Here is a 126088-nt window from a genome sequence, read left to right on the forward strand (position 1 = left end):
CACCTCATCCTCCAGCAGGAAGAGCTACAAGCACTAAGTCCTGCCATTGGCTCTTGGTCCCACGTTGTCCCCATCCACAGCTGCATTGCCCTCTCTCAGGCTACTTCTCTTCTCCTGTCTCCATCTTCCCTCGGCCCCTGAGTTACAGCTGAAGTGGCTTCATTCTCATTTCCACCGTCTACACCTGCTGTACCTGAGCTCCTATCATTCACCATCAGAAGGTTAAAAATCACTGACACTCAGAAGAGCACATGTCCATTTGACGTGCCTATCTTATGATCAGCTCTGTCTGTCTTCCACGATTCTGGGGTGAAAATGACCTATGCCCCTCTTGAAAACTGAAATTCAGTGTGGATCATGCTACAGAATAGGGATACTGCCTTTTGATTTCTAACTGTCCTGCCCATTGTAGCTACACTCAGGAGTTCCCTATCTGATAAACAAGTTGTTATCTCCCCGAGAACTGTCCCTCAATGCTATTGACACAACCCTCTCAGGTACACAGTTATATTCCTGCAATGCTTTCTTTCTGCTTTCTGCTTTCTTTCGTTGTGTTAAATAAAGCAGATTTCTAATATAAAGATTCTGTGTCAGATTATGCAGCTGATCATGTATTAGATCTGAAACTATCTCATCCCCACCTGACCCTTATCTTCGGAGAACCATCTCTCAGCCCTGCTGACAACTTACCCTGCTTCATACCCAACTCTGTCAGTCAACATTATGTGATACTTAGTTATCCTGTGGGTAGTATGACTACCAACAACTATTCGGCCCTCCACAACTCAGGGCTCTTCCTCAAAATGGAGTCTTCTAAAAAGCTTTAGGAAAGAAAGGGAAGTGAGGATCCTGGAAACTGGATTAGCATAATCTGATAACTGAGTGTTTTGTTTTTCCAACTCGGTCACTCAGTGGCCTGGTCCTCAGCCTGGTCTCCTCCACCCAAGCCCCAGCCACCGCCAGGAAAACACTGCACTGATCCAGCAGAACAAAGACCAATTGGTAGGAAGGCAAAATGCTTGATTTGGCTCTATGATAACAAAGGTTTGCTGCAAAGTTGTTTTTAAGCAACTTCTGAGATGCATCAGTTGAACCAATTGCTACAGAAAAGGAATATCCCCAGATCTGGGGTGGATGCATTGAAAGCCTGGGAGCAGAGGAGTAAATGAGTTGAAATAGGTTTCCTTTGCACCCGAAGACATTAGGGTCCCACTCAAGAACTTGACACATGCTGGTTATAATCCACAGAACCGTACACCTAACACAGGGAATTTGTCTTTAAATTAGGTCATGATTTCCTTGAAACAAAGTGAGGCAGTCAAAAAAGTTAATAGGATGAGCTAATAAAACCTCCAAGCAGTGTTGGTTGGAGACTTTGTTTTGAAGTGCTGTTGGCAAAAGATGGGACTGAAAGACGGTCCATGTTGACAGATGGCTCTCAGATTACCGCGGGGGCGGTTCTGGCTGGGGACACTCTCCTTTTGTGATAGGACACCCAAAAGCCATTTTCCATGTAAACTTCGCGCAAGTTTTGGCAAGAAAAAAACAGACGGCAGAGGCTCATTCAAATCTTCCCAGATATCGGTGTCAGGGTTATCATTTTGACTTTCACACAGAAATGGGCTTTCTATCTTTTAGGCTACGTTTACACAAGTTTATTCTAGAATATGGCTAACCAGACATTCCATACCATGAATTATCTGTATGCAAAGGAATAAGGCAGAAGGAAAAATTTCACAAGAACAAAACAACCAATTCTGTTGTAATAATATTTTGCTAATTTGAAGCCACAGAAGAGAGCCGCCCCTCTGGGTCATGAATCAAGCTGCAGTCTAGCCTTATTGCAAGGTTTTCCACAGGTGGGCAATGGGCTGGCTGCTGAACAGGTTAGGTTGCTAGGCAGAAGCTTTGGAACTGGGGGAGACTTTTGAATATTAGTGACCTCCTTACCCTTCTATTATGCAGCTTTAGAGTTTGAGGTCAAGGGCATGGTGGAAGAGGAGCTTAGGAAATGCCATGCTGCACAAAATCCCAAGAGCTGACAGCAAACTTCCCAAAGAGCCAGGCTCAGACTCTGGTTCTCCTTCCCCATGCAAGAAGCTCCATGACAGCAGGTTACCCTACAGGCCTCCCTCACATTCTTGAGTAAAGTCCAGATCAGTCCCCAGTTCTATGGAGGCCAACTACTTACCAGCAGGCCTGATACTCAGAGCAGGCATTACTATCCCAGTCACCTATGAATTGGGCCACCCAGCCAAAATAGAGGACATACAGTTAAATTTGAATTTCACATAACATAAAAAATTTAGTATGTCCCAAATATTACACAGAACATACTTACACTAAAAAATCATGTGTCATTTATCTGAAACTCAAAATGAACTGTACATCTTGTATTTTTATTTGCTAAGTCGGGCAACCCTACCTACGAAGTAGGTAAATCTGCCCTCATATTGACCTGTACACAAGGGCACTGGGGGTCGGGCTGATGCTCTGGGTTTCTGTTGTAAAGGGGCAGACAGTAGGCAAGGGCCAAACTTTAGACCCTTCCCTCCAAACTGCCCCCTCCCTGCTAGCTCAGGCTTTAGCCCCAGGCTGCACTAGCCCCTGTCCCTATAATCAGCTCAAACAGCCTCAGAGCCCCCTGGGCTTCCTCACAGGTTTTGTGGTTGTCATTGGTAGTTCTTAGTATCCAGGCCTTTCACGTGTTTCTAAAATTTCTCAGGATTGATCCCGAGGGAAGGAGACAAACCAGGTCCAGCCGGTTGGCCATCCTAGCAGGACCTTGAGCCATGAATTGCTTTTAAAGGACATTGTGTTTATTCACTCTATATGTGATTTATTAAAAGACACCAACATGGAAAGAAGGATGAAAGTAAATAAGTCAAAATAATCATAGTGATTGAGTCTAAAGAATGGGAATTTGGATAATTGCTATTTTCCTTTTTTGTACCTTTCTGCTATGTAAAGATAAACATCTTCATCGCCCCCACACACATGCTTTTTAAGTAAAGTAAAAAAATAAGTTATACTTTATTTAAAAGTAAAAAATACCCCTTTCATTCCATGCTGAATTCATACATGTTCTCTTCTGCTCCCTTGATCTTACTGTGCGTTCACACCAGTGTAATCACTAGCGCTTCCTATTCCGTGTTGGTTTCTGATACAGCAATTCCTGCTCTTTGTTTGTTTTCAGTCTTTTCTGGTCATTCTTGTGCATTCTGTTGCTGTCAAGTGTCCCTAGGCATCTCAGAGTTTTGTGATGAATGAGAACCCCTTCTCTTGTCATATTTTCTAATTACTAGAAGGCAGTGCCTGAGAATTATTGATTTCTGGACTCACTCATGTCACCACACTTTATCCCAGTTATAATGGTGAGGTTAAATGAGTAAGAGGCAGAACCAGTATCCAAGGACTGACCTCCCTCCTTTCATAAGCTGCCTCTCCCCCAGTGTCTCCCCCAGTGGTCTCGCCCAGGACTCTGGCTCCATCAGCTCCCCCTCTAGCCATGGGGCGAGGTGCAGGAGAGGAGGGACTGACCTGGCCTTCTCCTACCACTCCAGCCCTTCCTGGCTTTGCCTGCCCTCTGGTGGAGGCGCTGCTACCCTGAGGTGCTGCCTGCAGACACCGGAGTGGGCCCCTCACCTAGTTGGGGCATCTGCCCGCATCTGCCAGGTGATGACATCAGCTGGTGATGTCCTCACACACTGAGGGCAAACACCAAGCAGCGCTGCCCTTGAGCTTGAGAATCCCAGCCTACACAGGAAGGAAGAGGAATGACTGCTTTTTCCCAAGCTGGCAAGCTTACTACTCTCTCCTCCCCCAGCTCTGGACTCGGTCCAAGCTTTATTTTCTCTTGCCTTTCCCTGAGAGCCCTTGCTAGTCTATGAAGCCTTATGTCCCCTACTCTGACTTCTTGTTCATTCTTCAGTGATGAAGGAGTGACGAGTGGAATGTGACTGTCTCTAGCTTGTGTTACCTTCGCCTCACAAAATGTCTTCCAAACCCTATATATGTCCTACGTGACTCAGCAACCCAGCAAGGCTACCCAACAATACAGTTTAAGATTACCTGTGGCGTAGCCAGCTTGTAGAGACAGCAAATAATTTAAAGAAACATAGGTACACTATTAAGTTCATGTTGGATTCAACTGAATCATGTGCCTACCCTTGAAAAAAAATCCCTCTTAGGGGCGCCTGGGTGGCTCAGTTGGTTAAGCGACTGCCTTCGGCTCAGGTCATGATCCTGGAGTCCCGGGATCGAGTCCCGCATCGGGCTCCCTGCTCAGCGGGGAGTCTGCTTCTCCCTCTGACCCTCCTCCCTCTCATGCTCTCTATCTCTCATTCTCTCTCTCTCAAATAAATAAATAAAATCTTTAAAAAAAAAATCCCTCTTAGCTGGCAGAGCCAGAACACACACAAACACACACACACACACACACACACACACACACACCAGAAGGAGAGGACAATGTGTGAAAAGTATGAAGGTATGTGAGCCATGGCAGATCCACTTTGAAGAGACTAAGTGGATGTCAGTTCCTTCAAGGGGAAATTTTTAAAGATGTAGGAAAACCATAGTATAAAACTAAATCCTTAAATACTATGATGCCTAAACAACCTTATCAGGGTGCAGAATATAGGTGCTTATCTCACAGAAACATTAAATGCTCCAGAAAAGCAAACAAACAAACAAAACAAAACAAACATGAAAGAACTCTTTATTGCAGAATCACACCCTCTATATCATTCCAGAAAGAATCTGTAGAAGTCTCACCACTTCTCTGGAGAGAAGATTTCCCTGTGGACCATTAAAGTCCAGAGGCGCTTGGATTCTGACTCGAATTCTTCTCGCTGAAATTTAAGTGTATCCGCTGGCGGCTCCAACAATAACCAAGAAACTAGCTGGTCTACCATAATGCCCTTCCCCACTCCCCAAACCTCCTATTCCCCAATTCCCTCATCATATTCATTAGTCTCTGGGCTCACTCCAAGTTGGCCAACTCTTGCTTAATAAACCAGCCCTCAGGGGAAGGGGGGAAGGAAAAACATTTTGACTCATTTCTTTAAAAGGAGTTAGCGTCTCTCATTGGCCCGATGGGAGCACATCCAGAATACCCACCAGAGGAAATCATGCAGAGGCCTCTGAGACACCTGCATGTGGGGTCACACCCCTTTCAGCCCTTTTCCAGGAAGGGAGGTGACAGTAGCCGCCCAGCTGCTCAAATGTAACCTGCATCCCCCACACGGTGCTGGCCCTTTCAGAACTGCTTCATCCCAACTGATTCCAGAAAGATGCTTGGTTTTGCACCCTCGAAGCCCCTGCAAGGCTGCATATCCATCCATTGCCCTTTGAGTGCACACAAGGAAAGCCAGCTAATTCAAAGAGTCCTCTGCTGAGTGGCTTCCTCTAAGAGATGAATATTTTTTTTTTGTAATAGTGAGTCATTATTTTTTTTGTCATTTTTTTACTCTCTGTCTCTGGGCTTTTGACTGTTTATGCCTCTTAATACAGCGCATAGGTACCCCCTCTCCAGGTTACCTTGACTCAATCACTCCCAGCTTAATGGCTCTCAGTTTCCCGACATGATCATCATTGTGACTGTCCTCAGCATCAGTGCGTGCTTATGTGGTGCCCCCCTGGCAGCTGGGTGTCAGGTGGCCCAGCGTGACACCCATCATGAGGCAGGGACTCCTAGGCCACAGCTGGATGCCCCATGGGCCCGACCCTCCAGGGGATGGTGGAAACACAGACCCACATCCAAAAGCCCCTCTGCATGGAAACTCCCCCGTAAATGATGCATCAGAGCTGTCTCAGTAATACACAGCTTTACAGACGAGGTGGGTGTGTGTTCAGCAGATAAATGCAATCCCATCTTGAGTATCCAGGGATGGATTCACTCTGTGATTTATCCGTGAGAAATGTTAAACCAAAAGCCAGAGACCCTGGCTTCGCACCACCCCCTCCCTCCCAGAGGGGCCCCAACCGTGCTTTCTTCCTGGGGGCTGTGAAATGCAAATGTGGGCAACAGCACAAGGAACCAGGATTCCAGCTCGGCCCCCAGCCTCTCCTTGTATGCTCAGGCTGCGTCCTCATGTGTGAGCCAGAAACGTGGCCTCTGGAGCCCACAGGGAGAGTAAGGCTCCTCTGAAGCCCTCACGGTCCATCCTGTGATCGATCATGCCACGCACTGTCTGAACTGCAGATTTTCAGTTCTGTCCTAGGGCCTCTTATATGACTCTCACTGTGCCACATGTATCCATCTTCTCTTCCTCACAGCCCAGCAGGCCCGCGGCAGGGAGTCATGCCAACGCATACCCAGTGCCCTGGGGAACGTTGTGGCATGGGCACGAGCACAGACCCTGTGCAAGGGGACAGGAGACCCCAGCCCTGGTTCCAGCTTTACTCTCAACTTCTTGTGGGACTCCAGGCCTTGCTCTCCTCATCCAGAAATAGGGAACCTCTTGAAGGCGTATTTTCTGGAGCTGAAGTGAACGGCAAGGGCCAGGGGCCTAGACCCCAGATCATGGCCTGGCCTCGGAGGAGGAGGTGTCCCTGCCAGGCGTCCCAATGTTCCCTGTGCACATGCTATGCCTGTTCATATTCATACGGTGACACCCTATCGTAGTGGTTCCTTTCCTTGAGGCAGTGGGGATGACAGCACCCCCTCCTCTGTCATGGCCCAGCACCTAGCACATGGTAGGTCCCGACAAATATTCGATGAAAGAATAAACGAATAAATGAACAGATGCATGTTGGATGAAGGCTCTGGTCAGCAGTGCCTCTCAGACATAACCGGGAGTGAGAGATGACCCTGGAAGGCAAGAAGGAGGGAAGGGCTTCCGTGATGTCCAAGCTTAGGAGACACTGAGGCGGTGCCGAGCCCTGCATGGCTTCCAGCTGTTACTTCCCAGCTGGTGACACACACCCCAGACCTCGACAGCACCCCCGAGCCCTGGAAGGAGCCAGTGGATGGTGTCAACAGCCTCCCTTGGTGCTCCAACCCCCCCAGCCTGTGCCCACCTGGCCAGAGTTCCTAGGTATTGCATCCTCTGTTCACAGAGGCCCAGGAAGAGTCACAGGGGCATTCTGGTCGTCCCTCACTTTCCTCTCCCAGTGGTGACCCTGTTTGGTAGCTCCTCCTCAGTACTAGCCAGAGAGACTTGGTGAAGCACCCTGATCTGGGGAGCAAATGAAGACACTGAAATGGTCAGAGGCGGCGGGCCAAGGCTTTCTTGTCTAAATCCCTGCACCTGCTTTCTGTGGGGGCCCGCAGGGGGGCCCTTGAGACCTTGGCTTTGACCCACCCCCTCCCTCCCGGAGGGGTCCCAACTGTGCTTTCTCACTGGGGGCTGTGAAATGCAAATGTGGGCAACAGCACAAGGAACCAGGATTCCAACTCGGCTACCAGACAGGTTCATCACCTTCAGACAGTTCTTGTCCTGGGTCCCCTCATCGCTAAGGCTCCTTTGGGCTCCGAAGGCCCGACTCTACTCCTTCATGTCACTTCTCTCCCCGGTGGGGGAGAGTGGCCACCATGTTGCCTCGAGACTGTTGTTTGGTGAATGTTCTTAAGACACGCGTGTCCATGTGTTCATGCTTTGCACGCGCACATCCACTGGGTGTGTCTGAAGAACTTGATTGTGGAGGGAAGGGGCTGTTCCACCTTCACTTAAACACAAGCTTGAATGAAAAGAGCACCCCATTTTGTTGCTAAAAGTGGCTGAAGGGGACTTGAGGGCTGCCTGCCCACGTGCGCAAGGCACGCACCTGCCCGTCAGGTCTGGGCCCCAGGGAAAGGCCTGGCTATGTCAGCTGTAGAAGGAAGCACATCAGGCGAGGTCTGGCCGTGAGCAAGGAGATGTCCCGAGTCGTGAATCTTGGTGGTGTCTTGAGAGTGACTGGCATATCTAGTGCCCTCCAGACAGCAGTTATTGCCACAGAATGCAGGGGGAAGGGGGCCGTGGGCTGGAGGGTCTGACCCCCTTGGAGGCAGGCCAGGTGGCGCCTTTTAGAGGTCCCAAACATGAAGGAAGCCGGCTGCCCTGGCACGAACCAATAGCCCAGGCGGGGAAGGGGTTCTGGTTGTGATGTCTCTGGCAGCACCACAACAGAATTCCTTCTCTCCGCTCAGCCCCTGGGAGTTGTAAACTGGCAGGGCCATGTGTGATTGTCCCCCCAGACAGCCTCAGCTCCCCTCCTCTTTCAGCACATACTCCAGGGGGAAGGCATTGTGTCTGCTTAGTTCACTGCTGTAACTCCCGTGCCTAGAAGAGTGAACATCTGGCACCCAGTAGGTGCTAATAAATAGTTACTAACTAAAGGAGAGGTCCATCCCAGTGTATTGTGGGATTGGGGGCAGGTGGTTTGGGGCCTGCGTCCTCTGAGATTGTACTCAGGGACTTGGCTCTGTGCCTCAAAACAGTCTGCTCTAAGGAGTTACCTAATCCCCTCTGTCCGCATCCAGCCTGCCCTTCCTTCTCTGGCCTTGGCCTGGTTGGAAGCCAAAGCTTCTTGGTGGGCCCCCACCCCACCTTATCCCACCCCAACTCCCTCGGCCTTCGGAGGCATGCCTCTGTGCCTTCCTCTCTTCCTCCACTGATTTCCACAGACCTGACTGCCACCCCAGCCTGGTCTCCTTGAAATCTACCACCACCAAGGACCTCAGTGTCCTTCTGGGGATGGGAGAGCCTGCCCTGAGCAGGACAGGGAACAGCCTGAGGCAGCAGAGTGCATACTATGGCTCTTGATCCACCACGCCCCAAAACCTCAAGAAAATTCCTCTGTACAGACCCAGGAACACCGAGTTGTAGGAACTCAGGAGAAGTGGAGAACAGAGAAGAGTATGTAGCTCTTCTCTAAACTAGACAACCTAACTTGGGTGAACTTCTGCCACAGTTCCATATAGGGTGCTAGGAGGCAAGTCGGGGTGGGGGGAGAAAAACACCCTTAACCCTCTTGGGTAAGCTAGCTCCCAGACCACCAGGAAACCAGCAGGCTTGCAGGTCACTGTGTTTTTCCACAAAAACACAGTGACCTGCAAGCCTGCACAGGTGGTCTCAGGAAACAAGCAGAAAGCGGTCAGGACTGGCGTGCGGTTAATCTGAGAAGCCTCCTTGGGGGTGAGTTTTAGGCAGAATTATAAAGGAGGTGAACATCAAAACGGAAAGGAAAGAAGAAGGTATTAATAGTCTCAAGTTTTGAGGTTTTAAAGGGGACGGTGACACAGGCTGTCAGGGACGCTAAGGTGTCCCCAGCATTCATGTGGACATCGTTCACTGGGGAAAAGGTCACGATAAAGGTCAAAGGCCACAGAAGAGGGAGTGAAAGAAGAGAAGTGAAAGACTTCCCCATTTCCATCTATGTCACCGAAGTCAGTGAGTGAGACAGTCTAGATCCGGAAACAACAGTCCAGGTGGAAAAATGAGAGAGAGGAGGGAGGGAAAGAAGCGGGCAGCCCCAGACACGAGGCAGATGGAAATGCAATGAGAGGTAATGCCTGGGAATAGGGCTCCCTGGAGAGGGCATGGGAAAGAAAGGAAGGACCCAGGCAGGAAGGCAGACTGGGGTCAGCTCCCGCCAGGAAGGGTGAGGGGAGAAAGTGGAGGTGGCCCCCATTCCCATGGGCTACGGCACTCCCTAAGCCTCTCCACCGGTCTCTGTTCCATGGAAAGCTCTGAAGGGTTTACTCAGCACGGGTCAGGAAACAAATGTCTCTTCTCTGGGAGAAAGATTATCATGCGATGCATACAGAAAACAAAGACAATTATTCTTTCCGCCCCAGACGGATGCACCACCCGGCTCAGACCCGGGCGCCCCGGCAGCCTGGTGAGAGAACGCTGCTCCTCTCACCCTGTATCAACACAAGCTATGATTCATAGGTTCCCTGTGAAAACTGAGACTCTCGAACAATCTCTCAACGGAGGAGAGCTCCCCCCGCCCCTGCCCGCCTCAGCCGCAAGGAGGAAATAGCTCCGCAAACAAGTGCCAAGCTGTCATTCCAGGCCGGTGAGCGTTGGCTAGCCCATCATTCCACGTGTGTCTCTGAAAGGACACCTGTGTGGGAAGACCATGGAATCTGGCTCTGCTTCTCCATAGCTGGGCACCACTGGTCTGCTAAATTTACCATTCAAGGACTCAGTTTCCGGAAACTGAATACATTTCCGTTCCTCTCTCGCTCTGCTAGCTTTCGAAACCACTGCAAGGAGCAAGCGGTCAGCAAGAGAAAAGAAAATCTAACAATTTCTCTGGCTGTCCCCAGGATAGAGGCAGGGGGATGAGATGCAGAAAAGGGGGAGACCAGGAGCTTGCAGGCTTCCTATCAGTGTCCACTGACGGGGATGTAGGGCTCAGTCCACAAGACTAACAGTGAAAACAAGACAAATGTCTTGGGCGCCCTCCACTCAGTGCAACCACTGAAGCTCTCCCGATGAAGACTGAAAGCCAGGGACCCCCGGCCTTCAGCCGGAGTGGCCAGTCTGGGAAGCTTTTGGAATAAGGCAGTCTCAGACAGCGCTGGGAGGCAGTTTATGGTACACCACCTTTGTATAAATTTACGAACTCCAATTCTGTCTTCCTACTAGGACCACAAGCCTTTTATTAAAGGAAAAGAACGTGTATGTTTTCTTTCAAAATCCCCACCAGCCTTGCCACGGGAAGGACACGCGGCGGGTTCTCCGCTCATGTGTTTGATGGCACCAGAGGGACAGGAGACTCGACAAATGTTTCCTCAGCAATCACGTGTCCTAGGCATTGCAACAGTTATTTTCCCACATGAATCCTCATCACAAACCCCACTTTACAGACACCCAAACTGAGGCTGGGGGAAGGTTCGCGACTGGTGCGGGGTCTCACGACTAGTAAGTCGTGGGGCTGGGACTCAAACACATCCTCCCACACTCACAACTTCCCTCCACAGCAGACACAGGGGCTGGTCCCGAGAGTCCCACAGCGGAGCAGACAGGATGTATGTGTGCGCATGCACGTGTGTGTGCGCACACACTCCTGCTCCGGGAAATCAGGCGTGACCTACATGATAGAGAAGGAAGCTTATGAGGAAAACAAAGGGGCGGTCAAAACTGGGTGGTGTCCTGAGAAAGATGAATGTGGAGCAGGAGTTTTAGGACCTGGAAGGACAGCGTGGGGCAGGGGACACAGCGGGCACTTGCTGAGAAAAGGCTCAGGAGCAGGAAGCACAGCTGGGGAAGAGGTAGGCCTGGGAAACAGGGAATCGCGGGCGCTTGTTTTGACACACGATGTTTGCACAGGAGGGAGTGGGTCCCAGGCCTAAGAAAGTGGCTTAGAAACAAGGCAGTGTTTTTAGAGCCCATTAGGAGATGCATGATTAGGACATGACTGAAAGCAATTAGCGTGCTTCTCATTCGTCTGCTGATCAAGTTGCGACTGGAAAGGAGTTTCCACGTGGGGGAGGGATGCCAGGGAACCAACCAGTGGCCTTGACACTGTCTCAGAGGGGCGCTGAGCGTGAGCTCAGGGCTGGCGAATGCCTGGGGGATGCCATCAGAGGCCTCCCTCGGCTGCACCCCGCCCCTCCCGCAGGCCCATAAAAGCCAAGGCGGCCCCGGGCTCCCCAGGTGCCCCGTCTTCTCCATCCCCCAGCGCACACGCCCGTGTCAGGAGCTCTCCTTGCCAGCCTCGCTCAGCCACCATGTCCAGGCAGTCCAGCATCAGTTTCCAGACCGGCAGCCGCAGGAGCTTCAGCACGGCCTCAGCCACCACCCCAGCGGCCGGCCGCTCCCGCTTCAGCTCCGTCTCGGTGGCCCGCTCCGCAGGAGGCGGTGCGGGGCTGGGCAGGATGAGCAGCGCTGGGGCGGGCTTCGGGAGTCGCAGCCTCTACAACCTGGGGGGCACCAGACGGGTCTCCATCGGGGGGTGCGGCAGCAGCTTCCGAAGTGGCTTTGGTGGCAGGGCCAGCAGCGGGTTCGGGGTCAGCAGTGGATTTGGCTATGGGGGCACAGGCGGAGGAGGCTACGGGGCCTCAGGCTTCCCCGTGTGCCCCCCTGGAGGCATCCAAGAGGTCACCATCAACCAGAGCCTCCTGACTCCCCTCAACCTGCAAATCGACCCCACCATCCAGCGGGTGCGGAAAGAGGAGCGGGAGCAGATCAAGACCCTCAACAACAAGTTTGCCTCGTTCATCGACAAGGTGAGCCGGGGGGCTGCATGTGCGCCGTTGGGGTCGGGTGGCAGGAACTCTTGGAGAGACCCCCCCCCCCCCCCCCCGCGCATGGACAGGGAGCAGTAACGCAACGGCCTCCCTGTGGAAAAACGCATCCACTCAACAAGTACCTCGCAAGTGGCGCCAGATGGCCCACAGGACCTTGTGGAAATTTCCCTCATCCTCCCTGCGAGACACATGGTTGGTTCAGCCAACACAGAGGGAAGAATGAAGTTGTTCTCCACAGGAGGAGTTTCCACTGAGCAAACTAGCCTCACCCAGTGCAAGTGTTGTCAAGACACTCAATCCAAGAGTAGAGTCTCCCCCTAGAGACCTCCAAGCCCACCACACCAGTTCTAGGGAAGCCTCAGAGAATGGTGAGGTAGCTTCGAGGGCTTTCTCATTCTGATTTGGAGTTGTCAATTATATAGCTGACAGATGGTTATCAGGTGAAAGGTGGATTTTTCTTCTCTCCCTTATTAGTTGGAGTGTCTGGCTCTGCCCCCCAATATCTCAAGATTTCGTTCTCCCTCCCACCAGGTGAGGTTCCTGGAGCAGCAGAACAAGGTCTTAGAGACCAAGTGGGAGCTCCTTCAGGAGCAGGGCTCCAAGACGGTGAGGCAGAACCTGGAGCCCTTCTTCGACACCTATATCAATGACCTCCGCCGGCAGCTGGACAGCGTCACCACAGAGAGGGGCAGGCTGGACGCTGAGCTGAGGAACATGCAGGACGTCGTGGAAGATTTCAAAGTTAGGTAAGGGGAAGACGGGCTTCTGGTCACACACAGTCATCCCAGGACTCCTTTATATAAGGACCAGCGAAGTGCAAAGCAGCAAATACCAGTGGCAGCAGGGAGGTTTGGAACTTGAAGTCATCATCCCATGATCGGGAAGACAGCATGGTGTAGGGTAACAAAGGGACTCTCATCTCACGCATCACTATTAACAAGAAGCCTAGTCTAACCTGTCCACATGACCGCAAAGGGATGTCTGCATCATCTAAAATAACATGGCTACTCTGGAAAGCATAATACCATTTTACAGCCAGAATATTCTTTTACTTCGCTGGCACAGGCCCTATTATTGAGCTGGTACATTCCCAGTGTAAGCGAGGCAATCCTCCTGGGGGAGGCAAAATCTGGCCATCATCCAGGCTGCAGTAGGTGAGGTATCCAACAAAAAGGGATAGTCCCCCCCCCAAACCCATAGCTGCTTTACCCTTGGTTTCTGAGTTAGAGCCACTCTTATTTACTAAAAGTACGCAGATCATACACACAGCTGCTCTGAGGTTCAGTGAAAATACATCAAAATCTACCAGGAACCGTTTCCTTCCTGAACAAGCAAAATTGGCCCCACAGTTCCAGCAGCCACTTGAGGCAGCAACATTTGTGAAAGACTGCAATTGTGCATCTCTAATAAGATGGAGTCATAAGTGCATATTGCTATTCCCATAAGTTCCATGCTCACCTTCTAGTCTTACAAGAGGAAGAGGAAGAGGAAGAAGAAGAAGAAGAAAAAAAAAAACTTCTGGCAGAAGAAATGATTCCCCTTTTATAGAGGGAGAAATAGAGGTTAAGTGAATCACCCCAAGTTGCGCACAGGCCAGTGGAAGAGCTAGAAAGGATTTGGGGTGTCTTAACTCTTGCTACACCAGAAACGCTCCTCAGCCAGGGAAGAGTTCAGCTGCACACTTGCTCAACAGCACGTCCCCTCTCCTCTGTGCTTACAGGTATGAGGACGAAATTAACAAGCGCACCACTGCCGAGAATGAGTTTGTGGCCCTGAAGAAGGTGGGTGTAAATGTCTCTCAAAGGAGAAGATTCGAAACTGAATCTTGGAGTGTGCAGTGACTCGGCCCGTGGGACTCCCAAGAAATGGCACATAACCCTTGAGAGTATCTGGAGAGCTCAAATCTGCCAAAATCCTCCCTCTGTATTTATGGCCCCCTGACCCTGCTAGGGTTTCTGTTAGCTCAGGGGACTCAAGCCCCCAGTTCTCTGAAATCACCCACCCCAACCCCAAGCCCCAGACTCAGAGTTGGCTAAAATCTAACCTGGAAGGACCAGGGAGGAGTCAGTCTGCCCAGCTTCTTCTGGACTCACTGCTTGGGGCTGGGGTCTCAGAGGAGCACCCTGTGCTGTTGTTCTAGGATGTGGATTCGGCCTACATGAACAAGGTGGAACTGGAGGCCAAGGTCAACTCTCTGACTGATGAGATCAACTTCTTCCGGATGCTCTTTGAGGCCGTAAGAGCCTACAAATGTTTTTGTCCCTCCTAGGTCTGGAGCCTGGAAAGAAAAGAATGCTGCAGAGAATGTCATCTACATGGCGCCTCTAGCCAGCATCTTGCCCCAGAGGCTCAAAGTTGGGGCTTGGGTGGTCATGGGCACCTGGGAGAACTGCTTGAAATCTTGTCACACTAAACCCTACTCCTGCTCTGAGGCTGCCCTCCACCCCCCCAGCATAGCAAGCAGGGAGTGCCAATTCTCGAATCCCAGGGCCTTGGGTAGCATTCCCAAGGAAACGAGACACACCTCTCCCTCTCCCCTTCCAGAAAAGCTCAGAAAAGGCAAGTTGCCCCTCATCTCCTTGGTCAGGGTGCTCCTTGCCCTCTGAAGATGCCTCATTCTGGGCACTGCCACTGTGAAGGCAGAGACCTGGGTCTTTGAAGGGGAGAGAGAAGTAGAGAGTGACGAAGTCACACTGTACAGGGAGAAGCAGGGTCCCCAAACTCACTGTATCCTGAAGGACCCTTTTATGCTGGCATATGAATCAACATATGTCATAGTCAACTCAATATAATCTGGACCAGAGAACATTGACCCACTCTTCATACTCAGGGAAAACACACAGGTGGGGGTCTTGAGAAGCTATGCTGGGAGACACACCCCCATCGCACTGATCTGTGACCCAGGAACTTCTCAGGGCTCAGCATGGGAGTCCCTAAATGGCTTCGAGTGCCCAGAGAAGGGTTGGAAGAGTCCCTGCTAGGGATGACCTAGACGGGTAGTCAGTTGTGTGATTTCAAGAACCTTTCTTTTTATGCCTTGGTGATGCTGAGTTTTCTGGTTCCACAGGAGCTGTCCCAGATGCAGAGCCATGTCAGTGACACGTCCGTGGTGTTGTCCATGGACAACAACCGGAGCCTGGACCTGGACAGCATCATCGCTGAGGTCAAGGCCCAGTACGAGGATATTGCCAACCGCAGCCGGGCCGAGGCCGAGTCCTGGTACCAGACCAAGGTGAGCTTGGAACCTCTATGATAGGTTCCAAGACCAGTGTTATCTGAAGCCCTGAATAATCATTTAACTCTTAGCCACAAGCATCAGGAATACATGAGCATTTCTGTCTCTTTCAACATGGCCAAAGTGTCTGGTGCTATGAAAAATCAACTTGAAATTAGTGTAGAAACCCAACCATACACACGAACCTGTAGTCAAGCAATGTTGGGTGCTCAGGACAGCCCTCGTCCCCATATCACTTATGATCTGGTTGGGCCTGGGTGAGACTCCATAACAACCAAGGACTAGTCATACAGCTATTTCTAGATGGCTTATTTATTCAACACCTATGTGTCAAGCAGGGTTACAGAGTTGTAAATAAATAAACTGTTTATTTTTGGTCTGAGAGATCAGGAAATAAATGGAGGGGTCGTGGAAGGGAAAAGACCATGTTAATTAAAAGCTTCCAAGAAGAGGTGGGTCCTCCTTCCCTTGGGAAGCATCCAGGGACAATAGATTGCCAAGGATGGGGGAGGTATTTAAGGCTGAACAAGCAGTCCTGTGGGGACTGGAAGGCAGAAATGAGCACTTTGCCAAGCGAAAGACTCTATATCAAGAAGAGGGGGGTCGGGATGACCATGGAGAGCTACTGTCCAAAGTCACAGATGGCCAGAAGAAGGTTTGGCGTTGGAGGGTGTAGTAGACTGGATAGTCCAATCCATGAGATCAGCTCCCTGCCCAGTGCAGACCCCTCTCAGGGCCAGCTGCTCACCTACATGTGGCTTCCATCCTTCGCCCTGCTGTGTGCACTGCCTTGGTCCCTACCGCTGCAACACGGTAGGAAGGAAGAGGGTGTCAGGGGCCAGGGATGCACAATGCAGAGGCACGCCCCCTGCAGAGGCAGAGGCAGATGGTAAGTGGAGGTGAGATGTGCCTAAGTTGAAATTTACAGTGGTTGAAATTTATAGGGAACCATTCCTTTTGTAGGCAGGGCCTCTTGTTCCCTTAAACCATGTGTATCTAGAAACGGAGGAGCTGGGCCACTCAGCACTTTCAAAGCCAGCCAGATCTTTACTTGGTCAGGGGCTCTTCTTCCCTGGGAAAGGTGTGGGCAGGAGACAGGGGTGTTTGTTTCTCGTACAAGTACATCCTGGATATGCACCACTAGGCAGAGAGCTCCCTCAGATGGGGGATTTTGTTACAAAGTCTTCAGAACTGTGGCCCCTCCAGCCTGGCTCCATCTAACACCGGTTCCCTGCACCTCTCCCCTGCTCCCCCAGCACTGACGTCTGGAGGGAAACCAAAATTCATGGTCACATGGGTCTGGATGTATGCCCCATGACCGGGATCCCCAAAGGACACTGACCAAGTCACCTTGTCACTCCTAGAGCTCACCATGCTCCTTCCTGCCCCAGGGTCTTCACACAGGCTGTCTCCCCTGCCTGGAATGTTCCCTCCCCAGCCTATCACTTTGGCCATTCCTTCCCATCCTTCAGCACGCAGCTCGAGCACCTCTATCTCTGGAAGGGCTCTCCCGACCCCCACCCCACAACTCCATATCTGGGTCAGATTCCTTTGTTACACTACCTGTTCATTTCCTAAGGGGCACTCATCCCAGTTTGGAACTATAAATTCAGTAATATTTCATTAACATCTATCTCCCCCAATAAACTGTAAGCAGGGGTCTGATGATGCTCTCCGTGATACTCCCAGAGCCTAGCACGTGCCTGGCAAGTAGATGTGCCTGAGAAACACCACCCAAATGAATGAGTGAGGGAGTGTGTGAATGATCAGTGAATGGGTGGGCCAGGCTGTGCACACGCAGAGTACACAGCCCAGGTGTTTGATGAGGGGACTGACTCTGCTCTAATTCCATCAGTACGAGGAGCTGCAGGTCACAGCCGGCCGGCATGGGGATGATCTCCGAAACACCAAGCAAGAGATCTCTGAGATGAACCGGGTGATCCAGAGGCTGAGAGCCGAGATCGACAGCGTCAAGAAGCAGGTAGAGTTTTGGCAGGGCCGAGAGTTCCTTGCACACTCATTTCTCCCAGGTCATTCCATCATGCTTCCAGGACTCCTGCCCAAGACACGCCACACCTCCAGGGGCTGTCAGTAAGGCTTGTGACTTCCTCCTTTTCTTATAGTGTTCCAGCCTGCAAACGGCCATCGCTGACGCAGAACAGCGTGGAGAGCTGGCCCTCAAGGATGCACGGGCCAAGCTAGTGGAACTGGAGGAGGCCCTGCAGAAGGCCAAGCAGGACATGGCCCGGCTGCTTCGCGAGTACCAGGAGCTCATGAACGTCAAGCTGGCCCTGGACGTGGAGATCGCCACCTACCGCAAGCTGCTGGAGGGCGAGGAGTGCAGGTGGGGACAGATGGGGCGGGGGGGACAGATGCAATTATCCATTGCAGCTAAGCAAGCATTCCTAAGGGCTCAGGTTGCTGCAGCCCCCTCCTCTCCTGGAAAAGGGAGCAAAATGCAGATAGAATTGGGCTATGAGAGAAAAAAAAACAAAAACAGGTACAATTTCTTTCTGGGCCAGTAAATCATTATCAAATGCCCTTATTTGAAGTACAACTGCTTTTCGTACTCCATAGAAATCTAGGATCTGATCAGGTCCTAAGTAATCAAATTCTATCAGCAATTGGGTTATGTGGCAGGTCTGGATATATGGTACGAAAGGCTCTGGGCTGAGAATAAATTGTCCCAGGATTTGGGCAGACAGGCCTACCACTAACTAACTACGTAACCTCCGGAAAGCCAGTACCCTTTCTCTGGTCCTCACATTCTTCAGTGATGGAATAAAGAGGCCAAATCATCTGATCTCCAAAGCTCAGTGGGAGCTTTGTGTTCTGCTGATTACCAGCTGTGTGACCGAGGGCAAATTACTTTACCTTTCTGTTCCTCACCCGTGAAATGAGGATACATACCATGCTTTCTATCCCATATGTTATTAAGAGGGTTAAAATAAGGGAATACGCATGAAGTTCTTAGAACAATGCACGACACACAAGTGTTTGAAAAATGCCAGAGATCATTCAGTTTAGTGGCCAAAGATACGGGCTTTGGAGCCAAAGGAGTCTGGCTTCAAATCTTGCTTTGTGATCATGGGCAAGTTAATTAACCTCTCTGAGCTTCAGTTTCCCCATCCATCAAACCCACTTAACGGGGTCATGGAGAGAATTAAGTGGCATAATGTAGGTAACAGGTATGTACCTACAGGTATGTAGTCCTTTTTAATGTTCTAAGTCTGTGTTTATGAATGAAGGCCAGTTCTGTCCTTAGCATGCAAAAGCAAAATTACTCCTCTTGCTACAATAACAGGCTGATTATTGTTATTGTTATGTTTATGACTCAGACTCCTCTCCACACCTCTAATCACCCCAGCACTGCCCCATGCATGACAACAGTCCATTGTTGAGAGAGAAATCTTGTTCCTTAAGGAGCCCTCCCTTCCCAACCGACCTTAGTGTACGATTAGCTTTAATTTTCTCCAGGAGTCTACCCAGTTTGAACCAAAAAAAAAAGTATTTCTGAGATTACAGGTTTTCCTCCTAGGAACCTCAAACTCCGCATTATGTCATTCTTTAGATTATTATTTTTAATACTACTAGTATTTAAATAATTTCAACCTCCACTTACTGCTGCAATAAAAATAATAAAGGGTTTTTCAGTGCACTTAATTGCAAAAATGTGATTTCAAATGCCCATGAGCTGCTGGACATAATAGTAACGTTCCTTCTGCCCCCTCCCCCTGATCAGGCTGAACGGAGAGGGCGTTTCTCCAGTTAACATCTGTGAGTATGACATCCTCTGTGTCAGTTGGTGTGCATGTGGTTGGGGCAGGGGAGTGGCATTGTGCGGGAGGCCGGAGGGCATGCATGACCTCACGGATAGGGTCCATTTTGAGGTTTGAGGTCTTGAATTCGTTAAAAGGAGAGCCATAGTAGGAGTTTTTTTGTTTTTTTTTTTTGTTTTTTTTTTTAGGAGAGAGTCTTTAATGTCCCAATTCTTACCTCTTTGCAAGGGACAGAGCACCACAGAGGGGCTGAGAGGAGTTTGCTGTGACCCTTCTGCATGGGTCTAGAAAACCCACAGTTTCCACCCACCCCCCGGGGATCCCACACCTTTCCCTCTGGGATGCGAGTCTAGTTCAGACATGAGCATTCACTGCGGACAGGATTTATAAAACCCTGGTGTGCCCTCAGTCTTTGGAGGGAGCCTCCACGCTGGGCCCAAGGGCATGGCCAGGAAGGCCACCACTTCCTGAATGGTGTGGGGAGAAGCCCTGCCGCTCTATTTTACTCTGCAGAGTATAACAGCAGAAGGTTACCCGGGTTTTTCAAGGCGGAGAGAGCACATAAGGGCAGGTGGGTGTAGCTGCTCGGGAACAGGAGAGGCATTAGCAAGCTGGCGCAGCCCCATGCCACTAAGGGCAGAAGTCACTCTCAGAGCTCACTGCTGGCATTTTGAGGCCGACAGGGATGACTTTTACAGCTTGCGTCCTACAAGTGAGTTTGGTTTTCTTGATGCGGGATTCACAAAACCAATGATTGTACTAACCGATGATTCTAGAAAGCAGAGCCCTCTGAACTACCCAGCTGTCCTCCTTCACTGATATCCTTGTCTAGCGGCCCCCAAGACCCTCAAAGCTAGTTTTGGGGACAGCTGCCATAACCTCTGAAGTTCCCTTTCTCTTGAAAGCGCCTGAAAGTCCGTGTTTGTTATCTAGGGCTGCCACATCGCAGTACCACAAACTGGGGGGCTCCAAACCAGAGAAATGAACTGTCTCACACTTCTGGAGAGCTCTTAGTACTCCCTGCCCTGCATCCTGCCAATCTCTGGCTCTGTGATCACATGGCCCTTTCCCTATGTGTCTGTCTTCATGTGGATACCTTTCCTCTTCTTATAAGGACAGGAGTCCTATTGGGTAGGGCCCTCCCTAATGATTTTATCTTAACTGGATTCCATCTAAAAGATCCCATTGCCAAATAAGGTTGCATTCACAGGTATTAGAGGTGAAGACTTCAACACATTTTTTGGAGGACACAATTCATTCTGTAACAGTCCATTTTTATTTCAGTTTCCCTTCTGAAGAGCCCAGTGTAGGGTACTGGGTGTTGAAGGTGATGGGTGGTTATAAAAGTTAGGAAAAGAGCAGATGTGGAGGAGGAGAATGGGAGCAGAGTTGGCTGGCCAATATGTCATCTGTCACTTGGTCTAGCAAGATTACTCCAGCCCCACTCTGGGATTCAGGGTGCAGAGGCTGGGGACACCGAGGGAAGTGCGTACGTGCCCCCACCACCCCCCTCCCGAGAAGAAAGAGAGACACCAGAGCCAGGCCCACAGAGGGAGATGGGGACAGAGTGGCAGGGAGTGTGATGGGATCAAAGGGAAGGGCACGTGGACCAGAATCGCTTCCTGGAGGCCAGAAGTCTCCATTAGGTTCTGGAAGGAAAAGCGAGGTGCCCAGTGGCAGAGAGGAGGCAGGAAGCCATTCCAGACAGGCAGCGTGCCCAGCATTATGGCCCAGGGAAAACCAGGCTCTGAGCATAGGCTAGAGCTCTCACTGAGTAGGTGGGGAAGCTGGAAGGACGCAAACAGCTGCCTGACCAGACAACACATCCCCACCCCACGGACTTTGGGGCACAGGCCCTGACACTCCAGGTGCCCTGGGTTCTGACTCTGTGTCCTGTCTTCCGGCAGCTGTGGTCACCTCCACCGTTTCCAGTGGCTACGGCGGTGGCGGCAGCATTGGAGGCGGAAGCCTGGGTCTCGGCGGGGGCAGCGGCTACTCCTTCACCACCAGCACTGGGCACAGCCTGGGTGCGGGCCTGGGCGGCTCCAGCTTCAGCGCCAGTAGCAGCCGGGGCCTTGGGGGCAGTGGCTCCGGGGTCAAGTTTGTCTCCACCACATCCTCCAGCCGGAAGAGCTACAAGCATTAAGTGCAGCCAGCCCTCTCCCCCACCCCAGCCCCGAAGCCTGCCCGCTTGCTGACCTGGCCTGTCTACGCTTGCAGACAGGATACCTGGTCCTTCTTCTTCTCCCCTGGCCCACTTGTGCTGCCGGGAAGGAAGCCTGGCGTCCTGGCTAAACCCCATTCCCCAGCTTAAGCCCTCCTGACAGTCCCCAGAGTGCTCCCCCACCCTCTCTGTGCTGACGCCCGCCCTCTTTCAAGAGTCACATTGGGCTTATCTTGTGGAGACCCTCTCTTCAGCTCCTCCTTCTTCCTCCCCACCTTCCAGATGCAGAGATGGGAAGTGGGTGTTTTCCAGGCCGTCTCAATGCCAGGTTGGCAGGCCCCCTGTCTCACGGGGCTCATAAGCTGCCTGCGAGGAGTGCGGGCTCTCTCTCTTCCCTCCCTGGGAGGCGTCTATTAAATGCACGTGTAATGTGTTTGGTGTCCAGCCCTCTCTGTTTGGCATGGTGTTGCAGCACAGAACGATCCTCCTCTCCGAGCCACGAAGAGTGCCCAGAGTACATCAGATCTTCCCTGCTTCCAGAATGAAGAATGCTGGGCTGGGGAGATGGGAGGGATGAAGAGGGGCAGACTGCCAGCCAGACTCCATCCTGGTGTTTCTGCCCACTTCCTCCTGTCTCTTGTTGGGATGCGTTCTTTGAGAAGCCCAAGCCCCTGGGCAGCTCTGTCCGTCCTCCCGACTCTGTATGTCATTCAGGGCGATACCATCCCCTCCCAAACCCTAACTGTTTTCTGAGGACACTGATGTAGGGTGGGCAGCCCAGCCCTCCTCCAGCAAAGGGGCTGATTGTTCCCTGACAGCTTCAAACTTGCAGACCTGAGCAGAGAAATAACAGGCCAGGAGAGGAGTTAAAAGTCAGCCCTGGGGGCAATGCTTTTACCAAGCAGAGCCACTGAGACCCATAATTGCAGGCGGCAGTGAGGCATCCAGGAAGCTCCCACATTCCTGAATTTACAGTCTCCCGAACCCCTCCCATAAGGTCTGAGCCTGGCATCACCCGGAGTGGGGACCGCCCATGTGGACTTTGAGGAAGTGAGCTCAGGGCTCAGGACCATGCTTGGAACTGGTGGGAGCCAGGAACCAGGAATCTGAACCACAACAAACCAGGATGCTGTGCAGGAAGCTAGGTGGCAGGAGGGGAGAGGCCATGAACCGAGAGAAGATGAGTGTAAAACCAGGGGCTAAAGTCAGGAAGGGTTGGGAGGGATGGCAGGAAGGAGAGAAATGACACCGAGGGTAATCTTTAAATGTTCCTGGTCCCCAGGGACGAGAGGAGTAGGGAGGATAGGAATTTGGAAAGAAATCCTGAGTCTGCCGCCCTCAGACAAGCCACCCCTCCTCCAACCAGCGTCAGGTGCAAAGATCCTGTGGTCAGACCACTGCGCCCTAACATCAGCCCAGTACCCACTAGCCATGTGACCATGGCCAAGTCTCACAATGACTCTATGCCTCAATAGCTTCATGAGCAGAACAAGAAGAGTAATAGCTACCCCGTGGTGCTGCGTGAAGATTAAACGAGAAGACTGGCGTAAAGCAGCTATACCTATAGTAGCTGCTCAATAAACGTTGGCAACTATTACTCTCATCCTCACCCTCACAAAGTTATTACGAGAATCGAATGACATAATCTTGCAGCTGACCTGCCACATGCTCTGGCACAGACTGAGTCCTCAGCAAATGGGGTTTCTCTTCTTTTCCCAGTGACAGGAAGGGCATGATCCAGTGCTTGGGTTCAGAGTCCAAGACCTGGGAATCCAAAGAGAGGAACAGTTGAGAAACAGTGGGAGTGCCTGCCCTGTGAGCCTGAGAACCTGGGTGGGCAGGGGGCTCAGGACCCAGGCCTGCCCCAGGCCTGAATCCCCAGGCCTGGTCCTGCCCTGGGTAGGGTGTTCCCCGTGATGATTAGGGGGCAGGAAGACGGGCACTGGCCAGACATGCCATTGAGATGAACTCAACAGAGTGGTCTTTGATCTTCTCCGGCCAAGCCCAGTTCTTGGAAGGGATAAAAGTCAAGGAGAGTCTGGGACAGCTAGACTTGGAAGGCTCCTCATCCCTTTGACACTTGTGCTCCTCTCACTGGCACCGGCTCCCACCATGACCCAACGATCTTCTGTCACCATCAAGTCAGGAGGCGCTCGGAACTTTAGTGCTTCTTCGGCCAGCCTCCTCCCAGGCTGCCGGCCTAGCTTCAGCTCTGTCTCTGTGTCCCAGGGCGGGAAGAGCTTCGGGGGCAGCTTTGGGGGTGGCTTCGGGACCAGGAGCCTCCGCAGCTTTGGGGGTAGCAAGAGAATCTCCATCAGTGGAGGCTATCGCTGCAGCCGGGCCGGCAGTGGGGGTGCCAGCTATGGGCTGGGTCTCGGAGGCATGGGCTACAGAGCCGGGGGAGCCTTCGGGGGGTACGGATTTGGAGGCGGGATGATGTCTGGCTCCGGGGGCATCCAGGGGGTCACTGTCAACCAAAGCCTCCTGACCCCCCTCCACCTGGAGATTGATCCCTCCCTCCAGCGGGTGCGAAAGGAGGAAAAGGAGCAGATCAAGACCCTCAACAACAAGTTCGCCTCCTTCATTGACAAGGTGAGAGGCAAGAGGGGTCCCCACCGGGAAAGCAGCAGGTACCCGGGGTATCTCTGCTTTCTGTGCTTTTCTGAGGTCAAGTGGGACTTGCCCAAGACCTGCGATCCTGGGGGCTGGGAAGACTGCTGACCCAGTGAAGAAGGGAGCAGTTTCCCACCTTGTTGAGGTGGGAGCAAAAAAATGTTCATCTCCACACTCCAGAGCTATCTGACCTACTGAAAGGTCATTGCTCTTTTGGTGGATAGGGAATGTGTACTGGGCTTAAGGTTAGACAGCAAAAAGGGATCATTTTGTAGGCAAAGGAATGAAGGAATGAAAGGTTATGAGAAACAGGCTGGGGTCACCTTTCCCTGCAGTTAAAAGGGACAAATCCTCCTGCGGTGACCTCCCTGGTGACTTGGGTATGGTGGGGAAGCTGAGTGGTTGGCGAGGGGCCGGCTTTCCCACTTTTCTTCTGGCGAGAGCTGAGCTGTGACATCAGCCCTGAGTGCACCCTGAGGGAAGGCCTGTACTCCTAGGGATGTCCCCAGGTCCGGGGAAAGAAGCTATTCTATTTTATTCTACCACTGCTTCACACCTGAGCTGGTTGCTTTGTCCGGAAAGAACCAGTTCAAGGACCTGGCTTGTTCAGGCTCCATATATGGGACCTGGAAGGAAGAGTGCTGGACTCTTCCAACCCAGACTCTAGTGCTAGGAGAACATCCCCTAACTTCTTGGGCCTCGGTTGGATTGGACAGACTCTAAGGTGGCTCTGCAGGTCTAACAGGCTATGGAATGCCTCATCCAAGGGTCGCAGATCTTCCAATGCACCAGTCTAACCCCAGGGACTGTTGAGCCAGGGGTTCTTCCATTTGATCACCCGTGTCACCCCACTTGGCCTTGTATTTGCACCAACAGATGTGAGGTTCCCAGGAGACTGGCTCTGAGGGGAATAGGCAGGCCCTCCTTTGCTGGGTTCATCTGGAGGGGGCTGGAGGGGAAAGGGGGTGTGATAAGGAGGGACTTGAGGTCAGGCTTGCCCTCCTTCTGACAGCAGAGAAGAAAGGCGGGAAGGGCAAGAGGGGCATTTTTTTTTAATTTTATTTATTTATTTGACAGAGAGATAGAGAGCGAGCACAAGTAGGCAGAGCGGCAGGCAGAGAGAGAGGGAGAAGCAGGCTCCCTGCTGAGCAGAGAGCCCGATGCGGGGCTCGATCCCAGGACCCTGGGATCGTGACCTGAGCCGAAGGCAGACGCTTAACGACTGAGCCACCCAGGCGCCCCAAGAGGGGCATTTGTTAAAGGCCCTCTGGAGGCCCACTGCCATCGCCAAGGTGTTGGAGGCTCCTTTGTTCCTTCACTCTGAGGCCGTGTATCACTCCATGGACTCCCAAAGGAAGGACTTTGTGTAAGGAGAAAGGTTTCACATATTCCCAAGGCTGCCTCCCAGACGGAGGAGCAGATAGATGAGTGCAATTCAAGCGAACCAGACGAGTAGCACAAGACCACAGGGGACCTGAGAGAGCAGAAGGGGCTTGCCCAGGCCACACAGCTGGCCAGGGACATGGCTGGCATTGTGCCCAGGTCCCCCAACGTGACTTTAGAGTGACCCATTTCAGCGTTCCTGGACTGCATGGGCAACTGAGTTCAGATTCTAGATCTAGAGAAATCACGTAGGAAAGAAAATGGACAGACTACATTTTCTGCCAAGAACCTCCTGCCCATTTAATGGAAATCGAAATCCCGACCAGTAAGGTGATGGTAGAGAGTTATTTCCTTCAGCTACTGCACATCAGTACGGTTTGGTGGATGCAGATGGTCTCCAGCCCCTCTGGTCCTGGTCCTCCTTACTTCTCCCACCTCCGCACCAAGCCGCCGCCTGTCTCCCAGGCCCATTGCACCCACATTTGGGTGGCTATCTACGTTGCAGGATCCTTCCAGGGTAAGGACCAGGAGGAGCCTGCCACCTGGACTCCAAGCTCCTGGAGGGCCTCCCTGCACTGTTGGGGCGCCCTATGTTACAGAGCTCTCCGGGAGGCTGCTACAGGGCAGCCCTCACAGTCTCTCCCCTCTGGCCGGGGCAGGTGCGGTTCCTGGAGCAGCAGAACAAGGTCCTGGAGACCAAATGGAGCCTCCTGCGGGAGCATAAAACCACCAGGGCCAACATCGAGCCCATGTTTGAAGCCTACATCAGCAGCCTGAGGCGGCAGCTGGACTGCCTGGGTGGCGAGCGGACGCGGCTGGAGACGGAGTTGAAGAACATGCAGGACGTGGTGGAAGACTTCAAGAACAAGTGAGTAAACACTCAGCCGGATGCCCCAAGGGTCCTGGGGAGGCCCCGCTCTCTGCAAGCGTCCAGTCCAGGGAGGCAGTAGGACGCACCCTCAGGGCAGCGAGGCGGAATCAGAAAAAGACCTGGGGCCCTGTGGCCAAGAATGTTGAGGCTTTGGGGAGGGGTGGGGCTGGAGATGATGATGATGACTGGCACGGGCGCAAAGAGCAGGGTTTGCACGACCACCGTATAAACTCTGCAGATGGGGACAGTAAGGATCAGAGACAGGCTCTGACTTAGCCAGTGTTGTGCAGGTGGCAACTCATGAGTTAAGAATGAAACCCATAGACTCCCGCTGTCACATTTGTTCAACTCAGCCCCATTGCTAACTTACACGACGTGCGCACACTCACCCCAACCCTGGCCAAGGCCGGGAACAAAGCAAAAGGAGACAGATTTGAGGCCTTCTCCATGGAACCACACACACACACACACACACACACACACACACACACACACACACACACGCACAGAGCCCACTAAACATGATAGCATGCTCGTGCCTATGGATTCAAGCAGCTTCTTATTTTTATTGTTTTAATTTATTTCTAATGCTCTTGGTCCAAACAAAATAAGTGACTTGATGGGGAGTTTTGGTTATAGTTGTATAATGTAATGAGAATTCAGGTCTGAGTTGAGTTTAAATGGTAGCCACCACCCACCTGTGGCTGTTTAAATTTAAATTAATTAAAGTTAAATAAAACTTAAATTTTAGCTCCTCAGTCACACTAGCCACACTTCAAGTGCTCAGTTGCCATATGTGGATAATGGGTCCCAGAGTGGATGCAGATACAGTGCATTTCCATCATCACAGAAAGTTCTCTTGCACAACACTATAGAATCTAGAGTCAGTGGATTTAGAATCTTGGCTCACCTACTTACTAACTGAACGACCTCTGACTCTCTGAACCCTAGTTCCTTTGTCTGCTAAAGGGGATATTAATAGTGCCCACCTCGTAGGGGTTGGGAATATCATATCAAAGCTTGCATGTGAAATACTTGGTAGGGTGTCCAGTGCCTGGCATATAGTAAGTTGTTAATAAGCGTTAGCTATCTTTATTATAGGGATGATTAGGTGTGTAGTGATGCAGACACAGGCAAGAGAAACAAGTGCAGATGGATAATTTAGAACATGTATGCAACATGAAGTAACAGTGTTTCAGTCCAAGAAGGCTTCCTGGAGGAGGAGACCAAAGCTCAAGGTGGAGAAAGAAAGAGGCACAGGGGAGGAGGATGGGGTCATTTGTTGAAGAGTGTGTCCTGGTTAATGGACAGTGATGTTCCTGTGACAGGGCCCTGACGAGGCCCAGGCAGGGGGAGGGCCTGTGAGCTGGAAAACACAGAAGGTGAGGACAGTTGCATGGAGTTAGGTGAAGAGAAGATGTTCAGATTTCATTAAAAGGCAGCATGGGGAAGCAATAGGGAAAACGACATCCACTCTGGAGAAGGTACAGTGCTGAACATTCAGCGGCGGGAATGAGCTTTTCTCAGATCCTACTGGACAGTGGAAGCAACGTAAAAGCGAGGCGATCCCACATACACTTAGTGCGGGGGAGTACTTGTGGTTTTAAAAAAATAATGACACGCCATTCAGAGATGAGAGAGAGCCTCTGAGAGGTTAAGTGACCTGCCCTAGGTTACTCAGCTGGGAGATGGAAGAGACAAAGCCCAAACCCCAACTGCCCAGAGCTGCTAAGAGGGTGGGGCTCACTGAGGCTTAGGAGGGCTGGGAAGGAAATGGGTTACCTAGAGCAGAGGGAAAGCTTCCTTCCCAGAGCTCAGTGAGCAAGGGGGCACCTCCACGTGCTGCCCCTGGAGGGGCAGGAGGGGAGAGGGGCTGCTGTCTAGGGGCAAATTGAAAAATGGGAAGCCTGGGCGGGTGGGGGAGGGAGGGCCCCTATTAGCTTGAGGACCGCTCCCTCTCCGTGGTTCAGTCCAGCTAAGCAAGGCAACATGAGGGTGCCACAGGGTGGTGGAGCCACCCTGGCCTCCTTGCACCCAGGTGCAAGGCCTGGGGCTGTCTGCCTTGGGCCAGACTACCCCTCTGTTCCTCCTTTCTGTTTGGCTTAGGGCAATAGCAGGGGGTAAAAAGGGAAGCCTGCTGACCCCTTTATGGAAACGTCAGCACTCTACAGAGCAAAGCCTCAAGAAAGACAACCTCAGAAGGAATGAGGGGTGGTTCTGCTTTACTGTTGTTTTGGGCTTGAGTTGTATTTGGACAGAAGTGGTTGTGTGATTGACTTGGGATGGGGACACATGTGTAGTGGGAGAGCTATGCTCCAGTAGCTCACTCTGCATGGCTGTTCTGGAGACCCACACCGCCTACCCACCTACAGCCCCCCTGTTAGACCTCATTCCCAGAACCCTGCTCCTAACACCCATCCACTTCTCTGTATTGATTTATGATCAGCATACAATATGATACTCGTTTCAAGCTTACAACATACTGATTCCATATTTTTATATATTACAAAGTGACCACCTTGACAACCCCCTTCGTGATCCTTCCCGCAGGTATGAAGAAGAAATCAACAGGCGCACAGTGGCAGAGAATGAATTTGTGGTGCTCAAGAAGGTGAGGGGACAGAGCTGCTCCCTCCTGGCTCCCAGGCCCAAGGCGCCCCTTCTGGCAGTGACACCCCTGAAACCAGCGGCCTCGCAACTTTTAATTCACGTAGCTAATCTTTGAAGCAGGTTTTACTTTACAAGTGAGAAAACTCAGGCTCAGGCAGGTTAAGTAAGTGACCCAACGTTACCCAGAAAATCAGAAATGAGTCAGGACCCGGGACTCCAGAGTCCCCGCTATAAATCACGACACCAGCCCCTCTCCGTGTGGAGTCCCTGCAGGGAGAAACAAGCAAAATGGGCCCTGTGCAGAGCTAAGGCTCCAGGACATCAAGTCAGGCTCAAGAGGACCAGGGCAGGACAGGGATTGGCTCCACGGAGTGGTGGGCCTTCCTGCTCAGCAGGGGCAGGCAGAGGGAGGGGAAACTAGCTGGTGGAGGGAAATAGGAATCAGAATAGCAGTGTGTGCAGCGCAGAAGGGGGCCGAGAGTGTGAGGAGGAGGGCCTGGGGAGAGTCTGGGAGAGCCCAGAGGCAGCCGAGGCCCACAGGCCCAGGATGGGGTTGACCTCACCACATGCAGGTGACCCAAGATCTGTCGATGTGGCACCAGCTGGGGAGCGGGTGAGCATTCCCTGAGAGCCCTGGTCCCCACATAGTCTTCGCCATCCTGCAAGTTCCACTCCAGAGCCTGGAACAAAGAAATGCCCTCATCCCTGGGCGCTGACGTTCTCCAGCCTAACGCTCAGCCAGAGGGGCTGGCTGCCCCGCCAAGGATGGGCCTCAGAGTGACAGCATGTTCTGTGCCCAGGACGTGGACGCTGCCTACATGAACAAGGTGGAGCTGGAGGCCAAGGTGGATGCCTTAATTGATGAAATCAACTTCCTGAGAGCTTTCTACAATGCGGTAAGCAGTGTCAGGGGCTGGGGGCCTGGGCTGGGTACACAGGCTGCAGGCTCCTTCCCTCGTCTCCTCTCTGCTCCCTAGCCCGTCTCCAGGTTGGAATTCATGGAGCAGATGCTGTTTTCCCTACCGAGGAACAAAACAAGGCTCCCTGGAGCAGCTGGGCGGTCAGGCAAGAAATTCAAACTTGACCACTTGGACCACGCATGTGCTGGTGGTCAGACAAAAAACCTGCCTGTCAATGAATTGCACATGCTCTCCCGAGACGTAGCTGAGCATCCTGGCTCATCCAGCCCAGCTCAAATTTACCAGCTACTCTTCCTAGAGAGGCTGCAGAATGATGCAATTTCACAAACCAAGCGGCAATTAGTGAGCCCTCGGGTGCTTCTAGAAGCACCCAGCACAAATACCTGGTTCTCCTGAGGACATGTATCATCGTGCACTTCCGTATGCCAGACACCGTCCTCGGGGCTGCAAGGGCAGTGCTGAGCAGACACAACAAAGCCCCTAAGCTCTTGGAGCTTCTATTACAGTGGAGAACACAGGTGGCACAGGGAGGATTGAATAACTACACCATTTCAGGCATAGTAGGGCTGATGGAGAGAAACAAGGAACGGTGGCAGGCAGGAGGTGGGTGATATCTGATGAGAAACGGGAAGAACTGAGGATCCAGGAATGCCAGGAGGAGGTCAAGGTGGCTGGAGGCAAGCGAGTGAGGTAGAGTGGTCGAGATGGGGTGCGGGGTGCACTGTGTGCCTCCAGGTAGGCCTGGTAAGGACAGGTGATATGCCCGTGCACTGCATATGTTTGGTGCCCAACAGAAGTGGGTCATGTTCCAGGAGCAGGAACATGGGATCCATGGCTTTGGACAGGTGCAGTGACCACCCTGCTGCCCACATAGGGCAAAAAGACATCATTTTTCTCTGCTTGTTCACTGCAATGCTGACAACTGCAAGCATGTGGCCTGAGACCAAACCCCCCCCACCGCCCAGGTTAGGTCAGCTACCAGGAAAACTATGTGGGAAAAACATATTGCAAAACAACAACAAAATAATAACTGCTTGAAGCAGCAAATGCATGAACCAATTATTAATAAACAAAGGAGAGGAATATTTTTTACTAGATTTGTGCTGTGGACCAGGGATTCTCAAATTTTAAAGTGCATCAGAATCTTCTAGACTGCTTGTCAAAACACCAGTTCTGATTCAGTGAATCTAGGGTAGAAGCCAAAAAGTTGCGTTTCAAGCAAGTTCCCAGGTGATGCTGCTGCTGCTGGTCTCAGGATCCCATCTTGGGAACCGCCATCTTAGATGATTCTGGAAAGTGATCATTAACAAATTAATTGTGGTTTACTGTTTCAAAAACCGTGTTATGTAGACATGAATTGATTTAATCCTTGCAGAAAGCCTGTGAAACAGTGCTAGGACCAGCCCCTCTGAGACTCAGAGAAGTGATCTAACCCTCTTGGCAGATTCCAGACTCGAATGCTTTGTTCCGGTGCCCTTTCTGCGGTCTTGAGCTGATTTCCTTTTCCCATCCCTGAGGAGCAGGGAGGAGCCACGTTGGGCAACAGGACTGAGACCAAGCAGAGCTTTCTGGCTCCTTCTGACTCAGTTTTCGGTCACAAGAGGATTTCTTTATTTGGTGTGAAAGGCTGTGTTTTCTCAGAACATGAGCCAGCCCGCCACTGACAGGTCCCCGCAAGGTGCACTCCCTTGACAGTGGGAGTGACTTCTGGAGGAGGCCAGCTGGAGTTCCCCGTGTGGCTTCTCCCTGCGCGCAGATGAGGTGACAGTCAAGCCCGAGTGTAAACTCAGTGACCTCCCTAATGTCCTTCCCAGCCCTTCAGGCCTATACAAGATGCTGCATCCCAACAGTACAAGTGAGGTCCTCAATGTCATGGTCTGTTTCCCGGGCCTGGACACTGTCTCCCAACACACACACACACACCCTGCTTCAGCTCTTCCGTTTGGGCCCCCTCACAGGAGCTGGCTCAGCTTCAGGCCCAGATCTCAGAAACCTCTGTGGTGCTGTCCATGGACAACAACCGCAAGCTGGACCTGGACAGCATCATCTCTGAGGTCAAGGCCCAGTACGAGGACATCACCAACCGCAGCCGGGCTGAGGCCGAGTCCTGGTACCAGACCAAGGTGAGGCGTCAAGGTCAAGTCCAGGAAACAATCTTAGAGAACTGGGATTTCAAAGGCAAATTAGGTAAGAGCTTGTTCTGTCAGGTGTCCCAGTCTGATGGGGTCAAAGGGATGAGTTCAGCCTGGGGCTTACCCTCTATCGGGAGCACCCCTCAGGCAGCACCATCGGGACCTGGGGGAGCAACCAGATGAAGGCAGGAGGTGGTCAATCCTCTGCAAGGGGGAGGATGGACGCATCTCCAATGCTCTATAGAAGCCAACAAGGGACTGCTGGACAGCACCAGCTAGCAGGAACCAGAGAGGGAAGGTAGGAATAAGAGCAAGGCTCAGCCTCCTGGATCCAGAGAAGGGAGGTGCAGCTGGTGGTGGCCAAGGGGCTGGGACCAAAGGCTCGACATGGGCCACACAATGAGATTTTCCAGGTTAGAGAGCAAACACTCTGAGCAGGGGAGCCACAAATATGAAAGAGCTTAAAAATCCGAGACTGACAGGCACCCTGTGTGCTGCTGAGCTTGTGAGGATACCTGATGTGGGGGGGGGGAGGATGAGAGACCAGACACAGGACGGGTCCAGCTGTGGGGTGGGGCCTGCAGGCATGGAGAGCGAGGGGCAGAGCCAAGGGACAGTGCAGATGGAATCTGATGGAAAGCAGCAGTGGGGGCAAAGGGAGGCACTTCCAAGCAGCACCCTGGAAGCCTGTTGGGCCCTGGGAAGCCACGGCCACCTCTCCTCTGGCCTGACCATCCCCTTCCCCCAGTATGAGGAGCTGCAGCAGTCTGCTGGCCGGCATGGGGATGACCTCCGCACCACCAAGATGGAGATCTCCGAGCTGAACCGCGTGATGCAGAGACTGCGCTCCGAGATTGATAACCTGAAGAAGCAGGTAGGGCTGAGCTCCCAGCAGACATCCCATCCATGCCCCTGCCCACCGGCAGACCTGGGCCTGGTCCCAACTCGGCCCCTGCAGAGAGAAGCCTCCCCCGATGAGTGACCATCCAGGAATGTAACTGTGCGGTCTCCCGCCCCACCAGGGAAGTCGGAACCTTCATTCTGAGATCTACCCAGCAGCTGCTCCTCGAGGGAAGGGTCTGTCCTCCAGGGGCATACAAGGCAAAACTATGCAGAGAAGCGTGGCATCAGAAAGGACTCTCCCAAAATCATTTTCTCCGTTACGGCTAAGCCTCAAATTAACCAAGAAGGACAGCGGTTAATCTTATTTTTAAAGATGATGAAGCTCCAATCTCCTTTGCTTGAAATCCATTTCAGGAAATTCTCCCATATTTTTAACCTTAAATGCACATCTTACTGCATTCTCTGTGGGCGACCTCACAAACTCCTTTTTTCCCCAGAGAGTGCGCCACGCTCCAGAACGCCATCGCCAATGCCGAGCAGCGCGGGGAGCTGGCCCTCAGGGACGCCAAGCACAAGCTGGCCGAGCTGGAGGACGCCCTGCAGAAGGCCAAGCAGGACATGGCCCGGCAGCTGCGCGAGTACCAGGAGCTCATGAACGTCAAGCTGGCCCTGGACATCGAGATCGCCACCTACCGCAAGCTGCTGGAGGGCGAGGAGGGCAGGTGGGGGGCCTTCCCCGACCATGGCTGCTCAAGTACCATGGCTCCCACCGTGGCTCAAACAGATGCCACTAGAGCACCCACGCCACAGACACCAAGAGCCCCCGAGTGTCAGGCCCCAGATAGAAATTCCAAAGGCAGAAACAAGGTTAAGATGCAGCTGCTCCCCAGAGGCACCCTGCAGTCTCAGCCTCTCCCATCGTTGCTGCTGGACCTGGGGCAGAGGGTCAGGGTGACAGTGTCAGGCAGAGGTGGCACATGACTACCTGGAAGGCCATAAGCAGGGCCATTCCTGCCCAGCCCCCAGGCCACACCGGGGAAGGGCCTCAGGGGCTCCATGTTTGCCCAGAGATGCCTACAGTCTGAATGTCCCTCTCCACCTAGTGAATGCGCATCCCTCTCCACCTAGTGAACACGCATCCCTCTCCCCGTTTCTCTATGTATTTTGATTTGGTCTCTCTTCTAGATTTCCCCCCCACAGATTCATATTAGCTAGATGAACAAAAGGCTTGCTAAGCACAGGCCTGGCACACAGTAAGCACTCTGTGCTGATAGCTGCAATGCAAGAGCCCTGGGCTCTTCAACTTCTCAGCAAATGAAATGTCTCTCTCTCTCCACCCACCCCCTCCCCCCCCGCAACAGACTCACTGGGGAAGGCGTCGGACCCGTGAACATCTGTGAGTAAATGTCTTGGGAAAATAGAAAAGTGGGCATCAAAACAGAAGCAATAGCATCACTAACAAAGAATTGGTGATAGATATGGGCGGGGATGTCATTAAGACCCTCCTAAGAGCTCTGTGGAGACCCCCTCTTCTTTGGCCTTTCCCTTTTGTGGACTCAAAAGAAACTTGTGGTGAGACCTCACCACCCAGGACCAGTCCTGGTGGGGTCCCCTGTCCACAGGAAGGACTCCACTCTGGCCCCCAGAGGACCCCAGTCACAGGACAGGACAACATACAGAGTGATGGGTCCGCAGCCTGAACGCGATTCCTTAGCTAGTTCTGGCAGGATTCAAACTCACACAACTAACAAGAGGTTAGTAAACTGGTTAAAAGGAAACAATCGTATCTAGAATTGAAGCAAATTAATGGAACAAGTAGAGCATGGCTCGGCCTCAGCTCACAGAGGGGAGAGCAGGAAGAATCATCTCTCGGAATGACCCCGCAGGGGGAGGGATGTTCAGGCAGTGGTGAGTCCTGGGCATGAGATGGAGAGTCTCCTTAGTCCCATGGTGGCTCAGAGCACACGAGGGAGGCCAGAAACCCAGGATGGGGGAGGGCTTGAAACCAGTTGATAAAAGGAATAAGAATGCTTCAGCTGGAGAACTGGACAGAGAGGGGAGGTCAATGAGGCATCTTCAAATGTTTGACAGGCTGTGAGGAGCTGCGTCCCATGGTAGTGAGCTCCCCCTCACTGAACGTATTTGAGCGGGTACTATAAACCATTGCCTTTTGGTGATGTGTCAGAGGTGATTGCAATTGGGGGAGGTTCACCCAGATGGCCTTAGGACCTCTTCCAGTATGGGAGCCTACGCTCCTGCCCAGGACACGAGGCATCACGCCCCGTCCGGTATGAGAGCCCTGTGCAGCTGAGGAACAGACACAGCAGGTGTGACCCCGGGCTTGCACCTTGATGTCTCTGTACCTCCATTTTCCCTCTGGGAAGTGGAGGTCGTTCCAGTAATGGTGTCCTCTCAGGACTGTTGAGATCAACATGGTCACAGCTGTGAAAGAGCTTTGAAGAGTGCGATGTCCCATATAGACACTCACGCTGAGGCAGCAAGTCCATGCCCACCCTCTCTGACCCTGGCCCCTGGCCCCAGGAGATTCCTGTTCCCTGAGGAAGTCCTGCGGGAGGGGGCCCTCCTTGGCCTAGAGCCAGGGAGGGGGGCTCCCAGGGATCTGGGGGAGCCTGCTAGCGGTACCCTGTGCCTTCTCTCCACAGCCGTGGTCTCCTCCAGCGGGGACACAGGCTACAGCTCAGGTGGTGGCCTCTGCCTGGCCAGAGGCAGCGGCTGCAGCTGCAGCCTGGGCTACGGCTCCGGGGGTGGCTTCAGTTCCACCAGCGGCCGCAGCATGGGCGGCAGCAGCTCCAGCGTGCGCATCATCTCCAAGACGTCGTCCACCAAGAAGAGTTACAGGAGCTAAAGGGCCCCGCCCACCTCGGCTGCGCCCCCCTCCAGTCTCCCCCAATCCCCAGCCCTAAGGCCTGCCGCTTTGCTGTCACCTTGTCCATCCCTCGGCCTCCAGACGGGTCCCCACAGACGTACCCCCCCTTGCTCCTTATCCCAGGGCCCTCCAGGGTCTCCAGGCATCCACTCCAACTAATGCCCACTCAACTGCTCTGTGCCAAGACCTGGGCTAGGACTTAGCCCGTCAGCAGCTTCCAGAGCAGGGGTGCAGTAGGGTCTTCCTCTTCCCACCGGAGCCAGATCCACGGCACCCACCGTCCTTTATGGGGGAGGGGGGAGCTTAGAATTGACCTTGGTGCCCCCAGAGAAGTTGCGTGTAGTCTAGGCCAGAGTTCCCACGCGCGGGCTCTCTCACTGCAAACAGGACCCTTTCCTGCAGGCCCCCTCCGACCAGGGAAGGCTGCCAACCCAACAGTCATGTTGTGTCCTCACTTCCTTCTGTCTTGTCCCCTGCCAGGCCCCCAGCCACTTCCCCTGACAATTCCCACCACCAGAATATTGGAATACGAAATCAACACCCTTCAAAATATGACCAAGTCGCTTATTCATACTAGAATAGAATGATTTTATCAAGAACGCAAAAGTTCTCCATGGCCTGGGGCTACGTGCCATGATAGTTCATGGCCGACTTCCTTTCACATCTGCCTCGTTTAAGCCAATCTTAGAATTAGCGTCCCACACAGAGCTGCCCTGCTGCTGAGCGGGAGGGGGGCAGGCTCAGGCCAGGCGTGGGAAGGCGGCCGGGCAGCAGAGGCACCAGGCAGAGGAGCCCAATCAGCCTGTGTTAGAATGGCCCTGGGAGAATCCTCCCGCAGAACAATCCTCCAGGCTCAGGAGTCTCTCTCCTTGCTCTGTGGTAGCCATGTCTCTTTTCTGGAAAGTTCTCTTTCCTTCTTACCTTGCTCTTTCCCCCCTCCCTCCTTGTTCTCCTCCATCGCCGCCACCCCGTGTGTCTCCTCTCTCCACCCCTCCCCTTTGCTCCTTCATTTCTCTCTTTTCTTCTTCTCCCACTCATCTGTTTGGCAACATATCCCCTGCTGCCTTTCTCCTGACCTTTCTTTTTCTATCTCCCTGTCTCTGACACGTCGGCAGTGCGGCTTTGTCCGTGCCCCAGGCCTGGCTAGAACTGACACTCTTAAGGCAGTCCGCCAAACCCCCTGCCCCACAGGGAAGGCCTAAGAGGGCAGACTCGGGAGAGAGGCAGTCCTTCCTCCAGCATTTTTCCTCACCCTCAGAGGATGCTTGCTCGGCCTGGGAAGGGAGCAGAGGTAGAGGAGAGGTGGAAGAGGGGAGCAGCGTAGGCACACACCTGCCATGCATTCAAGACCAAATGCATTCCAAAGGCCAGCAGGGCCTGGCTGCCCGTTGTGGACATGAAGACAGGAGAGATATGAAGTCAGAAAAAAGGTCACCCCGCTCTGATCGTCTCAAACCCTCCTGAACTGCCTGCTCCGCATGCCTGCCTATTTCCTGATATCACTTCAATAAGGCGTCTAGGTCTTGGTAGAGTCCGCGTCTTCTCTCCCATTCAGAGGGCGGCCTTGGAACCGGTGTTCTCTGGGAGCAAGTGCCTTCCGCCCACAACAGATCCAGCCAACCATCTTACTCGCTGATCCCCAGCTCTGGTCCTAGGCTCCCAGGGACCCAACAGGTCACTGCACCATGCTCTGGCCTTGGAGTGGTGAGGGGGTACTCTGCGGTCTGGCTTCTTACTGCCACCATCCCCTCTAACACCGTCTCCTAGGCCCACTCTGTGATGCTTACCCCAAGGCGGAATGGGAATCCCCCCCTCCTGCCATCATGCAACAAGACCCACCCCACCTCCCCTCTGCCTCCCACCATTGCCCGTGGCCTCCTGTGACAGCCCTGACCTGCCCAAGCCCCAATTTCCCTCCCGAGCATTCTAGGACCCAAAGTCAAAACTAGGAAGAAGGGGACAGTGAAACAGCACAGTTAAACCGAAACTGTGGAGCTCCAGGCTCCTAATCTTCAGGTGGAGCAGAGAAGACAGTGCATATCAGCAGGAGACCCCCATTCTCAACCAGGCTTCTCTCCATCAGAGCAGCAGAGCACGGTGACAACAGAAAGAATGGGATCGAATCCCAGCCTGCCACAGATGCGCTGCGTGGTTCGGGGTGCTTAATTAATCACTCTGCTCCTTACGTTTCTCATCTGGAAAGCAGAAACTACATCACGGTGCCGTCATGCAATTAAATGAGGTCGTGGGTGTAGAGCTTGACGTGGTCCCAGCACTCAATAAACGCCCAATAAATGTTATTATTATTATTATCATTATTGGCTTAATTGTGACCTGGAAAAAAGCCAGTATGGCAGGGAAAGACAGTCGGCAACTGCAGAGGTCTCATGGATAGAACTGATGGAAAGGGAAAGGGAAGGGAGTTAGGGGCGGGGGGCATTTCAAGCATCTCCAAAGAGCTGTGACCTGGGTGCTGGGAAGGAAGCCGGTATCCCGCATCCATCTGAGCAATTCCTGAGGGCAACAACGGTCCCCGGAAATGTCCTCAGATTACGGCAGGCTCTGTCTACCTCGGGGAGGCTGGGGATGGAGTGGGGACAGGCTAGTGACACAATAGTGTCAACCTAATGGCTGACATCAATGCATATTTGAGGGTCCAAAGGGTCTTGGGGAGAGCATCTCTTCCTCTCCCCTCCTCCAGCACAAAGCATCTCCTCTTGAGTCCCCTGCAGGCTTTTTTTGGACTAAATGGGCCCCAGAGACAGGAGTCCATGTCAGGAGCCTTAGTGGTACCGAGCCAGAGCCAGCAGCCCCCTGGCCTGAGGAGGGGCAGGGCCCAACCTGCTTGTGGAGGCTTCTCCCACCTCAAAAGCCTCCCTCCCAGGGAGCTTCTAGGAACACCCAAGAGCCTATGGAGGGCACTTGGATCTGGCACATCGGCAGAAAAGCAGAAAAGCAGCCTTGGGGAAATAGAGCATCCACAAGCATAGTTAATTTGGCCTCTAGTCTTGGGCAACGGGGGTGTATAATTCATGCCTCTCCCCACCACTAAATGGCATAAAGTCCTAAATCTCCCTTTCCTTGAAGCTGAGCCACGCAACATGCCAAACGTTTGTCTGGTTGGCCCCTTTCATCGCCCCCATAAACAAGGAAAGAGGACAGCAACACTGCCCATTGCTCCTTCCCTTTGCTCTTCGCTACCCTAATTATCCACCTTGGTACTTAGCAGCTGCCAATATCCCAAGCTTATAAACCTGTTTGTGGTGATTTGGGGTTTGACTCTGCCTGGCCCTCCACCCCCAGTGAGATAAAAGGGGGGAAGCTGGGCTGGCTTGAGAACTCGGGCCTCGCGCTCTCCCCTCCAGCCACCTCTCTGCCTCTCCCCCGCCATGTCGTGCCGCTCCTTCCAGCCGGGCTCCAGATGCGGCGGTCGGAGCTTCAGCTCCTGCTCCGCTGTCCTCCCCCGGATGGTCACCCACTATGCAGTGAGCAAGGGGCCGTGCCGGTCTGGGGGCGGGGGGGCGCTCCGCGCCCTGGGCTGCCTGGGCTCCCGAAGCCTGTGCAATGTGGGCTTTGGGAGGCCCCGGGTGGCCTCCAGGTGTGGCCTGCCTGGCTTCGGGTACCGAGCGGGGGTCCCCTGTGGGCCCTCGGCCTGCATCGCCCCCGTCACCATCAATGAGAGCCTGCTGGTCCCGCTTGAGCTGGAGATCGACCCGGCCGTGCAGAGGGTGAAGAGGGACGAGAAGGAGCAGATCAAGTGCCTGAATAACCGCTTTGCAACCTTCATCAACAAGGTAACAGGGAGGCACCCTGTTCGGGGGGCTCTGGGACTTAGAGAGTGCTCTGCATCCGGGGCAGGGAGGCAACAGAGAAGGTGCAGTGGATGGACCGGCCTCTCCTGTACTGTCTGACCCCTAATCATCGAAAGCTGCTTCAATCAGGCTCAGCACCAGACATTTCTACCTGCTAGTTCTTTTTTTTACTCTCTTGTCATCTCTCTCTGAATGTTACCTAAGAAAATCACAAGGGCTGCCTGAGGTCAGACTACAAGAGGAACTTCCAAAGCAATGATAGGTACTGAAAAGAAAAACCAACAAGGCAGAGGAGGCTGTGAAAATAGAGCCGCCTTCTGAGTGCCTGAGCTGGGGTGAGAGCCTTGGGCCTGGAGGCAGGGACGGGCACCGTGACCCCAGATTTGCCACCAAAGTAGGCCTGGTGTGAGGAGAAGATGGAGCAGTCAGAGCTGGGGCACACGGTTGCTGTCACCAAAGCCACAGCTCCCACAGGCTACAGGGAGGGGTGGTGTGTGGCCTTTGAAAGGCACTGACCTGGCCAATCGGAACTCCAAGCAGCTGCCTCTGCACCTCTTCCCACACCCCAGGGAGGCTCCTGGGATCAGGGGCTGAGCCAGTGTTTCTGCTGAGCCCCCAGGTGTAGGGAAAGAATCCTGGGTCAGAAGTCAGGAGGCCTGGGCCCTGGTGTTGGCTCCACTCCTGTTGTCCTGAGGCCCTGTGCAAACCTCTCACTTCTCAGCCTCAGGGCCCCTGCTGCCCAGTGGGGAAGGGGGCCTTGGTGGTGGGCAGTCAAAGGAGGTAAGATGTAGGTAAAAGTGCTCCAGAAGAAACTTAGTTCGGTAAATGGGAACCGCTCCACTTACAGTTTTATCTTTAAAGCTCATTTAAGTTCTGGGCCCTGACCTTCAGCAACATCACACCACTTTCGTGAGGCTGGGAGCCACCCCTCCCTGCCCCCCACAGTGATGTGGCCGTCGACCAGAAGTAAGGCAACATTTCTCCCTCTGCAGATTGCTTCCGAGGATTGGACACCGTGTTCCCTCCACCAATGGCTAAGGGGGTGGCCGTGATCAGCTCACTCAGGTCTCCTCATCTCGGTTTCTAAGCCACCAAAAGGGAAAAGCTGGCGGGTAGCTCTCCATGTTCCCGTGACAGGGACATGTTTTGGACGCAACCACGCAGGATGCCTCAGAGTCAGGGGAGAGAGCTTAGGGTCCTAGGACCAAGCCTTTGATCTGACCTCCCCTGAGTGCCCCTGGGCTGTGACCAAAGAAAGCCTGAACTCCCAGGCATCCTGTCAGCAGTTTGCATTAGCATGAAGATTCCTGAAGTGCTTCCCAGACACGGCACCAAGCAGGAAACTTAGGAAGCCGAGCGAGGCTTAAAGAGACAGGATGTGTTGCCTGAGGTTGCAAGGCTTGGTGGGCAGGGCTGGAAGGTGGCCCTGTCCCAGGCCTATTGGGACAGTACTCCTCCCATAACAACGTGCGACCCCTGGGTGGAAGGTGAGGGTCTTATAAAAGCTCCCCTGGGCAGGGGATTCACAGAGACATATCCTCCGGTGCCAGTCTACGGCGAGAGCCTCATCTGAAAATTTTAGCCCATTGGCAGCAGTGTGTTGGGAGGAAGAGCACACGCTGATCCCATTGCCCACCCACCCCGTCACCTCTTACTGTCTCCCAGCCATGGTCCCCAGGCTCCCTTGCCCTCCGTGACGTCCTGTTCTTGGCGGCAGGTGCGCTTTCTGGAGCAGAAGAACAAGCTGCTAGAGACCAAGTGGAACTTCATGCAGCAGCAGAGGTGCTGCCAGAGCAACATAGAGCCCATCTTTGAGGCCTACATCTCTGCCCTTCGGCGGCAGCTGGACTGCGTGGCGGGGGACCGGGCCAGGCTGGAGTCTGAGCTCTGCAGCCTCCAGGACACGATGGAAAGCTACAAGAAAAAGTGAGTGTGGCCCACGTTTACCCCACCAGGGAATCTGAGGCAGGCTCCATCAACAGCCTGGGCCTCAGTTTCCCCATCTCTGCAATGGGAAGTGTCCAACTTCGTGGATCAGGTAGAGCTCAAGAGTGCAGTGGGATAACACAGGCAGAACACCTAGGATACTGCCCGTCGAGTAACGCGGTAGAAGGTCTGAACTTGTGTACTTGTCTTCACCTCCCTTTCTGCTGCCCTCCCTCAATAAGGCCCTCCTCGTCTCCCTGTAATACTAGTTCTTTCTCCTGCCATTTCCCGCCCTCCAGGGCTCTGCTCTACCACGTGGTTGGCTGTATCTTCTATCAATCCCCGTTCAGATCCGGAACCACGTCTTATTCCGCAAACAGGCCCCCAAACCCTCTTCCCTCCAAGCTTTTGCTCCCACTGTCCTTTCCTCCTGATAAGCCCTTCTCGGCACCTCCTGGGACCACATCCAAGCTAACCTGGCCCACGTTTTCCCTCACTCCCCGATACTCAGCTCCTGGACCTCGAGTCCACAGATGGGAGCCATCACCCCTCCCCGCACCACCAGGGCTCTACGTCCCCAGCCCTTGTGGTTAAGGTCAGGTGGCCTGCTAGACTTGCCCTCCCCGAGGGCAGCTCCTGGCCCGCCTCCAAGGAGAAGGTAGCCGAGAAACAGATGCTAACTAGGAGCTTGCAGGCTGCTGGGTCCAGTGCCTGCAAGAGGCTTGAGGCCTGGATAAATGGCCTCATGGGTCCTAGGTGGGTGTCTCTGGGTCCAGGGGTCCATGGGAGCACACGTTGGTGGGGGAAGATTGAGAGAGACACATTTCCATTGACAAGAAGCGGTGCAAGCAGGCTCAGAGCCACGGTTCCTAAGGGATGTGCGTCAGTGGAATGCAGCCACATGGGGGCCACTCATGCTGCAGGTGTCAGTCCTATGCCTTCCTGGTGCCAAACACTGTGCTGAGCTGGCTCCTGCCCTCAAGATCCCCTGGTCCAGCATAGACCTCCATGCACACAAACTGTTACGATGGGGTACGAGGCAGAAGTGGAGAGGAATGTCCAGACAGTGAGGGTGCAGACGGGACCCAGGAAAGCTTCCTGGAGGAGGTGCCATTTGCTCGGGGCCATGAGGAAGTTTCATTCTAGTAGGGCCTTACAAAAAGGGAGTCCGGAGTAGATCCCAGAAAAGGGGAAGGGACGGGAGCAGGTGACAAGAAGGGCCAGAGTGTGCCAAGTGAGAGAGACCACTGAAGCAGACCCTGACAGGTGAGATGTGGCAAGGACAGCCCTCTCAGCCGGAGCAATGCCTTTCTTGGCGGGTAACATACAAGGTGGGCAGGAGACGTGGTTTGCAGCTCACGATGAAGACTGTGGACGGGGAAAGCTGGGGGAAGAAGGATGACACTAAATGCTGGTTTGATAGTAACAGCCAATGCTTATGCAGCTTGGACCTCATGCCAGGGCGGCCCAGCGCTTGACAGACACTAACCAGTGCATGCATTAGCTCACGGCAGCTCCTTGAGGCTGGACCGAGGTCATTCTCATTCTGTACATGATGAAGCTGAGGCACAGAGAAGTCCCTCACCCAAGTCCCTTCGCCAAAGTCACATGACTAGCACCTGCCCGAGCTGGGATTCACGCCCAGGCAGAAGGCTCCAGCTCCCGGGGCCCATGCTGAGGCCGAGGTCTGCTGGAATAAGGAAGGATGGGCGTCAGGAAGCACAGTGAGGATGTTAATGGATCAATATCACTCATCAGACTGAGTCATCCCAGCCAGACTGACCCTCCTGGCCCTGATTCCATTGCCCAGGGAGACAGGGAGTGGGTGAGGAGCTCCCTCGGAGCCTAGAGGTGGCCGGGCTGTCTCTACGGCTCTGGTAAAGTGGGTAATTGCTACCTCTGCAAGTAGAGGCCAGGCTCAGACCTCCACTGGGGGGAGGGCACGGGGCAGGCGGGGGTTCCAGTGTCTGCAGCCAAATCTGAGAACAACTCAGAGAAGGCAGCCAACTCTTCACCACCTTCCCAGAAGAAACAACTAGATGACTTGGGCTTCCTTTGCAGCAAGATAGAATGAAAGTGGCCTTAAGAAGGACTTCCCAGAAGATGATTAATCACAGGAACAGGCTACCAGGGAGTGGGGAGGGAGGTCAACATGCACAGTAGCTAATGAGAGGCTAGGATGACAATCATCTGTCCTGAGTGGCTGGAGGAGCTAGAGGTGTCCAGTGATGATGGGGGCCAGCCTGGCGACTCCTTAGGGCATTAAGTCAGTGAGAGGCAGATTTGCCCCCCAGGCTCCCTCCCTCAGGCTGGATACCAAGGCTACTTCTGAACCCCCAAGCCAGACTAAAATATTTCTTCCTGCCCATCCACCAGGTATGAAGAGGAGCTCTCCCTGCGGCCCTGTGCTGAGAATGAGTTTGTCGCCTTGAAGAAGGTGAGGGAGGGCGGCACAGGGAGAGAGAAGGCCCCCTGAGCTGGCCCAGGTGGCCTCACCACACTCAGCCCCTGACCGAGTCCAAACGTGTCTGCAGCCCACACACCCCCCAGCAGGGCCTCTCCCCTCCTCGGAGCCCGGGCCAACACTACCGATCCTGGGAAAGAGGAAAACCAGCTGTCCCCCACTTCTTGCAGAAGGGCAGTGATCGACCTGGCCTCCACCTCCCAACTCATGCGGGCCCAACCCAGTTAGGGTTGTGTCTACACCTGCCCGAGAAGTTGGAGATAGAGCTAATGCCAAATCAAAAACCAAACAAAACCGCTGACTCCAACCACAAAAGATGAAAACAATAGCGATAGGTTCTCAGATAGACACCGAGGTGTTCTATGGCCCATGCGCCGCACAGAGGGCTCTGAGAAGCTGTATTCAAGGCTCCTTCAAAACCCACTCTGTCAGATCCTTCCCTATCAGGGTGCCAGGCCCAGGCATGGGGTCCTGGGGCTGGGGTTCCTCCCTCCATCCTTGGCTTTGTCACCTTTTCACTTCCGCATGGGCCTACACGTGGGTCCCACACCAGCCACTGGCTTGCCTGGGAGGTGGCCCTGTGGGAGGAGGGGTGGCCCTCACACGTTCCCCTGGCCCCAGGTTATTGTTGTCCCTGCTCTGGCCGCAGGATGTGGACACGGCCTTCCTGATGAAGGCTGACCTGGAGACCAACGCAGAGGCTCTGGTCCAGGAGATCGACTTCCTAAAAGGCCTGTATGAGGAGGTACCTGCAGCCCCACTGCCCACAGGGGCTCGGTCAGGGGCCAGTGCCGGGGGCATGATGGAGTGGGAGAGCTCCGGCCAGCGGGGACGGTCCGGGGCAAGTTGACTCAAAAGTGAGCACGGGAAGAAATCAGCACGGACAGCTGGTTCTCAGGCAGTGAGACTCCCAGAAGTCAGAGGGCCCAGACCTTGGCTCTTGGGTCTGCGTGACTAGAGGGGGGATGAAGAACAGGTGGGTGATGGAAGGCTCAGGACAGCTCGGCAAAGTCCTGTGCAAATCTGCTCTGGGAAGGTCAGAGCTGCTTTCCCCCTGCCCCCCTCCACCTTTATCCTCTAAATGCTCACACATTCCCACCTGCCCCCCACCCAGGAGATCTGCCTGCTCCAGTCTCAGATCTCCGAGACCTCCGTCATCGTGAAGATGGACAACAGCCGGGAGCTGGATGTGGACAGCATCATTGCCGAGATCAAGGCCCAGTATGACGACATCGCCAGCCGCAGCAAAGCCGAAGCCGAGGCCTGGTACCAGAGCCGGGTGAGGCCTGGGCAGGGCCGGGCTGGGACCCCAGACCCCCCCCCCTCCCCTCGGGAGTGAGTGAGAAGATAATGAGGGCCGCTTCACACCACAACCACAGGGAACCCCGTAAACCCCGGGTCCTGTTGTTTCTGCCAGGCTCCGGGGCCAGGTCCCTGCAGAGCATGTGGGAGGGGAGCCCACGGACAGCCCAGGCCTGTCATCAGGGTGCCGGGCGTCCCAGCTTTACCCACGCACCGACACTGGAAGTGTTCCCCTAGGCAGTACTCAAGAAGCACTAATTGGCAATGACTGCAAAGAGGGCCCTGGGCTTCAGGGCGTGAGGGAGGCTAATGGTGCAGTGGGTACTGATGGTAGGGCAGGAGCGGTCATTAAAGCGGCCCCAGACGGAGGGAATTAGGGGCTTGCTGGGAGGGAGATTGATACTCCCAAGGGCAATTTGATTTTGCAAATATTATCATCTCCGTCTCGCCTGCCCTGTCGGCGAAAGACACCAAGCATTCATTCGCTCGGTCATTTCTTCATCCAACAACTGTTTATTGAGCAACCATCATACCCCAGGCACTGTTCTAGATGCTGGATTCCAGCAGGAGACTGAATAGACAGCAAACCCTGCCTATGTGTCACTTTCATTCTAGAGGACGGGGTGGGGGGCGGAGGGGCTGACAATACACAAGGTGAATCAGTAGGTGGGTGTCCGTTAGATGGTGGCATGCGCTTTGAAGAAAATCAATCAGCATGAAGTGCAGGGAGTGTTGTGGGAATGAGGTTTTAAATAGGGTGGCCAGGGAAGGATGGCCTTACTGAGGTGTGTGGCACTGCAAGGGTACTAAGAGTCACACCATCCCGGTCCTCAAAGAGGTTACAGAAATAGACTGCCCACAGATGACACGAGAGTTCTCTGTTGCCATCAGGGACACAAGCTCCTTCTCGCTTTCTATTCTGCTATCCTTAACGTTGCTGTAATCCTCACGGTTGCCTCATGTCCCAAGAAGGCTGCCATATCGCTAATCTCACATGCTCATTCCAGGCAGGAAGAACACAGGGAAAAAGAAACACGCCAACTGGGTCATCCCCCACTTTAAACAGCTTTCCTGGAAGCGTTACCCATAGATCTCATTAATGAAAAAGCCAAGAAATATTCTCTTATCTGGGCTCACTGCCACCCCAAATAAAAGCAGAATTCTGTTGGAAGATGAGGAGAGCACATATTGCCAAGGCAACTGCAGGCTTTGTCACAACAGCCAAACAACAAAAGAGCCAAAGAGAGTGATTTGCTTATCACTTGTTTGCCTTCTCTATGCAAAAGGCTCCCATCCATTATATGCAGAAAAGTTGGCTAGTTGTTTTTAATCTATAGATGTAAATCTATAAAACATTATTCAGAAATTGAATTTGGAGCAGCAAAAGTTTAAAAAAATGTTAAATCAAAGTAGGAAGTAACGCTGCATTTTGTTTTCTATTGTTTTGAAGGAGAATATAAGAAGGTACCTACCCTGGTGAGGCAAACGTGGTCTGTCCTCACTCCCAGATCTGTCAGGCATCCCAGGCTGAGCACAGAAACCCCTTCTAAGGTCCAGAGGGAACTCTAAATGGGAAGGAGCCCTCAGAAGACCCTGGGGCTCTGGGCTAGGGAGAAAAAAACAAGCCACAGCTAAACAGGAAAAAGGAGACCTTAGAGGAGCATTTAATAAGCCTGAACGTTCAGGGCTGGGGAAGAAAAAAGAAGCAGCCCAGAAAAGGACCCCAAGATTGACCAGAAATGCAAAGGGGATGGGGAGCAGAACAAGCATAAGAATCCAGAGAGCCCTGAGCTAGGAATTCGCTGGAGGAGAGACTCCGGACGGTGAGAACAGGGGGCTGTAAGACGCCACGGTGTGGGCGTGAGTGCCCAGGGCTCTGACCCGCCCGTCCCGCTCCCGGCAGTATGAGGAGCTGCGGCTGACGGCCGGGAGCCACGGTGACAACCTCCGCAACCGCAAGAACGAGATCCTAGAAATGAACAAGCTGATCCAGCGGCTTCAGCAAGAAATTGAGAATGTGAAAGCCCAGGTGAGGCCAGAAAGCCCTGGTCGTGAGGTCCCATCACAGGTCGCCTCACTGCTGGTCCTGGGGGGCAGGTCCGTTCTCCCTGGGAGCACCTGGAGGTGGGAATGAACTTGTGCCCCTCGCTTATGAGGGAACAGGCCCTTTCTACGAAAGCTGACCAACAGCAGGAGCAGCCTAGGGAAACAGCGAAGTCCTAGAGAGACTCTAGGCAACTTTCAGTCCCAGATGAAATAGCAAGGGTGCTCCCCTCGACGGGGGGACAGAAAAGATGGCTGCCATGGGCCCTTCTAACCCAAAGTCTCCAGTCCTGTGATCTTGAAATTCCAGATGACTCCCAGGAGTCCATAAATGCAGACCCACTCTGTCCTCCTAGGCTAGTGAAGACCAGCCAGACCCTTCCAATCTATTAGCCCCAAAGAAATTGCTCAGATCTCCTTGAGGTGTTATAGACAGAAGTGGGTCCGACGTTTCAGGAGGAGCCAGATGTCACAATCCTGGGATGAGAGGCACAGCAGCTTTGAATCTGGCATGTCCCCATGACTGTGAAGGAAATCTCCTTCCTCCTCCTAACCCACACTCACGAAGCTGCTCACCCAGCCAATTACACCACCGCAGCTGGTGTCCTACAGTTCAACTCAACTCTGACACTATCTAGCTGGAGAGAGGGTCAGACCCCACAGGGTAAGGGTCCCACCCCGCTGCCCCCACTTCAGATGCTGACCGCATCCAAGTTGTCCCCTGCGCTTCTGACCCATCAGCTGTACATCGGAGGTTCCTATGGTCCCCTCTTCAGGTTCAATTAATTCTCTAGAGTGGCTCAAAGAACTCAGGAAACAGTTTACTTACTCTTTAACAGTTTGTTATAAAAGGCTACGATAAAGACCATGGATGAACACTCAGATAGAAGAGACACATAGGGCAGGGTAGGCAGGAAGGACACGGAGCTTCTATGCCACACTCTGGGCACATGAATGTCCCAGCACCTCTGCATGTTCACCAACGTGGAAGCCACGTGAACCCCATACTTGGGGGATTTTATAGAGGCCTCCTCTCCTAGGCATGATCAATTATTAACTCCATTTCCAGCCTCTCCCCTCTCTCCGGTAATGGGTGGGTGGGGCTGAAAATCCCAAGCTTCTAGTCATGGCTTGGTCTTTCTGGTGACCAGTCCCCCCCATCCAGGAGCCATCGAGGACTCACCGAGAGTCACCTCATTAGAACAACAGACATTGCTATCCTCCAGGAATCCCAAAGGATTAGAGAACTCTGTGTCAGAAGCCAGGGTCAAAGACCAAATATTAAATCAAAAGGTGCTCCTAATGCTCTTTATCACTTGGGGAATTACAAGGATTTAGGAGTTCTGTGCCAGGAACTGGGGGCAGAGACCAATATATGTATTTTTTATTATCTCACAATGACCATGTTCTCCCTGTTCTGAGAGTCAGCGTAGGGCTCCCAGGGCCCCCAGTAATGCCTTGCTATGCCCTCTCCCCCAGCGCTGCAAGCTGGAGGCTGCGCTGACCCAGGCAGAGCAGCAGGGCGAGGCAGCCCTCAGTGATGCCAAGTGCAAGCTGGCCGGGCTGGAGGAGGCCCTGCAGAAGGCCAAGCAGGACATGGCCTGCCTGCTCAAGGAGTACCAGGAGGTGATGAACTCCAAGCTGGGCCTGGACATTGAGATCGCCACCTACAGGCGGCTGCTGGAGGGCGAGGAGCACAGGTGGGTCAGGGCTGTGCACCAAGGGCACGTTCTCCCTCCTCCCTCTGGTCGCTGCTGAGGCTGCAGGTGGGATTGCCTGTCCTGCAGTCAGGGAAAGTCCCAAACAGCCCAGAATCCGCAGGCCCTCCTCCTGAACATAGTGCTCAGTAGCGGCGGCGGCGGCGGCATGGTCAGGAAGAAGGGTGCCCCACGTTCATCCACCTTGTTCTCCATGCAATTACCTTGTGTCTTCTTTCCTCTCCCTCCAGGCTGTGTGAAGGCATTGGGCCCGTGAATATCTGTGAGTAGATGCGCACTCCCCTGGGGCTCTGGGGTCCTAGGGACTGATCAAGCCAACAAGGACAGACCACACCGCCCTGGCCCAGACATCAGCATGCCCTCGCCACCCCCAGGGAATAGCTCTGTCTGCCAGGAGCTCTTGGTCAGATGGAGGGGCTGTCCTTAACTTTGGGAGTCAGAATTATATTAGGAGCAGAGACGCAGCTGGGCCTCAGTGCTTTGGGGCCTGGAAGCTGCTGGGAACCAACCATCATGACAAGGGGGTGCCTCTCTGAAGAAAGCAGTTGTGAAGCAGGTTCAGACAAGTAGAAACTGAGAGCATGAAGCAGAAGCCAAGGCTCTGGAGAAAGAGGAGAGCTTCTAAGCACTTTTTGTGGCTAGCGTGGGAAGCGGGTGGCTGGAATGGGAGTGTCCTTATTGGTGAATGGCAGCAGGTGGGGGCACGGCCTGGTTGAGAGGTTTCAGGGCCATGTCCTTCGAGCCACACGGTGCAGGACCCTGAGCATCGCTCCCTGTTCCCACAGCTGTGAGCAGCTCCAAAGGCGCAGTCCTCTATGAGCCATGTGTGGTCAGCACACCTGTGCTGAGAACCGACTACTGCCCAGGGGGCACCAGTGTCCTCAAGACCAGCGGGGGCTGCAGCGTCATGGGCACCGGTGAAGTCTACATCCCCTGCGAGCCCCAGGGGCTGCTGGGCTGTGCGAGCGGGAGGGGTTCCAGCATGAAGCTAGGGGCTGGGAGCAGCTCCTCCTATAAGTGTTAGCACGGCCCCCGAAGCTGGAAGCCCAGGGATGGGGAGCCAGCCCCCCGCCTGGATGTTGTCCCCCGACCAGGGCTGAAGACAAGGATATTCCCAAACCCCACCTTCCTGTATTGGCCACAGGTTTCCCTTGGGTTTTCACTGAGAGGCGCCCCTCAGGCATCTGCAAGAGTCACCTTTCCCTTAGCCGTGTGCGGACCCTGAGCTAGGCCCTCAGGGTGAACACATCAAAGTTCTGCTTTGTGGATTATTCCCTGAAAGGTTGCCCACAAAGCCAGTCTCCCACTCCCAACCCCTGGAAGTTCCCCACCTCCCTTTCGTCTGGCTCTCATGCACCTAAGTGAACTTCTTTTAACACCCAGCTAACACATGCACTATTGCAATGATCAAATCCCATTCTGAACTCCAAAGCCAAGTGCCAGTGTTTCAGGATCACTCGAGACCTGTTCATGGTCCTCTCGGGTGGCACGTAGAATGGAGGGCTGGTCTTTGGGCAGTAGATTTACCTGCTCAGGGGTGCTGGACTCACACTATGAAAATACATCCTTTTCCTGGGCTGCATTGGCAGCTGATGGCGGGTAAATGCCAAAACAAAGGCAAGGGGACGTGGAATACTTCCTGGATGGAGAGACAATCACAAGCCGACACCATTTGCTCAATGGAACCAAGACCCTCCCCCACCCTCTGTACATAGCCCTCACGGCACCACCCCCCGCCCCGCCCCTGGTCCTGCTCCCTCTCTTTCTAGGTCCTCCTGCTTTCGGTCTGATATGAACATGTTTTCCTGGCTATAGCGATGTGGGGCTGCCCAGCAACTGGGAGGCTTTGGCTCAGGGGCTGCACAGAAGGAGGTGTTGTGCTGACCCCATCTCCCCAGAGGCCCCTAGTGCTGCATCCTGCAGGAACCCACCCACCCAGGGAGCTTCCATCTCTGTCATAAGCCTCTGGGCTTGTCTGTTCCCAATAAACTGACTGTTCCCAGGCTGCAGGAATCCGGATTTTTCACTTGGCTCTGTGGGGTACAAGAAGGCTGGAGGGGAACCAATGAGCAGCCTTTGGGAGCTGGGAGCTGGGAGGGCTTGGGAGTGGAAATGAAGGTTATCATACTCATGGAAAAGCTACCTATGAATGATCTGCAAACAGCCTGTGGAATAAATGTGGATCCATACAAACTGCATTTAAAACCTGCATATCACACCCCAATAGACTGCAAGTCACTTGCCATGTTAAAAACCATGGCCTTATACACGTAGGCCCCCTCACCACATGGTCCCCTGCCCATGTCCTACAGAAAGCCTGTGGGGGCCCGAATTATGTTGATGCTTAGCAGCCTCCCCATCCTGGACCAGTCTCAGGGCAGGGCAGGTGCAGGCCTGGGGAAAGCTGTGCAGATGGGCACCAGTCCAGCCAGGGAGGAGAAACTTCTAGTCCCCTCTCCCTCCTAGGGAGCCCCAAGACCTGGAGATGAGACTTGGTAGTAGCAGTTCTACCCTCTGTGGGGCCCCCAAAACCTTCCTGTTGCCTCACTGATCCCCTGTAACAATCCCCCCACCACAAACTCCCCCTTGTGGCCCCTGAGTGTTAGACCCCTCCCCCCATGGTCCCATGCAGAGCATCCATTCTGTGCCAACCCCTGCATTAGAAGCTGGTGATACCGAGTTGACTAATACCTTCTCTTGACCCCAGAGGAGTCATAGATAATGAGAGGCAGAGAATATGGGAGCAACAGGAAAAGGCAACTAATGATTATGTCCAGAAAGGGGGTCAGAGAGAGGTTCACAGAGAAAGTTGTAAGGATAGAGTCTGGGAGGAAGTCGAGGACAGTATATTCAAAAGGAGGCTTTCATCCACTTTTCCATTCATTCAGTATATATTTATCAAGCACCTGCTTTGGGTCAGGCCACCCAGGGGCTGGTAACAGTGATGAACAAGACAGCTCCAATCAAGGTCGACTTACTCAGCAGACAGAACAGACACAGGACATAAGAGCCCACAGTAAGGACTGTAAAATGGTGCGGCCACTTTGGAAAACATTCCGCCGGTTCCTCAAAACATTAAACAGAGAGCTGCCACAGGACCCAGCCATTCCACTCCTCGATATACACCCAGGAGAAATGAAAACATGTGTCCACACAAAAACCTGTATGTGAATGCTCATTAGCAGCATTACTCACAACAGCTGGAAGGTGGAAACCATCCAAACGTCCATCAGTGGATGAATGGATAATCAAAATATAGTATAGCCACACGATGGGATACTATTCAGTCATGAAAAGGAATGAACTACTCATCCACATCACCACATGGGTGATCCTTAAAAACACCATGGTAAGTAAAAGACGCCAGACACAAAAATCACATATGCTATGATTCCATTCCCATGAAAATCCAGAAGAGGGAAATCCACAGAGGCAGAAAGCAAATTAGTGGTTGCTTAGGGCTGGAGAGGGAGGATGGGGCAGGGGATTATAGCTAAATTTTCCTTTTGAAGTGGTGAAAACGTTCTAAATTTGACTATGGTGATGGTTGCATATGTCTGAGCATATACTAAAACCCTGAACTGTACATTTTAAATGAGCAAATTATAGGGGCACCTGAGTTAAGCATCTGACTTTTGGTTTCAGCTCAGGCCCTGATCCCACGGTTATGGATGGAGCCCCGAGTTGGGCTTCGTGCTCAGAGGGGAGTCCGCTTGAGATTCTTTCCTCCTCTGCTCCTCCCTCTGCTCCGGCTCACTCTCTTTCTAAAATAATTAAATAAAACTTTTTTAAAAATAAAAAATAAATGAGCAAATTATATGGCATGTGAATTATATCTCAACCAAGCTGTTTGTTTGTTTTTTTAAAATGGGGCCCTGGCCCTAATCCATGCCTCACAGGGCTTACAGCCTAGCAGGGCACACAGACCTGTATGGGAAATTACAGATGTGAGAATTGCTGTGAAAGGGGACATAACTGAGGGTCCCACCTAGTCCTGAGCTTCGGGAAGGTCCCCAGGAGGAGGGGCGGGCCAGCTGGACCCTGAAGGGCAGCAGGACTCAGGGGAAGGAAGCCTGGTGGGGGTTCCAGGCTGAGGGACCAGCAACCGTGAGCCCGAGCGCACCGTGCCTGTGCCGGTGAGAGTCTGGAGTCCACGACCACACAACCACACAGAAGGAACAAGGGGGCAGAAGAGCAAGGCCTCCAAGCCTCAGTTCCCACCCGCAGCCCTGTCACTCTGGACCTGGCCCTAGAGCCCAGCTAAGGTCCTTGATGATCAATATGCAAAGCTCTGAAAACTACAAGGGTGCTCTGGCCTGGAGTCAGCATAAACAGAGATCCAGGAAACATGCCACTGGATGAGGCATGGAGGAGATGGGAGGAGAGGGAGGGGAGTTGGCCCGCCCTCACCGGGAGGTGGGCTCAGACATGGCGACCATCCCTTTAGGACTTCCTATTCAGAGTGCACAGGCCCAGGGAGAGTAGGAGGCTGTCTGAACAGTCCACTACCCAAGCTCAGTCCTGGACATGAGCTCGGGGGCCTGGGTGAGCCCCCTCTGGAACGTCCGGCCATGGGGGCGGGGCAGTGGGGGGGGGCTTCAGTGCTGTGCAGCAGCACCCCCATTCTCCCTTCCTCCCCGCTAGGAGCTGACTCAAGGCAGATGGGACAAAAGTGCCTCCTAGTGGTGGCCTGGTGGCACATTCCATTCACTTAGGCAAACCTCTCCTGAGCTGCTGAGGGGGCCAGGCCTGTGCAAGGTGCTAGGATCCCAGAGAGGATTGGCCTGGGCCCCCTGGCCCCAGCAGGGAAGTCAGAGCTTCACTGCATTCCACTAGGCCTCAGGAGTCCAAATCCTGGCAACCTCCAAGGGCACCCCTGTGAGGACAGGAGGGGAACAGCCCCAAGGGGCCTGGGGAGGATGGAAGCACCCAGAATGGAGCTCCTCGTTTCTCTGTCTCCCCAGAATATCTCCCATTTCCTTGCCCCTCTTCTCACCGGGGGCCTCTCTTCTCCCCACAAGGCCCTTCCTGGCCCCACTCCCCGCTCCCTCAGGGGCCCTCTGCCTCTGCCTCCCAGACGCCCTTGTCTTGCCAGGACCCCTTCCTCATCCCAGCCCCCTCGGTGGCCCCAGGTGCACCCACCACTGCCACTCTCCAACCAGGGCTTGGACTGGGGGCACTGGCTTCAGAAGCAGAACCGTGACCAGAGGCAGGGGAACAGGATCACCATGTCTGACGGAAGGGAGATAGGTGGGCCCCAGCCATGCCAGCATCTTAACGCCACGCCAGGCACACATCAGGACGCAGGAGGGGGGTGGAAGCTCCTTCGAGGAGCATCATTTTCACTCCGGGCGGGTGATAGCTGCGTGGGCCAGGTGAGGAACCCGGATTACGCCGGAAAAACACTCACCCTGCCTGGAAGAGTGGGGAATCCCCGAACAAGAGGGGGTGCTTTATCTCTCCTGGGGGGTGTTTAGCGTCCGTCTCAGAGTCCTTAGTCTGAGAGGGCAGTGGGGTGAAGGGCCTAGGCAGGGGTGGGCTCAGCCTTTCCCCACTGTCCCCCTCCTTCTGCTGGGCTTCCCTTCCCACAGAGGCAGGTCTCAGCGCGAACACCTCCCAGTGAGTGTCTCTTTCCAGCACAAACTTGTCTCCAGGCAAAACAGAAACACTGTGAAGAAGGCGGCTTTTAGCAAAGCCTCTCAGCACCTGGGATTTCCCTGTCTCCCTCCTCCCCTCCCCCCCCCCCCCCCCCCCCCCCCCCGGTGTGCCCCGGGTTCCCCGCCCCCCCTTTACCCGCCCCAGGGGGGGCCCCCCCCCCCCCCCCCGCTTCCCCGTCAGCAGTTCTGCCTCCCCGCGCTGCACAAATAGTATCTTGGGGAGCCCAGCCCCCAGAGGTCCGGCTTCCATCCAGCCTGACCCACAGCAGGAGGAAGAAACTGTCAGGGCAGCAAAAGCTCCAGCCAGCCCAGGGTTTCCAGGGCAACCCCTCCCCGCTCCCTAAGGCACCCCCCCCCCAGGAAAACTGGCTGAGGGCTGTGTTATGCATCGTCTGTCTGTCGAAATGATGCCTCAGAACTAGAAACTGCTGATGGTGAGAGTTCATCCCAGAACAGGAGTTATGCTTGACTGGTCCCACCTGCCCCGCCTGGTCAGTCAGGCCCGCGGGAAGCAGGGACTCGGGACAGCCCCAGAGCGGCGGTGGGTGATGAAAGCACGGCTGGGGCGTGGGCGGAGGTGGGTGCTGAACAGGAGCGGGGTGCCCGCCTAGAAGGGAAAGGAGGCTTGTGCAAAATAGAAGGAGGGGCAGAGAGAGGGAAGGAGGGGCAGAGAGAGGGAAGGAGGGAGGGAGGGAGGGAGGAGGGAATGGATGGCCGTAGCCACACCACCTGCCACAGCGTCGCCCCAGACACTTTCACACTTATGCCTACGATACCACGAAGGAGAAGGCAGTGTCAGTCCATCTTACAGATAAGGAAACTGAGGCTTAGACAGGTGAAGGGACGTCCCCAGGTGACCGGTACCCCACGGAGGGGGCGTGCTTGCTGCCTCCCACTGTTCAGAATGGCTGGTGCATAGTGATAATAAAAAGCAGACTGACTTTCAGCCAGTCATATTATCGTTCTTAAGTTCTTAGCAGACAAGCACCCGGAGCAGAGCCCTGTCCCCACTCTGCCCCTGGTGCACCACCGTCCAAAGTCACTCTGCCGGCAGGTGGCAAAACTGGGACAGAACCCAGGTCTGTCTGACTCCAAGGGTAATGTCAAGTCTCTGTTGTTCGCCTGGCACCCTCACTGGTGTTCTCAATGCCTCTCCTCCCCCTTTCACCTCCCTAAGGGTCCGCCAGCCGCCTTCCCAATCTCCTGGATCCCCTTGCCTGGCCCTTTCCTCCAAGCAGCCAGACTCACATTGCAAGAGGCCAGAGCTGGAGGGCAAACGGCGCTGGCTCCCCGGTGAGCACTTGCATTTTGGAGCCTGGAGTCTCCTCTTCCTGACGTATCTCCAAAACCAAACACTCGAATTCCTCTTCTTTTCACTTCCTGCTCCGTTCTCCCTCCTTTTCCTCCTGCTTTGAATCTTTGGGGTGTATTCATGCATTCTACGGAACTAAGTAGCATTCCCTCCACATGCCCCTCTCTACCAAGCACTGGCGGCACAGAGAACAAAATGCACCAAGCGTCTGCATCCTGGAGCTTATATCCTCGCCAGGGAAGACAGAAGATAAGCAAGCAAATCCATGCAGGAGAGGACCTCTGATGGTGACAGCTACCAGGGGAGGAGGGATAGGGAGGACATGGGGGAGGGAGCTTTAAATAGGGGGTGACCTATGAGCAAAGACCTAGGAGAGTTGAGAGACCCGGCCATATAGCTATTTGAGGAAAAGGAGTTTCCGGCATAGAAAAGAGCAGGTGGGTAATTGTCTGAGGCAGGACTTTTCCTGCCTGTTTGACAGACACCCAGGAGGTCAGGGTGGCTGGAGCCTGTTAGGATGGCTAGAGGGAAATGAGGTCAGTGCACAGAGAGCAGACTGTGCAGGGTCCTTTATGCCATTTACTCTGAGTGGGATGGGAAACCCTAAGAGCCTAGAAATGACATGATCTAACATGTTGTTAAAGGATCACTTTGCGCTGTTAAGAAACGACTGAGGGGAGGCACGCCTGGGTGGCTCAGTCGTTAAGCGTCTGCCTTCGGCGCAGGTCATGGTCCCAGGGTCCTGGGATCGAGCCCCGCATCGGGCCCCCTGCTCCGCGGGAAGTCTGCTTCTCCCTCTCCCACTCCCCCTGCTTGGAAGTTCCCTCTCTCGCTGTGTCTCTCTCTGTCAAATAAATAAATAAAATCTTTAAAAAAATAAAAAAAGGAAAGAAAAGACTGAGGGGAAAAGGGGAGACTAGCAGGAGGACACATCAATGGATCCTGTGAGAAGTAATGGGCTCGGGCAACGTGCAGCAGTGGGGTGGTGAGGAGTAGAAGCCCACATACTTTCTGAAGGGAGGATTTGCCAGTGGATTGAATGTGGGATATGAAAAAACAGAGGAACAAAGGATGACTCCCAGATTTGTGGGATAGTGAGCCTGGCAAGAGGAACGTATTTAGCAGCAACTTTGGGAAAACAGCTGTGGATACATTAAGGTTGAGATGCTTATTTGATACCCAAATAAAGATGTTGATTAAAATATACATGTGGAGGGGCACCTGGGTGGCCCAGTCGTTAAGCATCTGCCTTCGGCTCAGGTCATGGTCCCAGGGTCCTGGGATCGAGCCCCGCATCGGGCTCCCTGCTCCTCAAGAAGCCTGCTTCTCCCTCTCCCACTCCCCCTGCTTGTGTTCCCTCTCTTGCTGTGTCTCTCTCTGTCAAATAAATAAAATCTTTATTTAAAATAAATAAATAAGTAAATAAGAAATAAAAAAATAAAATATACATGTGGAGAACAGAAGAGATGTTCACCAGAGCTATATGCCTTGGCAGTCATCAGTGTGGATAGACGGTATTTAAAGACATGAGACTGTATGATGTCACCAAGGGAATGAGTGTAGGTAAAGATGTGAACAGGTACAAAGACTGGGCCCAAGGATGCTGCAGTGTGTAGAAGTTGGGGATATGAGGAGAAACTGGCTAAGAAAACTAAAAAGAAGCTGCCAGTAATATGCAAGAAAATCAGGAGAGCATGGCGTCTGGAAACCAAAATAAGAAAGCGTTTCAAGGAAAAGGGAATGATTGACTATGTCAAATACTGCTGAGAAGCTAAGTGAGGGCTGAGGACAGACCACTGCAGTTAGCAACGTGGAGATCACCAGCGATCTTCCCGAGAAGGATTCTCTCATTATTACTTTCCTGCTTTTCTCTTTAGTCATACATTTGATAACTGGGTCTATGGAAAATAGTAGTAAACTAGGAACAGAGGGAAACATTCTGAATTTGATAACGAACATCAACAAAGAACCTACAACTAATATCCTACTTAATGGTGAGAAACTTGAAGTTTTCCCACTAAAATTAAAAATAAGGCCAAGAAGTCCTCTCTCACCACTGTTTTTAACATCATCCTGGAAGTCCTAGCTAATGCATAAGACAAAAGAAAATAAATGCTGTAGAGATTGGAAAGGAAGAAAATAGTAAAGACCCGAGCTGGATAGCTCAGATCAAAAGCACACATCCCCTTCCAAGCAGAATCCCAAGCATGCCACAGGATCCCAAGCATCCAGTCAAGTACAAGTTCCACCAGGCACAGGACAAGTAGGATGAACCATGTCACACGCTAGAATAGAAAACACCTGTCTCTGGGTCCTGAAATATCTGCAATATTGATAACAATGATAATATCCAGTTGCTTAGAACTTTTTCTTCTCTATCCAGATGCTTATTGTTCTGTCTCCCATCCAAGTACTAATCAGGCCCAACCTTGCTTAGCTTCCAAGACAGATGCATTCAGGGTGGTATAGCCATAGACCAGATGCTCATTGCTTTGTGTCTCTCTGTCCTAACCAAAGATTCATCAGTAACACAGGAAACCTGCACACAAGCCTATAGATCAGCCCTAATGTGTGTTTTAAGGGTTCAAAATCATGTGGTTAACTTTCCACACAGGTACATGATCAAACCATTGGCATGCTTTGGCCTCAACTTGTGCCACAAAACTATTGACCAGTGGATAAGATAAATCTTCCCCCAGCATAGAGACTGTTTTTTTATCTCTGTACCATCAGCGTCAAGCACACTGCCTGGGACAGAGTAGGCAACTGATAATTGTGGAAAGAAGTAATGAATTCATGAATTAATCTCTTCTGAGTGTCTCAAATCAGACATGCTTCTATACTAACCCAAATGAGCTTTACTAAAGATTCAACTCTTATGTAAGCAGCCAAACCAGATCATGGAAGACAGATAAGACAGTACAAAAGGGTTTTGGACTACTTAATCCATCTACAGAGATGCAATAAACCATATTCTCACCACGTTATTTCTTACTCAGAGCTGTGCAGACCCTGTCTCTTCTGCATACCCCCATTACACCCCCACCTATTTAGGGGATTATATCTGTATGGATGCACCTCTTTTGAGCCTCTTGCTGGAGGTGTTACCATCCTAACTTTCTGGTGGTTAGCCACACTTGCAGTGAAAAAGTCTATTGGATTTATGACCAAAGCAAATTTATGTTCCCATAATGGCAATTGTGGTGGACTTGTGGGAAAAAAATAGGACCATAATGTTTATGTGTTTATGTGTTTTTAATGTTTATAGGTTTGGTGTTATAGCCCTGATCCTGAGGAGAATAGGTGTGTCTGAGATTAGCTCATTATTAACAAGGTTACAGGCATGAAGAGTTTCTGCTAACTACCCAAGCTCATAAATGCATCCCAATGGATATTTTTGCATTTTTATGGGGCCAAGCCTCAGATCCCCAGACACATAAAAGGGGGAAAGGGATCCACTAGCCTCAGAGGGACTCCCAGCTCCAGCTCGCCCCACTCTGCAATCCCTGCTCTGTCCTCATCCAGGAAGCCATCATGTCTTGCCACTCCTACCGAGTCAGCTCTGGGTGCCACATGGGCAACTTCAGCTCTTACTCCGCAGTGAACCCCCAGAACCGCTTCCGGGCCAGCTCTGTCTCCTGCAGGAGTGGGCCCAGCTTTGGGGGCCTTGGCAGCTTTGGTAGTCGGAGCGTCATCACTTTTGGATCGTGCTCACCCCGGAGAGCAGCTGTAGGCCCCCGTCCCATCCGCTGTGGAGTTGGCTTTGGTGCTGGTAGGGGGATGGCCTTTGGCTTTGGTGATGGGAGCGGTGCTGGTCTGGGCTTTGGGGCCAGAAGTTGTGTTGGTCTGGGATTTGGAGCCGGCAGTGGCCTTGGCTATGGCTTTGGTTACAGAGTTGGAGGAGCTGGAGTTCCAGCAGCCCCATCTATCACAGCAGTGACTGTTAACCAGAGCCTGCTGACCCCCCTCAACCTGGAGATTGATCCCAATGCCCAGAGGGTGAAGAAGGATGAGAAGGAGCAAATCAAGACCCTCAACAACAAATTTGCCTCCTTCATTGACAAGGTACTTATGACAGCTCAATCTCTGGGTGTGGGATGGTAAGAGCTAAAATGCACCGGGGTGTCCTCTCCCTTAAGAAGAAAGAACCCAGGCCTGAGGCATCAGTCTTGACCCACATCCTTCAGGCACTGCAGTACAATTTCTGGGTCATTCTGCTGCAAAACAAGGACAAACCTGAGGAAATGCTGCATGGTGGGATATACTAAGACAGTGGTTTTGTCTTCTGGAGGAAAGAGGAACATCCAGCCAAATCTGAGGGCATTTGGACAAACTAAGAGCTAGCACCTAGTCACTTAGAAGTATCTCCCAAACAGGCTAGAAACATTAGGACTTTGGGCAGATGTTGGCTACCTGTTTAAAGGGTTTTAACCTTTGAGATCTTCATGTTCTTCTTGAGATTGTCATAGTCTCTGAGGCTGGGTAGCCACATCTGCTCAGGCTCAAGAAAGTAGAGAATGGAACTGAGTAATTTTTGCACAAAAGAAAGAATGTATACTCCTCATGTGGGGTACCCAGATTCAGCTGAGCTGTCTAGATTGAGGGAAATAGTAGGAAACTACCATGGGAAGTCATGATCTTCAGACTGATGAAAGAAGCAGTGATGTGGAACTGACATCCCACAAACCATGTCTCCATGGAGCGGGAGTCCTCTATATCTGAGAATGGAAACTCACCTCTGTGAGCTTCAGGTTCCTCATCTCTGAAATGAGAGGGTGGAGCAAATGAGCCACGTTCTCCTCCAGCTCAACAATTCTCAGCTGATGGAGCATCTGGGATGGTGGATATGACTTACGACCTGAGAATTCCCACCTCCTAATGCCTTATCCCACCCCAATATACTTTATTCTGCTCTTCATTCCCTGTGAAGGATGGCCAATCCGTTTTTAGGTATAGGCAAATCCCAGCTCGAGTAGCATCAAATTTTCCAACTTCCCAGTGAGCCAGCTTGCACCTTTCTTGGAGGGCAGAGGGGAAATGGTACTGAAGTGCTTTGGTTCAATAGCTTCTGTTTGCAGCTGAGCCTGACTGAACATGAGGAGGGGGTCACAGACATACTCTTCCAGTTTCTACTGAGTTAGAGGAGGAATGAAAGTCAACAGACAAGAGGACAATGTCAACATGGGGCTGAGAGTCATCTCTGGCACCTGAAGAACTTGTTGACATGTAGGTGACTCTATCAAGCTCTTCAGGGGCCATTTCTTTGCCCCTGTGGATTTAGGTGCGGTTCCTGGAACAGCAGAATAAGCTCCTAGAGACCAAGTGGAACTTCCTCCAAGAGCAGAAATGTGCCAGGAGCAACCTGGAGCCCCTCTTCGAGAATTATATCACCAACCTGCAGAGGCACCTGGACATAGCAAACAGTGACCGGGCCCGGTTTGAGGCTGAGAGAAACCACATGCAGGATGTCCTTGAGGGTTTCAAGAAGAAGTAAGTGGTATCTAGACTGCATAGACCAAGGACAGGCAGCCTTTGGTTCCCAAAGCAGCTGCCATGTTCAACTAACAGCATCTGGACAGATCGGGGTTCAATGCTGGTTTCAATACTCAGCCTAGTAAGGGCAGCAATATGTAAGGGAGGAGGAGGAGGCCTTCTGTGGGTCCTGAATAAAAAGGAGTCTTGGAATTGGGCATGGTTTGTCCCTAGTCTTATCTGTGGGAATGGACAGCGGACTCCAGAAACAGCCCTCTGGTTTTCGGAATAGTGCTCACGTTCAGCAATGAGTTGGGTTCTACTTTCTCTATGTTCAAGTGCAATGATTCCAAGTCTTTTCTAGCAGAGGAGCATAGCAATGGTCCACATTTTCAGACCCCAAATCTAATTTGAGAAAGTAAAAGGGATTTGGAAAATCTGAGGGCCACAGGCTCATAAAAGGTCCTAAAGATGAGACAAAGTAGATGAGAATATGTAGGTGGCAACAGGGACTCATGCTCCTAGATGTAGCAGAGATGGCTTAAGAGGCTCACTGGAGAGTTGGGAGTAATTGCCTGTTAGTTCAGATGAGAACTCACCCTCTCACTCCTTATCATCCAGGTATGAAGAAGAGGTAGGATTCCGGGCCAATGCTGAGAATGAGTTTGTGGCTCTGAAGAAGGTAAGGGAGAGCAACAGGTCCAAGCAAGCTTCTCCTCCAGACAAGAAAATATTCCCAAGACAAAACCTGCTCCAACCCCCGTACCCCACCTGAAAAGGCCCAGGCAGCCCCGTGGAATCTGGGGCCACTCACACAGAGTAGAACCTCTAAGGTCATAACAGGTTCCCTTTAGAGTTCTGATTTGGCCTCAGATTATTTAGGATTGGGTCTTCACAAGAGCAGAGGTCTGAAGAGATGACCTTATAAGAGTCTTAGATTTAAAAAAGAAAAAAAGAGAGAGAGAGTCTTAGATTATCCATATGCTCCTTGCCTATAAATACACATTCAAAAATGTCCAGCAGCCCCCAGGTAGTAGGGAGAAGAACAGCAGTCACTAAACTGCATTCCAAGGGCTCTCCCACCTATCCCAAAGCCTGGCTTGGCCCTGTGGGGATTGGCCTGATCTTCCCACCCATCTCCAGACTCTTTAAACAGTTTAAACAGTACACAAGTGATGACCATTTTCTCCTTCTCTCTTTTATGCAGGATGTGGATACAGCTTTCTTAAATAAGTCTGTCCTAGAAGCCAATGCGGATACCCTAACTCAGGAAATTGACTTTCTGAAAACCCTATATATGGCGGTAAGCATTCATCCCCTCTGAGCCAAACAAGGAGATCTGTGCTTAGCCTGGACTCCTGTGGGGGGCTTTGTCTGGACTGGCATAATTTCTAACATTTAGTATTATACATCTTCCTCCTGTTCCAATCTATTATCCTCTATATGTCAATTTATCTACAAGTGGAGAAAGGAAGGTAAGCAAGCAGGCTTCTCAGCAGGTCTTTGAATAAACTCCTTAGATCTATGCTCCAACTCCTCGTTGGCCAACCCTAAGACTGGGGTCTAAGAGCATCCCTTCCTCTCTGACCAATCAGAAGACTCTGAAAAACTGATTTGCCAGTAGATGTAAGAAAAACTGTGTTTGACCTAATTGGCTAAATGACCTAGTTATCTTTTGCTTGGTAAGTGGTCTGTTTGGTCTGATACAGAATCAAACATTAGCCAGAGCTAATGTCCGGCTCTGAGCAGAAAGGCATCAGAAAGCTCCCTCTGGAGCCCTTACAGGCCAGTTCCAAGCCCCTGGTTCTATTAAGGACTTGAGATATAGGAATTCCTAGACCACCATGTTCTAGAATATCATCAACTCTCGATGATCCATGACCAGCACAGTCACTTTGTGGACAAGCCAAAGAAAAGTTTCAAAAGTAGCATGGCTCTCACTCTCCTCTGCCAAATTCCTAGGCCCCATGTATTCACCTAGGTGAATAAGGAGTTAAAGAGGTGTCTTCGAGTATATAACAAGTATATAACATTTCAAACTGAAATGGTTCTCTGTTCATGTCTTTTTCTTTGTCCTCCGTTTGGATGGTCAGCTCCATCACTTTGCTCTGAACAAATGAGCCATGCTCTCTGCTCCTGAAGCCACTCTTGGGGCCCCTGTGGCAGAGTCCTGGCCCCTGATGGGACTCTGAGCCCAACTGTCTTGCTCATCCTCCAACACAGGAAATCCAGTTGCTGCAGTCACACATCTCAGAGACATCGGTCATCGTGAAGATGGACAACAGCCGGGACCTGAACATTGACGGAATCATCAACGAAATCAAGGCCCAGTATGAAGAGGTCGCCAGGCACAGTCGGGCTGATGCTGAGGCCTGGTACCAGACCAAGGTGGGAAGGGGAGTGGGGGGCTGAGGAAGGGATGTGGGCAGCCCTAGCTAGAGTAAGACTCATGTACGACAGAGTGAACCCAGTCGAAGTCGAAGGCTTCCCAACTCAGTTGGGGCTGTGGTCTTCACTCAAACTTTGGACCTTCATAACATCCCCCTCTCCCTGCACAGTACGAGGAGATGCGGGTGACAGCTGGCCAACACTGTGACAACCTGCGCAACACACGGGATGAGATCAATGAGCTGACCCGCCTGATCCAGAGACTGAAGGCAGAGATTGAGCATGCCAAGGCTCAGGTGGGCAAAGGAGAGGAGAGAAAGCCCCAGAGGGAGGTAGGGGGGGGGCTGTGTTTCTAACCCCACCCGGGGATCCCCTAGTCCCTGCCAAAGCCCACCTGCATGGCCTCTTCCTGCAGCGAGCCAAGATGGAGGCTGCAGTGGCCGAGACAGAGCAACAGGGCGAGGCAGCCCTCAACGATGCCAAGTGCAAGCTGGCGGATCTGGAGGGCGCCCTGCAGCAGGCCAAGCAGGACATGGCCCGGCAGCTGCGCGAGTACCAGGAGCTGATGAACGTCAAGCTGGCCCTGGACATTGAGATCGCCACCTACAGGCGCCTGCTGGAGGGCGAGGAGATCCGGTGAGAGCTCTCAGTGCAGCGGGAGGGAGGTCAGACTTAGGCATCTAGAATGACTAAATGGGGGAGGGGACCAGGTGAAGAATTGCCAGTTTGAGTGATCTTTAAAGGTAGCAGTATCTTCTCTGCAAATATTAGTGGGAATCAGAAGATGGTTCTAGCTTTTTGCCTCCAAAATGCAAGTTCCTAGACAGTCTGCACCAGAATCATAGGATGTTTTGCATATTGGTTATCTGTTTAAAAATAATAATAAAACCACATTTCCTCAAATATTTTGATTCAATAGTTTTGGAGCAGAGTCTAGGAACATGTGTTTTTTCAAAGCTCCCGGGATGCTTGTAAGCTAAGGGTAAGAACCACCGGTCCACTCTGCCAAGAAAGCCCTTCTGATAGCAAGCAGATTTCAGGGACCAACACTGTTTGTGAACTCACTTATTTCTTTCTCTCCCCAGGATCTGCGAAGGTGTTGGACCAGTAAACATATGTAAGAAATTTAAGTTTTTTCCTCTTCTCATTCCTCTCCTGTGGCTGTGCAAATTTCCTTCAAACCCAGGCTCATGTTGGGATTAAGAGCCCATGCTGGGTTGGCCATGAAAGTCAGGGGAGCAAGGACCATCTAGCCCCTGGACTAGGATTATCCCTTAGCTGAGGCCTGAGATCTCCCCAGAGCCTTCATTCCCTAGAGAAAGCAATCACAAAGGTTTGCAGGGCCAATAGGGGGGAAAGGGTTCCAGAAGAAAGTCAGCCTTTTTCCCTTGAGTGGTCTTGTCCTTCAGGGACAAAGACCAGAGAAGGAATGAAAAGACCTGTGCCAAGGAGTCGCCCCCACACCCATGGCAGGGGATGGGACAAGGATGAGCAGAAGTCTTCCTGCTGCTACTGCCGGGCAAAATATTGTTTGTGCCCAAAGCATGCAGGGGATTATGGTGGGCACTGCAGGGCAGGGGATGGTAGGCACAAAGAAGGCAAGACCCGTCCCTGCTCTCTAGAATTAAAATCATCTTGAGATGAGCCCTATCCATGGTCAACCTGTCCCTCAAAGCCCTGTGGAGAGGAATAGCATTAGCACTCCCCTTTATGCTCACTTAGAGAAAATATGTGGTTTACCAGAAGTCCCAAAGCTAGTCAGTCGCACAGCCAGAACTCAAACCCAGATTTCTGGTCCAGAAGTACAAATCTGCACAGATGTATGGTGGGGCTGAGTGCTACACTGGTGGGTCAGGCAGTCTAAGCTACTCATCCTCAGATGACCTGCCCTCAGAGAGGGGGAGGTAGCAGGGAGTGGCTTTCTGCAAGAGGTCAAGCTCGAGTGGAGGTCACAGATGATGGGAAGGATTCCGGTAAAAAGAGAGGGAAGGAGAGGGGGGTGCCCCTCCACAGATAGGGCTGGTCTAAGCAAGCTTTAGTGGGATTGGCATCCTGGGATATGGAGGTATGCCCAGTGGATACCAGAGGGCTACAGAGCAGAGACATCAATGGGTCAGGAGAGAACTGGCAAGGGACTCCTGTTGGAGGGACAATGTGGGAACCCCCAAGGAGCATGATCTAATCAGGAGAGAGAGGCCGCATGGCTTTATAGGAGCTACTGCTCCAGTTGTCTGGATAATCCAGCTCACCACCCAGCCTGACTTCAGCCATATATAAATGACAGTCAACTTATGACTATATGCGACCTGGGGATCTGGCTGAATTCTCCCATTTTAATCTGAATGTTTAACTTTAATGGAGTCACAGCCTTTGAGTCACCCAGGCAAGAGAAGGGAAGAGTGGGTGTTGTCTGGGTAGGCAATAGGGACCACTTCCCCCGGTGCCACCATCCTGTCGCCTCCACCCCTGCTGCCAGCAGACAGCATGGAGGTTGGCCCCCAGGCGTGGGCAGCCTGTGTCGCTGACAGTTTCTTCTCCCTCCCGCAGCCGTGAGCAGCTCCCGGGGCGGTATTGTGTGTGGGCCTGAGCCCCTGGTCGCCAGCTCCGCCCTCTCCCACAGTGGAGTCACCTTCTCGGGCAGCAGTGGCATCCGGTCCGGCGGCACCTGTGGCTCCAGCCTGGGCGGGGCCCAGGTCATCAAGGCCAGCGGGGACCTGCTGCGCGCGGGCTCCCGAGGTGGCTCGGTGCTCATGGGCGAGGCTTGCGCCCCCAGCAACCCCTGCCTGCTGTCCACCGAGGGGGGCTTCAGCAGCTGCAGTGGGGGCCGAAGCAGCCGCAGCTCCAGCGTCCGCTTCGTGTCCACCACCACCTCCCATCAGACCAAGTACTGAGAGGCCAGCGCCAGTGAGCCACCGCCCCGGGAAGAACCAGCTCGACGTCATCTGCTTCTGTCCCACAGGTGTCTGGACTTTGTGCCAGAGGGGGCTCCAGCTACCCCAACTGCCGGGAAGGCAACTCTGCTCTTCCCAGGGATTGATCTGCCTAGCCCCTGTCCTCGGGGGATTTTTTTCACCACCTAGATGCTCTGTCTGCAGCCCCAGTAGACTGGCTTCTCCCTGACTCCACATTTCTGCTCTTTGGATCCCTCTTCACCATTCGGTTGAACAGCCTGAAGAAAGGCACATTCCTTACAGTTACACAAATCAGAGCACTAGGGAGAAAAGTAACAGTCGAAAGCCAAAAAGAAGGTGCTTCGGCACCATTGCCATCCATAGCTTTGGATTAATTTGGAGAATGGGGAGCTGACGTCCACACTGCAAGCATCTTTAGCCCACTGCCCTTTGCTTCCTTCTTCCTTTCCCTGGCAAGAGAAGCTTCTTTCCTTCTCTTCCTCACCTGAAAGGATCCATAGTCCTTGATAGCCCAAGGGATCCCTAAGTCCCCTGAGATGGTTCTTCTCCAAGTGGCAAATGTCCTCAATGCTTCTCTTCCTGTGTTGTTGGTTTAATGTGCATGTGGGTGCACGAGGTTGGGGGGGTGCCGATGGAGCATGAGCTCTGCTCTGCTTCATGGATCTGCCCCTGTGGTGGTGTGAAGGAGACCCGACCCTGTCCGCTGCAGGGGGTTTATGTCTGCAAGCTCCAGGGAGGTCTGGGTGTGGGGGGGTGCCTCTTGGTACTGTTCTTTGCATTGCTGGGTTTTCAATAAACTTGCGAAGCTAACATCACTAGGACTCTGGCTACTCCTTCTGGATCACACTGCCAATGGGAGAGATTGCCTCCTAGACTCCACCAGCCCACCAGTCCAACCCCCCCCCCCCCGCCAGGGACCTGCCAAGGGCAGAGGCTGCTGTTCTGGGCACAGGGGAGGCAGAGGGGAAAGAGGGCTCAGGCCTTTCCCTGCAGGAGCTCGCAGCTCAGTGGGGGAGAGGAGAAATGCAGCAAAGGCCCTGAGAACAAGTGCGCGGCAGCCCACTCCTCTCCAGGTGTTGCCCTACACCTCCTGACCAAGACACACTCTTGCCCCTGTTCCCCAGGTCCTTCCCCAGCCCCACTTCCTCTGGGACCACTGCAGGATACTCATCCCTCTGCCCTCACACTTGTTTCCATCCAGCTCACTCACCATGATATTGTTAGAAAGGCCTTACACAGAAAACTGATCATGGCTCTCCCCTACTTATGGACCTCAGTGGCTCTCCATTGCCTTCCAGAAGAACCCAAACTTCCTAACATGGCATACAAGCCCTGAGTGATCTGCCCATATATTTCCACCCCATGCCATCCCTCCGTGCACCCTACTCTGGCCTCTCATCTTTTATTCGTTCACCCAACAGACACTTGTGAAATGCTTACTACCTGCCAGGCACGATGCTGGGAAAATAGCAATGAACAAGACTTGGTCCTTGCCGTCCAAGAGCCTACATCCCAGGCTGACAAATGGACAGGTAGACAAGCACTTACATCTTGATATGCTCAGTGCTGTGTTAAGAGTGGAATTGATGTTACAATGCACAGAGGAGAGGCCCAACCTAGACTTGAAGCATCATCAAAAGCCTCCTGGAGGATGTCATGTCACAGCAGAGATGTGAAGGGTGATGAATTAGCCATACGAAGAAGGAGGGAGTGCTCCAATCAGAGGAAACAAGGTGTGCAAAAACCAAGAGGTTGCAGAGAGCGTGCCCAGTTTGGGGATCCCGCTGGGGCTGAATATAACATAGCCTGCAGGTGATAGCTCAGAGAGGGGCAGGAGACAGCCAAGGGGTGTGCTCGTGACCAGCACCCGGGGTACCGCTCCATCAGGGCACACGTCTCACACAGGGACTGTTTGCTGCTCTGCCCCACCTCGAGAGTCCTCCTCCTAGAGCAAGAAGCACACCTTTCACCTTTATGGATTCTGCCTTGCTCAGTCAGCAACCTGAGAACTTACAGGTTGCTCCGCTCACAGCATGAAGCCTGCCTGACCCTGGACTCACCAGCCCCCTGCCCTCCTGCTTCCAGGAGCTCCACACTAGCCACCTCATCTGCCATGTGTGAAGTCACACACACCCCTCAGGTGGCAGCAACATCAAGGCAGCCCCCGTCTGGCCTTGGTACCTCTCCTCAGCCAGACTTACATCTACCCTGTGCTGGTTGTTAATTTATTGCCTTAGTTCCAAATTCACCCTTATTGCCTCCCCTGTGAAAACGGATCTGATCCTCTGGATATTTTCCTTTGCTAGCTGGCACGGTGCTAATTAAGCCTCATCAGCAGGCATTTCCAGGGACGATGGAGAGACATTGCAGGAGTAGGACTTTCCTTCCATTGAGTTCTCTCAGCAGTTTCTCTGCCGTCAGATTCCTGCAGCACAGACAACTTCTATAATATCAGGCCCCCACAATGCTCGCAGCAGCACCCAGCAGCCAGGAGCTTCCCAGCATCCTCCCTGGGCAATCTCATAGCAAGTGCCTCCAGCAAACACCTCTTCATGAAAAGTTTTCCCCAGCACACTAGAGGGTGGATTTCTGGTAAGCTCTGGATGGGAGATTTCCAGCAAGTTCCATTGGTGCAGCACCACAGTGACTTCTCTGGAATCCAGTGAGCAGTGCTGTGCCTTGTCCAGTGAGTGAGACTGGGGCCTCAGTCATGGCTTTTCCTTGGAGCCCTAGAGGTAAGGACTGTCCCTTATATCTGTCATTCCGTACTCTTTAGAGTTCTCTGGACTTCTTACTAGTCAATCTTTCATGACTCCATCCCCAGTGTTATCTATATTAAACTTCCCCTGTTCATTTGCTGCGTTCTATTATCCCCTGACTGGACCTTAACTGACACATGCCACTTGGACAGCATCGCTTCCAACCTCTAGGGTGAGACAGCAAGCCAATACTGGGACTCCTCAGGCTCCAGTCACTAGTTTCTTCCCTTCTCTCTCTGTCTTACCCCATAGGTGATCTCAACCAATCAGTGTTATGGCTTTAAAAGTCATCCATATGTCAATGACTCCTGAGTTTGTATCTCCAGCCCAGACCTTCCATTAACTACAGGCACATATATACAGACACAAATCATTGACGTCTCCATTTGTGTAGCTAATGGGCATCTCAAACTAAACATGTCCAGAAACAAACTCTTCACCTTCCTTCTTCCCTCTCCATGCTGCTTCTTCCATATTAAGGGCATATCCATTCAGTTGCTTAAGCCAAAAAACACTTTAGAATCATCTTCAAACTCTCTCTCTATCTCATAGCCCCATATTTAATCCATCAGTAATCTTGTCAGCTTGACCTTCAAATAATATCTAGAATCCAACCACCTCTCACCACTTCTCTGACTACCACTGAGGTCCAAACCACCACCACTCTTGCCTGGATTACTGCAATAGCCTCCTACCTGGACCCTCTACTTCTCCTCTCACCCTCCCTCAGCATATTTCCAAAAAGCAGCCAGGGTGATCCTGTTAAGACTAAGTTGACTCCCAGTTGCATCCATGATGGAGTAAACCTATTATGGCCTGTCTCTCCCACTGATTACAACTAAACTAAAAACTCTGGATAAAATCCAGCACAACAATTAGAGGACTCTAAAAAGTAAATAAAAGCTGGTAGATCATGGGGGGAAGACAAAGCTTGAAGAAGCAACCATGTATTTCTTTTCCCTCTGCTCACATGGCAGGTCCCCATGGTAAGGCTGTGAGCCATCAACATGATCAACTAGAACTCTAATAGAAATCCCATCTTTCTAACCAGAGGAAGGGGGCCCCTGTGGGCAGGAAAATATGGAGGGGGAGTCCTCATGTTTTTCTCTTTTCTTTCATGGCTTTGCCCTGAGAGCAGATCCCAGTCATGAAGCTATGCAGCAGCCATGGAATGGCAGCAGAAATTCCAAGACAAACCTGATCTTTCCGGCAGGAGGAGACAGGAAAAGAGACCCCTTCTACGGGGGAAAGGGTGAGAGAGAAAAACTGGAGGAGCAGATTCCTCTGTGTGTAAATCCACACATGTACAAGTCCTGGGCTCTCCCTTGAGCTACACATGCATGAGAGACCCAAATAGCATGCCAAAGCTTTGAGAACTGAAGTAACATTTAAGTCACTGCCCACATTTCAGACACACTCTAAGTGGATAGACACAGGACAGACACAAATCAGCAAGCAAAGAAGGCTTGAAAATTGCAATTGAACTAAGTTTCCCACAGATGAAGAACTTTCAGTCTGAACCTAATTAGGCAGATTCCCTATTAAACAAACAAAACAAAACAGAAAATTCTTCAGAAGATTTTAGTAGGACCAAGAGTCTACACATCATAATATTTAAAATGTCCAAGATACAATCTAAAATTATTTTGACATCAAGAAACCAGGAAAATGTGACCAATTTTCAAAGGTAAAGAAAATCAACAGATGCTAATCTCAAGATGATACAGATGTTGGAATTATCACACAAAGATTTTAAATCACTATTATAATGATGTTCCATAAGATAAAGGTAAACACATTTGAAGTGAATTAAAAGGTAGGAATTCTCAGCAGATAACACAAACTATAAAAACAGAACGAAATAGAAATTTTAGAACTAAAAAAATACTACATTTAAAATTTAAAAGTAATTGATGGGCTCCATAGCAAAAAGGAAGGGACAAAAGAAAGTCAATAACTTGAAGATAGATCAATGGAAATTATGCAATCTGAAGAATAAAGAGAAAAGAAAATATTGAAAAAATACTTTAGAGAAAAATGATACATTATGTATAGCTAGAGAAAAAATGGCACGTTATGTATATGTATACCACAGATTTCTCATCAGAAATTATAAAAGGCTGGGGGCACCTGGGTGGCTCAGTCAGTTAAGCATCTGCCTTCGGCTCAGGTCATGATCTTAGGGTCCTGGGATCAGGCCCTGCATTGGGCTCCCTGCTCAGCAGGGGGCCTGCTTCTCCCTCTCCCTCTGCCCCCCACCCACTCATGCTCATGCACTCTTTCTCTCTCAGATAAATAAATAAAATCATTAAAAAGAAGAAACTATAAAAGGCTGAAGAAAGTGAACAACCTCTTTAAAGTACTGGGGGGAAGGGGAGGATTGTCAATCCAGAATTCTATAGCCAGCAAAAGTATCTTTAAGAATTGGAGGGGAGGGGACGAGACAAATGAAAGAAAACTAAGGGAATTCGCCATCTGCAGACCTACTCTAAAATTAAGGCAGAAGTTCTTCAGAATGAAAGAAAGTGATACCAGAAAGAAACATAGAACTTCAGGAATAAAGGAAGAGCAACAGAAATGGTAAATACTGACTAAACATAAGACTATTTTCCTTCTCTCATATTCTTTAAAGCATGTAGCTGACTATTAAAAACAAAAATTATAACATTGTCTGGCAGGGTTTCAATGTATGTAGATGAGTATCTACGACAACTATAACATTTTACATGAAGTGACAAAATATTAACTCTACTAGGTAGACTGTGAAATATTAGATTATGTACACTGTAATCTCTAGCATAGCCACTAAAAACATAATACAAAGAGATATAATCAAAAGTTAATAAATAAATTGAAAGGAATATTTTTTAATGTTCAAATAATCCAAAAAAGACAGGAAAGGGGTACCAAAGAGACAAAAATCAGAAGGAACAAAAACAAAACAAATAATAAAATGGTAGCTCTAAATAAAACCATATTAATAATCACACATAGTGTAAATGGTCCAAATTAAATGGCAGAGATTGTCAGATTAGATTTAAAAAATTCAAATATACATTGTCTACAAAATATCCACTTTAGATATAAAGATATGGATAAGTCAAATTAAAATGATAGAAACAGGTATATCATAAAAACTATAATCAAAAGAAAGTTGGAATGATTGTATTAATATTAGACAAATTAGATTTAAGAACAAGGAATACTGCCAGCAGTAAAGAGATATTATATGGCTAAAAGGGTCAATTCAACAAGAAGACATAACAATTCTACATATGTATGCACCTAACAACAGAGCTTCAAAATACATGAAGCACAAAGTGATAGAACTGAAAGGCAACATGGGCAAATCCACAATCATACTTGATTTAAACCCTTCTTTCTCAGTAATCAACAGAACAAGTAGACAGAAAATCAATAGGAATACAGAAGACCTAAACAACACTATCACTCAGCCTGACAAATGACATTTGTAGAACATTCCACCCATAAAACAGAAAAATACATGTTCTTCTCAAGTGACAACAGGGAACATTCACCAAAACAGGCCATTTTTGGGCCATAAAACAAATCTCAACAAGTTTAAAAAACTCAACCCCATACAAAGCATGTTCTCTGACCATAGTGTTATTAAGTTATAACTCAGTATCAGAACAATATCTGGCGAATATCCCAAGCAACATACTTCTAAATAACAAACAGATCAAAGAGGAAGTCACAAGAAAAGTTAGAAAATATTTTAACTGAGTGAAAATGAGAACACAGCATATCAAAATTTTAGGATGCAGCTAATGCAGTGCTTAGAGGGAAATTTATCACATTGAATACTTAAGTTAGAATAGAAGGAAGGTCTCAAATCAATTATTTAAGCTTCCCTCTTAAGACACCAGGAAAACAGGGGTGCCTGGGTGTCTCAGTTGATTAAGTGTCTGACTCTTCGTTTCGGCTCAGGTCATGATCTCAGGGTTGTGAGATTAAGCTCAGCGTCGGGATCCTCTCTGGGCATGGAGCCTACTTGGGATTCTCTCTCTCTCCTTCTGCCCCTCCCCCTCCAACCTCTCTCTCTCTCTCAAAAAAAGAAGAAAGAAACTAGGAAAAGAATAGCAAAGTAAACACAAAGTAAAGAGAAGAAAGGAGATGATAAAGAAAAGAGCAGAAAACAATGGAATTGAAAAACAGAAAGACAAAGTAATACAACTGAAAACTGGTTCTTTCAGAAGAATGACAAAATGGGTAAACCTCTAGCCAAACTGAACAAGGGGCGGGGAAAGAGAAGGCAAAAATTAGCACCAGCAGGGGTGAAAGAGGGACATCTCTACAGACACCGCAGATATTGAAAGGTTAATAAAGGAATATTACAAACGGCTTTATGCCGAGAAATCTGGGAACTTAGAGGAAATGGATTAATTCCTTGAAAACCACAAATTACCAAAGCTCATTCAAGAAAAAATAACCCGAATACAGGGCCGGCTTCATGGGCATGTGTGATACTGTGATTTGTAATCAGAAATAGATACTTAGTTTTCATCCCCTTCCAGGCACGAGGGTTCTAAAACCCTTGGAATTTCCTAAGGGAGGAGAATGATAAAGTTGTCTTTTGTTATGTTAATAAGTTGACTTTTAGACTGTATCTAAAGAGAGGCTAGATGCCCAGGGACCCAACCAGTGATTAGAGGGTTGGAACCTCCCCTGGCGGCGGGGAGTGGAGGGGCTGGTGCTGGAGGTTGAATGGATCAATCATGACTACATACTGAAGCCTCCAGCAAAACCTAAAAGGAGGGGCGCCTGGGTGGCTCAGTCAGTTAAGTGGCTGCCTTAGGCTCAGGCCCTGATCCCAGGGTCCTGGGATCGAGCCCCACATTGGGCTCCAGCCCCACATTGGGCTCCAGCCCCACATCGCTTCTCCCCTGCCTGCCGTTCCCCCTGCTTGTGCTTGCTCTCTGTCTCTCTCTCTCCTTCTGTGTCAAATAAATTAATAAAAAATATTTTTTAAAAAAAACCTAAAAGGACTGGGCTCAGAGAGCTTCCAGGCTAGTGAACACACGGACATGTGAGGAGAGTGGTGTGTCTAGGGAGGGCCTGGAAGCTCCGCACCCTTCTCCACACCTGGCCTTATGCATCTTTTCCACCTGGCTGTTCCTGGGTTACATCCTTTTATAATAAACCAGTAATCTAGTAAGTAAAACGCTTCTCTGAGTTCTGTAAGCTGCGGTAGCCAACAGATAGGATCCAGAGAGAGGATCGCTGGAAGCTCTAATCTATAGCTGTTGCTCAGAAGTCCATCTGGCATCTAAAGTGGGAAGAGGGGTGACACGGAGGGGTGCTATAGGACTGAAGCCTTAATTCATGGAATCTGATGCTATCTCCAGGCAGATAATGTCAGAATTGAACTGAATTGCCGGACATCCAGCAGCTATCCAAGAATTGCTTGTTGGTGTGGGAAATTGCTCCCCCCCACACACACATCAGAATTGTGACCAGAACTCTTAGTGTGTGTCCTGTGCAAAATCACACAGGGTCCAACACCAAAGAATGCCCCACACGTGGTTCACTGACTACTGTCATTAAAATCTTGAAGTGTGAAATTTTTGAAAATTCTTGAAATTCTTAATTTTAAACAACAGGCCCTGCATTTTTGTTTCACACTGAGCCCCATAAATTGTGTAACCAGTCCTACCCGAACGGCTGTAGGTCTACTAAAGGAATTGAATGTGTAGTTTTAAATCTCACAACAACAGCAAAAAAAAAAAAAAAAAAAGTCAGGCCCGGGGCACCTGGGTGGCTCAGTCAGTTGGGCGTCTGTCTTAGGCTCAGGTCATGATTCCAGGGTCCTGGGCTCGAGCCCCACGTCAGGCTCCCTGCTCAGTGGGGAAGCTGCTTCTCCCTCTCCCTCTGCCTGCTCCTCCCCTGCTTGTTCTCTCTCTCTGTCAAATAATAAATAAATAAATCTTTAAAATAAATAAATAAATAACATGCTCTACATATCATTTACGGTAGCACCCCAAAAATGAAATGCTTCGGTGTAAGCCTTCACAAAGTATGGGAAGGATCCAGGAGCTGAAAACCACAAACAACAATGAAAGAAATCAAAGAAGACAAACAGAGAAGACTCTCTTCCGGAACTGGAAGATTCTATATTGTTAAGAGGTCGATAGTCCCCCCAGAGACCCACCCCCAGCAACGACACGGGGTTCAAACCCATGGGCTCCAGTGTGGGCAGAGCCCCGTCAGATCCCAGGGCCTAAACTTACTAGCCGTGCGACGGGAGGTCATCAGTCAGGCAGCGATGTTTCATGCTTTAGCTCACTTGCTTCTCTCAATGACCGTATGTGGTAGGTACTTTCATTATTATTCCCTCTTAAGCCTCCTTTATTATTACTTGACAGGTGACAAAACCAAGGCCCAGAGAGGCTGAGTGGTGGAAGCAGCGGCATCCGGACTCCAGAACCCATGTTGGTCACCCCCGTGTTCTTATGTCTCTTCATCTCAATAAGCCTCTTGCCTGTCAAGTGGGAAAATCATCCCTACTTCAAGGAGTCGCTGTGGAGATGACACACAGGGACACAACCAAGGTGCTCAGCACCCAGCCCGGGGCACAGTTGGGGGCATAGCAAATGTCTGCTATTGTTTTGGTCATGGTGGCAGCCGTGGTTCTCGTTTTATGGCTAATGGAGAGAAGCTGTGTTCGGCAGCTCAGCCCGTCCAGTAGCAAACACGGGTGGATGCTGAAGTGTCAGCAGACTGTTTCTGGCATCTTCCTCCAGAGTCCCGAGCTCTGAGCCACAGGCAGGTAGGCAGGCAGGCAGCTCCTGGCGTCTGGGGCTCTTGCACCCGGGGGCTCGGCCTCCCCGGCCAGCGGTGGGGATCTGCTGCCCTCTGCTGGCCGCCAGCTTCCCAGGAGGTCCTACATGGGATTTTCAAAGTACTCGGCCTGATGAGTCTTTTAAAACAATTTTTTTAAAGCTTTCATTTATTTATTTGACAGAGAGAGAGAGCACAAGTAAGCAGAGTGGCAGGCAGAGCGAGAGGGAGCAGCAGGCTCTCCGCTGAGCAGGGAGCCCGATGCAGGGCTCGATCCCAGGACCCTGGGATCACGACCTGAGCCGAAGGCAGCGCTTAACCCACTGAGCCACCCAGGCGCCCCTAAAACAATTTTTTCCCTCCAAAACTGTGATTAGGACACAAACACTGTAACAACGAATAGCAATTTTGAAAGAGAAACGCTCTGTCTCACCAGGCCCAACATAGCCCTGTTTCCACCGTTCTGGGTTTCTGTCGGGCTTTGGTCCCACAGGTGCTCAGCAAACCCCCACCCTCACACAGGAAAAAGCTGTGGTGGGCCCTGAGTCCCCAGGGCTCCAAACTGGGTGTGCTCCTCGGGGCCTGGGCCAGGTCTTCCCACAAGTTGCCATTTTCTGCCAACATCGAATATCGAAACTGTCCAAGATTTCCATTCACTTTCACATGCAGTCACAAACAAATATTTACTAAGCACTTCCTATATTCCCAGTGCTGTCCTAAGTGCTTGGGAACCATCAGTGAACAAGACAGACAGAATCCCTGCCCCCATGGAGTTTTGTTTCCTTTTGGTTTGGTTTCATGGGGGAAAGAGGAAAGAATGACAATAATCAATAAAGAAATAAGTCAATTATAGAGTGTGTTAGAAAAGAAAAAGATCAGAGCAAGATAGACCCATTGAAGAATGCCCTGGGAATGGGAGGCCAGATTGCCATTTTAAAAAGAAGAGTCAGGGAGCCTATTTGAAGGTGAGAAAAGATCCACAGGCAGCAATGGAGCCAGCTGGGTGGGGGAGGGAAGAGCATTCTAGCAAAAGGGACAGCCAGTGCAAAGGCCCTGAGTTAGGAGTGTTGCAGATGTGTCCAAAGCGCAGTGGGAGGCCAGTTTAGGTAGCTGTTTTCCTCCTGAGATTCAGGGAAACAGTCCTAGTGCTAAAAAAGATAGGAAGTAAAAGCTTCCAAAACATTACTAAGGTACAATTCTGAAATTGGAGGCCCTGTATTAACTGATCCACTGCTTGGACCCAGAGCGCCCACAGACAACAGCAAAGCCACCAGGGGAAGCTGCTTGCAGGAAGGTGTGTGGGTAGGTTCAGGGAGAAACCCTAGAGCCTCTTGCAGTTGCTGGTGGGGCAGCCCGTGAGAGGAGAGGTGGGCGGGCCAGGGAGCAGCTTGGCTGACTGCAAAGGGGCCCTGCCCTCGATGCACTGGGGGATAGCCCAGTGGCTCACCCAGCTCCTCCCTGTTGCTCAGACCTCACTCCTCTCACATAGGGTCATGAGTCATGCCCAAGTTTTATGAAAGCCAAAGAAAGTGTCACAGGGCTAGGAGACCCTTAAAGAGCTGTGTCCCAGCACCAGGAGGTGGTGTAGATTCAAAAATTAAGAAGCGTGGAGAAGATCAGCAGATCTTCTGATCTTGGGCACTGCCCAACTTGAGTGAGCTGGGTTTGGGCAGCCCCCGAGGCCCTGCTCAGGACGGGGCTTGTCCACACGGAGTCCATCAGGGTTGATTCCGGAGAACCAGCCAGCCAGGAAGGATAGAGAGACAGTCCACGAGAGCCCAGACAGATACAAATAAAAAACTGCAAGAGCCAGCAGGCAGCTGTAAGAGCAGACAGAGGAGGATGGGAAGGTGGTGAGCACTCCTTTATCTCTGGACAAATCCAGAAAGGCTTCCTTTTTTAAGGAAGGGAGATTTTAAGCAGAGTAGAGAGATCAGAAGGGAAGGGAGATAGTGAGCCCTGGGCTGGGGGAAGAGCAGCTGTGCCCCAGCAAGCGTCCCATAGGTAGCACATTGGGGGAGGATGGCCCATCTGTGGGGAGGTGTGTGGGTGTGTGGGTGATAGGTCCCTGGGGAAACCCCAGGAGATGGCAACCAGGACTGGGGCAGAGTCAGATGGAGCCATGGCAGGTGCCTGGGTCTCCAGGGTGGGGTAAAGATTCTCTCTCACTCTGGGGCACCTGGGGGGCTCAGTGGGTTAAGCATCCAACTCTTGATTTCATCTCAGGTCATGGTCTCGGGGTCAAGAGATGGAGTCCCACATAGGGCTCCACGTTGAGCACGGAGTCTGCTTGGGATTCTCTCTCCCCCTCTCCCTCTGCCCCTCCTCCTGCTTGCTCGCTCTCTCTCAAATAAATAAATAAATCTTAAAAAAGAAAAAAAAGAGTCTCTCTCATTCAATCAGCTCTTGAAGGCTTCCTGGACGAAGTGCCCTCTTGGGAGCATTGTACATCATTGCAAGAGGGACGTGGGTTCTTAAGCGCATGTTCCCAACACTGGGTGTGGCCTTCAAAAGATCTGGGGGCAGGAGGGCACAGGACCAAAGGGGGTGATGGATGACAGCACCCGAGACAAGAGGGTGTGGAAGGAGGTCATTGGAGTTACCTGGGAAGCCCCGGAAAGGGTATTTTATGAGCTGCTTGAGCAGCTGACACAAAGGAGGAGAAATCACAGCCTCCCTCTGACTAGTTCACAAAGCCTTCCTGGAGGAGGTGGCCAGCCATTCAGGAACATTCCAGGCAAAGGTGTGCCCAGACAGGAGGCTTGGGCGTAGGGAGAGCGGTGCAGGGAACCTGTAGGGCACAGAGGCAGTAAATGAGGAGGAGGCCGGTGAAGGGAGGTCAGTCTCCCACCTGAGAGTTGGTCCCATGAGCAGAGATGGTGGGTAAGGAGTAGAGCCAGGCATGGGGCTATGGGTTCTCTGTCCCTTTCTTGGGTAGAACTAGACAGCAAAGGCCCAGTTCCCATGTGTCTACACAGACCCTCCAGAGCAGCTGTGTCAGACTGGCCCGGTCTTTAAGTTTCTCACTTGTCCTGCACAACCTGGGAACAACCTCATGAAGACTTAGCCTCCCTCTCCAGCCCAGCCCCTCCGATCCAAAGCACCATGCAGACAGGCTTCCTGAGCAGTCACCACTAGCACTGGGCTCAGCTGCCATCTGCAGCGATGCAAACTTCACCCAGCACCCATGAGCACACCCCCGTGCCAGGCTGGGGGCCTCACTCCTGCCCACTCAAGCCCTTGTTCCCCCAAGTCTCCTGAGCCCCCCAGCACCCTCTTCCCCACCCTCAGTGCCCAAACCCAAGCCCAATTGAAGGTAAAGTTTTGGGAGGGGTGTGTGTGTGTGTGTGTGTGTGTGTGTGTGTGTGTGTGTGTTGGAGGCATGGGGAACTGACTCAGGAGCCTCTCTCTGGGAAAAAGCCTCCACTCCCTCCTGCCCCCAAGGAAAGGCAGAAACAGATCTAGCTCCATCCTTTTCAACAAGCTGAAGGAGAGCAGAGTCTGATGGGAGCTGAGAAGAGGAGGTGTGTGGGCTTTCCCAGCTGGCTGAGCAGAGGGCCCACCCATCTTCTACCTCCCATGCTCACCCGTTCCCCTCCCCCTGCCATGTTCAAAGGGCCCAAATCCTTTTTGGTCCCCCACACACCATTACCAGGTCCACACAACAGGCAGTCAGGAGCTCACCGTCCAAGGCACCAGGCCAACAAGACCCCCTCTAAAGAGTGGGTGCTGGGAAACTAGCCCCTGCACTCCCTAGCCTCCTCTCTCCACCCCCAGACTCCACCCCAAATTTTTATACTAGTGAAATCAGGTTAAAGGAAACATTAAAAGCAGCCTTGAAAGGGTAAAGAAGTCATAAATGTGCAGAGGATGTGAAGACCAGGGTGGGGCAGGGAGTACACCCACTCCCTGCTGGGTGAGGGGTGCAGGGTGTGGTAGAGGTGTTTCTGACAGGAAGCAAGAATCCCTTTCCTTTATACAGAGTTTTCTGGTCCCCAAAGCACATGCTTCTGTATTATCCACATAATCCTCCCAACAACCCTGGAAGGTAAGGATGAATTCCACACAAGCATACAAAAGTTCAGAGAGCTAAGAGCGTCCCCAGAGCCACACAGCCAGGAAGCATCCAAGCGGGCCCTTGAACCAGGTCCTCCAACTTCGATTCCACTGCCCAGCTTGGCTGTGATCTGAAGATCATTCGGGGCCAGCTGGTGAGGCCTCCTGCTCCTCCCCGTCAGCCGCCCAAAGTCTCTCTGCCCCCCTTGGAAGAACACGTGTGGAGTGTGGAGATAGAAACCAATCAGCCTGGTACTTGGTGAAGAGCTGCAGGGGGCCCAGCCATAGAGGTGAGGGCAGAACCAGGGCAGAACATCAGGCCGCGGCCCCACAGCACCAGTGCTTGATTCTGGGAGGCTCCCCAAAGGGGTTGTCACCCTCAGAGGCCGCTCATCTGCTCTTCTTCCCTTGTCGAAGTTCCTAATACCTCAGGTGCCTGGTTAGCCTCCCTGGGGGCAGAGACCACATCCCCCAGCTTTGTGCGCAACGACCATTAAAAGAACAGCAATCATTATCCTAATAAGTGGCTCCAGGATACATAGGGAAGCAGGGACATTACAAGGAGCCAGGCTCCCAGAGCCCCCAGAGCCAGAAATCACAGCATCCTCAGACAAGAAAAAGCCACTTTCCTGCCCCCGTCTCTAAATGTTCCTCTAGGGGTGGCAGTTTTGGGGCTGGTGAATAGGATGCGCCCCTCCTCTGGTTGGTGATCTTGGAAGGAAGAGAGACAAACAACCTGTTTCTTCTTAAAAAGCCCAGAGAAAATGCCCAGAGCAAGTTCACAACAGCCAGGTTATCCCAGGATTGGGTTCTTCCATCCTTGCAGCCCAGTGGGAGAAAGTGGCTAAAGGGGAGGCTCCCCATTACCCACAAGTAAAGCCATTATTGTGGCCACTGAGAGTTGAGTGGTTTGCAATTTTGCTGGATGAGAAATGGAAGCTCTGAAACAGAACCTCTGGGCTGGTAGCCAGAAGGTTCTAAGAGCCCATGTGCTCCAGCCCTCTGTCCTGCAGGAAGCATGGTCAAAATGTTCCCACGGACCTGAACCACCTTCCAGGCCATGGTGCCTGGGTGGGTTTGGACTTGCCCGATCCATCAGCCCCTGAAACACAATGACTTACTTGAGAGTATGTCCTGTATGGAGCCAGGAGGTCAGAGATAATGTGCTCCCAGGGTCTCGCCCAACCTGGGACCCTAGACCTTCCCGCTTGAGACAGCAACCCAGCCTCTACCCCAACCCCAGCCACCTCAGACTGTTGTGGAGTTCAAATCTGTCTCCGGGTGTGGGTTGGGGCCATCCTTACAGGGAGACTGCGAGAAAATTAATTGCTTAATGTATGTAAACGAGCTTTGAAGATGAAAAGTGCAAACACAGTGTCCCTAATAACATCTTCAATACTTTTACGGAGGCCCTAAGTCGACGCTGAGCTCACCTTTAAGACGAGTCTTGGGGGAGTTGCTGGCAAACTCCCCAAGCCAATAAACAACATAAAATGGCTTTTCACTCCTTTAATGCAGCCAACCCCAGCTCTCCCCAGCAATAAAAGGACCAGGGAGGATCAGAGAGGCCAGAGGATCCTAAGCAGCGCACCTGAAGCCCGAACTTACTCCCGCCGCACTCAGCCTCTGCTCAGACCCGCACGATGTCCTGCCGCTCCTACAGGATCAGCTCAGGATGTGGGGTCACCAGGACCTTCAGCTCCTGCTCGGCTGTGGCCCCCAAAACTGGCAACCGCTGCTGCATCAGCGCCGCCCCCTACCGAGGGGTGTCCTGCTACCGGGGGCTGACCGGCTTCGGCAGCCGGAGCCTCTCCAACCTGGGCTCCTGTGGGCCTCGCATGGCCGTGGGCGGCTTCCGCGCCGGCTCCTGCGGCCGCAGCTTTGGCTACCGCTCCGGCGGCGTGTGCGGGCCCAGCCCGCCCTGCATCACCAGCGTGTCGGTCAACGAGAGCCTCCTCACGCCCCTCAACCTGGAGATCGACCCCAATGCGCAGTGCGTGAAGCACGAGGAGAAGGAGCAGATCAAGTGCCTGAACAACAGGTTCGCTGCCTTCATCGACAAGGTCAGTGAGGCCTGGGATGGTCCAGAGAAGGCCCCGGCTGGCCCTCCCCTCGGGAAGGTTCCGGTGTGTTGGGGAGACAGCATGGAGCCAGGTTTGAGACAGCAGAGGGAGAGAAACGCAGGCCAACATAGGCAGAGGATCAGTGTCCATCTTTTAATTCCAGCCAAGTGCACAGAGGGCCCCATGTGGTCCAGAAATGGAGTCCGTTGGTCTAAAGGGTGTGTGTGCTTCAGGAGACAAGACAACACAGGAATATCAGAGGTGCCCCTGGAAAACTGGATTGGGCACTGGGAGCTACGAGAGTGCGAGATAATGGGGCGAGTAAAAGGCACACGGCTCCGAGCCAGGCAGCTCAGGGAAGTGGGCGGGCTCGGCTCAGAGCCACGCTGCCTCCCTATCTTTGCTCTGCCCCTGGGCAGCGTGAGACCTTGGGCATGTCACTTGTCTGAAGAACAGAACCCGCCTCGTATGCATGTTGCGAGCATGGATGGATTCATGCTTGAAAACTGCTGCACACAGTAAATGCTCAATGAATGTTGGCTGTCAGCATGAGTCTCCCAGGACAATAGTGTGACAGGAGGTGTGACAGTAAACCAACCAGGACTAGCACAACCACCTTCGTGGACAGAGGGCTGGGAATGGGGAAGAGGGGCAGCCAGGCTGGGGGAAGGAAGCCCACGGATGCAGAGTACGGAGACCCCCACACTGTGGGGCTGCCTCCCAAGCCCCCACTGCCCTCCCTGTGGGTCCACGAGGCCTCACCCTGGCAGAACAGATAGGACTGGGCTCTGGGTTTGGGGTCAGGAGTTTTGTTACCATTTTCTCTTTAGTGAGCTTGGTTCATCCTCAAAATGACCCGATGGGGGAGACATTAGTATTTCCATTTTTTTACTATCAAATTGAAGCTGAGTTTAGATGAGCTGCTTAGACATACCATGGTGGGCAGGTGAAGGGGACTCAGGGGACATTTGTGTGACAATGAGCTAGTCATCTCAGTTTCCCCATCTGTACTAGGAGGGGAATGATGCTGCCCCCCACCTGGAGGGCTGTGAGAACTGAATGGGACTGATACGTGAGCAGAGACAGATGGATAGAGGTAGAGATACACAGTTGACCCTTGAACAACATGGGCTGGAGATGAGCAAATCCACATCTACAAGTATTTTTTGTGATAAATATAGTACTATAAATGTATTTTCTCTTCCTTATGATTTTCTTATTAACATATTTTCTCTAGCTTACTTTGTTGTACAAATACAATATTTAATACGTAGAACATACAAAATGTATGTATCAATGAGGCTTCTGGTCAACAATAGGCTATTAGCAGTTAAGTTTTGGGGGAGTCCAAAGTTAATAAGCCAATTTTCAACTGCACGGGGTGGGGGTGGGGATGGGAGGAAGCATCAGTACCCCTCACACCCGCATTGTTCAAGAGTCAGCTGTAGAAATAGATAGATGTGTATGTATCTTAGCATGGGGCCCTCGTACCACACAGTAAGGTTTCAGTAAGTGTCCCATGGATTAATAAATGAGGAACTGCTAATTATAGTCACAAATTAGTTGAGCATTGACCATGTGTCAGGGATGCTCTAAGCATTTTCCATGTATTGTTCAATCTTTAAAACTCTAAGGGAGGCACTATTTTCATCTCCAGTTTAGAAATGAGAAGACCAAGCATCCAAAGGTTAGACAACTTGCCCACTCCGAGTGGCAGAACTGGACTTGAACCAGACCTCTGGCCTCAAGCTCGGGGCACTTCCCCCACAGCCACACTGCCTCCTGGGGGGCTGGGAGCAAGGCCTCTCACATCACAGACCCTCAGCCCCATGCTCGGCCCTCGGTGGGCCCTGGCTGCTCAGTGAGCATCCAGGGTGGAGAGGGCTCTGGGGGACCAGGCACCTCCAGGGATCCCCCCACCCCCAAGTCTCATCCTCACACCCTGAACGCAGGTACGCTTCCTGGAGCAGCAGAACAAGCTGCTGGAGACCAAGTGGCAATTCTACCAGAACCAGCGCTGCTGTGAGAGCAACATGGAGCCCCTGTTCAATGGCTACATCGAGACGCTGAGGCGGGAGGCCGAGTGCGTGGAGGCCGACAGCGGGAGGCTGGCCTCGGAGCTCAACCACGTGCAGGAGGTGCTGGAGGGCTACAAGAAGAAGTGAGTGCGGCCAGACTGGGGGCACACGGGAGCATGGGAAGGCTCCGCCCTCAACCTTCTTGAAGCAGCTGAAGATTCCTGCCTGTCTAGGAGCAGGGGCTGCCTGGAACCCGAAGGGTTTTCTAGGGCCGGACCTAAGTGTCTTAGATTCTTTGGCCCCACTCTCTCCCTTGGAGCCCCAGTGGGTCTTAGAGCTGCTTTCACGGGGAGTGAGGAGAGAAAACTCAGTAGAGTTCTATAGCTCTCTGTGGTCCTACCCATCTCAGCTCATTTTATGACGCTCGCTCTGTGTTCTTGCTGCCCAGGGCACTGGTTCTCTTTGGATCTGGGATGCACAGAGGAATTTCGTTTTGGGGAACGGAGTGTGCATTCGCTTAACTCAGCCCAGAGGCAGCAGGACTGGGGTGGCCTAAGCCAGGCTGGGACAAGCGCTAGCCCAAGAATAGCGTACAAACTAGACCATGGAGAGGATAAGTTAACAATCGCAGGGTCTCCATCCCTTTGGACCCCTGGGGGATCTGACCCAGAAGCTGGGATGGTGTCCAAGCTCCCACCCCTCAGCTGCGGCCCCTCTCTCCCCCCAACCCAGGTATGAAGAGGAGGTAGCTCTGAGAGCCACGGCAGAGAACGAGTTTGTGGTTCTGAAGAAGGTGAGGGGGCTGCTCATGGGGCAGGAAGGGAGGGGCACCCATCCGGACACCTTCAGTGGCGGCACAGTCACCACGCTGTCCGCAGACGCCTCCCCCCGCCACACACACACACACACACACACACACACACACACACACACACATACACACACACGCCCTCCTCTTCCCTTACCGCCAGGACGTGGACTGCGCCTACCTGCGGAAATCAGACCTGGAGGCCAATGTGGAGGCTCTGGTGGAGGAGTCTAGCTTCCTGAAGCGCCTCTATGATGAGGTGAGGGGCCCCCTGCTGGCCAGCCAGGGCAGGGAGAGGGGAGGCGGGAGGACCTGAGCAAGAGGGGAGGGAGTGCGCTATGTGTACATGTTTGCCCCGTGTGTGTGATGTAAGCATGAGAGAACATGCACACACCTGCAAGAGGGCCATGTGCCATGACTGTGATAGACACACATACGTATGTGCCCGGGGAGAGCCTGGAGTGTGTGTCTGAGGACTGTGGAGCGTGGGTGTGGTTCTCCACGTCTGTGAGTGCCTGTGTGTGTTGCAATGTGTGCGTGTTCTGGTCTGGGGGCGTGTTAGTCTGTACCTGGGTATGAGAGTGTGTTTCTGAGGGTGCAGGTCAAGGGGAGTCTCTGGTTGGGGGGGGTCTCAATTAATGGACAAATCACTAGTCCTGGCATTCAAACCCCAGCTCCCTGGCTAGGTGACTTGGAGAAAACCCAGCATGGCTTTCAGTCTTCCCGCCTGTTCAGTCAGGGGCCCCTTCCGGCTTTCTTGTATTATGATGTACCTGTGTGTGAGCGAAGGGGGAAGGGGAGCAGGTGGAGCCGGGGTCATGTAATAGGATGACCAGCGCCCCCTCCAGGGAGGGGACACTGCCCCTAAGGGTGCCCAGATCAGGCACCAGACCCAAATGCATTGGCTGTTGGCCCCCAGGAGCTCCAGGTCCTCCACGCCCACATCTCAGACACCTCAGTCATCGTCAAGATGGACAACAGCCGGGACCTGAACATGGACTGTGTTGTGGCTGAGATCAAGGCTCAGTACGACGACATCGCCAGCCGCAGCCGGGCTGAGGCTGAGTCCTGGTACCGCAGCAAGGTGAGGGGCATAGGACACCTGCCTCCTAAACATGGCAGTGGCAGGGAAGCCAGGTATATATTTAAGAAAGCCTCTTTTGTCTGGGGATTTTGATTATTAAGGATGGTAAGAGGACAGACATCTCTCAGTTTGGGTGGTAGAGCAGGGCTGCCACGTATGGTTGCACAGGCTGAGCACTGTACAACCTACCAATCATCTGTGGTGTCTGAGTGGGTGGGACACTGCGATCTGAGCCTCAGGAGCATCTCTGCTTCCCCCCAGTGTGAGGAGATGAAGGCCACGGTGATCCGGCACGGGGAGACCCTGCGCCGCACCAAGGAGGAGATCAACGAGCTCAACCGCATGATCCAGAGGCTCACCGCTGAGATCGAGAATGCCAAGTGCCAGGTAAGGGTAGAAGGAGGGGTTTGAATGCCCAGCTCAGGCAGACTGCGGCTCCAGGGACTTTGCCCCCAGGAGGGCAAAGGCCTGGCCCCAATCAGTCTTCACAGTGTGCCTGTGGGGAAGCAGGGACCCAACCAAATCACACAGCCCTCGAAGTGGGATGTACCATATCACCGATGTCAGTCTTCTTGGCCACCCTGCAGCAACCAGCAAGGAGAGATGGTGAAAGCCCCCATCTCCTCCCTCATATTCAAGGTCTCATTAAATACCTGGTCCTATTTAGTTGACCTAGCTTCTCTCTGGGGCCCCCTCTTGCTGGCCCAGTTCCAGGAGCTCAGGTGAGCCAAGCTGCGCCTTCTCCTTCTCATCCTTGCTCTCACATCCCCTTCCTCATAGCGGGCCAAGCTGGAGGCCGCTGTGGCCGAGGCTGAGCAGCAGGGCGAGGCGGCCCTGACTGATGCCCGCTGCAAGCTGGCGGAGCTGGAGGCCGCCCTGCAGAAGGCCAAGCAGGACATGGCTTGCCTGCTGAAGGAGTACCAGGAGGTGATGAACTCCAAGCTGGGCCTGGACATCGAGATCGCCACCTACAGGCGGCTGCTGGAGGGCGAGGAGCACAGGTGGGGCTAAGGAGCATCTCTCTAGGTTTAGGAGGCCCTGGTCCCCTGGGAGTGTGTTTCCCTGAGCCCAAGTGTGAGCTACATCTCTAAGCACTGCTAGCACAGGCTAAGCTTCAATGATAGTCATAATTTGTCAAATACTTGTGTGTTTGGCCCGTGCTGAGTGCTCACTATTAATCCTCACAATCCAGTGAGGTAAGTCTCATTTTTCACATCCAAACATGAGGAAATACAGCTCAGCGTGCGGTGACTTTCTCGTGGCCTCAGTTAATAAGTGCAAGAGGCTCAGCGTGTGCCCCAGCGACATGCCTCTCGAACGCACTTTCTTTCAGTAGCTCCCTCGGGGAGGCTTGGCCTGCCACACTGGCTCGTGCCCCATAAGGACAGTGCGCTCCGTATGCACTGGCTCCTCCCTGGCACGGAGCCCCTCCACACACACAGCTGCACACTGCTGACTCTCCTTTCCCTGAGCCTGACCGGTGCTACCCAGGGAGCGGGGTAACTCAGATTGGCTGGAGGTCAGCAGCACGCCACCTCGGCTTAAAATCAGGAGGCTTTCTCTCCATGGTCAGAGAACGGTTAGAAAAAGAAGGTGATCGTGCAACACAGACCTTGGGGCGCCCCCCCACCCGCATCTCGGGGCGAGGAGCTCTACAAGAAAGGGCCCTCTCTGTCCCTAAGCAACCACCTGCTTCAAGGAACCCGGCTCCCTGTCCAGAGCTAACGGATCTTTCTTTCCCCACAGGCTGTGTGAAGGTGTGGGCTCGGTGAATGTCTGTAAGTGTCTGCTTAAACAACACCCCCCAAAAAATGGCTTTGTTGATGGGCAAAGCTAAACCCAGAATGCTTCCCATCGCGAGGGGGCCTTTCCTCCTCCCCTGGCTCCTCACTGGGGAGCACTGATGGGGTTAGGGACAGCGGTGTTGAGCGCCCTCCACTGGTGGCAACGGGAACTGCATGCCAAGAAAAGGGGGCCAGCGATTTGCCTGGGGGGGGGGGGGTCCTCACTTCCTTCCTATCCCAGTCCCCTAGAGGTCTGAGATGCTGGGAGGAATGGAGCCTGAGTTTTTAACCACTAAACCCCTTTCCGGAGGAGGAAGCTCCTGCTAGGGGAAAGCCCCTTGGGGCCTATCACAACGTTGGGGAGATCAGGGCAGGCCACCCACCCTGTGTCCCCTCTCTCCCCCTGTAGGTGTCAGCAGCTCCCGCGGCGGAGTCGCCTGTGGGGGCCTCACGTGCAGCACCACCCCAGGGCGCCAGATTGCCTCTGGCCCCGTGGCCACAGGAGGCAGCATCACGGTGATGGCCCCTGACTCCTGTGGCCCCTGCCAGCCCCGCTCGTCCAGCTTCAGCTGCGGGAGCAGCCGGTCCGTCCGCTTCGCCTAGAGTCCCCAGAGCACGGAAGGGTGTGTGAATGGAAATCGTGTGCTTGCTTCTGGAATCTTCCATGTGTTCCTACAGAGGGAAAGACCCTCGGCCGTACTCTTGCACCTTCTCATTCTAGGGAGTTGTTTCCTGGTTCTCCTCTGGGCTTCAGTTAGAGAGGCATTCCCAGCCCTCCCCCTAACTCCGGCTTGACTCCAGGAGACCCGTGGCCAGTTCATATCATTCTCCAAGCTCTCTGGGACACTACCGGTCACCCAGGGTGGCTGGACATCACGGGAGCTTGGCCTTCCCCAAGACAAGGAGTGAGCCTGATCTCCGGCCAGGTCTCCCACAGACTGAGAGTCTGAAAGGAAGTCCTCCCTCCCTCCTGGCTGGGAGTTCTGCAGGAAGCACTGGCCCCAGGGTTATTCTTGTTTGTGTTTTGCTTCTCTCTCTCTGACTGACTGCCTTCTTTGGGTTAACCTGTCCCAGCCAAACTCCTCCTGTGACCTCCCAGTCGAGGGGCCCATTATAGGGGGGAATCCTTTTGACTTGGGACAGGTCTTGGCTATTCATTGCACCTTTATACATTTCAAAGGAAACTCCAAGGTTGCTCCAGATCTCCCCCTGCGGGTGCAGGAGGGGTGTGTCCAATGGGAGCCAGTGGGATGGAGAAGGCTAGGCCACTTCCTGAGTCTCCCTCTTGTTATGACTGTCTGTGGGTGCCTTGCCTTCTGGGTTGTCTGTCTGTGTTTCAATAAATGCTGCTTCGATGCAAGGGTATGTGGTCTTGTGAATGACAGTGTCTCCACCCCTTCCCATATGCCTGAGGGGCATGACCCTCAACCCCATTCCCTGCTGGCCAACACTTTCTAGACCCTGGCGGTGTTTCCCTAACCCTCCAGTGATTGTGCCTCTTCTCGTCCACTGCCATAGCCTGATTCCAGCTCAGCCCTCCTCAGTCCAGTTAGGCCTGGACCACAGCTCCAGCTCCCTGCCCATGATACTTTGCTCCCTGCCCCCACCCGCCCCCAGCAGCCAAAAATCCCACCCCAAATTCATCGCTCTCACCTGCTACCCCCTGGTTCAAACCAGTTCCCAGCATGTGCCTGTGCTCCTGATGCCAAGCACCGGCTCCCTCCGTCTCCCCTTTCCCCACCAGCTCCTTGCCCTGTGCAACCACTCCCTACCCAGTGCCGATCTTCCAAGATGCGGGCTCCACCCCATGGAGACAAGCCCACCCTCTAAGCCACCCAGGACCATCCCACACAGACACATAAGCCATCCCACGCCTCTCCTCCCATTTGCCTTTACCCAGTGCTCTCTCTGCTCTCCCTACCTACCCTCCCTCCCACATGCACAGTCCCCCTACCCCTGCCCCACACTGTCTCCAACCCTGAGGATCTCTGCTTCTGACTTGGTGGCTCAGGGCCAGGGATGTCACCGGGTGTGTCTGGAGCCTAGATCAAGCTGGAAATTCCTTGAGAGCAGGAAATATCTCCTCCTGGCTCTGACCGCCCCCCCGCCGCCGCCAACACCCAGGATGGGGCTCCAGGCCATGTGAGGCCTGGGATGGTTGGGTGAGCTCAGACAGCAGTAGAGCAGGAGAAGTAGACATCAGCCCTGTTGGGCTCCCCTCCATTTCTCCATTAGGAGAACAGACCTGCTATCACCATTCTAGGCGGACATCCACCTGCCCGCCCCCTGTGCTGCCCCATCCCCCAGCCTTTCCCTGAGAGGAGAAGTTAAGGTTCTCTGTGTTCTGATGAATCCTCACTTCAGGCCCAAAGGGTTGCAGCTCCCTTGGTGTGGGGGGCGGTGGCTGGCCTCTTCTGAGTGCTTCAGCTACTGCTGTTTGAGGTTTTCCGGCTGCCACTAGGCAGGCCTGCTCTAAATTTCCCACCTGCCGCCCTCCTTTCGCTCACCTCTCCGGGACTCAAGGGCATGGTCCTAATCACAATAGGAAAACGTTCACTTTAGGGCACAACACTCATCCACAGGAAAGGTTAAAAGTCAGGGGCTGAAAATCAAAACCTGAGCATGAACTCTGCCATGTCTCAGTGAGACATGGAGCAGGAAGTGGCCTTCACACTTTTTACATCAGCCTGGGGCTCTGTGAGCTGAGCCCTCCTCAGCCCTGCTAACTCCCATGGTTCTGGGTTTCTGGAATGAGTCTGTGGGGGGAAAACACCTGGATGTTCCCATAGGTCTGGGTCACGCATAACTAAGATACCAAATCTGGTACCCCCAAAATAGGACATGATGCATTGAAAAGTCAAACAGCCACAAGCTGGGAGATAGTAATAAGTTTTTTAATGAGTTTCCATGCTTTGTGTGCAAAGACCAGTCACCTGACTGGGCCAGGCAGAGGTGCCATCGTCTTACAAGGATGAAACCTCCATCCCTGCCCTCCCTGCAGCCAACAGCAAAAATGCAGAGGCAAAGGATCCTGGGGCTCCCACGGCCCTCTCCCGATAAAAGAACTATTCCTCACACAAAGCAAAGGATATGCTCCAAGGACAATGAAGGATTAAAGTTTTATTAGAAAAAAATTTTTAAGGAGAAACCTAGTGGTCTGAAATCAAGAGACCAGGTAAATTCCAGAGCAAATGGCCCAAACAATAAAGTTCGCCCATGTGGGTGATTCCAGAGCTCTTTCCTGGGCTCCCTTTCCCTCAAAACTCCACAAACCAAATAAGACCTCCATCAGAGAAAATCAGACCTTCTGTTTGTAGTCTCCCCTTATTCAAATATTCAATGTCCCCCCAAAATACAAGGATGAGGGAAGTATGGATTACAGTCCTTTCAAAAAAATCAGGTCAGGTTAGGCTTTCCTCTTCTCTTTCCTCCCTGAGGCCACAAGCTCTCCTCCACCGAGTTTCAAATACCCTCCCCTTGGACCATCCTCACAAACACCCACTCCCAGTTCGGCTCCTTCAACCAGCCCAGCGTCTCCAATGTCCCTGCTTTAGTCTTTGGGATCTCAGGAAACACAGATCGCTGCCATTACTCACCTGAACCAAGCATAGTGAGAAATATAAACTAACCACATGAGCAAGGAAATCACAAAGTGTATCGCTCTTTGGAACGGACAGGGACACTGGAAATGGCTATCTGGGCTTACCCTCTGTCCGCATATGCAAGCCACTGACACTCTCTGGGAATGTGGATATTAAGAAGAGGCTGTATTTATTGAGTGTTTTGTTCATTGAAAAGTAGAGCAGTGAGGACACATGAACAAGGTTCTGCTCTCTTTTTTGCGGGGGGGGGGACTTGCACTGGGGAATGGCTGAGTTCACAGATGCCTCACACCACTCTCCTGCCCCTCCCCCGACCCTTACTAGACCCCCTTTGTGCCCCCTGGAAATCCCTGCCCACTTCCACTTAGTTCAAAAACAAAGGGTCCTCCAAAGTGCCCACTCTTATTCTCTTGGTGCTATTGGACAGGAGTGGTGAGAGTGGGTAGCCAGGGAATGAGTGGGGTGGAGGTAGCGCACAAAGGATGAGCTTTTTTTTTTTGAGAGAGAGAAAGAGAAAGAGCAAACAGCAGGAGGCAGGGAGGAGCAGAGGGAGAGAGAGAATCCCAAGCAGGCTCCATGCTCAGCACAGAGCCCAATGCGGGCCTTGATCTCATGACCCTGAGATCATGACCTGAGCCGAAATCAAGAGTTGGATGCCCAACCGACTGAGCACCCCAAGGATGAGCTTTTGCATTAAAAATGAGACACAAAAATGTGTATACACACCCTCCACCATCGCCACCAGAAAGGAAAGGCAGGCCCTCCCCCATTCTATCCCCTGTTCTGCCCCAGGGCAGGAGGTGCCCAGTGGGACTCCCTTTCCTCCTCGGAGCAGATCTGGTGGCCCTTGGACCTGATTTTACCTCTACTCAAACTTGGTGGGATCCAGACCGTGGTGTGCCCAGCATGTAGCCCCTGCAGGACCCTCTAAGGCCAGGAGGCAGAGACTAGGGGAGTAATACATTAAGAAAGATCTTGGTCCTCCCAGGGTTGCAGGGGAAGAATGTGCCCCCTGAGGACACATTCTGAAAGCATCAGAAGGACTGCATTGCCCAAAGAACTGCTCATAGGTTTTTCTATGTCTTGAGATCAAGTATGAATTCTCATGGCAAAATATCTTCTACCCGGTCAAGTTGTTTTTGAATCTTTTGTTTTAATCCCAAATAAAATAAAGTGGAAGATGTGGAATTCTTCCTATAAAGCAAATGAAAGAAACTTGTCCATCAGAAACCCCTCTCTCCACTTCAGCAGGGGGACACCACTTGCCTCACCGGGGACTCCAAACAGACTTCCCCAGTGGGACTTCTTGGGGACTGTCAGTTCAGGAATAGGCCAGAAGCAGATTTCCCCAATCAATTGCCCCATCCAGGCCGTCAGGGAAAATGTCCTCCAACCAGAAGTCTGGGTTTTGCTTCTAGGTCCTCACATAATTGACCCGTATTAACTGCCCCATAGGAAGATCTGCCCAAGCAAGATTCTTGGAGAGCAGAGACTATGGGAGTTGTTTCTACCACAGTTCGAGGAGTTTCCTTTGTGTCATCTTCTGTGTCTTATTTCTGAAGTGTCTGACTAGCAAGCAGGGTCAGTTAGAACGCCTCGTCCAGAAGCAGTCTGATGAGCCAGGATGTTTAGTCTGAAGGTACAACTGGGGCAAGACAATGGAAAGTGTATGAACTTGAGCATTCCCTAAACCTCAGTCTGAACGCTGGCCTAGCTATGTGACCTCAGGAAAGGTACTTAACTTCTTTGGGCCTGGACTTCCTTATCTATAAAATCAAGAATAATAATGCCGCTGCTGTGAGCAATGAATGAAATACACATGCAATGTGCCTGACACTTAGCAGGGGCTTGTGGACACAGGCTCCTGTCTCCTCCCTTCTCCCTTCGCCTCCACCCCACCCAGGCGTGGGGGCCCCAGAATGGCTCTGACCTTTCGGCAAAGTCAAAGGAGAAATGCAAAGAGATGAAGCTGATCCTGTGAGAGTCAGAGAGGAAGTCAGCTCTGCGGTCAGAATCGCCCGACCCTCCTAATCCCCTCTGCCCACATAAACCAGTGGTTGTCTGCTTTAGTTCCTCTAGGCGTCACCTGGGAGCTTGTTTAAACTCAGATCCCCGAGCTCATCCATGCAACTTCTGCTTCAGTAGTTCTGGATGGAGCCCAGGATCTACTAATTGAAGAAGTCCCCTCTACCTCCCATCTCTGGGGACCCTGACTTGGTGGTGGTGGTCCGTGGACCACACTTGCAGAAGCACTGAGATGGTCAGGGATTGAGGGGGGGTGGAGCTGGGGAAAACCACAAAGGAAGCAGGCATTCATTTACACTAGGAGAAAACTTTTTACCGTCAATATTTAATCGCGCAAACTCAAAGAGAGAAGGAGCCATAACAGGAATTGTCCAAATACAAAAAAAAAAAAAAAAAAATCCCAACCAACCACCAACCTAAACACCTCAGCCATTAGCTTCAGTCAACCTTTCCATCCTGACACGTGAAGAGTTGGGGGACACCCTGGGAATGCACAGTCTCTCAGATCAGTGAGGGGCCTCCCAGTCCACTTGCCCCGCTCCCCCTCAGTGCTGAGGCGACACGCCCCGCCGCTCCTCTGAGGGCAAAGCAGAGGTGTGCCCACGCATCGCCGTTCCCCGACACGGCTCCCTTCCCAGAGGGTCTGGCACGTAGTCAGTACTTACTTACTAAATGTCTGCTAACCTGAAGGTAGTTGGGGAAGGAAGTGGCTGAGCAGCTTCTATCAAAAAGCTGGACGGCCCGGAAGGGAGACTCAATGGAGGTGGCAGTCATGCACTCGAAGGCTAAGTCCTAACTGCAGTAAGAAGGAAACTGGAGAGTCTGTCTGGGTTCCCAGCCAGGGGAAACTCCTACACTGACCTTAGGGTCTCAGAGAGCAATGATTTTCCCTCCTGCTCCCCACCCCTGCCCCTGTCAGACCCACACCCCCTACACAAACCGCACCGATCTGACACTGGAGCAGGTACCCACTACAGAGGGGGAGCAGAGGAGGCCACTGCTGGTTGCCACACCCCCCAGGCCACGGGGGATAGTGGCACTGAGGTCCCCGCAGACCACACCGCCCTGGGAACGGCTCACACCTGTGGAAGGAGACACTGAGTCAGAATTCTCTTCCATCCCCGACATGACATGACCCAGAATTTTTTGGAACCAATGATTTGCTTTCTTCACATTCGGTGCGACCAGCAACATGAATCTTTACAACTCCGGGCAAATCCAAACCCATTGCCATCTGTTTCTGGAAGAAGTGTGTTTAGCCAACGGGATACCTAACTCTACTTGAACCAGACTAGTGTTGAGATGTGTTTATACAATCTTTGAGCAAAAACTGATGGTCACAGTGGTGGAATCATCTAGAAATACGGTTGCTGCAAGGATGAGAAGTACGGATAGACACTTAGCCTAGGGACTGCATACATGTTGGATTATTAAAGATAAAGATTTAAGAGTTGCCTGCAGTGGCCCCAAATGATGAGAATAAACATCTCGTGTTTCTTATCAAAACATTGTGCCAGTTGAGGAGTATTCTTTGTGTAACTGAAAGACTTGGGCTGTTTTCGCAGAACCAGCTAGGGGGGCAGAACTTGCCACCATCACTAGCTTAGGTTTCACGCATGTTCCAGATGGACCCGCAGGGGGGCCAAATATTTTGGACCAACCATTTGTGCAGGTCCCAGAGACCTCAGCCCCTTTATCCTGCACCCAGTGCCCCGCAGACAGAGTCACCCATTGGATGCAACCCAGTATTAACACTCAAAAGAACGATGCCCATGATATACACCCAACTTACAGATATTGACGGAGCCCACGCCTTCACACAAGCTGCAGGGGAGAGAGAGAGAGAGCAAACATTCAGAACGGAGTTCCTCTGCTCCTGCTCGACTGGGCCTATTCTGCTCCATCCTGAGTGAGGGGAGCAGAGCTGTGGGGCTGGGGGCATGCTGCCTACCCACTGCAGAGAGCATCAGCGCTGCCCCTGCTCCCAGGGATCCCCAAAGAACAGGGGAATGTTAGATCGCAGGACCCAAAGGGCCACTTTGTGCCTTGTTTGCTTCTCGACCATGCAAAGTTGGTATACTGAAAGGTGGACATGGGTTACAGTGGGGGTTATCCTCCTTGACCCCTGGCTGCAAATTCCAGCACAGCCCAATAGAGGATGGGATCAGCCACTGCCTAACTGGACACCTGTAGGTAGGAAAATACTTGCCTCTCATTCTAATCGATCCATTTTTATCCCATGAGTTTACATGCTACCCCAGATATCCACCTGACTTGATAATGCAGAGGGAGGCAGGAGAGTATGGTGGTTAAGAGCCTGAACTCTGGAGCCAAGCCTCCTGGGCACAAATCTGGCTGAGCCACTTACTAGCCACTTGACCTTGGACAAGTCACCTAGGCTTTCCATGCCTCAGTCTTGTCATTTCTGAAGCGGGGATGATCATACCACCTTCCAGGATTGTGGTAAGCTCTACATTGCCAAGTGCCTACAAATAGAGCCCAGCACACAGTAAATCCACTGTGCTTGCTATTAACATTAGAAACATCTCGTTGATGGTGGGATATGTATATCACTGCAGTGGGCCCCCTCCCCCCTCACACCCACCTGAACTCTCAGTTCTATGTCTCCCTCTTTGTTAACCCCCAGCTTCAAACCCGACCCTCCAGGAAAGCTCTAGTCTGATTCCTTCTGCCCGATGCAGAGCACCTCTACACACTACAGCTTTTCAGTGAGGATCTATGCTTTGGGCTCACTTCCCTGCCACACGAATCTGACTCTACCACAGCCTTGGAACTGTGCCCTTCCAGAAGATTCTAGCCATCATCCTGCCTGTGGAGTCACAATGCTAGTGGCAGCTGTCTCCAAGTCGAGTGATGATGGCTGCTTTTATTTTCTTATTTTCTGCAATGAGAATTACTTGCGTAGTCCAATTGAACTTATTAAGTGCCAAGAAGGGAAAATCTGTTAAAAGGTCAATGGACACAATATGCAAGATGCCATACACTAAACCATCTTTTAAAATCTCATGTGTTGGGGCGCCTGGATGGCTGTCGTTAAACGTCTGCCTTCTGCTCGGGTCATGATCCCAGGCTCCTGGGATGGAGCCCCGCATCGGGCTCCCTCCTCTGCGGGAAGCCTGCTTCTCCCTCTCCCACTCCCCCTGCTTGTGTTCCCTCTCTCATTGTGTCTCTCTCTGTCAAATAAATAAATTAAATCTTTAAAAAACAAAATAAAATCTCCTGTGTTGGAGACAGTGCCTCATTCATTATATGGTGGAGTTATTAATACGCTAATGATGATAATGATTACAATGAAAATAAGTTTCATGGCGCAAATGCCCAGTGCCTCACTGAATGTAGATGGGCGGGTTGAGGCTAAGTATACAAAGAAGGAGGTAGACTCTGGTGGCCTGAGGACATGGACAGAAAAGTTTACCTGCTTTGGTCAAGCACAGCACAAATCCAGCAGCATGGCCGGCTGCCTTGGGTGCCACACACGTCAGATTTCTAAAGCTAACCTGGTTAATAAGGAGCCTCTCCGCAGTACAGCCCTGCCTGGCCACCCTGGATAGACAGATTCTTACTCTGATTGTAACCTGCTCCTACTTGTGCTTACTATGCACATTAACTCACTTAATCCTTGCAACAGCCTAAAGTGGTGGGTTTTATGATTATCTCTTTTACAGATTAGGAGGCTGCGGCATCAGGTTTCAGAGTTGAAAGTGGTAAAGCTGGGATTTGAGCCCAGGTGGTTTGGCTCCCAGCCTGTGATCTTAATTAACCTTTATATTCTACTCCCCCCACTCTAGCCTGCTCCTCCGTGACAGGACCCAGCTAGGAGGCAGTAATGATGCGGCCACCTCTAGGCTAGGGGCCCCACCACTACCCCAGGTGTAAATCCACATTGCTCCTTCCCTTGCTGACGTCACTGCCCCGATTCTTGGCTCAAACTGTCAGCAGAGCCTGATGTCTCCTGTCCCTTTCCCACCCCCTCAGCTCTTCTACCTCCTCCTCTGAGAAGCCCCCAACAGCCTCCCTGGGACACTAACCCTGGTCCCCTGGAGGATGGATTTATGTCCAGCCCTGTCTTTCCCTGCTAAGCAAGGACGCTGAGCTGCTCATCTCCATTTGCTGGTCCTCAACATGGAACTACGGGGCTCCTTGTCTGTGCACTCCAAATCAAATGGCCTTTTACAAATCTTCTGAATGATTCCAGCTTTTGCAACCCACTGAGATGTGATTGCAGAAACATCCTTTCAGCCAACGGGGTAAAGCAGTTGTCCTGGAACAAGCCTGAGGTGCCACCAGAGGGGCAGTGTAGGAGGGCAAAGATCACTGGAACCCTAACCAGGAGATTGGTGTGATGTAAGCGTAGCTGTGACCTTGAACAAGTTCCTTCCCCTCTCTAGGCCTCAGTTTCCCTGTCTGAAAACGGGGAAATGGTTGGACTCCATGATTTCTAGAGTCTCTCTGGAGTCTTTCTGGGTTTGAATGCTCTCTGCCTGGAGGATTATAGTCAAGCGAGACAGTCTTCAAGCCCTGAGTAGGGATGTGAAGTGACCCTGAGCCCCATCCTCACCGGCTCTCCTCGCCCTCCAGCAGCTTGCGGTAAGTGGCGATCTCCACGTCCAGGCCCAGCTTGGAGTTCATCACCTCCTGGTACTCCCTGAGCAGGCAGGCCATGTCCTGCTTGGCCTTCTGCAGGGCCTCCTCCAGCCCCGCCAGCTTGCACTTGGCGTCCCTGAGGGCCGCCTCGCCCTGCTGTTCCGCCTCTGCCACGGCACCCTCCAGCTTGCAGCGCTGTCAGAAAGGAGAGGAAGAAAGGAGTTTGAGGGGGGCGTAGGCTGCGGGAACGCTGGTGGGTCCCCCATGGCCTTGATCAACCCCATTCAAAATGGTCAACTTGCAAATAAACTAAGCCGGGATACAATGGCCCTTTGGAGCTTTCTTCCTCCATTTTTGTACCACTTTATTGTAAAACCCAAGTCCCTGGTGAGCCGTTAGAGGGAGGGAATGTTAGCACTGGGACAGGGCAGGTAATAAGTAGTGATATTATCTTACGTTTGTTTACCGTTGTTAGTTTACAAGACACTTTCACAGATGCTACCTTATCTGCCTCCGGTTACTCTGTGAGCTTGTGAGAACAGGCATGGTTATTCCCATTATGCAGATGAAGAAAATGAGACTCAGAGAAGCTGTGACTTGCCCTAAGCTACCAGTAATTAGTGCCAAGCCCAGGTTTTCATAGGCCACTGTAGAGGGTTCCATTCTCTGACCCACTGAGATCAGCATACTGGAAGAATTCCCCACGTAAACACCCAACATACTAACTGTAGCTCCTCCCTTCTGCCCCACTTAAAGCAGAAGGAACTCCTACAACTCGATAGCAAAAACAAAACCCTTAATAATCTGATTTTCAAAATGGGCTAAGAACTTAAAGAGATATTTCTCCGAAGAAGACATATAAATGGCCCACAGGTACATGCGAAGATACTCAGCATCACTCATCTCCAAGGAAATGAAAATCAACACCACAATGAGAATCACCTCACACCTGCCTGGTTGGCTATTATCAAAAAAACAAGCTAAGTGTTAGCAAGGATGTGGAGAAATTGAACCCCCTGCAAACTGTTGGTGGGAATACAAAACGGTGCAGCTGCTATGGAAAACAGTGTGGAGGGTCCTCAAAAAATTAAAAATAGAACTACCCTATGATCCGGCAATCCCACTTCTGAGTATTTATCCAAAAAAATTAAAATCAGGATCTCAAAGAGATATTAACACTCCCATGTTCATTGCAGCACTATTCACCACAGCCAAGACATGGAAACAACCTAAGTGTCTATCTACAGATGAACAGATAAAGAAAACATGGTATAAACATACAGTGGAATGCTATTCAGACTTCTAAAAAAAAAAAAAAAGGAAATTCTGCAATATACCACAACATGGATGAATCTTGAATACATTTTGCTAAGTGTAATAAGCCAGATACAGAAAGACAAACTACCTGAGTCCACTTATATGAAATACCTGAAATAGTCAAATTTTTAAAAATTTAAAATTAAAATAAAAGAGTCAAATTTATAGAATCAAACAGTGGGACAGTGGCTGCCAGGGACCGGAAGAAGGGAAAATATGGAGTTACTAATCAATGGTCATAAAGACTCAGTCAAGTAAGATGAATAAGCTCTAGAGATCCACTGTACCACACTGTCAACAACCATGTCTTGTACCCTTAAAAAAATGCATTATGAGGGTAGATCTCATATTAACAGTTCTTACCACAATGAAATAAATATTTTTAAAAGCGTATTAGCATGCAAGCGAGGATAACTTCCAATCTTCTCTAATTTCACTTCCAGGACCATTCCCATATTTTATCACCTCAGCTATGAATAGCAATAAGTTAATTGTGATACATCTTACACAGTGTTTGAGAACCACGACACAGAAGGGAGAGGATAGAAATTGAGCCGCGGGTGTGTGAGAACTCACTATCAGGACAGAGGTCGTATCACAAACCAGTGGGTAAGGAACGCATTACATGATATATTTTCTTACTATCTGTAGAAACAAATTAGCTTAAACCTTACTCTTTGTATATACAAAAAATAAAGTTCAGACAGGTTAAAGACCTAAATGTGAGAGGTAAAACTATAAAACTAGTCGAAGACAAGAATGCAAGAGGATACCTCTGTGACCTCAAACCTTCGTAAGTATAAACCATTAAGGGACGAGCTGATGGGTGTGGCCACATCCAGGTTAAAGATTTCTGTTCAGGAAAGCAAACAGACCAGTGACAGCCTGAGAGGAGATGAACTACAACACGCAGAACTGACAAAGGATTACAGTCTAGACAGAATGGACAAAGATCTCCTGCAAATAGTCAAGAAAAAAGACAGGAATCACAATACAAAAATGGGCAGATGATAGGAATAGGCAGTGCTTAGAATGGGAAATGCAGATGAGTAAGTAAGCCTATGAGGAGACATTCGACATCACTAGTTAACCAGAGAAATGAAAATTTAAAAAACAACTTGTTGCTGGTTCACACCTACTAAAACCACAAGTACTGGAGTCTGATAATAAGTGAGTTTAAGCAGAAGCCCCCACCTGTCTATGGTGGGACTGTGTGCCGGCACAGAGTTCTGAGGGTTCTTGTGGGAAGTAATTCAGTGAATATCCTACAACTCAACATTTCCATTTCTTGCTTTATACCTTCAAGACATTGCTCATGTAGATATACATGGAAACATGTATACATGTGTAAAAATATATTAAAAATGTTCATGATACAGCTGGTTGTAGTAGCAAAGACTTGGAGGCAAACGGAGTGGCCATCCATAGGGGAATGGACAGGAAACTCTGGTTTATGAATATTAATGCATTCGATAGCATAGAAAAGATGAAACAGATCATTTAGAGCAACGTGCATGGATTTCAAAGACTGTGAACGGGCTATGGGAAGAATCAGATGAGAGTTATGGTGTAATGTCATTATGTAAATTTAAAACACTAAGAAGTTTATATAAATTTATTTTAAAGGATACATATGTTTGTATGTATGCAAATATATGTATGGAAGAGGGACGTATATTAGCCGCATGAGAATAAGTCTGGGGATGGAGGAGAACGGAATAAAGATGAAGGAAAGAACACGCTCAATTGCAGAGATGCGCAGACGGTGCTAGTGTGCACTTTGAATAGAGTGGCGTGGGATCAGTTCAGGTCTGTGCACCTCAAGTCCATCCAGAGAGGCGGGGAGAGAGACAGCAGGACACAACCGGCCCTAGACCACGTTACCTAAGGTACGTTAGAAGGAGAGAAACAGTGAAGGGATAGGAAGGGAAATAACAGCGGAACTCAGAGAAGGTAGACAGACCTATCCTCCCCCTAAAATGTTTTGTGCAAACTTCAGGTGCAGGTGGTTAAAATCTAAGCCTCTCCAAAGATAGCAGCTGCCCGTCCAGGTAGGAGGAAAGCAGAGAGCAGATCAGAAGCAGCAGGTGCACCGGGTGAGGTCTCAGCGCCCCCTGACCTGCTGCTTGGCATTCTCCATTTCCGCTGTCAGCCTCTGGATCAGGCGGTTCAGCTCGTTGAGCACATCCTTGGTTCTGCGAAGGTTCTCACCCTGCTGGCTCACTGTGGCTTTCATCTCCTCGCACTGTGGGTTGCGGGACCAACATTGAGAAACAGCCAGTGGTTGCGACACTGTTGGAGGGGGTTCTGGGTTGTCACTGTAGAGAGCCAGCCCACTGTTCTTCAGCCACGGTCCCACTTCCTACACCTGCTCTGCTTGGGCCTGTGCTGTAGCCCCTCTCAGTGCATGGGCACCTGTCCCAGGGAAGCTCCGGGTTCTGGCTATCCTCCCCGCCCCATGTGCAGCCCGGCCCTCCCGTTCACCTTGGTTTGGTACCAGGACTCAGCCTCGGCCCGGCTGCGGCTGGCAACATCGTCATACTGAGCCTTGATCTCGGCCACAACCGAGTCCATGTTGAGTTCCCGGCTATTGTCCATCTTGACCACCACCGAGGTGTCCGAGATTTGTGACTGAAGAAGGTAGATTTCCTGTAGGAGACAGCAACCAGTGCCCTCAGCTCCAAATCCCTCTCCGATTCCCATCGCTATAGGTAAAAAAAACAGTCCCCACCTGTAGCTTCAGGAAATAAACTGGAAAATTTCAGAGGGGAATTTTAAGAGAAAAGGGCTGGAATTTGGACCATGGCCTCAAGGCAGTGAGTAAGGTGGAATTCCATTAAAGCCTGGATCAACAGAAGCAGATTTCTAGGGATAGAGACAAAGGGGATCACTCCACCTGGGGCCCCAACAATCCAGATCAGCTCTAGCTATCTGTATGAATGTAATCAACCAGATAATGGACAGATTCACATTCCTGGCTTTTCTAATTAAGTTTTCACACTACCGGAATTAATAAGATATTATTATCTCTATATAGCCATACCTATATTCGCAAATCTCCACTTCATGTTATACTGTGTAGACAGGCAATGAATCCTAGTCTTTCAAATCATTTTAAAGGAAGGACATCACCCATTTCCATTTTGCAAGGAGGCCTGAGCAAGAGAAAATCTCCTCTGGTCACAGAAGGAGAGGTGTTTAGGCCCTAGAAGAGCTAGGGATGGACAACCCTCTCTAGAGCCAAGGGCCCAAGACAAGCCACAATCCAAAAAGCTTCCGCCCTCCCCTCCATCACTTGCTCTTCTGGAGATGGGAAGAAACTCACCTCCTCGTAGAGGGCCTGCAGGAAACCCATCTCCTCCCTCAGCGCCTCCACATTCGCCTCCAAGTCAGCCTTGCGCAGGTAGGCACAGTCTATGTCCTGGTGAACGCACACGAGGAAAGGACAACAGGGTCACTCAGTGCCCTGGACCTCTGCACTCTATAGGGGGCCCTGAGGCCGTGTTCTGGCCCACTCTTCTCTATCACAGAAACATCTGTGGGACCACCTAGGAATAGGGAGTTAAGAGAATTCTGACCCCTTACAGACTTTTTTCTGATTCCTCCAGAATTGGAGATCTTTCTGAAGAGGGTAGCCTAAAATCACAGCCTCAAATGGCAGACTGCTACCACTGAGCCAGACTGGCCCATGGAGCGTGACCATGTGGTGGCCACAGAGCCATGAGTGCACGCCCCAGCAGGTCGTCCTTGGCACACAGGTCAGGCACCACCCAAGCAGCTGACTCTCAGGCATGAGACCTCATGGTGCTGCTGTCTAGCTGTCTGTAGACTCCCTGCTTAACTCCCATGGCCACTTGGAAATCAATTTCACTCTCATAGGGACACTGCTGACCAACTGGCCTCCATCTGTCAGTGGACTCGAGCACCTGGCCACCACGACTAGACTGACACATCTTGGCGAGTCTCAGAGGACCCCAGCAGCCAAGATTTCATTCCTCCCATGTGGGAAGAGTCACTCACCTTCTTCAGCACCACAAACTCATTCTCGGCTGTGGTCCTGAGGGCCACCTCCTCTTCATACCTGAGGAGAGACACACAGGTGGAGAGGCCCTTGAGGAGGAGGGCTTTGGGCCGGCCAGAGAGCCCTAGGTTTTCAAGACTCCTTGGTTCTATCCTTCATTTGCTGCATGCCTTGGGAGAAGAGGCTTGGCCTCTTTGGACTTCTATTGTTCAGTCCCAAAGAACCCACCAAAAGGACACTGGTCATGGAGCTCAAGTCCCTGGTTTCTGATCTAAGCTTGGACTAAAACTGCTGCAAAACTCAGGCAAGTCATTGCATCTCTCTGCATCTTGGGTTAAATTGCTTGGTGTGCAGGAAGTTTCTCTGGACATATTTGTGGGATGAATGAAAGACAGATGCTCCGCTGGGGGGTGGGGGGGAGCCTCTCAACCCGAAAATTGTACAAAACATAAAGCTCCATGAAGCCATCCCCATGACGTTCTCTTCCCCTCCCCCAACATCCAAGGACTTGACATCCTGGAAGCACCCCACACTGTGCCCAGACTGCTGGGGGACATTTCCACCCCCCTCCTCCACGACCCTGCACACTCTCTTACTCCTGCGCATGAGGTCATTCCTGAAGCGGCCCTGCCCATCCGGCGGGAGAACCAGAGTTCTCAAAGCACACTTTCCACAACTTTTTAATGACAGAGTAATTTGGGCTGCTATAAACTCTGGGCCGTGTAATTACTGGCCCTCACACCTCCTACACTGGGAGACAGACCTTGCCGCCTGCAAACAGAATTGTGTCGGCATTTGCATCCCCTCAAGGAAAGTGTAAGCCCATCACTGGGCCCATCTGGATGGGAAAACCTGATCTTCCAAGATCAGAACTCCAGTTACTTCCAGTTAATATTACCAGGACTGATTATGTCAGAATCGCCCTTCTCTCTGTCCATATCTACCGGGTGAAGAGGAGCAAATTAGCAGTGACCTGGTGAGTTTAAACTAGGTAATGGCCAAACCAAACAAGTCAGGTTAAAAGGAAAGATTTACATGGGTCTTTGAATTGCAGAGCCTTGCAGAACAAGAGCCTGGCGATTTATCTACCGAGTAAACAAAAGAATTATCCGAACTCATCAGATACCTTGAAGGGGATCGGCCGGATCATCTTTGAGATATCTCCCCAGGGACCTTTCCTTTCCGCCCATCCTAGCGCTGACTGCTCCCAAGTTCTTCCCTCCAGCCCAGTGATCTCTACCCTCCTGTTTCATCATTCCTCTCTATCTCCCCAGGATGGGGCCCACAAGAGCTGGGAGCTGAGACCAGACGGAGCAGGCTGAGAAAACAGAACCATCTGAGCAATAGCCTGGAATGACCCTGACCTTCATGGATCTCCGCCTCCTGGAGAGTTGGGTAGACCCAGCCAAGACCTGCCCCACACCCATAACTACCTCCTGGCCAGACCGCACTCACTTCTTCTTGTAGCCCTCCATCACTTCCTGCACGTGGTTGAGCTCCGAGGCCAGCCTCCCGCTGTCGGCCTCCACGCACTCGGCCTCCCGCCTCAGCGTCTCAAGGTAGCCTTGGAATAGGGGCTCCAGGTTGCTCTCGCAGCACTTGCGTTTCTGGTAGAACTGCCACTTGGTCTCCAGCAGCTTGTTCTGTTGCTCCAGGAAGCGCACCTGCCGCCCAGGGGGAGGAAAAGGACTCAGGGGGAGCCCAGAGAGGTGCCCAGGAACCCAGAGCCTTCTCTGCCCTTGGGGAGGGCCCCTGACCTACAACAGCTTGACCTTCCCCCAAAGGCCAAATCATTTGGCAAAGCCTGAAAGTGCAGGTCACAAATGTTCCCCCAGTCGTGTTCCCTCACCCTATCCCCACCTCCCCGTAGAGCACAATTATTTGTGATGTGTTTACTCTGCAAGAATGAAATAACATCCATCCTACAAAAACACCCCAGGCCATGTGGGGGGGTGCAAAAGTGGCCCCCCAAAGACGGTCACATCCTAATCTTTGGAACCTGAGAATAGGTTGTGTTACATGGCAAAAGGGCCCCTGCAGGTGGAATTTAGCTCATGGCACTGAAGACCAGGAGATCTGGAATTATCCAGATGGCCCCATGGGATCAAATGGGCCCTTTAAAATGGATGAGGAAGGCAGAAGAGTGGAGAGGGGCACAGAAGGAGGAGGTGGAGAACACTCGGAACCTGACACGGCCTGCACCACGATCACCGGCTTTGGAGGTGGAGGGAGGAAGGGCCTGAGTCTAGGAATGCCAGTGGCCTCTAGAAACTGAGAACAAGCTCTGGCAGTGAACCAGCAAGGGAACAGGGACCTCGGTCCTACAATCCCACGGAACTCAATTCTGCCAAAACCCTGCAAGTCCCTGAAAACAGGCCTCCCCTAGGGCGGACACCTTGATGTTGGCCTCACGAGATAATAAATTCGTGTTCTTTTAAGCCACTTGGCTTGCGGGCATTTTTATGGCAGTGATTTAAAAATGCACCCACCATGCTCTCCCTCCCTCTGATCCTGGGGCGTGAGAGCCCAGCTCGGGGGCCCTAGACCAGGAGTTAGGAGACTTCCCACTGCCTGACCCTGCCGCTAACCAGGCCCCAGTGCCTCCTTCTCTCTGAGCCTCACGATAAACTGAGGCAGCGGCAGAACCTCAGCAAGTGTACACGGGCAGGCCCCAGGCTCTTTCTGCCCGGTGGGCAGGTTTTATTTGGCCAGCAAACTGTTTTACAGAAATCAAATTCATTGCCAACATTTAGTAATTGAGTAATTTCAGGCAAGAATCTGGATCTCCGTGACCTTGACAAACAGGAGGCTTGGGCGATGCCGGGCCTGGGTCCGGTGGTGAGTCACAGCAGCTGCCCCTCCAGCCGGCATGTGTCTCAGCTTGGCTTCATTCGGGTCCTGCCAGGCCCCATGCCCTTGCCAGCCCTGCACTAGGTGATCTCCTCCCAAGCCCTAATCTTCTGGGAGCACAAGCCTGGTAGAAAGCAGCCCTCAATTGGCCACCATTGTGGGAAAAGAAACCAAACCCTAATTAACCAAAGGCATCTGCCCTGGGTTGCCCCATGCAGGCCCACTCTCGGGCTTGCCCACTATGCTGGCTTAAACCCACCTGGGCAATACACTTTGCACACCCGGAGCCGATTCCAAGGAGGTGGGGGTGCTGCCGGCCACCCCAAGGGAGGGAAAGCCAGCCTGGGGTGGCAGTCTGAGTCTCGCTCCTCAGACCGGAACTGACCGCCCACAACAGAGACTGCATAGCTGGGTGCTGCCCAAAAGGCTGCGTGCAAAGGTCCTTGCACGTTCGGGGCCCTCACTGTGCTTTCGAGCAAATTAGACAAAGGGACCGCTCCAGGCAGACACAGGCTCCTGCTGGGGCGCACAGCCGGGTGAACAGAGCATGGGCTGGATTTCAACCCCCCCACTTGGTGCATGTCCTTGTGAAATGAACAGCTTGCACAATGTGCTGATGGCAGGGAAGAGCCAGCAGCATGTTAAGAATAGATGTACGGCACCGTCGCTTGCAGAGATGCTTATTCCTGATGGTGGCATTTGTCTGAGAGCAAAGCTCCCACACACCGTGACCCTGTGTGCATCCAAAGTCCCTGGGTGTAGATCTGCATACCATTCAGCCCTGGAAGATGAGCCTTTCCTCCCCTGGACTTCAGTGGCTGTCCTCCCTCAGAAAGGCTCTCAGATGGGGCACCACTGAGTCAGAGAAAAGCAGAGCTCTGCATCCAACCAGAAGGCGGGTTTAGAGACTGCAACATCAGCAAAGTACAATTCAACAGCCCCTCTTGGGCCTTCCCCTGGAGTTTCTCGAGTCACTGTCTTTAATCTGTGTCAGTATTGGGTGGGGAGGGCGACCCCAGCGGAAGTCCTGGGAACTCACACTCTGTCCCCAGTGGAAGGAGCAGGAGAGGAGCGTCTGGCCCTTCCTCATCCTGGTTCCCCTCTCCACCCTGGGGATGGTGGTGGCATCTCCTCTAGGAGTGGGGTCAGACACCAGCCTCGCAGACATGCCCATTCCCCTGCCCCTGCCACTGTGTGGTGGCTGAGATCCAGAAGATGGGGCCACGGACGCGCTCTCAGCTCTTGCTGGGCAGGGAAGAGGCAGCAATCAACGCCCTGTTCTGTCTGGTGGCTTCACACCCATTGCTGATTGCATTTGACTCTGCTGGTAACATCTGAAAACCAAGAGCCCAATTCAGTCATGTTCTCAAGGCCATGTGCTGATGAGTAGCAGGCCTGGGACTCAGAGAACATGAACCCAGCTCGTCACTGGTTCCCAAGTCCCTGGCCCGTTCCTGTGGCCACAGCCCTAGGGAGCAGCCCGCAGACCCACCTTGTCGATGAAGGCAGCGAACTTATTGTTCAGGCACTTGATCTGCTCCTTCTCCTCGTGCTTCACGCACTGCGCATTGGGGTCGATCTCCAGGTTGAGGGGCGTGAGGAGGCTCTCATTGACCGACACGCTGGTGATGCAGGGCGGGCTGGGCCCGCACATGCCGCCGGAGCGGTAGCCAAAGCTGCCCCCGCTGCGCAGGGGCCATCCACAACTCACCGCCATGCGCGGGGACCCCACAGCACACAGGCTCCGGCTGCTGAAGCCCCCAAGGTGCCTGTAGCCGGGCCCCCCAGGATTGCCCCCGCGGGAGCTCAGGGCACCGACACAGCTATGGGCCGAGGGCTTGGGCAGAACCGCAGAGCAGGAGCTGAAGTTCCTGACTCCGACGCCAGAGCCGAAGCGGTAGGAACGGCTGGCCATGTCTCAGCCGTGCAGGGCAGCGCGGGCAAGGTGGAGAGGCCGGAAGCGTGCAGCTCTCAGGCTGGAGACCTGTCAGTGCCCCTGCCTTTTATGGGGCAGACAACAGGCCTCCCAACAACATAAAAGGCAGGAGAAAGTTATTAATGCCATTTATGAGCGTGGGAATCTCCCGCTAGGCAGACCGAGAAGCAAAGCTGAAACTTGTCTCCTTTAATAAGCATGTGGAGGAGACCCCACATCACAATAAACCTGTCCCCTGCTGTCTTTTCGGTCCCACAGGCCTAGACACGGCTCTTCAGCCCCTAATTCCCCTCCCACCCTGTGAGTCCACCTGCCATCATTATCCCACACGGGCAAGTGGGGGCTTGGGCCGGCCCATCCCTGAGATGCCAAGGGTCCCATGCCCCATAAGGTCGACGGGCCTGTCCTCCCAGGCAGATTACACGTTTCCCTCCGTGAGGCCGCAAGGCCACACGGATGCCTGGCTCATCTTTCCAGGGTGAGCACATGCAGGGTGAACTCTTCCAGCCTCCCCTGTTACTGCATTTCCTACATTCTGTCTCAGAGTCAAGTCACTGGGGATGGTACAGGCCCCTTGGTGCAGAAAGCATGCCTTGTCTACTTTCGTAGCCTTCACGGCAACCAACACATATTAGGTCTGCAGGAAGCATTGCTGGAATTGAATAGACTGGGCACAGGAAGGAAGGGCCAGTATCTGGAGAGCGTCTTCATCTAGGCCACAGATACTGATTGACCCCTCCACTGTGTGTCAGGCCCAGGAGCTGTCCCCCCGAGCAGGTGCCTTCATTCACAGTCAAGTGCTGAGGTCCCACCGGAACAAGGCCCTAATCTAGATGCCGAGGGAAACAGAGCTGGGCAGAGCTTGCCCTTGAAGAACCTGGGTCTCCTGGGTTCACCAGACAGAGGCAGGAAAGATCCAGGGCAAGAGAAAGAAAGACGACTGATCAGGTAAAGGGGATGCTCTTGGCTTTCCCAGGAGGGCCACTCATGGCAGGTGGAATGTCGCAAAGGAGGTGAGCCCTGAGGCAGGGCCTAGAAGATGATGGGATGTGGCAGAGAGAATAGAAGCGGGGGTACCAGGACAGCCAGTGCGCAGGCCTGGCAGCCAGAGAGATTGCCTGGTTCCTGAGATCCTCTGCCAAACCAAGCTCTCGGCCAGGGTGCCTCACCCTCAGCCTCCCACCCTGATGTCACACCCGGGAAGGGCAGGATGAAGATGGGCCCCGGGGGGAGAAAACCACTGCCTGCAGCCCCGACTATAATGATGCCTAAGCCTCCAGCAATCCAGTCCTCTGAGTAGAGCTGTCATTACAGAGAATCTCCGCCTATGAAGACAAGAACAAGGAATGGTCTTCCAGAAGTCCCTCTTGGGGGAACAGGCTTGGGGAGGGGGCATAAGAAAGAGCCACACAGAACAAGAGAGAATGGGGAGGGTTTTTCTGCTCACTCACTCGCTCTCTCTCTCTCATGCATGCACGCACACCTCACAGCAGGAGAACACAGAGGATAGACTCGCACTGTATGTGGGGAGCATAAAGATGGATGCAGAAGGAGCAGGACCCGCCCCAGGAGCACCGGTCTGAGATGAGGCCCCTGTTCCCACACCTGGAGGACAGAGCTCCGAGGCTGAACCAAGTCACAGGATGGGCTGGGGAGACACCGCATCAGCTGACTTCCCGCAGAACCAACTTGCCCCAGCCTTTTGTTCCTGTGGCCACAGAAGCACAAATCCCACACTAACCCTAACTGGCGGGAAGGGGAGCTGGTTGTGCCGGAAGCTGAGAGAGCCCCTCCATGGTGGGCAGGCAGAACAAGAGAAGCAAATTAGAAACCAGAACTCAAAACCGATGCCCTGGAAGGGCCTGCCTCACGCTGGGCTCTATTTGTTTCTTTTTCTTCATTCAACAAGTACTTACGGAGCACTTACTATGTGCCCGGCGTCCTTCCATGAGCTTGGGAGACATCAGGAAATAAAACACACAGAGGTGGAATGGGCTCCCATTCCAGTGGGCGAGACCGACAATAAACTTAAGAAATGAGTCGATTATATATTTGATGATGATATGTGTGTTAAGAAGAAGAAATAAAACAAGGAAGGGGGACTCAGGAGAGGCGGGAGGAAGATGGGGTCCAATTCTAAACAGGGTGGTCTGCATTGGCTGCCCCGAGAAGGGGACGTGGAGCAAAGGTTTTGAGGAGGTAAGGGAATGAGCCAGTGCACAAGCCTGAGGTGGGGACAGGTCGGGTCTGAGTGAGGAGGCGTGTGTGGTTTGAGCAGAGAGAGTGAGAGGGGCCCCAAATATGGTGAGTTCAGGGAGATACAGAGAGGGAGGGGAGAGCGCCAGTGGGCCCTGTGGGACCTGGCCTGTTCCTCACTGTGCCCTGTTGCTTACCTGAGCTGCTTCCGGTCCCAAGCATTGCATGGGGAAAATAAAAGCAAACCTACTTCAGTGCCTTTGGAATTGAAATTATGTGGCCCACCTTCAGACCGGGTCACTTCAGAGCCTGCAGGAACTCATGGCAGAAGGCTTCCCACTGTCCAGGACCGGCAGCATCTCTGGTGACCCAGGCGTGATGTCACCTCCGGAGCAGTTCCTGCTGCCTTCTCTAAGGGGGCCTCACACGGATATTCCCCAAGACGGAGAACTGGGTTAGGCTCATTCATCAGCACCCCATTCAGAGCACCCCTGTTGGGCAGGTTCTCATCAAGGCTGCCTTGCTCCCCAATATCCGGACTGGCCCTGGGTACCTTTGGCTCAAATATAAATATCTGGCCTAATCTCGCTAATCTTGTGGCCAGGGTCACAGGGCACAAAGACAAGCACCTGGGACCTCTTACCCCGGAAGGGCCTAAGTTCTGGGCAGGCAGAACTTCCAGGCTTACTAACTGCATCCCTGTATTCTGGTATCGTAAAGAACGCTAACGGTGTGAAAAGAAAATGTAACGGCTCTAGTGAGACGGGGACACCGAGCGGGCTGGGGGAGCTGATGGGGAAGAGGACTTTGTCACTGACATTGTTTAGAACTGCTCCTGCAGGGCAATCATAAAAACAAGCTGATTTTTAGGCAGTTTTATTGTTGTTTTTAAATTCTCTACCAAAAAAACGCACCCCTATGGCCTCCACCCAGGGCAGACTGGTCCTACTGTACCCCCACCCCTTCCCATACATCACTGAATGGCTCAAATACAGCCGAAGGTTATTCCCTGCTCATGGAACACGACTGAGGGTGCAGATTAGTTACTCAGGGACCAAGGTTCCGATAAATACTCTGATCCCCCACCCCACTTAGCATATGTAGAGCTAGCCTCTAGGATGCTAGAGGAATCACCAAAGGAAAACTGGGGATCTCCTGTTATGGGGCCTGGAGAGTAGGGGGATGTACTACATGGTCTTTCTGGTTTGCCTCCAGCTTAAGGACACTCGTTTTTCTTACTGATATCACCAACATTATGAGGGTGTCCAAAAAAAATCCAGAAGGGAGGATCTCAGCTTGAATCTTCGGCTGTGCCCAGCTCCTGAAGGAGAGTTGGCAGTTCCTGGTCAGAATCTTCAGCTGGAAAACCACCAGGGCTGGGTGTGTAGGGAGACCCCTGAAAACAGAGAACACAGCTATAGAGGGAACCCTGCTCACAGCCAGCCCAGGCTGCCCTGCCTCCATCCGTCTTTGGCCGCAAGCCTTTCCCGAGCACCTGCATGCGTCTGGCAAGGGCATCATAACCACGCTAACTGAGGCTCTAGGGACTAGGGGGTGGGAGAGCAAGGTGGCCACTGAATACCCAACTCTCCCCCACCCCGCCCTGTCTGTGAGTCCCTGGCCCAGCACATCTGCTCATTCACTCGTTCAGCAATTGCTTATCAAGCGCCTGAGGGTCATGCATTGCGCTAGATGCTGGTGACACCGAGCTGGGCAAAAGCCAGGCCCTGCCCTCCAGTGGCTCACAGCCTACTGGTCACAGTGGGAAACCCAACGTCTATGGAACAGTGTGGTGACAGACATGTGCAAAGATGCCAAACTCCTTTTAAAAGAAATGGCCCCTGAACCAAGTCTGGAGGTGCCCAAAACCGTGGGACAGTGTGTGCAAAGGTATGAAGGGGCACCCAGCCGGCTGAGTGTGGCTGGAGGGCAGGGCTTCCCCTGCGGAGTGATGAGGAGGGAGGCAGGAAGGAGCACAGGCAGGGCCCAGGAGTTTCCCCTCATCCTGTCAGCAGCAGAGAGTGTCATCTGTCTTAGAGGGGCAGACGGGTAGGGTTATGCGGTGATGGATGGGTGGGTGGGTGGGTGGGAGGAAGGTGACTGGATGTACAACTGGATCAACTAAGAAGCAGGGCGAAGAACAGATTGTGAGAACATGATAAAAGGCAGCGAATCCAGCTGGCAAGCTATCACATGAAACAAGATGAGAAGTAACACGGCCTGAGCTAAGAACGTGTTGGAGGGGATGGAGAAGAAATGGAAGGACCGCGAGGTGTCAGCAGGGCTTGGCAGCTGGTTGGATGTGGGATAAGCAAAACAGAAGACAGAATAGCCAAGAACAAGGCAACTGCCCTTCCCTGAGCCCTACCACCCCCCACTCAGCCCTGTATCAAGACGCCCGGTCACAGACCTGCCTGAGTGTGTGGAGAAAATTAACTGAGACAGTCGCGCAGAGCACTTAGCACACTGAACACTCAGCCAGTGGTCACTCTTGCTCTTCATCCTCCTTGAGGTCCCAAGCCAGTGTGTGCTAGAAAATAGCACAGCCCCTGGGGCCCGTCAGCGTGGGGACAGACTATCCTGCATGTCACACTGTGTCCACTGGGCAGCACAAACTTGGAGTCGTTGTGCAGGTCACATTAAATATGGGTGTGAGTCCACATCGTGCTCCATGAAGCGCTGCCCCGAGGGCGCGGTCGCTATCCGGCTGGTGGCTGTGAACCTGAGACAGGGACATATCAAGGACAGAGGGCCAGCCTCACGGCCAGGAGGGGGGCTTCCCCTTGAGCTGGCCGTGGGGCATGAGGATAGGAGGGGCTGTTCCTATAACCCTGAGCCCCTGAGTCAGCTTCACATCACGTTTGACGCACTTTTACTGCAGCAGGAATGTCAGTAACAGACTCTAGAAATATTTCCGTACACGCAGAAGTTTGGGGTCAAACTTCAAGCATTTAAATTTTTTTTAAGATTTTATTTATTTATTTATTTATTTGAGAGAGAGACATAGCGAGAGAGGGAACACAAGCAGGGGGAGTGGGAGAGGGAGAGGCAGGCTTCCCGCCGAGCAGGGAGCCCGATGCGGGGCTCGATCCCAGGACCCTGGGACCATGACCCGAGCCAAAGGCAGACGCTTAACGACTGAGCCACCCAGGCGCCCCTCAAGTATTTAAAATTTTACTAAGAGTAACACCTCTTTCCCTCCTGATTCCAGATCAGCAGAAGCTTCCTGCCCCTGGATTAGATCCCTGCTTCTAAGGTGCTCTCGGGCTAAGTGAGGGAAGAAGACAGACAGCCCAGTATAGAATAAGAACCTGGAACAGGACAAGAAGGGCAGGGACGTGGTTATACCCAGGCACAGGGGAGGCAGGAGCAGGATTTCTGGGGCGTGAGGTTATCAGAAGAGCATGTGCATCATCAAGGAAGATGGAGGGGATTTGGGGAGAACAGGTTTGGGTCTCCTGCATCTAACAGGGGAGGGAGACACCAGCTCTTCTGATTTCCAGGGTGAAGTAGCCTCTAAAAAGCTATGAGGCAGATGTACAATAAACTAAGATATTCATTGTGGTGAATGGAAATCCAGCGGATTTTTCTGGTGGTCCCAGAATGGCAGCCAAGTCCCAAAGCTAAGCGCAAAAGGGCATCAGTCCTCCAAGTCCTAAGAAGTGACACACTGGACCCGGCCACCACCCCGCATGGTCACCAGCTTTGGTGGGAGGAGCACTGAGATGGAAGGGTCTGCCTTGCCAGTATCCAGCAGCAGGGAAGACAACGTGTGGCCAAACGTAACAAGGCAGCACCGTGTGGGGGGACATTGCGGGAACCAACCCTTGAACAAACGGGCACGCGGAGCCACCACCCCCATGGTGGCCATGGAGCCCCCCGCCCCCACCAGCTGTCACCCAGGCAGAGCCCTGCTTGATGGTGCCACCTCTGACACAACACATGTTGGAAATCTCCAAAAAGAAGGAGGTGATGAAAAGACCATGCCCCACGAACCAAGCCGTGAGAGCCATATACACGCAAGCCAGGGCTGGGGGCAGGTGGTTTAGGGACGGAGAGAGAAAGCAGAGGTTTGAGCAGACTTTAAAACTGAAATTGTATCGTGAACTCAGAATGTCTTCACTTCTGGAATAAGATGACTCCAATAAACAGAAGTGGTTGTAAACTGTGAATATTGTAGCCAAGATGTCCATTCCAGTAACTACGGTTGGGTCATAAACCACCCTGAAACTTAGCAGCTTTAAAAACGCAAGAATCTGCAGTCTGGGCAGTGCTCCGCAGGGACGGCTCGTTTTTCTGTCCCAAGGAGCTCCTGCACTGTCAGGCGTCACCTACAGACACACGGTGTCCAGAGCAGTGGCCGCTCCAGCCCTCTGCAGCTCAGACCACCTAAGCGGGAGACGGAGCAGTCTGAGCCTCCTCACCGCTTCCAGAGCCCCTTCACAGTGCTGGCCAAGACACACCCGGGGGTGCTAGGGCTGCCAGGGTTCTGAGACCCAGCCCTGTGAGGGGTCTTGAAGGAGAGGAGGTTGTCTGTCTTGGAGTGGTGGGAAGAGCAGAGGGCACATGTGAAGCAGCTGTACCCACAGGCACCAAGTAAGGCTGCCAGGAGACAGGGCTGATGTCACGGGGTGCCCAAAGACGGCAGTCAGTGGGCTGCAGTGACGGGGGACTCAGCTTTGGGCTCTATTTAAGGGCCATTTCCAGGGCTTCCCAAGGCGGTCCACGGGACAGGGAAGCAGCTACCTGCCTGGAGGGTGCAGTGGGACAGAGTGCCCTCCAGAATCCTCCAACTCAGGCAGCTCAGAAGCCTTGCCAGAGAGGGACTTTCAAACAAGAAGAAAACTTGGCCCACAAACATTTATAATTACTCCTTTCCTGTCTTCTTCCAGGGGCTTACCCAGCGGCATCACACCTGCATGACGTGTAACCCGCTTCACAAACCGAAGCCCTGAGCTCTGAGGCTCAGAGAAGCCCGTGGGGCTGGTGTGAGTCACCCCTCTGCTGCAGAGGCGCCTCAGAAAAGACACCCCCGGACTGCTAGAACTGCCATGCTGCTCCACTGGAGGGCACCCTAGCCTGGCTGCAGAAAGCACCTCAAGCCACCATGTGGAAAGCCCTTTTCCTCCAGGAAGCTTTCCCAGGTTGATTGACACAAAGTGTGGCTTCACTGGCTCTTCCCTGCCTGGGTTTTTCACTCCCCCAGCAGCTCCCCAGCGAGTGCTCAGCACACCACACTGTACCCTCCCTGGGCGGTCGGCAGCCACCCCCCCCCCCCCCGTGTGTTAACTTCCTAACAGACCTGGGGACCAGGCTTCCCTCCTGCAATTTATCGTATGCCTTGACAGTCTTAGCTCCCTAAAAATCTGCTTCCAAGACACATCTACCCAGTGACCAAGCATCTGAAGGCTCATCAGTGAAACCCCTCTAGCTCATCTCCTAGGCCCCTCCCACTTTGTTTATTATATCTTCTGTTTTCCTTTTCCACCCCTTGGGCAGAGAGGTGAGTCTGTCACATGCTCCAGTTCTTGGCACAGTGTCCTCATGAGCCCACAGAAGCTACTCTCTGTTTTGCTCCTCTGTTCCCTTCATTTCGTACCCCTCCGGCCCCTCCCCCCAGCACAGGCAATGCTTGTGATGTCCTCACGTACGCGCTCACGCCTGGAAAGGACACAGCAGTGTTTGGGGAGTGCGTCTGTTTTATCTCCCGACACGGTATGGTGTCCACAGGTTCTCACTCGACACTGTGTCGTCTGTAAGTATGATATCGGCTGTGTGCCTTCTAACTGCCTTGATCTGCGTTCACCCTCTTCTCCCTGTCTCTGTCCAGTCTGTCACCTGGTTTGCCCCAGCTTCCTCCTGCTGCACACAAGGCCACCATGAATTGTCTCATCCTTGTGGGAGAACGGCTTTCAGGAGGGGGGCTGGGGGCTCACAGGGTTTCCACCCGCCTAAATACAATGCATAACGCTGTGCTGCATTCCAGAACACCTTCTCACCCCTCACCCCCCCCCCCCCACCCCCCACGCACCCGCCCCCCCCCCCCATGCACGGGACCCCACCTTCCCACCCCCTGTGGAAGGGGTCCCCATCCCCCCAGCTGCTCACCCACAGTCGGTAGCACCCACGGTCTGATCTTCGCCATTCCAATGATAGAAAGACACCTCACGGTTCTAGTCTGCAGCTTCTAAGAACTGGTGGGACTCATCCCCACTTCACGTATTTGTCGGCCACTTGGTCTTTCCCTTGGCAGAGCTGGCTGTGCAGACTGCAGCCAGCTTTCCGCTGGGTCTCCTGCAATTCTCTTGCTGCGCTATAGGAGTTCCTCACATATGGTAGACGCTGCGCTTTTCCTGGGCTGTCAACTGTCCGTTCCTGTCTTCTCTTTCAGTGAACTGGAATACTTCATTTTGATGTGTTCGTGTCAATCCATTTTCTTTTTTACCTTGTGGTTTTGGCTTGTAGCATTTGCTTGAGAATTCTTTCCCCGGCCCTAAGTTACAACGAAGTTTGCGTTCTAGTTTTTTGGTTCCTGTCCAGGCCTTCCGTTCATCGGGGGATCGCCCATGGGATATGGTACAGACTGGACTCCAGCTCTCCACTTTTCATGCAGTGAGTCTGCTTTTACCAATCTCGCCAACTGAATAAATGGCCCTTTGCTTGTTGTCACGACCTCTATCAAATACCAAATTTACCTTTTACTAAAGGGGCTGTTTTGAGCTCTCTACCCTGTCCCAGGGGCCCATTTATTCATTCCGGTGTAAGTGCTACACTTTTTTATTACTGTGGCTCGCTGATCCTCAGACAGTCTCTTCGATTGCCTTTCTCACAACGGACTTTATGATAAGTGGATTTTATTCTTTCACATAAATTGTAGACTGACTTTGTCAAGTCCCTCAAAAGAAATCCAGCTCGGATTTTTATTAGGTTTGCCTTGTACTTATAAATTAACTTAGAGGGAATTTGTATCTTTGGAAGATCAGGTCAAATTATTCCTGAATATGATATAATTCCACTTAATCAGATGTTCTTGTATGTTTTCCTCATAATAGAGTCTTACATTGCTCTCCACAAGGATCTTGTGAATACTTTGTTGTTATACCATAAATACTTCATTGTTTTTATCACTCTTGGGAATGGTATCTTCATTTTTCTGTTTCTTTTCTAAGTGATTGTCACTGATCCAGAAAAACACTTGGGATTGCTGTAGGTTGACCTTGTAACCGGCTGCTCATCTCATCTTGTTATTTCCATAGCATATCAGTTGATTTTGTTTGGTCTTCTATGCAGCTGTGCAAACAATAGTTCTTGTCTCATACTTACGCATATTTATCTTCTGAGCCAGGAATTCTAGTATGTTAAGCACGGCATTGACAGTGGGCATCCTTGTCCTTCTTCCAGCTTTATGAGAGTGTACCCAAAGCTCATCCTTTAGGTGGGACACCCCCCAAGCTCCCTCGGTGCTCATCCTCTGCCCTTTGAATATTCCTGGGTTCTTCTGCCGTCCTCAGCCTGGCACTGCCTCCACCTTTCTCACTTCCCCCAAGCCCTGTCCGTCTTTCAAAGCCCAGCTCAAGGCTGGCCTTCCCCACAGTCCCCTAGGTTGCACCGGCTCACAGAGAGCTCCTCCCTGAGCCCCCAAGACAAGACACACTCTGTCCTTTGACAGTCCTTCATGAACTGCCCCGAAAAACTACTCTACTATCCATTGGACTTGTGCCTACTTACTGATCTACCCAACTAAGCAGTCAGCTCCCTGAGGACAGGGATGTCTATTAAAATCCTCTTTAGACCCGGAGGTACAGAGTACTTGTGTAGTAAATGGTTCTGGAGCCCACGAAGCTGCCATGTTTCGTCAGCTCCAGCTCACAGGCCTGTGTGCTGTGAGTTCAAGGCCAGAAGGCACAGCTGGAGGCAGGAAGGTTGGAGAACAAAGGCAAACAAAGGCCCAGGGGATGCCCCACCCCGGGAAGGAGGCCGGCGCGCACTCAGCCTCAGCTTCCCCTGTGCTTTCACGTCCCCCAACTGGCTGCATCTTCATGGGGCCCCAGGAGGCTGATATTTCAATACTCACTTTTCAGATGACAAGACAAGGTGAGCAGAAATGAACTAACTTGTCACACAGCTAGTGGATGTCATTTGTGTCCACACTTCCTGACTTCCAAGTCCTACTAGTTCACAGAAGCAGCCTCCCCACAGAAATTCTACTTCCACAGCCAGGCAAGCAACAGCCAGGCACAACCCAGGCCAGGATAGTCCCCCTGGACCCATGAATCCCACCTCCAGGAATTTATGTTAAAGAAATTAGTGGAGATGTGCGCCGAGATATATCTTACAAATGTTCATCACGGAGCTGTTTATCAAAACTCCATTAAGAAGGGACAGGGCACCCAAGTGGCTCAGTCCGTTGAACATCCAAGTCTTGACTCTGGGTGTCGGCTCAGGTCATGATCTCAGGGTCCTGGGATCAAGCCCCATGTCGGACTCCACGCTCAGTGGGGAGTCTGCCTGAGGATTCTCTCTCTCCATCTCCCTCCTCTCGTGCTCACTCTCTCTATATATAAAATAAATAAATCTTTTTAAAAATCCATTAAGAAGCGACAAAAATTAAAAGGCCCATCAATATGAAGGCAAAAAGAAATGGCAAGAGCATCAGTGGGTCAGCAGCCCGGTGGACAGGCAGGTGCCCACCAGAAAACCACCATTACGAATAAGGCCAAGTGGCGCTTGCAAACCCAGGGAGGCAGGCAAAAAGCTAAGGACCAGAACCATAGGGCAAGCAGTCACTCCAGGCAACAGGGACGAGGCAGTCCCTAGGCCAACCCAGAGCAGCTGTGTGAAGGGCAGGCTCAGGGCATAGGCCTAGACGACCGAACCAGCCCGGGGCTCGACCAGAGCCTTTATAGCCCACGGTTGGGGTGGAAACCAATCCAGCCTGGAGCCCAGGTGGAAGGAAGCAGCCTATTGGGCTGCAGTCCCTTTGTCAGCTTCCTGTCTAAGTCAGTTTTCAAGGGCTCACCCAGTTTGCCATTCTCTTTGTTCTCAGCCACTTACAAATAGGTGCTCTAATTAATGCTTTCTGATGTGGCCATGATTGCCTTGTAAAGCTGCTGAGCTGTTTTCTGCTTACCAAGAATGGCGCTGCCCAGCCCGTGCACACCGTCCCTTTGCAAGGCCCTGAGGATCCAAGACCAGTCACCTTGTTAGTATGGGGTGAAGGTGAGGGTGGCACCTGCCCCTCTAGGCACCCACTGAATCCTCCCAACAGCCCAGCAGGGCATGGATGGCCATGCATATTGTACAGGTAAGGAGACTGAGGAAACAGGACTTGCCCGGGGTGACAAAGCTAGTCAGTGTCAGAGCCGGGTTTCAAGCCACACCTTTCTATCTCTAGAGTCCACACTACCATCATCTCCCAATCAAGATGGGGCCCTGGGCATGCTCATGGTGCCCCCAACCCAGGGAAGTGGCTATGTCTACACAGAGACCCTCAGTGAAGCATGCAACTCGATACTGAGCCCACTGGGTTGTGACAGATGAGCAGGGTCAGAGGACAGAGGTGCAATGACCAGCAGGGTAACAGAAATCTTTCCTGGAAGATTCACCACCTTGCATCCCTCAGCATTTTACCAAGAAACAAATCCCACAAAATCCTTGGACACGCATTGAGAACCTTCCAGGTGCTCAGCAGTCCCAGCTGAGACAAAAGGAGAGAAAGAACTGGTGCTTTCTTGGATGTCTGGCAGATGTGTGACCCAGCAAACACTCAGCCATGCCTCCCGCAGAAGTGCTCCAAAATCCCACCAGCCACTCAGCAGGAATTAGCCCCTCCCTCACCCCCCGGCCTTGCGTTCTTGGGTGTCTCCCACCCTGGAAGTCCCTATCCCACAGCCCATACCCACAGAGTTCCCACTCCACACATAAGAATCTGTGAAAATTTATTCATAGGGCCCAAGTGGAGGGGCTGAAAGTATCCCCTGCCCTCGCAGAAAGGACAGACCCTCCCTCACTCTGGGATGTAAGTGGCTCACTCACCCTGAGAGGAGTAAAGAGGGCAAAAGGTGAAGCCCCGGGAGGGTGTATGGAGGGCTATTTTTAGCCCAGATTGGGTCAGCATCTGCTTGTGGCTGGTTAGTAAACAGGTCCGTCGAAGGAGTCATCCTTAAGTACAAAGGCAGTCAAGAGACTTGCTCTTGGAAGGGTTTACTGGCTTAGATCCACGGGTTCAAGACACCTCCTGACTAGGTCCCATTGTCTACCCCACAAAGCCATCACTGGTCCTAACCCAAAGGGATGGGGGGAAAATCATGGGAACTTGGCTGTCAGGACAACCACACGAGCTCCCCACCTGTTCTCACAGCATGGATCCTCAGAGGGGAGGAAGCGATGTCATTTCAAACACTGGTGACCTCCCTCCCCTCATCTCCAGCACCTTTCATCCTTCCTGGTGGGTGCGTACACACCAGTATTCTTCATTCAGCTTCCCTGCTGGGAAACTAAAGGACCCGCACATCCCCATATCAGTTCCCGACTCAGCCTAGGCATCTTGAGACCTTCTCTCCACTTGTGGCTTCTCCCCCTTGCCCACTGGCCAAATGTTGGTGCCCCTACGTGCATGCCACCCTCTCCTACCTCCAAACACCTCAGGTCTCGGCTGGATTCCCAGAACCCAGCCGTGCACAGTTGGCACATGGTAAGAATTTTCTGAATGAATGAGAGAATGCATGATTACACAGTCTAGCCTCCAAATCAGAGCCAGACTCCTTTCTCATCTCCTCCCAACCCTACCCCCACCCCACCCCAGTCCTGCTTCAACCCACCTCCAAATAGTGTTCCCTGATTCATCTCTGTAGCCCTGGGTTATTCCACACTCCCGATCCTGCCCCCCCCGCTAGTCTCCCAGCAATGAGGCCCAGAACTCTGGAGAATAGCCCTGGTTCTCTCGTGAACTCTCTGACTCAGTTTCTCCCCTGTCCCATCGAGCATCCCGTGGCTAGTCTTCCTAGGAATACCCAAAGAGACTAGGCTCCCTCTCAAATCTCTACCCCCACTGGCATCCCTGACTAGGCTCTGGGTAGGAACAGGCCAGGAGAAGCTGACACTGACAGTGGGGAAAGGGGCATGCTTTAGAGAGACAGAGGAAGGCAGACAAGCCTCCTAGAACAACAGGTTTTTTGGGACACAGCCCGCTGGTTGGGACCAGCTAGACATCCACCCTGAGGCCAGGCCACGGGTCCGGGGTTCATAGCTCGGTGATGCCCCTTCCAGAAAAGGATTCCGAGAGCAGGCTCCACCCCAGGTCACTACATCCATATTCGCATTAGTCGGAACGTGGAGGCCACTGATGCTTCCAGGACCCCTTCCCTTTCTCGGCTTCCAGCAGCAATGGGAGGGGGAGAGGCAATAAGGAAGCTTGTTAATAGCTTTGAAGATGAAACAGGCCTGTGGCTGTGGATTGTTGACACAGCTACCCTGAAGAGGCAAGCTGGGTTGGCTCTTAAGAGGCCGGGATGATGCCAAGCCAATAAAATGCATCTGTTGTCACTCTGCTGCGCCTTTTAATGCCGGCCGCCCCTGCTGCATAAAAGGGCCTGCCACAGCCCAGGGAGCACAAGCCTCGGACTCCGTCCTCAGCCAGCTTCACCACTGTCCGGACACCTCCTACCTCCAACATGACCTGTGGCTTCAGCTCCATGGGCTGTGGATTCGGCCCCAGGAACTTCAGCTGCATGTCGGCCTGCGGGCCCCGGCCGGGCCGCTGCTGCATCACGGCCGCCCCCTACCGCGGCGTCTCCTGCTACCGCGGCCTCACCGGGGGCTTTGGCAGCCACAGCGTTTGCGGCGGCTTCCGCGCCGGCTCCTGCGGCCGCAGCTTCGGCTACCGCTCCGGCGGCGTGTGCGGGCCCAGCCCGCCCTGCATCACCACCGTGTCGGTCAATGAGAGCCTCCTCACGCCCCTCAACCTGGAGATCGACCCCAATGTGCAGTGCGTGAAGCACGAGGAGAAGGAGCAGATCAAGTGCCTCAACAGCAGGTTCGCTGCCTTCATCGACAAGGTGGGTGTCCTTGATCACACCCTTCCTGAATCCTTCCATGCTTAGGACTCAGGCTGGGCTCAGAGGAGGGAGTCAGAGGCCGGCATTTACTTGCCCACAGAAGCGCCCAGTCCAGTCCAAAAGGAGAAGCATTCATACCTCTAGGACCACAGACAGAAAGACAAGAATACAATCAGGAGCTGCCAATCTGATGGGGAAGACAAACTGAAAGCCCATTAAGCAGGAAGTAGAGGCAGAAACTTTGGTGCTGAGAGCTAACATCCCTTCATGAGCACAGGGCTGCCGTGTGGGTAGTCAATGCATTTGAAGTCAAATAGCTGTTGACATGTGAAGGTGGTGCTCTCTGTGTAAAGGGCAGGCCTGTGGGTGTAATATGGCCTGGAATGCCATAGATCACACAGAGCTGTGTCTCTGCCAGATGGTTCCTTGGCTTCTGAGCAGGGGCCAGAGCACTTGGTCCAAGTCTGGGGCTCGGGATCCAGGGATGAACAATGTCTACAGTCCCCACTCTCTGGGCCTTGCGAGGAGGCAGGCAGCATATGCTCTAGACACAGTGTAAGCCATCTGCCCTTGCCAGGGTCCAGTTCAAGTCTGCAGCCATTTCCCCACTGAATTCAGTGGCAGTGGCACGAGGGGAGCAGGGAGAAGACTTCAACTAGGAAGCGGTTCGGGGGCTGGCAAGGGTTCTCTCTTTCTCCAGAGCCAACCTTGAAAGAAGTTACACTAGAGAGATATCCACGAGGAAGGACCAAAAAAGTCTGGAACTCTTAACAACATGAAACACCAAGGATAGTCTAGGAAAGGATTTACCAGGGTTGAGGCAAAGTTTCTAGACATAGGGATCTGAATGGGCCAGCCTTGTGGCAGGGAGATGGACATGCAATTTTCCCGGGACCCATTAGTCTATCATTATTACAGTGAGAGAAGAGCCCCTGTGGAGCAGAAGGTCAGAGTTTGAGTCTTTGCTCTGCCACTGTGAGCTCTCAGGCAGTCAGGTAACATCCCTGGGCCTTCAATTCCACATCCATAAAATGAAAGGGCTGGAGCATAGAGCATGCCTGCACAAAAGGTGACTATTATTCTAATTGCTTTGTTGTTGTGAGGTTTATTAATTGGCACAGACTTCATTTTTCACCTTTTGCAGTCTGCCTTTCTAAAAAGGTCGGCCCACTCATCTGCACGCTGACAATCACACCTGACTTGGTATAGTAGCTGTCAAACACACGGGCGCCCTTTCATGCCAGGGCTCATTAAACCCTCTTAGTGAGACGAGCATTAACCTCCCACTTCGCAAGGGGGTGACACACTGTGCCCAGGGACGTGTTATTAACAAGCAGCAGCAGAATCTGGACTCAGCGTAGTTTAGCCCTTTCTGTGGCACCAGATAATTGCCTAGACAAGACTGTAATGAGCTCTCGGGAAGGACTTCCAGATGACCCGATTAAGCCCTGGTGTGGTTTTGACAGAACACCTGCCAGGGAGGACTCTGGGTCTGAGAGTTGGGGACCTGCAGGTCCTGGTGCAGGGATGCCCCCACCTTCCCCCCACCTCTTGCCCCTGATCCTATAAGAGATTCTCAGGCTCTGCCTCTGGGCGGCAGGTGCGCTTCCTGGAGCAGCAGAACAAGCTGCTGGAGACCAAGTGGCAGTTCTACCAGAACCGCAAGTGCTGCGAGAGCAACCTGGAGCCCCTGTTCGAGGGCTACATCGAGACGCTGAGGAGGGAGGCCGAGTGCGTGGAGGCCGACAGCGGGAGGCTGGCCTCGGAGCTCAACCATGTGCAGGAAGTGATGGAGGGCTACAAGAAGAAGTGAGTGCTAGAAGGCACTGGCTCAGGAAAGGGCTTGAAGGAAGCTCCCAGCACAGGGGCATGTCTGGGTCTGTGGCTGGGACTCTGCCTGAGGATGGGGAAGAACCTGCACTCTCTTACCTTCCTCAAGGCCCACGGCCCCCCAGGTGGCCAGCTTCTTTCAATAACACTCTCAACCATGAACTTCCCAGGCCACCATACTCCCTGCCTCTGGCTCTGAGCTCGCCTGCCCACGGAGCAAGGGGAAGTGGCAGGCTTGACTCCTGTTGGCTGAGCCCAGGAGGGGAATGACAGAGAGGGGAACCCACTACCTATAGCAAAGTCAGGGGCAAGGGGCAGGGGTCAGAAGAAAGGAAAATGCAGACCTGGGTGAGAAAAACAGGCACCTCTCATTCCCCCACCCTCCGCACATGCACACACACACACACACGCATGCACATGCCAAACTTCCAGATCCTGCCTTCCCATCCCCACTGAGAAGCTCAGGAGTGATGTAAGAGTGGGTACTTCAGCTCTCCAGGGTATCTCAGCAGGCTTGGACAGGCAGCCTGATTTGGTCCTGCCCCACTTCTTTTGGAGGCAAGGGGACGAGCAGGGAGAGGGTCTAGGGATCAAGCTCATTTGCATACATGCTTCGGGGCCAAGTGGAGAGCTGCTCAGGCAGGGTCTTGTCCTTCCTGCCCACTTCAGGTATGAAGAAGAAGTCGCACTTCGGGCCACAGCAGAGAACGAGTTTGTGGCTCTAAAGAAGGTGAGTGCCCGAGGCCCAGCCCCACCCCGTGTCCCTGGCCACCCCATCCTCACTGCCCCGCCACACTGCAGCCAAGCCCTCACAGTGCCCTGAGGACAGCTGGCCTCACAGCCCCTTGAACCCCACACAGGAGGTGGACTGCGCCTACCTCCGCAAGTCAGACCTAGAGGCCAACGCCGAGGCCCTGACCGAGGAGATCGACTTCCTGCGGCGCCTGTATGAGGAGGTGAGGGGGCTGTCAGCCATGGTGGGCATCCCCAACCCCCTGCCCAGGCCCCCGGAAGCCTGCTGACATGGGGACCCGGGCTTGAGGCTGGAGGGTTACAGGGGAGCAAGGAGAGAGAAGAAGGGAGGCAGAGGAGCAGAGAACCAAAAGGGGAAAGAGAGCGCAATCCCCAGGACAGCTGTGCCTTGGGAAAGCAAAGCAAAGCCCACACAAAGCATCACACAGCCTCAAACCGCTTTCTCTGGCAGCCAATAGACTTCCTTCCTGGGGTCGGGCCAGGAGAATGTGAACCGGGCCTGATGCAGAGTCTGGGCCCCTGGGAAGCACCCACAGCATACTGGTAGGGGGACGCAGCCTAGGCTCCCCTGGGCCTAAATATCCCAGAAGCAAGCATTTGAAAAGTGGTTGTGTCTCCCTGTAAAAGGAATTAATCTTATCTGTACATAAGGTCATACAATTTCATCAGAGAATTATCTGCTCCACACATGAGACTTCGGCTCCAAATAGGCTACAGAGATTATAGGCATCAGCATCTGCACGTGAGGAAAAGCCCAGTTAATGTGCTGTTTCTTCTTCCCCTACTCCCACCCCCACAGGAGATCCGTGTTCTCAATGCCCACATCTCAGACACCTCGGTCATCGTTAAGATGGACAACAGCCGGGACCTGAACATGGACTGCATTGTGGCCGA

At 52.4% G+C, this 126088-nt stretch overlaps 7 protein-coding genes, 1 long non-coding RNA gene and 1 pseudogene across 10 annotated transcripts in view; 7 read left to right on the top strand and 2 right to left on the bottom strand.

The window, feature by feature from the left end:
* The window catches only part of LOC112832597 (keratin, type II cytoskeletal 6B-like), a 14568-nt pseudogene extending 10623 nt beyond the window's left edge, over nucleotides 1-3945 (top strand).
* Nucleotides 3946-11668: 7723 nt separating this feature from the next.
* Nucleotides 11669-21792, top strand: LOC112832134 (keratin, type II cytoskeletal 75). 2 transcript variants are annotated; one of them, XM_025882635.2, is made up of 9 exons: nucleotides 11669-12166; nucleotides 12719-12933; nucleotides 13908-13968; nucleotides 14328-14423; nucleotides 15255-15419; nucleotides 17278-17403; nucleotides 17546-17766; nucleotides 19165-19229; nucleotides 21109-21792. In XM_025882635.2, exons 1-9 carry the CDS (start codon nucleotides 11669-11671, stop codon nucleotides 21345-21347), a joined length of 1686 nt encoding a protein of 561 aa, XP_025738420.1. In that variant the 3' UTR covers nucleotides 21348-21792. The 2 variants fall into 2 exon arrangements, with proteins under 2 accessions (XP_025738420.1, XP_025738421.1); XM_025882636.2 differs by having other exon boundaries at nucleotides 19165-19199.
* Nucleotides 21793-23477: 1685 nt separating this feature from the next.
* On the top strand, nucleotides 23478-35603 carry LOC112832136 (keratin, type II cytoskeletal 6A-like). The gene is made up of 9 exons (XM_025882640.1): nucleotides 23478-23957; nucleotides 26021-26229; nucleotides 28783-28843; nucleotides 29643-29738; nucleotides 31721-31885; nucleotides 32643-32768; nucleotides 33239-33459; nucleotides 34099-34133; nucleotides 35401-35603. Exons 1-9 carry the CDS (start codon nucleotides 23478-23480, stop codon nucleotides 35601-35603), a joined length of 1596 nt encoding a protein of 531 aa, XP_025738425.1.
* A 3410-nt stretch (nucleotides 35604-39013) lies between these two features.
* Nucleotides 39014-49913, top strand: KRT82 (keratin 82). The gene is made up of 9 exons (XM_025882643.2): nucleotides 39014-39418; nucleotides 41154-41362; nucleotides 43739-43799; nucleotides 44476-44571; nucleotides 44941-45105; nucleotides 47032-47157; nucleotides 48651-48871; nucleotides 49120-49151; nucleotides 49675-49913. Exons 1-9 carry the CDS (start codon nucleotides 39014-39016, stop codon nucleotides 49911-49913), a joined length of 1554 nt encoding a protein of 517 aa, XP_025738428.2.
* A 9479-nt stretch (nucleotides 49914-59392) lies between these two features.
* Nucleotides 59393-66609, top strand: KRT84 (keratin 84). The gene is made up of 9 exons (XM_025882634.1): nucleotides 59393-59923; nucleotides 61140-61348; nucleotides 61952-62012; nucleotides 62538-62633; nucleotides 63554-63718; nucleotides 63889-64014; nucleotides 64134-64354; nucleotides 64804-64835; nucleotides 66266-66609. Exons 1-9 carry the CDS (start codon nucleotides 59393-59395, stop codon nucleotides 66607-66609), a joined length of 1785 nt encoding a protein of 594 aa, XP_025738419.1.
* Nucleotides 66610-75628: 9019 nt separating this feature from the next.
* Nucleotides 75629-85379, bottom strand: LOC112832142 (uncharacterized). Its single transcript, XR_003210328.2, has 3 exons — nucleotides 85317-85379; nucleotides 78794-78981; nucleotides 75629-76293 (listed from the first exon to the last, which is right to left on the bottom strand). It is a non-coding gene; the product is annotated as an uncharacterized lncRNA (long non-coding RNA).
* On the top strand, nucleotides 81890-89363 carry LOC112832135 (keratin, type II cuticular Hb5). 2 transcript variants are annotated; one of them, XM_025882639.2, is made up of 9 exons: nucleotides 81890-82309; nucleotides 84262-84470; nucleotides 85060-85120; nucleotides 85299-85394; nucleotides 86055-86219; nucleotides 86481-86606; nucleotides 87000-87220; nucleotides 87966-88001; nucleotides 88420-89363. In XM_025882639.2, the coding sequence occupies exons 1-9, from the start codon at nucleotides 81890-81892 to the stop codon at nucleotides 88604-88606; spliced, it is 1521 nt and encodes a 506-aa protein (XP_025738424.1). In that variant the 3' UTR covers nucleotides 88607-89363. The 2 variants fall into 2 exon arrangements, with proteins under 2 accessions (XP_025738424.1, XP_025738423.1); XM_025882638.2 differs by having other exon boundaries at nucleotides 87966-87997; nucleotides 88413-89363.
* A 5197-nt stretch (nucleotides 89364-94560) lies between these two features.
* On the bottom strand, nucleotides 94561-108338 carry LOC112832139 (keratin, type II cuticular Hb5-like). The gene is made up of 9 exons (XM_025882644.2): nucleotides 107916-108338; nucleotides 105029-105237; nucleotides 103573-103633; nucleotides 102878-102973; nucleotides 102037-102201; nucleotides 101672-101797; nucleotides 98210-98430; nucleotides 95423-95454; nucleotides 94561-94712 (listed from the first exon to the last, which is right to left on the bottom strand). Exons 1-9 carry the CDS (start codon nucleotides 108336-108338, stop codon nucleotides 94561-94563), a joined length of 1485 nt encoding a protein of 494 aa, XP_025738429.2.
* A 13889-nt stretch (nucleotides 108339-122227) lies between these two features.
* The window catches only part of LOC112832515 (keratin, type II microfibrillar, component 7C), a 5608-nt gene continuing 1747 nt past the window's right edge, over nucleotides 122228-126088 (top strand). Inside the window, exons 1-5 of the mRNA XM_025883261.1 lie at nucleotides 122228-122611; nucleotides 124212-124420; nucleotides 125111-125171; nucleotides 125302-125397; nucleotides 125994-126080. Coding sequence (XP_025739046.1) covers nucleotides 122228-122611; nucleotides 124212-124420; nucleotides 125111-125171; nucleotides 125302-125397; nucleotides 125994-126080 — 837 coding nt within the window. The remainder of the gene's footprint in view (nucleotides 122612-124211; nucleotides 124421-125110; nucleotides 125172-125301; nucleotides 125398-125993; nucleotides 126081-126088) is intronic.

This window comes from Callorhinus ursinus, unplaced genomic scaffold, assembly GCF_003265705.2.
Source record: "Callorhinus ursinus isolate GAN/ISIS: 27379988/994484 unplaced genomic scaffold, GSC_fseal_2.0 scaffold44, whole genome shotgun sequence".
Lineage (NCBI taxonomy): Eukaryota > Metazoa > Chordata > Mammalia > Carnivora > Otariidae > Callorhinus > Callorhinus ursinus.

What these genes read in the sequence shown, in the direction of transcription:
- LOC112832134 (XM_025882635.2), top strand. Translation starts at nt 11,669, where the DNA reads ATGTCCAGGCAGTCCAGCATCAGTTTCCAGACCGGCAGCCGCAGGAGC. An exon ending in TTGCCTCGTTCATCGACAAG is followed by an intron (nt 12,167 to 12,718) that starts GTGAGCCGGGGG and finishes CCCTCCCACCAG; the next exon opens with GTGAGGTTCCTGGAGCAGCA. An exon ending in GTGGAAGATTTCAAAGTTAG is followed by an intron (nt 12,934 to 13,907) that starts GTAAGGGGAAGA and finishes CTGTGCTTACAG; the next exon opens with GTATGAGGACGAAATTAACA.
- KRT84 (XM_025882634.1), top strand. Translation starts at nt 59,393, where the DNA reads ATGTCTTGCCACTCCTACCGAGTCAGCTCTGGGTGCCACATGGGCAAC. An exon ending in AGTTTGTGGCTCTGAAGAAG is followed by an intron (nt 62,013 to 62,537) that starts GTAAGGGAGAGC and finishes TCTTTTATGCAG; the next exon opens with GATGTGGATACAGCTTTCTT. An exon ending in AGGCCTGGTACCAGACCAAG is followed by an intron (nt 63,719 to 63,888) that starts GTGGGAAGGGGA and finishes CTCCCTGCACAG; the next exon opens with TACGAGGAGATGCGGGTGAC.
- LOC112832135 (XM_025882638.2), top strand. Translation starts at nt 81,890, where the DNA reads ATGTCCTGCCGCTCCTACAGGATCAGCTCAGGATGTGGGGTCACCAGG. An exon ending in TCGCTGCCTTCATCGACAAG is followed by an intron (nt 82,310 to 84,261) that starts GTCAGTGAGGCC and finishes CCCTGAACGCAG; the next exon opens with GTACGCTTCCTGGAGCAGCA. An exon ending in TCGAGAATGCCAAGTGCCAG is followed by an intron (nt 86,607 to 86,999) that starts GTAAGGGTAGAA and finishes CCTTCCTCATAG; the next exon opens with CGGGCCAAGCTGGAGGCCGC.
- LOC112832139 (XM_025882644.2), bottom strand. Translation starts at nt 108,338, where the DNA reads ATGGCCAGCCGTTCCTACCGCTTCGGCTCTGGCGTCGGAGTCAGGAAC. An exon ending in ATGGAGGGCTACAAGAAGAA is followed by an intron (nt 103,634 to 105,028) that starts GTGAGTGCGGTC and finishes GTCTCTCCTCAG; the next exon opens with GTATGAAGAGGAGGTGGCCC. An exon ending in TGCAGGCCCTCTACGAGGAG is followed by an intron (nt 102,202 to 102,877) that starts GTGAGTTTCTTC and finishes TGTCTCCTACAG; the next exon opens with GAAATCTACCTTCTTCAGTC.
- KRT82 (XM_025882643.2), top strand. Translation starts at nt 39,014, where the DNA reads ATGTCGTGCCGCTCCTTCCAGCCGGGCTCCAGATGCGGCGGTCGGAGC. An exon ending in AGTTTGTCGCCTTGAAGAAG is followed by an intron (nt 43,800 to 44,475) that starts GTGAGGGAGGGC and finishes CTCTGGCCGCAG; the next exon opens with GATGTGGACACGGCCTTCCT. An exon ending in AGGCCTGGTACCAGAGCCGG is followed by an intron (nt 45,106 to 47,031) that starts GTGAGGCCTGGG and finishes CGCTCCCGGCAG; the next exon opens with TATGAGGAGCTGCGGCTGAC.
- LOC112832136 (XM_025882640.1), top strand. Translation starts at nt 23,478, where the DNA reads ATGACCCAACGATCTTCTGTCACCATCAAGTCAGGAGGCGCTCGGAAC. An exon ending in TCGCCTCCTTCATTGACAAG is followed by an intron (nt 23,958 to 26,020) that starts GTGAGAGGCAAG and finishes TGGCCGGGGCAG; the next exon opens with GTGCGGTTCCTGGAGCAGCA. An exon ending in TGAGAGCTTTCTACAATGCG is followed by an intron (nt 29,739 to 31,720) that starts GTAAGCAGTGTC and finishes GCCCCCTCACAG; the next exon opens with GAGCTGGCTCAGCTTCAGGC.